Genomic DNA, 143316 nt, shown 5'->3' on the forward strand with positions numbered 1-143316 from the left:
CCTCCTCCCTCAACTCCAACTCATCTCCGACCTTTATCATAGAACATAGAATAATACAGCGCAGAACAGGGGCTTAGATAGGGTTAACCATGAGAACCTTTTTCCACGTATGGAGTCAGCTATTACGAGGGGGCATAGCTTTAAATTAAGGGGGGGTAGATATAGGACAGATGTTAGGGGTAGATTCTTTACTCAGTGAGTCGTGAGTTCATGGAATGCCCTGCCAGTAGCAGTGGTGGACTCTCCCTCTTTATGGGCATTTAAACGGGCATTGGATAGGCATATGGAGGATAGTGGGCTAGTGTAGGTTAGGTGGGCTTTGATCGGCGCAACATCGAGGGCCAAAGGGCCTGTACTGAGCTGTATTCTTTTCTATGTTTCTATGTTTTCTAACAGGCCTTTCAGCTCTTGATGTTGTGCCAACCTGTGAACTATTCTCAGCTCGTCCACCCACACTATCCCAAAATCATCCATGTGTTTACCTAAGGATTGTTTAAATCTCCCTAATGTGGCTGAGTTGACTACATTAGCAGGTAGGGCATTCCACGCCCTTACCACTCTCTGCGTAAAGAACCTGTCTCTGACATCTGTCTTAAATCTATCACCCCTCAATTTGTAGTTATGCCCCCTCGTACAAGCTGACGTCATCATCCTAGGAAAAAGTATTTAACTGTCTACCCTATCTAATCTCTGATCATCTTGTATGTCTCTATCAAATCCCATCTTAACCTTCTTCTTTCCAATGAGAACAGACCCAAGTCTCTCAGCCTTTCCTCATAAGACCTTCCCTCCAGACCAGGCAACATCCTGGTAAATCTCCTCTGCACCTTTTCCAATGCTTCCACATCCTTCCCGAAGTATGACAACCAGAACTGTAGACAATATTCCAAGCGTGGCCGCACCTCCTATCGTCTACCTCCTGCTCCTCCCTGTGTCCCCCTGCCCCATTATGAGCATGAGCAGCACCTATATGCAGCAGGCAATGAGACTAATCCTCACAGGGCCCTCAAACCCCACCGCTTCATGCCCAGACTAGTCGTATCCTGTCCTTTCCCCAGCTAATGAATGACCAAGTGAACTGGGAGGGGAACACAGTGATAGAAAGGCAACTTGAGGATCCAAAGGTGTTTTCAGTGAAGGCCACTCAGCGATCGGGTTACAATTTAAATGGTGTGTGTTTTCCCTCAGGGATTGATTCCCGCAAAACAGACACATCCAAACCAGTGGATCACCAAGGCTTGGGAGAGAGAAAACTCCAGTTAAATAAAGTCTTGCAGCACGGTACATCCCACATGTTCGACAGTCAGTGCGCTTGGTTACTGCTGTAACGTTGGAAACACAAGTAGCCAATACGTGCAAAGGAAGATCCCATAAAGAACAGTGTAATCAGAGAGTCATAGAGATGTGTAGCACAGAAACAGACCTTTCAGTTCAACTCGTCCATGCCAACCAGGCATCCTAACCTTAATCTAGTCCTATTTGCCAGCACCCGGCCCATGTCCCTCCAAACCCTTCCTATTCATATACTCATCCAGGTACCTTTTATATGTTGTAATTGTACCAGCCTCCACCACTTCCTCTGGCAGCTCATTCCATACACACACCACCCTCTGCGTGAAAACGTTGCCCCTTAGGTCCCTTTTAAATCTTTCCCCTCCCACCCTAAACCTATGCCCTCTAGTTCTGGACTCCCCCAACCCAGGGGAAAGGGCCTTGACTATTCACCCCTGTCCAGGCTTCTCATGATTTTATAAACCTCGACAACAATCAGTTAGTCTGTATTTCTTCTTTCTCTGATATTCATTGAGGAATAATTATTGGCCCCAGGACATTGAAGAGACATCTCCTGCCACTTACAGCTAGCCCCCCATCCCCATCCTGTTTTCAGTCAGATAAGACCATAAGACCATAAGACATAGGAGTGGAAGTAAGGCCATTCGGCCCATCGAGTCCACTCCGCCATTCAATCATGGCTGATGCGCATTTCAGCTCCACTTGCCAGCGTTCTCCCCGTAGCCCTTAATTCCTCTAGACAACAAGAACCTATCAATCTCGGCCTTGAAGACATTTAGCGTCCCGGCTTCCACTGCACTCCGTGGCAATGAATTCCACAGGCCCACCACTCTCTGGCTGAAGAAATGTCTCCGCATTTCCGTTCTGAAATGACCCCCTCTAATTCTAAGGCTGTGTCCACGGGTCCTAGTCTCCTCGCCTAACAGAAACAATTTTCTAGCATCCACCTTTTCAAAGCCATGTATTATTTTGTACGTCTCTATTAGATCTCCCCTTAATCTTCTAAACTCCAACGAATACAACCCCAGTATCCTCAGCCGTTCCTCATATGCTAGACCTGTCATTCCAGGGATCATCCGTGTGAATCTCCGCTGGACACGTTCCAGTGCCAGTATGTCCTTCCTGAGGTGTGGGGACCAAAACTGGACACAGTACTCCAAATGGGGCCTAACCAGAGCTTTATAAAGTCTTAGTAGTACATCTCTGCTTTTATATTCCAACCCTCTTGAGATAAGAGACAACATTGCATTCGCTTTCTTAATCACAGACTCAACCTGCATGTTTACCTTTAGAGAATCCTCGACTAGCACTCCCAGATCCCTTTGTGCTTTGGCTTTATTAAGTTTCTCACCATTTAGAAAGTAGTCCATTCCTATATTCTTTTTGCCAAAGTGCAAGACCTCGCACTTGCTCACGTTAAATTCCATCAGCCATTTCCTGGACCACTCTCCCAACCTGTCTAGATCCTTCTGTAGCCTCCCCACTTCCTCAGTACTACCTGCCTGTCTACCTAACTTTGTATCATCGGCAAACTTCTCTAGAATGCCCCCGGTTCCCTCATCCAAATCATTAATATATAATGCGAACAGCTGTGGCCCCAGCACCGAACCCTGCGGGACACCGCTCGTCACCGGCTGCCATTCTGAAAAAGAACCTTTTATCCCAACTCTCTGCCTTCTGTTAGATAGCCAATCCTCAATCCATCCCAGCAGCTCACCTCGAACACCATGGGCCCTCACCTTGCTCAGCAGTCTCCCGTGTGGCACCTTATCAAAGGCCTTTTGAAAGTCCAGATAGACCACATCCACTGGGTTCCCCTGGTCTAACCTACTTGTTACCTCTTCAAAAAATTCCAACAGGTTTGTCAGGCATGACCTCCCTTTACTAAATCCATGTTGACTTGTTCTAATCAGACTCTGCTCTTCCAAGAATTTAGAAACCTCATCCTTAATGATGGATTCTAGAATTTTACCAACAACCGAGGTTAAGCTGATTGGCCTATAATTTTCCATCTTTTGCCTTGATCCTTTCTTGAACAAGGGGGTTACTACAGCCATCTTCCAATCGTCCGGGACCTTTCCTGACTCCAGTGACTCTTGAAAGATCTCAACCAATGCCTCTGCTATTTCCTCAGCAACCTCTCTCAGAATAATGCAATGGGACCTTTTATATCCAACTGTGAGAACTGGGGTTGTCTTGAATTAAAATTGTACATAAAGGCACACCTTAGCCCACTCTGTCCATTGTGCCTGTGATGTGGGTTTAGCCTCCAGCAGGGTTTCTGTGCCCAATGTTGCCAGCGCAGGAGACCGAGACATGGTGAAGGTGGTAATGAAAGATTCGACAAATGGTCATTCCAGCTCCTGATGTGAACATATATTACAGACCCAAGCTCTAGACTAATATTGAAACGGCCACCTCTATGTTGGGGAGACTGGGCACCTTCTCGCAGAGTAATTTAGAGAACATCTTGGACACCCACACCAATCAACCCCATTGCCCCATGGCCAAACACTGACCCTCTGATAGTGTGGCGCTCCGTCAAAACTGACCCTCCGACAGTGCAGCACTCCCTCAGAACTAACTCTCCGACAGTGCGGCACTCCATCAGTACTGACACTCCGACAGTGCAGCACTCCCTCAGCACTGACACTCAGACAGTGCAGCACTCCCTCAGCACTGACCCTCTGACAGTGCGGCACTCCCTCAACACTGACCCGCCAACAGTGCGGCACTCCCTCAGTACTGACCCTCCGACTGTGTGGCACTCCCTCAGCACTGACCCTCTGACACTGCAGCACTCCCTCAGCACTGACCCTCTGATAATGCAGCACTCCTTCAGTACTGATCCTTTGACAGTGCAGCACTCCCTCAGTACTGACCCTCAGACAGTGCAGTGCTCTCTCAGCACTGGCCCTCCGACAGTGCAGCACTCCCTCAGCACTGACCCTCCGACTGTGCGGCACTCCCTCAGCACTGACCCTCTGACAGTGCGGCACTCCCTCAGCACTGACCCTCTGACTGTGCGGCAAACCCACAGCACTGACCCTCTGACACTGCAGCACTCCCTCAGCACTGACCCTCTGATAATGCAGCACTCCTTCAGTACTGATCCTTTGACAGTGCAGCACTCCCTCAGTACTGACCCTCAGACAGTGCGGCGCTCCCTCAGCATTGACCCTCCGACAGTGCAGCACTCCCTCAGCACTGACCTTCCGACAGTGCGGCACTCCCTCAGCACTGACCCTCCGACAGTGCAGCACTCCCTCAGCACTGACCCTCTGACAGTGCGGCACTCACTCAGCACTGACCCTCCGACAGTGCGGCACTCTCTCAACACTGTCCTGGCACTGTTGTCCTTTTTCCAAACCTGGGATTGAAGCTCGACTCTGATGTGATGGTTTTCCTAACTGAGCCACAGATGACATCATGATCAGACTCCATTCTGGTGAATGTACTTGTATGAACAAGTGACTGGCCTGAGGCAGGAACGTGCCCAATCCTGAGGTTGCTGTGGAGTGCACTGTGGGGCTGCTGTGTGCTGGGCCCAGGCAGGTTTGTGTGCTCCTAGTGCTCCTATGGCCAACATACCATTAACCTTCACACTCCCTGCCCCAGCTGCACACTTGCTTTTATTGACCAGTGTACAAGGACATTTAGGCCTAATTGTACATCAACGTTGCCTCTTTTATCATTACATTACTGTGAGCAGAGGCTAAAAACCTGTCTCTGTGTCACTGACTGGATTAAATGACAGAGGTCTGAGTATTTATAATGCATTCAAGGGACAGGTGTGCCACCAGCTGTGCCCAGCATTTATTGCCTGGCCCTAGTTGCCCCTTGAGAAGGTGGGGGGGTGAGCAGCCTTCTTGACCCGCTGCAGTCCATGTGCTGTAGGTAGACCCACAATGCCCCTAGGGAAGGAATTCCAGGATTCTGAGCCAGTGACACTGAAGGAACAGCGATATGTTTCCAAATCAGGATTTCAAGTCATATATTTTCCCATAATGTATAAAAAAGATGACAGGAGATAAAGTCACAACAGAAATAAATGAGGGAGAGTAGAAATGAAGACACAAAGGACAGGTTTTTTTGCAGAGGGTGGTTTGTATGTGGAAAGATCTTCCTGAGGAAGTGGTGGAAGCCGGTACAGTTCCAATATTTGAAAGGCATTTGTTCAAGTACATGAGTAAGAAAGGTTTGGAGGGATATGGGTCAGGAGCAGGGTCAGGGGGGACTAGCTTAGTTTGGGATGATGTTCGGTATGGACTGGTTGGACTGAGGGCTCTGTTTCTGTGCTGTATGACTCTATGTTAGACACACTGAGGGCAGTGTCCAACTGGAGACTATGGGCTAGGAGTCAAAGAACTAGTCTTCTCTTTCAGGTACTGTCAAGTTTAAAGAACAGCAGAGCACAGGAACAAGCCCTTTGGCCCACAAAGACTGTGCTAGCACATGACACCTTTCTAATCTGAAACCTTATACCTCTACATAGTCTGTATCCCTCCCCTCCCTGACTATTCATATTTCTGTAAAGATGTCTCTTAAACATCTTGTTATTGTGTCTGCCTCCACCACCTCCTTCAGCAGAGGTTTCCAGACACTCTCCACCCTCTGTTTAAAATACTTGCCTCTCACATCTCCTTTAAACTTTACCCTTTTACCTTAAACCGATGTCCCCCAGGAATTGCCATTCCTTTCCTGGAAAAAAGTCCCAGACTATCCATTCTATCTATGCCTCTCATATTTGGGTCACCCTTTATCAGTCTCTGATGTTCATGTGAAAACTAACTTTGTCCAATCCTTCCTTGTAACTCCAAACCAGGCAACACCCTGATAACTGTTTGTGTACCCTCTCCAAAGCCTCCACATCCTTCTGGTAGTGTCGAGACCAGAACTGTACATCATATTCCAAATTCTATACCGCTATAACATGTCTTGTCAAGTTTGATCCTCCATGCCCCAACTGATGAAGGCAAACATGCTAAACACTTTCTTCCTTCTCCACTTGTGTTGTCACTTTCAGGGAACTGTAGGTCTGTACGCCTAGATTGGGCTCCAGTTATCTGACAGGGCGTGGGTGCTGTAGCTGGGTCACTATATCTTGCCCATTCCTAAATGCCCTTTAAGTGAAATCCTCAATGGACCATTTCTGAGGATAGTTAAGTCTCACACACATTGCTGTGGGTCTGGAGTCACACATCAGCTCCCCGAAGGAACATTAGTGACCCAGGTGGCTTTTTACAACGATTGACAGTGGGTGTCTTTAGATTAGCTTCTTATTATTCCAGATGTTACTGAATTTAAATTTCACCTTCTGCAATGGTGAGATTTGACCCCCTGTCCCAGGCATTAGACCAGGGCCACTGTATTAATGTCCCAGTGATACTGTCAGTTTTTCTCATTACCATAACACTGCACCATTTATGGGTCTATCGAATGTTTAATTCCAACATTGACAATGTACATTTCAGGTGTGGAATGTCTTGAAACACACTCCTGACTTGTTCTCAGTTTTGATGAAGAGTCACTGGATTTGAGACATTCGCTCTGTTTTTCTCTCCACAGAAGCTGCCAGACCTGATGAGTTTCTCCAACATTCTTTGCATTTATTTCGAAATCTCCAGCATCCACCTTTCCTAAGTTCGAAGTCTTTGTGGTTTTGATAAAGCACAAGTTAAGAAATTCTGATGAACCTGTGCACAGTCAGCAAAGATTAACTGAGGGTAAACGATGCTATTCCCCACCTCCCAGTGACTAATGTCTGGAGGGTTAATGGTGGTGGTAACACCTCATTTCATCAGATCCTGGAAGTTGTGATTGGCTGTGACTAGGGCAGGGTCTGAAACCCGGGAGGATAAGTTTCCAGAGGCTGAACGCTGCTCAGACACTGAGACTGATCTTGCTTCTCCAGCACGGTTTAGTCCATTCACAGCTGAGACAGACTTTGTGCCAGACCCTATTTGACTCCAGTGATCTCTGCATCTCTCTAAAGTGGTGAGGTAATGAAAGAAATATGTTAATCTCCTTCATGTTACGTTTATTCAAGTACAATAACTGAGTTACTGAAATATCAATTTAACAGTTTAAGAAATGTTCAGTGATGTTATATCTTTGAAGAAAGAACTGAAAGCATTTGTCATCTTTTGTAAGAAAAAATTGAACAATAATTGCTTTCAATATTTAAACTGATCTAAAGTAATTTTTTAAGAGTTTCTGTGCCGTAGTGACTGCCTGAGGAAAAGGATTTTTGTTAGTAATAATGAAAGCTTATTTGTATGAAAACTCGCGTTTAAGATATTTGTAAATATTCCTGAACTTAATTTTTTTGTCAGCTACCAGAGATTGTTTAAATTGTGCATCTTTTCACAGGCATTTACATTGTGATATAGAATCTTTGTGGTTGATTGGGAAGCTACATTAAAAGATATAACAGGCGTTAAAAGATTAAGACATGGTTTACAACAAACATACCTGCCTTGGAGGCACAAAATTCCAGCAGATAATGAGATCCAACAGTGGCTAACAAATAAAGTTAAAGAGTGCATTTAAGCAAAGAAAGTGTCTTATAAAGTTGCCCAAATAAAAGTAAGCCTGACAATTGGGAGTAATTTAGAATTTAGCAAAGGAAACCCAAGGAACTGTTTATAAAAATACCAATAGGTTAAAAAGGAAAAGATTAGCAAAGACAAGTATGGGTCAACTATTGCTGGAGATAAGATATAGTAGGGAATGAGGAAATGTCAGATAAACTCAACAAATACTCTGTGTATTCATAGAGGAAGATACGAGAAAAGTCTTCAGCATTACCTGAAAACAAAGAGAGTAGAAAGAATGAGGAACTGAAAGAAATCAGCATTGGTAGAAAAAAAACTTGGGAAGTGAATAGGATGGAAGTTTGATGAAATCCCGATATCCCAAAGAGTTGAATGGGATGCAGTGCAAGCATTGATGGTCATATTCCAAAAATCCTATCAAATCTGAAATGGTTCCTGCAGACTGGAAGATTGCAAATGGAACACCACTATTTAAGAAAGGAGATAAAAAGACAGGGGAAATATTTACCTGTTAGCCTGACGTCAATAGTGGGGAAATGCTAGAATCTATTATAAAGGATGGAATGATTAGACCCTTTAGAGAATTTTGACAAGATAGAGCAGTTAGATTTTTGAAAGGGAGAATGTGTTTGATATCTGTTGAGATTTTTTGATGACTATAACTAGGAGAATTGATAAGGGAGAGCAAGTGAATGTGGTATATTTGGATCTTTAGAAGACTCACTAATCAGGTCCCACCCTGATTAGTGAGCAAGATTAGAGCCTTATGGGATTAGCGATATTATACTGGCATGGACTAGAAATTGGTTAATAGACAGATTACAGGGGATAGGAGTTAATTGGTCATTGTCAGGTTGTAACTAATTGATGATTCAGATGTGGGGAACCAAATACTGTATCATCATTTCAATTTTTGCTGGTGACACAATCATAGTTGGGAATGTCAGTTATGAGGAGTTTGCAAAGAGACAACTAGGGAGTTTAGACAAGCTAAAAGAATGGGCGAAAACATGGCCAACTGGAATATAATGTGAATAAAAGTGAAGTTCTGCACTTTGGAAGGAAAACAGAAATGCATTTTGCACATTTGGGAAGCATTGAAGTCCAAAGATATCAGGGTAGCCCTAAATTCACTGAAAGCTGATACGGTGATTGGTCCTTATTGCCAGAGGAATGGCGGACATGAGCAAGGAGGTCATGCCGCAATTGAATACACAGGCTTGGTGAAACTGTGCCTGAAATGTTGGGTCTCCTTACCTAAGGGCAGAGGGAGTGCAGCAAACTCTGGGATGCGAGGGTAGGAGGGGATGAGGGGGTGCGGGGATGAAGGTTACAGAGGAATGTTAATGGCGAAGAAGCAGAGTTTGTGATGGAGATGAAAGACAATGGCTTCAGTCTTCTGAATATACATTACTGGAAGAAATGTCTGTGTTCCCAGGCCTAGGTGTTGGTAAGCAGTCTAACAGATTGGTAACAGTGGAGATGAGGTCAGAGGGCAGTGCTGAGGAGGCCACGTTTTGGATGATAGATACAGCTGAGAAAGAGCAAAGGGGGCAAGGATAGATGGGTTAAAAGGGGTAATTAATAGCAAGGGCAGGTTGCACAGACCAGGCCTTTTCTCCCTCCTTTGAGTATGGAAGTGTAAGGCATGTTATCAGATTAAAATTTCTGAAATGATTAAAGGAATTGATGGGGTATGTCGAGAGAAGCTCTCTGTTCCTGGGATCCAGGCCAGTGGGCAGACCCTCAAAATCCCAGCCAGGTCATTGGGGGTAATGTCTGGGAGCATTTCTACACAAGAAGGAGAGTGAAAATCTGGATATTGCTCTCCCCAACCCCACCCCTCCCCAAACCCCTCACCCCCATAAAAGCTGTTGAGGCTGAGGGCAGTTGAAAATGTTAAAATGGAGATTGCTCAATTTATTTTGGAATAGGGCTATTGAAGCTTACAGCAATGAGGTGGGGAGATAATCTCAGAGATAGGCCGACTCCAAACAACCTCAGTGATGGTTAGGAACTTTCAATTTCTTGAAACTTGGAGATGGAACTAATTGTTTTACAGTTTGCCAACACTTTGAGGATCTGTTCACACCTTCAGGAGCCTGGAGGTTGCTACACCCTACAGTGTCTAACCCTACACTGTCATTAAGTGAATCAACATGGCCTAGTGAGACCACAGCAGACACTCAACACATGCTGTGGTCACATCTCTTCATGGGAGTGATCAACCACAGCCATCAATGTAGAGACAGAGAGGAGAGTTATTGTGGAGATGCTGGATGACAGAGCACTGATTGACTCACCCCACAAGAGGCTGTGCATTTGATGAAAACACTATTGCTGCCTGAAACGTGCCAATGATACTACCTTTCCCAAGCTTTCAAAGCTGGTTTAACTTGAAGAGTAGATTAAGTTTCAAGAAATTGGAAGTTCCTAACCATCACTGAGGTTGTTTGGAGTCGGCCTATCTCTGAGATTATCTCCCCACCTCATTGCTGTAAGCTTCAATAGCCCTATTCCAAAGTAAATTGATCAATCTCCATTTTAACATTTTCAACTGCCCTCAGCCTCAACAGTTTTTATGGGGGTGAGGGGTTTGGGGAGGGGTGGGGTTGGGGAGAGCAATATCCAGATTTCCACTCTCCTTGTGTAGAAATCACAGTTCTGAAGGATGTTTTTGGGCTTTTTGAGTCTGTGTGTTTATGCTCGATTGAGCAGTTGTGTTTAGTTCCTCATGCCCTCCTGTAAAGTCTTGATTCTCAAACAGCTCTCCAATTCCCTTTTTTTAACAGTCAGAAGTCACATGACACCAGGTTATAGTCCAACAGGTTTATTTGAAATCACATGCTTTCAGAGCACTGCTCTCAGGTGAAGTGACAAAGGAGCAGTGCTCTGAAAGCTTGTGATTTTAAATAAACCTGTTGGACTATAACCTGGTGTCTTGTGATTTTTAACTTGGTCCACCCCCAGTCCAACATTAGCACCTCCACAACATGGCTACCTTTTTTTATGGAATTGGCTCCACCTCCTTTGTCGGATGAGTCTTGAGAATGACCTTGCTTCTGTTGGGAATTCTACAAACCAACTTGTATTTGGATATAAATATGTTGTGACTCCAAACATCTGGGGGAACCAGGCACCGATTCATGACCTTATCATCTCCAAGCCTGACTGCCAAATCCTGCAGATGTTGGAAATCTGAAACAAACACAGGAAGAATGCTGGAGAAACTGAGCAGGTCTGACAGCACCTGTGGGGGCGGGAGGGAGTGGAGAGACATAGATCGATGCAGAGACAGAGTTAATATTTTGAGTACATTATAACTTCTTCAGGATTAAGGAAGACTCACTGGACTCCAAACATTAACTAGACCTCTCCCTCACTCTCTCTCCCTCTCTCTCACTCCGTCTCTCTCTCTCTCTTGCTACCTTTCTCTCTTTCTCTCTACCTTTTTCTCTCTCCCTCTCTCTCTCTCCCCCCACCTCTCTATCCCAGCCTCTCTCCCAGCCTCTCTCTCTCTGCCTCTCGCACTCTCTCTCCATCTCTCTCTCTCTGCCCCTCTCTCTCTCTCCCAGCCTCTCTCTCTCTGCCGCTCTCTCTCTCTCTTCCCCTCTCTCTGTCTCTCTCCCTCTCTCTCTACCTCTCCCCCTCTCTCTATTTTTCTCTCTCTCCCAGCCTCTCTCTCTCTACTCCCCTCCCTCTCTCTGCCTCTCTCTCTCTGTCTCCCCCCCGCAAGCCTCTCTCTCCCTCTCTTTTTCTCTCTCTCTCTCTCAATACCTCTCCCTCTCTCAATCTCTCTCTCTCCCACCACTCTCTCTCTCCCAACCTCTCTCTCTATCTCTCTCTATCCCCATCTCTCTCCCCCAGCCTCTCTCTCTTTCTCCATGTCTCTACCTCCCCCCCCTCTCTCTCCCTCCCTCTCTCTCTCTCCCTCCTTCCCTCTCTCTCTGCCTTTCTCTCTCTTTGTCTTCCCCCACTGATGTTTCTGATTTGTTTCCATCCTGAATAAACAATAGCACATTCTACAACGATGAAGCCCAACTTCACCAAGATTCCAGCCCCCGCTGACATGTTCTGACTCCTGAGAGGCCTCTGTTAAAGTTTTCACCTGAACTTTAACTGCCTTCAGGGTCTCATGCTCCACTGTTCTGTAATGTCATTCACATCCTCCAACCCTTCCATTTCTGTCACTCCCAATTCACCCCCCCACCCCAATCTCTCTATTACTTTCTCTTCTTTCAATACCTTCAGTTTCTTTCACCAATATTTTGTTTGCCCCTTCCCCAAATCCTTGATCTAGTTTTCCCCTCTTTCTAGTTCCCCTTCCTCTCATCATTCTCCCTTCTCATTCTCCTTCCTTATTCTCCACTTCCCCATTTCTCCCTTCCCGTCCATCCCCTACCCCACTCAAAATCTCCTTTCCAATACCTCTGTTGGGTATTTTGCCACATTAATCTTTTCCTCTGTAGGAGCTGTATACCAGAGTCTGCACAAACAGAACATAGTCAGAAGGCTGTGGAGGTCAGGTCATTGAGGATATTTAAGACTGAGATAGATAGGTTCTTGAGTATCAATGGGATCAAAGGTTACAGGGAGAAAGCAGGAGAATGGGGTTGAGAAACCGATCAGCCATGATTTAATGGCAGAGCAGACTCAATGGGCTGAATGGCCTAATTTCTGCTCCTAAGTCTTATGGTCTAACAACAGGGCAAGTGACTGTTCGGAACCATTGTCCAATTCCCATTTCACACCGTGATCTTGAATGAACCCAGTTCTTGCTTTCCAGATCCAAATCCACGCAGAAAGATGCAAGCTGCGGTTTTGACCTTGTGTCTGGTGGTCATGGCATTGGCCAGTCCTGTAAGTATCACCTTTTCAAAATAAGAAGCTGCTCAAAATAAATTAAAAATAATCTGCAAACTTTATTTTGAATGGATGTTTGTTGTTCTTGGACAAGGTATAAAGCTGATAATTTTTAAAATATTCACTCATGGGATGAGGTATCACTGGCCGGGCCCAGCATTTATTGCCCCGTCCTTAGTTGCCCCTTGAGAAGGTGGGGGTGAGCTACCTTCTTGAACCATTGCAGTCCATGTGCTGTGGGTAGACCCACAATGCCCTTAGGGAGGGCGTTATTTCTGAGCAGGTGCTAGTGGATGGCACTGTAGATGACATCTTCCATCACTTTACTGATGATCAAGAGTAGACTGATGAGATGGTAACTGCTTTTTATGTGCAGGACATACCTGGGCAATTATCCACACTATCAGGAAGGTGCCAGTGTTGTAACTGTACTGGACGAGCTTGGCTAGGGGAGCAGCAAGTTTCAGAGCACTAGCCTTCAGTACTATTGCTGGAATGTTGTCAGGGCCCATAGCTTTTACAATATCCAACGATTTCTTTATATCCCATGGCATGATTTGAATTGGCTGAAGACTGGTATCTGTAATGTTGGAGATCACTGGAGGAGGACAAGTTTGATCACTGAAAGTGGATGTCGCAGGTAGATGGAATAGTGAAGAAGGTGTTTGATATGCTTTCCTTTATTGGTCAGAGCATTGAGTATCACGGTTGGGTGGTCATGTTGCAGCTGTACAGTACATTAGTTAAGCCACTTTTGGAATACTGCATTCAATTTTGGTCTCCCTGCTATAGGAAGGATGTTGTGAAACTTGAAATGGTTCAGAAAAGATTTATGGGGATGTTGCCAGGGTTGGAGGATTTGAGCTATAGGGAGAGGCTGAATAGGCTGGGGGTGTTTACCCTGGAGTGTCAGAGACTGAGGGGTGACCTTATAGAGGTTTATCATAGAATCCCTACAGGATGGAAGCAAGTCCACACCTCTGAAGAGTAACCCACCCAGACCCATTCCCCTACCCTATCACTCTACATTTCCCCCTGACTATTGCATCTACCCTACACATCCCTGAGCACTATAGGCAGTTTTGCATGGCCAACTCACCTAACTGGCACATCTTTGGGCTGTGGGAAGAAACCGGAGCACCCGGAGGAAACCCACACAGACACTGGGAGAATGTGCAAACTCCACACAGTCAGTCACCCGAGGCTGGAATTGAACCTGGGATCCTTGGTGCTGTGAGGCAGCAGTGCTAACCACTAAGATACCATGTCATCCTAAAATAAAATTATGAGGGTCATGGATAGTGTAAATAGACCCTGGGGTGGGGGAGTCCAAAACTAGAGGGCATAGGTTTAGGGTGAGTGGGGAAAGATATAAAAGAGACCGCAGGGGCACCTTTTTCACACAGAGGGTGGTACGTGTATGGAATGGGCTGCCAGAGGAAGTGGTGGAGGCTGGTACAATTACAATATTTAAAAGGCATCTGGATGGGTATATGACTAGGAAGGGTTTGGAGGGATATGGGCCGGGTGCTGGCAGGTGGGACTAGATTAATTTAGGATGCCTGGTCAGCATGGACGGGTTGGACCGAAGGGTCTGTTTCCATCCTGTACATCTCTATGATTCTATCCATTTGGCACTTCAGGCTGAAGATTGCTGCGAATGGTTCAGCCTTATCTTTAGTGCTGATGTGCTGGGCTCCCCCATCACTGAGGATGGGGATATTTGTGGATCCTCCCCCTCCAGTGAGTTGTTTAATTGTCCATCTCCATTCAGGACTGGATGTGGCAAGACTGCAGAGCTTAGATCTGATCCATTGATTGTGGGATCGCTTAACTCTGTCCATCACTTACTGCAGATGCTGTTTGACATGCGAGTAGTCCTGTTTGGTGGCTTCACCAGGCTGATACCTCACCCTCAGATCTGCCTAGTTCTGCCCCTATCATGCCCTCCTGCACTCTCCATGGAACTAGGGTTGATCCCCTGACTTGATGGTATTGGTTGAGTGGGGGATATGCCAGGCCATATCAGTCAGCCATTTCAGACAGGAGATTAGAATCTCCTGTATTGCTGTGCGCCTGGAGTCACATGTAGGCTAAAGTGGGTAAAGATGGCAGTTTCCTTTCCACTAAGGACATTAGTGAACCAGATGGGTTTTACACAATCGACAATGGATTGATGGTCACCATTGGACATTTAATTGCAGAGTTTGGTTTGAAAATGCTCACTTATGTCAGGATTTGGAATTTGTTGTAATATAAGGGCAAGGGGAGAGTTTGTTTTAAGCACAAACCTGCCCATTTTATACAACGTTTTCTATGGAACAGGAAGGAGGCCCACACACGGGGGGAATGATAGTTATTGAGTGGGGGGGGATTCTCAGTGAGGGGACTGACCAACATCAAATAGAACAGGGAGAGTCCTGAAGGCACTTGGCAATGGGAGACTCTTCCCCAAACTCCCAAAGGCGACTCCTCAGGTAAACCTGAAAACCAGAGAATGTTACTCTGTGACAGAGACAATCGAATCATCGCATTGTACAATTCACAATGTCACCAAGTATTCTTCATTTCATTTGTACAGGTTCGGAAAACCAGAGATGCATCGACAAGTATGGAGGTAATTAGTCATGGACCATTATTCTTACAATATGACTCCTTTCATAATGTGCTCTCAATTAAGTGTATAAAGTTGCATAAATGTGTTAGGGTGCTTCTCAGAGACCCAGGAACACGTGTCGTGACAAACAATGGGTGAGGCGGAGGATTGACCTAAGGCTTGGCCAAAGTGCAGGGACTAGAAGATGGAAAGGTGCTGGAGGAGGATGATGCTTCAGGAGGGGGTACCAGTGACCCATGGTGTCGGCAGCTCGAGGGAGTGGCAGAGTGTGGAGAGGGAAAAAGACAATAAGCTCATGTCAGACAGAGGGGTACGAGGATGTTGGGGCTGGGTGTGGTTTAAAGGCTGGGGGAGCTTTCAGGGATCAGGAGAGTTGAGGTTATGGAAAGGTGTAAACCACAGGATAAGAATTTTAAATTAAATATTGGACACGGGGGGCACAATAGGTGACAGGAACTTGGTTCAATGCAGGCAGCAGAGCTTTGGATAAACTGACATTCAGAGGGATTAAAAGTCTGTTTGTCTCAGCCTTGAACATAATGACCCAGCCTTGAGAACCCTCTCTGGTAAAGAATTCCACAGATCCACTCCACTCTGAGAGAAGACATTCCTCCTCATCTCTGTCTGAAGTGGACCATCTTACGATGAAATACACCATCTGGTCTGGCACTCTCCCACTAGGGGAAATAACCTCTCCACATCTCCACTGTCAAACCCCTGAAGAATCTTGTACATTTAGTTCTTTTCTCTAATCAATTTAGCCTGAGGGTCCTTTGGGGAGGTCCTGTCAAAATAGCTCTGATGGCAGGTATGAGATTGCAAACAGAGATAACAATATAATAGACTGGGGTTGTTGTGATGCAGTGGTAGTGTCTCGATATCTCTCTGAACAGATTGATTAGGAAAACAAACGATTATAGGTTGGGCCTTGCTGTTAATGATGTGCTGATGACTGAGGCCATTATTAATGTACGAAACAGCTGAGATTTCCAGATATGTAGCCATACACAGTGATGTTGATTTTAGTGACACCATTGTATTGGTTTGGGACAGACACTATTTCTTCAGTTACCTCTGTATTATTTCTCAGACCTTTCTGGATTTGAACATTTATTGCATAACACTGATGACAAAATGCCCTCCAATCACATAAATACCTTTTTATAATATGATAATTCTTAATACAATCAATTCCCCAAAAGGGAACAAATTAATGAAGGCAAAATACTGCAGGGGCTGGGAATCTGAAACAAAGAGAATTAATGTTGCACGTCTGGTATGAATTTCTGAGAAGTCATATTGGACTCAGAACATTAACTCTGTTTCTCTCTCCACAGATGCTGCGAGACCTGCTGAGTTTCTCCAGCATTGTGTGTGTTTGTTTAAAGGAACAAGTTATCATTCCTACACTCTACAAAGTGTTGCTAGACAATTAAAAGTGAACATTTTAAAATGTCTAATATTCTTGGTTCTTTTTGTTTCCATGTTTTTTTCTCTCCTTCTTAATAGCACTTCTCTCTCTCTCTCTTTCTTTACTGAACCTGATTTGATTCTAATCCATCTGTTTTTTTTTGTCTCTATTATTCCTTGGTTTCTTTCTCAATCCTTAAATATCAGTGCCTGAGGAGATACACTGTTGCTTCCTGATGCACTGTTACCCTCACCTTGTCATTATTAGCTCACATTTGCAAATGGTCAGGATGTAAGGAACTTTCAAATCAAAGGATGCAGGAAAATAGACAATAGACAATAGACAATAGATGCAGGAGTAGGCCATTCTGCCCTTCGAGCCTGCACCGCCATTCAATATGATCATGGCTGATCATTCCTAATTAGTATCCTGTTCCAGCCTTATCTCCGTACCCCTTGACTCCACTATCTTTAAGAGCTCTATCCAATTCTTTCTTAAAAAAAAAAGAAAGAATTGGATAGAGCTCTTAAAGATAGTGGAGTCAAGGGGTACGGAGATAAGGCTGGAACAGGATACTAATTAGGAATGATCAGCCATGATCATATTGAATGGCGGTGCAGGCTCGAAGGGCAGAATGGCCTACTCCTGCATCTATTGTCTATTGTCTATTGTCTATTTTCCTGCATCCTTTGATTTGAAAGTTCCTTACATCCTGACCATTTGCAAATGTGAGCTAATAATGAACTAAAAATGTTGAACTAATGAGAGGCAACATTTGATGGATTAGTGCAACAAGACCTGGGTTATTGCTGTCTGTTTGATTTAGTCTCTGTGAAGCACTTACAAAGTTTTCTCAAAATAAAAGGATTATGAAAGTGTGCTAATTGTTACTTGAACATAGACTAAGCCTTTTGGAGAAACACACTTTACTGAAAAGCATTGAACATTTTGTTAATGTGTCTTTATTCTGTACTTACAACAGAATATGAACCTCAATCAACTAAATCCACTCGGAAGCCCTTTTCAGTATAGAAATCTTGGTCCCTATGGTACAAGACGCAATTTTATCAACCACTTCTTTAACAAAAGATTTCCACACTACTACAACCGTAACTGGGGACAGAACAGCGGTGGATATTACCCTGGCCAACAATTTCCCTTCCAACATCCTAACCAGCAATTTCCCTTCCAACATCCTAACCAGCAATTTCCTTTCCAACATCCTAACCAGCAATTTCCTTCCTACAATCCTAACCAACGATATTACTGGAATGCCCAAAACCCTGGCCAATTTCCTTATTATCAAAACGTCTTCCCTGCTTATCCAGTGTGGAGAGAAAACGTTTTGGGAGTAAATGCTGCACAAATGGATGCTGAAAGCATGAGTGCTGAGAACTCGGTCAGTATGGAAGATACTCAGATCACCATGCCCTTTGGAAATGTGCCAGTGGAACCTGTCATGCCAGGTTATGAAGATCCATTTCTACCAGGTTATGGAGATCCCTTTCTACCAGGTTATGAAGATCCATTTCTACCAGATAATGATGACTCCTTTCTACCAGGTAATGAGGGATCTTTCACACCAAGTGTTGATCCCAATGCTGTGGATGTTGGGGTTGAACAGGAATTGGAGACTGATGTTTCGAATCCAGAGCAACCTGGTCTCCCATACACTGACTCTGTGCAAGGAGGGGACCCATTGGGCTCAAACGTTGAAGATGATTCTGTGATCAGTGAGAGCCACAAGGGGCTGAACCAACAAAACACAATCTCTGAACCAACCAGGTTGGACGTGAACCATGATGGAAACATGAATAATGAACAATATGCCAATCAGCAAATGTCAAATGGAAACTTAGGTGAAGATGATCAAACTGAACAGGATGAGGTATTTTTCATTTTTTTTCTCAATTTACAGGCAGACAGTTGAAAAGATTAATCAATTAATGATATGATTAAGAAGGAGCTGAATTTCCTTGAACTCCTCACCTGGTAACACTGTACTATAGTCTGGTGAGGATCCATTCTGATTCACAGTTTGGTGCCCATCACATTTAGGTTGAGATGTAAAGCAGTCTTCATTGTTGATTATTTCTGACCCAGAGGCTGCAAACTATAAAAGGTTAGAAATCTCTGCAATAAGAATTAATCTCCAAATGCCTCATGCTCTGTTGACAGCAATCAGCTGAGGGACCATTAAAGATACAAAACCTTACCTTTGCAGCAGAGTAACAGAACGCACATTAATTAGCAAATTCGTTCCATTTCCATTCTCAGCTATGTCCATGCAGGAACTTTTCCAATCTCTAGATTCTGGAGTTTTTTACATTTGCAAATAACAAGAACTAAATTACAATGTGTAAACTTCCAATTTAAAAATTCCTGTTTGTTTTTTTGAAGAGAGCTGTTAAGATCACCAAGATAAAGCCTGTTTCACAGTTGTTCACTTCCTTTCTGCAACCTGATGGAAATTTCCTTCTCATTTGCAGACCCAGAACCTTGGTACCAACACAATGAACATGAACCCACTACCCTTTTCAAATGATAACGATGATGATGATGATATAGAATCCAATCTCAACATTGCAGAAGCCAATGATAATGAACTGGATTCCCAGGAACAGGATACCACTCAGTCCAGTGAAGAGAATCTCAATGAGTTCAACCTACCGGCTTCAAATGATGATGGAGTCTCTGACTCTGAGGATAATGACAGCATTAATCCCTTTGTTAATAATGGTGCTGATATCAATCAAGCAAACACCACAGATTCCAATCTCCATGACGATGAAATTAATGGAAATAATTTTAGTGACGACAATGGACCTAACATCAATCAGGTGGGGAATGGTGATGGAGCGGGTGAAGATGATGGCAGTGTCACCAATAACATACAAAATGAAGTCAGTAAGTATCACGTCAGGCTAAATTTATTGGTAATAACTTATTTGAGTGTTAATTGTTTTTTGTACCTTTACACTGAACCACGGGGGCTTTACTGTACATCTCTATGACTCTATATCTCTATGGTATTGACTACACCTCTGATCCAGGAGATCCAGATTCCAGTCCCACTGCTGTACAGATGTGTCATAATACCTCTGAGCAGATTGATTGAAAATATCAAGGTTCAAACTAGCTGTTATTCTCAAAGTTTCATGAACACCAATCCCCAACAGCATCAGAATACACTGACAGTGGTCAGAGGTGGTTGTGTGTTCAGTCTCAGAGCTAAGCCATGTTCAAGACAAGCCACATGATGGTTGAGGTTCCTAGTGAACCTGGGAACATTACTGTTAACTTTTGTTTTACCTGCTTGTAATTCCTCAGACATTGCAAAATCTCTCCACCAACTCATCCTCCTCAAGAACACAGGTTTATGCTGGAATGGGATCACAGCAATAGGAATAGGCTATTCAGCCCCTCTAGCCAGTTCCAACATTCAATGAGATTGTGGCTTTTCTGTCATCTAACTCCATATACCTGTCTTTGGCTCATATCCATTAATACCTTTGTTTAACAAAAATGTATCCCTCTCAGATTTAAAATTAACAACTGATGTTAATTTTGTGGAAGAGAGTTCTGAACTTCTACCAGCCTTTGTGTGTAGAAGTGTTTCCTAACATCTCTCCTGTGTGATCCAATTCTGGAATAATCTGGATGTGAGGCATACCAACTCCCTCCTGAGGGAAGGTACTGAGGGACAGATCCCTCCTGAGGGAAGGTGCTGAGGGACATCTCCCTCCTGAGGGAAGGTGCTGAGGGACAGATCCCTCCTGAGGGAAGGTGCTGAGGGACAGATCCCTCCTGAGGGAAGGTGCTGAGGGACAGATCCCTCCTGAGTTAAGGTACTGAGGGACAGATCCCTCCTGAGGGAAGGTGCTGAGGGACAGATCCCTCCTGAGGGAAGGTGCTGAGGGACAGATCCCTCCTGAGTTAAGGTACTGAGGGACAGATCCCTCCTGAGGGAAGGTGCTGAGGGACAGATCCCTCCTGAGGGAAGGTGCTGAGGGACAGATCCCTCCTGAGGGAAGGTGCTGAGGGACAGATCCCTCCTGAGGGAAGGTGCTGAGGGACAGATCCCTCCTGAGGGAAGGTGCTGAGGGACAGATCCCTCCTGAGTTAAGGTACTGAGGGACAGATCCCTCCTGAGGGAAGGTGCTGAGGGACAGATCCCTCCTGAGGGAAGGTGCTGAGGGACAGATCCCTCCTGAGGGAAGGTCCTGAGGGACATCTCCCTCCTGAGGGAAGGTGCTGAGGGACATCTCCCTCCTGAGGGAAGGTGCTGAGGGACAGATCCCTCCTGAGGGAAGGTGCTGAGGGACAGATCCCTCCTGAGGGAAGGTACTGAGGGACAGATCCCTCCTGAGGGAAGGTGCTGGGGGACAGATCCCTCCTGAGGGAAGGTGCTGAGGGACAGATCCCTCCTGAGGGAAGGTGCTGAGGGACAGATCCCTCCTGAGTTAAGGTACTGAGGGACAGATCCCTCCTGAGGGAAGGTGCTGAGGGACAGATCCCTCCTGAGGGAAGGTGCTGAGGGACAGATCCCTCCTGAGGGAAGGTGCTGAGGGACAGATCCCTCCTGAGTTAAGGTACTGAGGGACAGATCCCTCCTGAGGGAAGGTGCTGAGGGACAGATCCCTCCTGAGGGAAGGTGCTGAGGGACAGATCCCTCCTGAGGGAAGGTCCTGAGGGACATCTCCCTCCTGAGGGAAGGTGCTGAGGGACATCTCCCTCCTGAGGGAAGGTGCTGAGGGACAGACCCCTCCTGAGGGAAGGTGCTGAGGGACAGATCCCTCCTGAGGGAAGGTACTGAGGGACAGATCCCTCCTGAGGGAAGGTGCTGGGGGACAGATCCCTCCTGAGGGAAGGTGCTGAGGGACAGATCCCCTTTGAGGTAGTGACTAGCATTAAGGGAGGACAGGTGTCAATATACAGGTTGTAAATGTTTATGTTAACTTACACTAACTGGTGAGGTTTGAAAATAAAGTTGTTCCCAAATCGTGGAAAGAATGCAGTGCACAACTGAATGTCTGCCTGATTGTTGTATTCTCACATTCACTAAGAATGAGAACCTGATTGAGGTGATAAGTCCTTATTGTGTCCTGTTTCAGATTCCTGTAAAAACATGCACTGTCGACACGGGAGGGTCTGTAAGATCAATGAGATTGGAAACCCTACTTGCATTTGCCAGGCTGTGACAAGCTGCCCTGTAAACACTCCTGAATTAGCACAGGTAAGGATACTTACTCATTCTCAACATCATCCCAAGACAGTAGCAAGGATACAGAAGGAGTTCAAACTGTCATCATTGCTGCTGTTGGTTCTTTGGCCCCATGGTTTGGCCAGGTGATTGAGCAGGGTGACACTGGAAGGTGATAGAGCACACTGGGAACAAGTATAGTTTCAGAAAGAAACACAGGATCATGGTCGTTTCTGAACCAATCCAGCATCCACTTCAAGAGAAGACTTTGACAAGTTAGAATATGAAGGAATGGAAAATAACCACAGAAAATTGAGATATATTTGTTGAAATAAAGTTTACAATTTTACATCGAACATTACATACAGAAGGAGGCTCTGATCAACAAACTATATTATTAGTTGCGCTCTGCTTCCATTTTTCCCATGGCCCTGTTTTTTTTCTTTTAAATATTTATTTGATTCCCTTTCAAAAGTTTTTAAAACTGCTGTTTCAAACAGTTCCATAAAAACACTTAATTTCCCTCTGACTTTTCTGTCCTCGCGTCCTTCAGGTTTTGATCTTTGTGTCAGTGAGAGCAGTTTCTCCACATTTATCAGACCTCGTTAGGATTTTAAAGCCCTCTGTTACCTCTATCAGCTGCAACCTTGTCTTCCCTAAAGGAAACTCCTCCAGCTTCTCCACATCACTGAAGTCCCTCATCCCTAAAAACACCCTTGTAAATCTTTTCTGCAGCCTCTCCAATGTCTTCATATCCTTCCTAAAGTGCTCAGAACTGGAAGGAAGCTTCTGGTTGAAGTCAAATTGTGTTGTGTACGAATTCAGAATAAACTCCTTGCTTTGTTGGTCAAAGTGCTGATGAATAAAGCCCAGGATTCTCCATACTTCTTGTACAGTCTCACCCCATTCCACCACCTTCAGTGATTTATGTACAGGTTCACCCAGTTCAGTTTGCCCTTTAAAATTGGGCCCTTTCGTTTCATTTTGTCTCTCCTTGGTCTCCTTAACAAAATGAATCACTCCTCAATTCTCTTCACTAAAACTGCATCTCCGCTTGGCTGCTCAATCCTCAATCTACGTTCTTTGGGAAATTCTACACTATTCCCGCTACCCCGCTCCACTTTCCAGTCGTTCCATGTCCTGGTCCATCCACAGGTTTTGAAACTATGTCCTGGACTCTGAGGCCTAGCTCATTAATGTGCCCACACTACCTTATCTTTACAGGCAGCTGGTAGTTCAGTTCCAGTTTTGCTGCTTATCCTTGATTCTGATTTATCTGGGTCAGACCCATTTATCTCTTGAAGTTGACTTTCCTCCAGATCATTATTCTTCCTCTGGATTTCTCTGTGCTATGTTCTGAAGTGAACCTACCCTTAGCCTGCAATGATCACTGTCCCTTACACCTTCTCTCACTTGATTTATCGGCCACCTCATGTTCAAGAATCCTCTCTAGCACAACCTTCTTTCCCAGGGCAGCTGCTGCAGAAATTCCTTCCCTACATCCCCTGGGAACTCTTGCCCCTCTCTGCTGGGTACACCACGACTATCCCGGTCTATACTTGGATAATTAAAGTCCCCCCCTCCCTGCAATTAATTTATCAATCCGGCAATAAATCACCACCATCATCATCAGAAAAACAGCAAGTTTTGGTAGGTCTGGAAGTATCCATGGGGAGAGAACCAGAGTGAATGTTTAGGTCCACGACTTCTCATTGCTGATGGAATTGGATTGCTTTATGATGTTGCATCTAGTTTAATTGTCTGGTTTGATCTGTAGGTGTGTGGCACGAACAACATGACGTACAGAAACCCTTGTGAATTCTTTGCTTCTAAATGTCTTCTTGAAGAAACCGAGGAAGAACATAACATCCACCTGGACTACATGGGACCCTGCAAATGTAGGTTTAAATTGTTTGCAAAGTAAATAAAATCCATCACTATTGACCATCGCTATACAATGGTGACCCACGGATTGTCCTATTCTGATTCTTCCATATCTAGAAAAATACATTTGCAATGTTATTAATAGTGCATGAGTTACATCACAGCAAGTCTTGTGGTACAGTGGGTAGTGTCCCTGTCTCTGAGCTAGAGCTCAGTGTTTGACTACCACCTTGGAACTGTGAAAGCCACATCACTGGAAATAATTAGATGGTTAGTTTGTTGAGTGAAAATTTGCTGGATTTCCTACATTACAACAGTGAGCACACTATATAAATGCAAACCTTTCTTTTATGTTCCACTGATAAAGCTCACAGCTTTTGTAGGTAGCTGAAACAGGAACCTGAAAGATACATCCAAACATGAATCAGACAGACCTGTTCGCATCTGCACCATTTAACAGCAGACTGAGGATTGAATTGATCCAATTTATTTGCAAAGATATTAATTAGCTAATGCAGGATGGGGCAGTATCACTGGGGAGGTTTGTTTTGCATTGTGTGTGAAACAGAAAGAGAACTGAAATTTGATTTTGTTTGGTCCTGTTCAGACATCGCTCCATGTGTGGACAATGAACTGAATGAGTTCCCTCTACGTTTACGTGATTGGTTGAAAAACATTCTGATCCACGTGTATGAACAATCCCCTGGCCTCCTGTCTCAGAAAGAGAGAACAGCTGTAAGGGAAATTCTGTATCCTTCCAACAACTATGCAGCATTTTTCTATGCACTGAATGTTAATTTGGAAACTGTTACAATCTAGAATGCATTGTCTTAAGCAAAATTAGTGGCAATTTTAAAAAATGACTTGGTTAAAATTTTGCCGGGGATAAATTTATGGACTTCTGGTGAAGAAGGGAGGTGAGGGAACTAATTGGGAAGATCTTTCAAAGAGTTGCCATAGAGAGGATGGCTTGAATGGCCTCCACCTGCATTATCGTTATTAAAGGATCATTCGAGGACCAGGAACAATCGGGTAATGATTTGGTAAAATACAATCCCCAATTATGTTTAGCTTCATGAGAAAAGTTAAATAATTCAAACTCTTGACCAAATCAGCTTTCTACTTGGCAGTGGGCTGGAATATCCAGGAAGTGCAGACTGCCCGCTGTGGGAATGAGACCCTGGAATAATGTAACTCCATTTGGGTACTTTCTACCTGGAAGGGATGCTGTCATGGACAAGGGCAGGAGCAGTCTGTTTGGTTCAGGTCCATGCTGGGGAAATGATGACTCTGGGTGGGATGGTGAGGAGTTATCCTCCTGAGCTCACCCTGACTGTGGGTCAGTCCCCTAACAGCCCTATCCCATTGACACCCCAACCAGACAGCTGCTCCCTCCCCCCCACTGTACTGGCTTGTCACAACTCTGTGTCCCTCGCTGGTTATCAGGCACTCAATGCGGCTAGTGTCGTGGTAACATTGCTTGGTTAGTAATCCAGTAAGATCAGCCTAAAGCTCTGGGGACATTGAGTTCAAATCCTGCCATGGCAGCAGGTAGAAATTAATAAAACCTGAAAGTGAAAACTTGCCTCACTGATGATGACCATGAAACCACCATTAATTCTCATCAAAGCCTGTCCTGTTTGCTGGTGTCCTTCAGAGAAGGGAATCTGCCAGCCTCCATGTGACTCCTGGTCCAGTGCAATGTAGTTGCTGTCTGTAATAGCAGCTGAAATCTGGTTTTGTAATATTCAATCTTTTACCAACCCCGGGAATTCAGGCACTGAGCCCCAGCAGCTGAAAATGTGTTGCTGGAAAAGCGCAGCAGGTCAGGCAGCGTCCAAGGAACAGGAGAATCGACATTTCGGGCATGAGCCCTTCTTCAGGAATGAGGTAAGTGTGTCATCTTAGCCTGCTGGACACACTTTCCTCATTCCTGAAGATGGGTTTATGCCCGAAACGTCGATTCTCCTGCTCCTTGGACGCTGCCTGACCTGCTGCGCTTTTCCAGCAACACATTTTCAGCTCTGATCTCCAGCACCTGCCGTCCTCACTTTCTCCAGTGAGCCCCAGCACACACTGTCAGAGGACCCCTTCTGATCCAAACCTCCTTCATGGCTGATTGTGATGTGGAATGCCCTGCAGTAACAAAACTGAACAATCATATCCATATGTCTTTTCCTAGATCCAGGAAATCTACGATGATGAGCAACGTCTTCAACCTGGAGATTACTCTCTTGCCCAGCTCTCTGATGACTTCAATCAGAATTACCATATGTACATCTACCCAGTTCACTGGCAGTTCCAGCAGTTAGACCAGCATCCCATTGATGGGTAAAGTTGGATTCACCTTCTATTACGGTTTTTTTAAATTTTTAAATCAATGAATCTAATGTGATAATACTCATTTAATGAATGCAAAGGACTTGGAGTGTAGCTGGATATGTTGTCTCTGTATCAAGATCCATCTGTCTTTTACAATTACAGCTTCTTGGAAGAAAGGCTTCCTTTACCCTGACCTTCCTTAGATTTATAACAAACGCAGAGAGTGCAGAGAGAAGGAGAGTTACCATTTTGAGTCTGGTCAAATCTCCAGCCTGCGCAGTATTTTGCTTGCCTTGGAGATCTAGATGATATCTATAGAAGCCATTCCTGATGAAGGGCTTATGCTCCTCAGAGGCTGCTTGACCTGCTGTGCTTTTCCAGCACCACGCTCTCAACTCTGATCTCCAGTATCTCTAGGCCTCATTTTCTATTTGGAGATGTAGCCAACTTTGTCCATCATGAAAACTCAGTTTATTCAAATATTCATCTTTCTTGAAAGCTGTGACTGTTAGTGACAGATGTCAAACCACACTTGAGCACAGTTCCCCATTTAGCCAATCAAAATGGAAGCTGACAAAACAGTTAATGCCTTTGTCTTTCAGCGTCCTTTCCCACTCAGAACTGGCACCTCTCCGGACCACATTAATTCCCTTGGAACACTGCACAGCAGACTTCTTTAAAGGCTGTGACTTTGACAAAGACAGAGGCGTCTCTCTGAGAGAATGGGGCACGTGCTTTGGCATCAAAGAAGGTGGGGGCATTTATCAGGTAAACCAAGGTTTATAAGTGGGGACAGGAGGGTAGGCCACACGCAGAAGTCATTAGGGAAAGACATTCAGAGTGAGTTTGTGTTGTATGTGTTTCTGTGTGTGTGTGTGAGTGTGAGTGTGTGTATGTGTGAGTATGTGTGTGTATGTGAGTTTACATGTGTGTGTGTGAGTATGTGTGTGTGTGTGTGTGTATGTGAGTTTACATGTGTGTGTGTGTATGTGAGTTTACATGTGTGTGTGTCTGTGTGAGTATGTGTGTGTGTGTGTGTGTGAGTTTGCGTGTGTGTCTGTGTGAGTATGTGTGTGTGTGTGTGAGTTTACATGTGTGTGTGTCTGTGTGAGTATGTGTGTGTGTGTGTGTGTGAGTTTGCGTGTGTGTCTGTGTGAGTATGTGTGAGTGTGTGTGTGTGTGAGTTTGCGTGTGTGTCTGTGTGAGTATGTGTGTGTGTGTGTGTGTGAGTTTGCGTGTGTGTCTGTGTGAGTGTGTGAGTGTGTGTCTGTGTGAGGATGTGTGTGTGTGTGTGTGTGTGAGTTTGCGTGTGTGTCTGTGTGAGTATGTGTGTGTGTGTCTGTGTGAGTATGTGTGTGTGTGTGTGTGAGTTTGCGTGTGTGTCTGTGTGAGTATGTGTGTGTGTGTGTGTGTATGTGAGTTTACATGTGTGTGTGTCTGTGTGAGTATGTGTGTGTCAGTATGTGTGTGTGTCTGTGCAAGAATGTGTGAGTCTCTGTATGTTGCGGCGTTTGGGGGGGGGGGGGGTGGGGGATGGCCTCAGTGGGTGTGGACTGAGCTGAGGTTGTTGGAAAGGTTAAGGCTGATAGAATGAAATGAATTAGAAAACTGTAAAATTTAGTGGAGGGGGTGCGTGAGTGTGGGAGATATTGGGAAGTTGTAGAAATTTAAAAGGAATACAGTGAGGCTATCAGGGGATTTGAACATGAGGATAAATAGATGAGACACAAAGGGACAAGCAAGATGTTGAATGCGATGTATGGATTGGATCAGACATAGACTGTGGAGTTTGGGCAAACTGAAACTCGCAGAGGCTGAAGAATGGGAAGTTATTGAGGAGAGCATTGGAATAGTCAATGAATCGGTGACCAAGCCATCAAGGAGGACTCCAGCAGCTGAAAGATCATTGCTGGCAACTTCTACTCGAGATGAGATTGGGTGGTTTCACAGTTGGAAGATTCGCTCAGGGTGATAGGAATAGAATTGAAAGAAACCAGTGGAACCTCTTATTGAAAGTTGACTATTCTTTCTGTTGCAGAGGATATTAATCCCAACTTTATCTTCTAAGATGCTGACTAGCTGCACTCAGGAGGGTTTTGGACATCTGACAGTCTTTGATCTATCTAGATGCTACTGATGGACAGTTAATATCACCTTCATCACTGGAAATATTCAAACAAAAACATCCCTTTTTTTTGAAATTTCGATAAGTTCATTTCATTTGGGGTCATGAGACTTTCCGGTATTATATAGAATAGGTAATTACAAAATCCTGACCAATCCTCAAGGACCTTTGTGAATTTCCCAGGTTGGTTGAACATCTGGAAGAATTGTAGCAGTAACTATTATTAACATCAGTAACTATTATTCACATCACTATTATTAACATCATTAGCTAGTAAATATCAGGGCACTTTGGTTTGGTGTAGCATCCATACAGGATCATCAAAGACATGGGTATCCCTATTAGAGGGCACTACCACAGTATCCATCTCGACAAGTTTTTATATGAATATAATTGTAGATGTATGTGAGCATTTTAAAGAGTTGTTTCTGTAATGAATGGAACTTGATTTGATTTGTGTAGATTGCTTGTGTCTGCTCTTGTTAAGCCTATTTGATAAACTCTACTTACTTCCAATAAAATGCTTTGGACAAACATCTTTCTCAGGAGTGATTGAATTGTTTGGATATGGCTCCATTGGGAATGTTGTAAAGATCCCAGACTTCACACAAGGGAAGTTTACGTAACAGAATCCCAGATGGTGTGGTCTTCAGATTCTCAAAGTAATTCAGAGGATAAATACACTAGCCCATGGCTTTGCTGGATTGTCCAGAATCGCCAATTTAATTGATTTGTGCTAATTTAGATGTTCTCAAACAAGACAATAGAGTCAAAAACAGAGATTGCTGGGAAGGCTCAGCAGATCTGGCAGCATCTGTGAACAGAAATTAGAGTGAACATTACCAGTCTGGTAGCCCTTCCTGAGAACAATAGAGACAGTTAGGTTCCACAATTATCTCCAGCCATAAAAAAGATGTCTTTATTTTCAAATTAGAAAACCTTACTTAACCAATTTCATTGAATTAATTCAAAGAGAGTAGGTACAGATAACACAGTAGGTGGGATACATGAAGAATTCCAAAACGGTTTTGGTGAAGTATGATAGAATAGGCCAATGTAAAATGTCAAAATTTACTCAAGTAAGGATGAGTGGCGAGATGATTGGCCAACTGGGCCAAGACAGAAATAAAGACGAAGGGAAAAGGGTAAAACTTTTCAGCTGTAGAGTGGCTCAGTGGTTAGCACTACTGCCTCACAGCACCAGGGACCTTGGTTCAACTCCAGCCTCAGGTAACTGTCTGTGTGGAGTATGCACATTCTCTCCATGTCTGTGTGGGTTTCCTCCCACAATCCAATGATGTGCAGGTTAGGTGGATTGGCCATGCTAAATTGCCCATTGTGTTCAGGGATGTGTAGGCTAGATGGGTTAGCTGTGGGAAATGTGGGTTACAGAGATGGGGTAGGTCTGGTTGGAATGCTCTTTGGAGAGTCAGTGTGGACTTGATGAGCCAAATGATCTGATTCCATGCTATAGGGATTCTGCGTTGCTCAGTTCCTGCCCAAGTAGCACTGATTGACAGTGCCTCTGGGAAGTGTGGCCCAGAGGGGTCAATTAGATTTTGGAACTAAAAAGACAGTGGATATTACCCAGGTGATTATAAATGGTGAGGAGTGAAGCAGAGGATAACGCTGCGGCTGTACATAATATCGCATGGACAGTAGGGGGCAGTTTACCAGGACCTTCTCAAGAGCAATAATATTTCCAGTCAGCAATTCTCCCACCCAAACAACAAATAACTGAAATTACAAGAGGAAATGAATGAACTTGCAAAAATTTGAAAAATGAAATTCAATATCAATAAATATCAGCTCTTATATTTTGGGAAGAAATTATTATGTTTACATCCGACCTATAAAGGAAGAATCGAAATGGCGTGGAGGAGCAGAGGGTCAGAGGTCACCTTTATGCAAATCACTAAAATACATCACACATTTCAAAAGTGTCAGGGCAAAAGCAAACCAAGCATTGGACTTTATTTCTCTCCATTTGCCTGGATGGCTGCAGCTCCAATACTCAACACCGCACAGACCACTTGTTTCATAGCACCTTCCAGAACTACGGCCACTTCCGTCGAGAAGGACAAGGGCAGCAGACACACGGGAACACCATCCTCTGCAAGTTTCCCTCCAAGCCCCTCACCAACCTGCCTTGGAAACATATTACCATTCCTTCAGTGTCACTGAGTCAAAATCCTGGAATCCCCTCCCTAAGGGCATGGTGGGTCTACCTACAGCACATGGACTGCAGTGGGTCAAGAAGGCAGCTCACCCCCACCTTCTCAAGGGGCAACTAGGGACAGGTATATCCCATGAAAGAATGAAGTAACTTAAAACATGAACATCCAAAGCAATGAAAAAGGATCACGTTTGTCACTGGGAGTAAGTGAAGGGCAGCAGTTAACACAAAAGTAAGTCACAAGATCTATACTGATTTGGACAAGATATTTTAAAGAATTTATTAGCATTAAAAAGACCCAGACTTTGTGGTTGGTTATTACCCAGTAATTTTGGTTATCTTACACGTACACAGTAAACAAGCTGATGTCAGTCTTCTTCTGCTGTTCTTGGGAGCAGGTGAAGTCACTACAGATGACAAACTTTGGAACTGATTTCCTGAGCATTTTTACTCAACAATTCCCTTATTGACAGGTTGAGACAGAGAGAGTGATGTACTGGCAATGTCATTGGCTGGTCATCCGGAAGCTGAGGCCGATGCCTCAGAGACATAGTGACTGGACAGATGTAAAATCAGGAACTGGAAACTCAGTCAGGACAACCAATATTGTTCAAACATCTCATGGAATATCAATGTACACAAGGTACAGGGGACCAGATGAAAGTGGGAGGACCACAGCAAGTCAGAGTCACTCTGCTTGGGTTTAAATTTAAACAACGACAGACATGTTAGTTGTCAATCAGCATGAGTGAGTGCACTCTCCATGGCAATGCCTTGAGCAGACTCCATTCACCAACTAATCAGCACTCTCCTCTCATGCATATAAATGTCTTTCTGGGAATCGGTTTAGCGCAGTTGGCTGTATTGTTGGTTGGCAGAGCAGGTGTGATACTAACAGCATGGGTTCAATTCCCATCAGCGGTTGGAGGTTATCATGAAGGACTCTCCTTCTCAACCTCTTCCCTCCCCCGAGGTTTGGTGGCCCTCAGGTTAAATCACCACCAGTCACCTTTCTCTAATGAGAGAGAATCCCCTATGATCTGGTAAGATTGTGGTGACACCACAACAAAACTGTTTTTCCCTTGAATTGATATTCTTGTGAACTGTCCTGCTGAGTGCAAAAACGGAAGCTTTGTCAGAAATCTGCCTTTGCTCAGCCATATTGGTATATTGTTGACAATTTGGTGTCAATGTAGAACAATGTAATTGGCTCACAATAGAAGTCAGCTGGGTCACATGACTGCTGCAACGTTCAATATTAGCCGACAGTCAGTAGGGAGAGGTAGTACTGAGCAGCAATTGGACTGGGTTAAAAACTGGGGGAGGGGAGACACACCTCCTGAAATCTTTGTACAGTCTTAGAGGGACCCATGGCAATTGACAGCAGGTACCAGGAGTCTATGGCAGAGGGTGGCAGTGCCAGGGAGCAGCAGTTTGACCTGCCGGTGAACCTCAGAGGTCTCTGGTTTTGCCCTGTCAGAGTTGCCCTTGCCCATTGAGTTGTCAGGAAAACAGGAGAGCACACTGAGGCCGCTCGGCAGACAGCCAATCCTCTCCAGAGCTCACAATAGACTGCCTCTGCTCACATGGTCAAACACCTTGGGATCAAAGAGGTGGATGGACAGCAGCAATCTTTATCCACAGTGTTGCTCTTACATCGAGCTGCCCCAGACTGCTCAGGATTGTAGAATAACCAGTTCTGAAACTGCCCCAAGATCCCACCTGGATGGACCCGACCGGGGCCTGCAGTCTGACCTGAGAAACAGAATCAGAACCAAGCTGCTGCTGCCCAGCACCGAGGGAGCTACCCCAGGAGCGGCTGTAATCACTGGGGCCACTCCTGTCCTTGTACAGAGTCAGTCTCTGCCTCCTGCCCAGCCCCGTCTCCAGCAGAGAGACAGCAAACTGGCTCTAGATGCTACAGGACAGTCAGATCCCTGGAGAAACTCAGCAGGTCTGGCAGCATCTGTGGAGAGAAAAACAAAGTTAACATTTCAGACCCAGTGAGTCTTCTTCAGAACTGACTGGGAAAAGGTTGGCGTTTCTGCTGAAGGTGGGGTGGGGTAGGTGGAGTGGGGTAGGTGGAGGTGGATCCCAGAGAGAGACAGAGAGTACAGCCATTGGGCAATTCAAGGAACAGTTAAATGTGGTGAATGGGGACCGTTAGTGGCTGACAATGGGTTGTGTGTGGTAGAAGCACCATGAGTTAACAAAGCCTGGGGTACGGGGGCTGGGGTAAGGACATGCGGGGAGGTATCTCAAGCCCTGAAGTTGTTGAACTCGACATTGAGTCCAGAATACTGCAGAGTTCCCAAGTAGGAAATGAGGTGCTGTTCTTCCAGCATGCGCTGAGATTTGTTGGAACACTGCAGCAAGCCTGAGACAGAGACGTTGCTGAGCTCCTAACCATGCCTCCACCCCCCACCCCCCCAAATTGCATATTGACTATCCCTTCTGCCCTTCCACTTTCCGAACATTTTGTACTCAGTTTTAATGGTGTCAGTTTTATCCCTTGGCACCACCACCTCAATGAATTTTGGGAACGATGTGACTTTGAACTGTTTTTCCATTACCTTCCCCTCCATGCCCATTTCTTTGGGCAAGAGTCCTCTCCCCGTCTCACAGATCTCTTCACCCAACTCCTACACACTCCCTCCACCTGGATGCCTCCTCTTGGCCTTTTACCTACTCTTGACCTGTTCGAGAACTGTCAACATGACATCGATCACCTTAATTTCTGTACCTGCCTCATTCATTCCAACCTCTCTCCCTCAGAGCTGACTGTACACTGTGCTCTCACCTCCAACCCTGACTATGTAATCAAGCCCGCCAATCAGAATGGTGCTACTGCTGTCCTCTTCCCTCCCACAAATAGGGTCCCCCTAGCGTCCCACCAGCATCCACACCCAAAGTATCATTAGCCACAATTTCCACCCCCTCCAGTGTGATGCCACCACCAGGGATAATCCCTTCCCTTGCCTTGTCAGCCTTCTGCAGGAACCATTCCCTCCGGGACACCTTGATCCATGTTCCTAGTTCATTCCCAAGACCTTCCCCCCACCTCATGACACTTTATTCAACCACAGGAGGTGTAACATCTGCCTGTTTACGCTTTCCCTCCTCAGTATCGAAGACCCAAGACATATCTCCAGGTGAAGCAGTCTAGTCGACTCAATCTAGTCAACTGTCTTCACTGCTCACAATGAGGACTTCTACACCGGGAGACAAAATGCTGCCTGTGTCACCGTTTTACAGAACACCTTTATTCTGTCTGCAAAAATGGCCCTGACCTTTAAAATATCTTATTTAGTATATCCCAGGACACTCTGGAAGGTTGGGGAGGAAATTGCAGAAATGTTTGCATCATCTATAACTATGGGCAAGGTGCTGAATGGCTGGAGAGTGGCTAATTGTTGAAGAAGGAATGTAAGTAGAAGCCTGGGAACTAGGCCTGTGAGTCTGACTGCAGGGGTGGGTAAGTTGTTGGAGGGGATTCTGAAAGATAGGATTTATATACATTTGGAGGCGAGGAATGAATAGGGATAGTCAGCTTGGCTTTGTGCAAGGGAAATCATGTCACCCAAACTTGAGTTTTTTGAGCAAGTAACCAAGATGATTAAGGGAGGGCAGAGCTGTAGGTATCGTTTCCTTGGATTTTAGCCTTTGGCAAGATTCCACATGGTAGATTAATTAGTAGCTAGATCACATGGGATTCAGGGGGAGCTTGCCAGTTGGATACAAAATTAGCTTAACAGCAGGAGGCAGGGGTGGTGGTGGAGGGCTGTTTTCAGGACTGGAGGCCTGTGACCAGTGGGATTGGTGCTGGGTCCACTTTTGTTTAACTTTTATATAAAACAATATGGATGAGAATAGAAGAGGTATGGTTAGTGAGTTTGCAAATGACATCAAGATTAGTGGGTATGGTGGACAGTGAAGGTGATCCAAGATTACAATGGGATCTTGATCAATTGGGCCAATGGGTTGAGGAGTGGGAGATACAGTTGAAATTTGGACAAATGTAAGGTATTGTATTTCGGTAAAACAAACAAAGGCAGGGCTTATATAGTTAAAAAGGTAAAAACAATGACTGCAGATGCTGAAAATCACTGCTCGTTGGATGCTGCCTGAACTGCTGTGCTCTTCCAGCACCACTAATCCAGTATTATACAGTTAAAAGTCAGGCCTTGGACAGTGTGGTAGAGAAGTGAGACCGAGGGGTTCAGGGACATAATTCTTTGCAGGGTCTATCGCATATAGATAAAGTGGTTAAGGCATTTGGCACACTTGCCTTCATTGCTCAGAGTGGAGGAGTTGGGATGTTATGTTGAGGTTGTACAGGGCATTGGTGAGACTTGTTATGGAGAATTATATGCAGCTTTGGTCTCCCTGTTATAGGAAGGATATTATTAAGCTGGAGAGGGTTCCAAAGAGATAGACCTGGATGTTACTGGGATTGGGGGGATTTTGAGTTATAAGGGGAGGCTAGATAGCCTGGGACTTTTTTTTTGACTAGAACGTAGGAGGTTGAGACCTTAGAGATTTATAAAATCACGAGAGGGATAGATAGGGTGAATTCCCTAGGGTGGGGGGCTTCAAAACTAGAGGACATATTTTTAAGGTGAGAGGAGAAAGATTAAAAGATGACAGGAGACACCTTTTTTTTATACAGAGAATGGTCTATGTGTGGGATGAACTTCCAGAGGAAACGTTGGATATGGGTACAGTTACAATGTTTAAAAGACACGTCGATAAATACACGTAGTTCTTCGATAATGTGATGGTTGCATTTTTGTGCAACCCTACACTATATAAAAATTATGCACTTACAATTGGCAGTGCAATCGCATTATAGCCCAAACGTTTTAAATGTTTGTGCTTTAGATACAACATTCCCTGCTCGCCAATCATGTTATAGGCAATTCATGTTGACAAAACAAATGTTATAGCAAAGACCTGTACATGAATAAGATAAATTTGGTGGGATATGGGCCAAGCGCTGGCAGATAGCACGAGTTCAGCTTGTGATTATTTAGACCAAAGGGTGCATTTCCATGCTGTATGACTCTACCAACATATTTTCAGAGCAACATCTCTGTCTCAAGCTTGCTGCAGTGCTCCATGAAGTTTAGTGCAAACTCAAAGAACAGTATCTCATTTTCCACCTAGGGATCCTGCAGTCTTCAGGGACAAAGTTAGGATGACTGTAGAGTTCAACAATTTTCATGTCCTTGCCCCAAACCCCACACACACACCAGGCCTTGTCATCACATGGGCTGCTACCACACAACCTAATGTCAACCACTAACAATCCCCATTAGCAGCTATTCATTCTCCCAGGCTGACCATCAGTCATTTCTTAGTCTGTCTAACTGCTTCTCTCTCTCCCCAGGCTACATCTGCACCTATTAGATTAGATTAGATTACTTACAGTGTGGAAACAGGCCCTTCGGCCCAACAAGCCCACACCGCCCCACCAAAGCGCAACCCACCCATACCCCTACATTTACCCCTTACCTAACACTACAGGCAATTTATCATGGCCAATTCACCTGACCTGCACATTTTTGGACTGTGGGAGGAAACCGGAGCACCCGGAGGAAACCCACGCAGACACGGGGAGAACGTGCAAACTCCACAGTCAGTCGCCTGAGGCGGGAATTGAACCCGGGTCTCTGGCGCTGTGACGCAGCAGTGCACACCACTGTGCCACCCCCCATTGTTTACTGCTTCGCCTCTTTCCCCACCCCATCCTCAGCTTACATACCAACCTTTTCCTAGCTACAATTAGCTCATTAGACCAGAAACATTAACTGTTTTCTCTCCACAGATGGTGTCAGATCTGCTGAGTTTCTCCAGCAGTGTGTTTTGGATTTCGAGCATCCGCAGTTCTTTGGGTTTGTTTTTTGCGTGTCAGCTCCGTGTGCTGGGGGGGGGGGGGGGGAAAGAGAAGGATCAGTTCAGGTGGAGGTGCAGTGCCTGCAGCTTTGTCTGTACAGAGTTGATAGCTTTGTGAAACACCTCCACCCTGCATTCAATATGCCGCCCTGCTATGAAATGTGGGCAAAGGTGTTAGGAATTCCTTCTGACAGCACTCTCTCTGGAACACATCTCAAGGTGGTACTTCACTGATCTCGCCACCTATTTATTATCATTAATGTTGAAACTCATGTTTGTTTTCAATGCAGCATTTTACTTCATTGATGCACCTACGGCCTTTTGATTAGATCCTGTTATACATGCCCTCACAATCCCTGACTCTCAGGTCATGTGCATTTTTTTCAACAGTTATAACAAGTAATGTTACAATATCAGATGTTACTATTGAACAAGTCAGGTATGAGTCTGAAAACTGGTTTATTAAATCATATTTGGTCCCCACTGAAATACAAGCACACATGCAGATTTGGTTTTATCAAAAAACAAAAGTTTCTTATGCAAAAGAAATTAAGATAGAATAAAACAAACAATTTATATATGTTTGAAAGATTTCAAAACACATGGTAAAGTTCCATCTATTCCTAATACTATAATTTTACACTAACTAAATAGCTGAGAGTGTAACCTTATCTTTCATGTCTATAACTGACTTAACTGTTGCTTTCAATTTCGGTTGAATGTCCGATACCATCGTTTCATTATTCACACAATTGAACGCTGAAGGGGTTATTTGAAGCTAAGAAAGTCAGAGTTCTAACCAAACACTTCTGGGTTGGAATTCCAAACTGAAAGCCTTACACTGAGCTAACCGATGTTCCAAACTTTCTGAACGAACTCCCTGCTCTAAGAGAAATGTTCTTATTATGAACTTCAAATAAGACTCTCCAAGCTACGGCGGTTTCCTCCAAAAACAAAAGAAAATCAATTACCAATCCTGCTAAACCAAAAGCAAATTCATGCTTTTCAATGTTTCACTGTCCCACTCAAAAACTCTCATTATGCAAATAAATTCTCACTATCACTCTAGGGTCTCACAACCTTTCAAAAAAAAAGCTCCAGAAATTATGACATATTCATCATTAAACCCCCTCATGCATACAAACCAAAACCAATATGCCACTAGTTAAAAATTCAAATTCCAAAATATATGATTTTCAAATTTCACACCTTCCATCACAGTAGTCATTGGCACACCCACCGATCAGTGTTTGACTTTAGTTAAAGGAACTCCGTAGAGGTTTCTGCCTTGCATTTCTTTCAAAATAAAGACTATGATGCTTGACATTAATTTAGTCCCAGACCAGTCAACACTTTCCTAATCTTGCTTCTGATATGTTGGGGATGTAATATTGTAGATTCCTGAATCCTCAAAAGGTTTTAGAAGTGGAATGATTCTTGTCAGATGGGAAATTAAAAGTCAGTGGGGGGGGGGTAGATGGAAAAGTGGAATTCAAAACACAAGTCAGTCACAATCTTACCGAATAGCAGAGCAGATGCAAGGGGATCACAGTAGTTTATTTTTGTTCCTATTTCATAAATACATACATGTCTTAAAGGGTGGGAGAGGGTGGCCCAGATCTGGTTGCCCAGTTCTTAGAGTGGATGCCAACTTATCCACCACATCATCTAGCCCAGGAACCGCCTCTCTAATAAGCAAACCCACAAATACTGAAAGTTCAAGCACAAATCTTAGGGAGAGGCCACAAGTTTGCATTTAAAAAACAATTTTTACAGTACTACCCTAATTCTAGTCCTACAAATACTCAGAATAAAAAGTACAGCTTTTAAATGTATATTTAAGGATTGCATAAGTAAAAGACATTTGTGATACCTCATCTCAATGTTTACGAATCTGATCGATTTTAGGAGTGAACTGTAAGAATGAGCACACCTATCCACTCCCAAAAGTTACTGGTCACAAGATGCACTCCTTCACGTCTAGACAAAAAGCATGCTTTGCACAATGAAATAACTACTATAAACTCATTCCTGTGGCTACACTGGCAGACAGCTGTTTGCCTAGCACTAATAGAAGCAGTTCAGTACATTGTATTTTGCAGTGTATGTAGTCTGGGCAATGTCTGGGATTGTGTGGTGGCAACATTAACTCCACAGCTGACACAGGAATACCATCACTTCTGAACTGCCCTCCAAATCTCTCCCCATACTCAGGTTGAAATATATCATAGTCACTGGGACAAAATTCTGGAACTCCCTAACAGCAGCATGGGAAACTCTACAACCCAAAATTGCAATGGTTCAACTATGTTCTCAAGAGCAATTAGTGACAGATGAGAAAATGGGCATGGATAAGGTAAAAGACAAGATCTTTTCCCTGGGTGGGGAGTCCAGAACTAGAAGGCATAGGTTTACAGTGAAAGGGAAAAGATTTAAAAGGGAACCAAGGGGCAACTTTTTCCACATAGAGTGTGGTGCGCATATGGAATTTGCTGCCAGAAGAAGTGGAGGAAGTTGGTACAATTACCACATTTAAAAGGCATCTGGTTGGGTATATGAATAGGAAGGATTGAGAGAGAGCTATCAGTGAAGTGCTGGCAATGGGACTAGATTAATTTCGGACATCTGGTCAGCATGGATGATTTGGACCAAAGGGTCTATTTCCGTGCTATACATCCCTGCTAAAGAATATGCTGAGGTCACTGGTTTGAAAGTTGCTGAAGGTTTTACAGAGATTTTGCAGTAGCTATGAAAATGGCCAGCCCCTAGGACTGAGAGGAAAGACCTCCAACAATCTTAGTCATCTGCCTATGTATAACTTCTCCAAGCAGAGAGTTTCCTCAGATTCCCATTGACTCGGATGCTGCTAGGGCTGCTTAATCTCACTCTTGGTTAAAACTGTCAAGGGCAGGCACTCTACTTGCACCTCTGGAGTTCAACTCTGATGCACATTCAGATCAAGACAGTAATGAACTGTGGACTGAATATTTCTAGCAGAAGTTAAGCAGTAAGCTGCTGCAGGTGAACATCACTTGGTAGTGTTGTCAATGCTACCCTCTATTTTCCAGCAGACCTGCAGGACTTGCTTGAACAATCTTCCACATTGTCAGGCAGCAGACGACAGTGATGTAGTGGATTGGATGCGCTGTTAGGGGGAACTCACTTGACTGTCTGCTGATCAGCATGTAGTCCTGTACTGTAGCTTCACCAAACTGACAATTCACTTGCAGCTCGGTATGGTGCAGCTCCTGTTGTGGTCTCCTAATCCTTGTTCAGCCAGGGTGATCCATGGGCTCAATGGCAATGCCAGGAGATGGATATATTCTGCACCAGGAGATCAGGTTATGACAAACCAATTCTGCAGCTGGGGATCCACAGCACCTCATGGATGCTCAGACCTGATGCACTGCTTTGAACTGATAGATCGTTCCTGAAACTTTAAATGTGGACAGATTGGAAAAGTTGGGGCTGTTTAAGGTTATGTGAAAAAGAGTCTAGTTGGTAAGGACAATGTTCCCACTAGTGAAAAGACACTCTTAAAAAGCACAGATTTACAATAATTAGCAGAAGCAGCAAGAACAATAAATGTTCATGCAGCTGGTGACTGGAATCCAGAATATGCTGCCTAGAACATGGTGGAGGCAAAGAGCTATTACATTACTATCTGAAAAGGAAAAATGTGCAGGGTTACAGGGAGAAGGCAAGGGAGTGATACCAGGTAAATGGTTCCTTCAGAGAGTCAGCACAAACATCATGATGGGCTAAACTGTCTCCTTCTGTGTTGTATCCCTGGTGACAGTAAAATACCTTCAGATACGGAGATGAGGTTAAAACATTAACACTAAGCTACCAAAGAAGACACAAGGACAGGTGAGTTAAAGCTTGGTCCATGACTCTGGTTTTGAGTGCGAGGCGAACAGCTGGAGAAATTGAGAGGATTTGTTATTAGGGTTCAGGCAGCTGAATGCCAAGGCTGGAATAACAAATATCAGGGATGTGCAAATAGCCAGGAATCTCCTTGTTACTCGATGTAAACAGTAAAATGTGCAGTCAGCAGTTCAGTAGGCAGTGCAATTATTAAAATCTCTTGCATTCTGTTTGGAAACCATTCACATCAGGTTAATCACTTTGTAATCCCGGTCAAATCCAAAAGTAAATAACATTCCAATAAACCAGATATATTTATTGTACAACAATAATTTGATTCTGTTAAACCTCTAATGGGACAGAATGTTATAAAATTCCATTGCACGAAACTATTGAAAACATTTATCTGAAATGTCCTAGATATGAACTTTATTTCCAAAACACAATTACATTCTCTATAAAGTGTACTATGTTGCTCTATTCCAATTTGGCATAACAGCCAATAAATTATATAAATCATACAGGATCTTATTTCTCTGCAATACAACTGATAGATGTAGAAATAAATCTGTCTGCGGTATTATCAGCAAATAATTAACATCAATGCAATACCTGTAATTCCAAACTGTTCAAATGTTGTTCAGTTATTGACTTTCCTGCATACATTTCCATGCTTGGTTGGGTTTGAGGGACAGAACACAGTTTCTGAACAATGTAAAGGCACACTAAATCCTCTGAGTGACAGGCTGATGCAAATCAGGGCGATGACTGTTCAGGTGCTTCCCAGCACATGGCCTCAATTCAGAAAGGCCAGTGAACGGTCACTTACCTGCAGATCGTCACTGAAGAGACAACGCCCCATCTTAATGCAGAGGTCGGAAAGGTAGATGGCCCACACTTCTCTCCTACAACAACACACTGCTCTTATACTATTCAGATATAGCAGCTTAGGTAAAATCAGTGACATTACTGGTAAAAGGCAGCTATTAAGATTCAAATCAATCAGTTCTCACAGAAGAGTTGTGGGAGACATCTAGCTGCCCAGATTCCTAATATGACATTTTGCCATTTTTTCCAAGGGCTGCTTTTAAACTCAGGTTGGTCTGCAACCTCTCACAATAATGCATTCTCTCGATAATACAACATATTGCAACACTGGGTCAGGTTATCCAGGTGTAACTGTAGACTAAAGCTGGTGAGCTACACTTCACTCCTGCAATAAGTATGTGCTTAGTGTACCATGAGGGAATGCTTTTAATTTTTTTCCCTTAAATGGAGAAAAACAACTTTGCTTTGTTAAAATTTTAATACTTTAAAAAATGAAAAGTTTCTTTCCTAGCCAGTAAGTGAACCTTTGCAACTGGTAGAAGATACAATTAAACGGATTTCAAAGCCCCCATCCAAAAAGAAAAAAACAAAACATTGTGAACTCTTTCGACATTCTGCATTGTGGTAATAGGAGCTTGGACCTCCTTTCCATTTTATTTCCTTATTCTGCCTGTATATCATCGCTATGCAATTAGTTTGGATCATCATCATCATCATCATCATCTTCTTGGTCAGCAGACTCCAGGTCATCTTCATCCTCAACCTGTCCAAAACAAGCAACATTGTTCACCATCACATTCTACACCTGATTAAATAAACATTAAAAGATAATATTTTATGGTTAAAAAACACTACAGACTGACTAATCAATTGTCGACTAACCCAAGATAATTCTCAAAGACATTTAGCTGAATCAAAAATAGAATTTGTTCTGTCAACTTCACATTCCCAATCCTAAAAAAAACACACCTAACATATGAAGGCAGCAGTTCTTGTACATGAATAAAATAATTTAAAGCATAACAAGCCAATTGATCCAACCAGTCCACCCTCCAAACAAGCTTCCTTCCGTCTCACCCAACCATTTTCTCCCTCGTGTGTTAACTAGGCCCTCCCTTTAACAGGCAGATGTTATTTGCCTCAATATAGGAGTATATTTGTGCTCCAGATAGAGCGGGGAGTAAGGTGGGCAGGTGGGCAGAATGGGGAACGGAGCAAGGAGTGGGGCGGGGGGGGGGGGGGGGGGGGCGGGGTGTGGTAAAGAGACCAGAGCAGGGAGCAGGGTAACGGGGGAACAGAGCCAGGGGATAGAGTCCTGGACAGAAGCCAGTGCATGGAGGTAGCGAGGCCTCATGTTTTGAAGCCCAGTGGGCACTGACTCAGTGAAAAAAAACTATAAAACTTGATTACTTTAAAAAGGTAATATTTAATCATCATTCTGGAGTTTTTAAAACTCTGTATTCCCATGCTAGTCTGTCTATTTTTACTATTTCAGTTAAGTATTTGTACCTAGCTACCCCGTAGCTAAGATGGTACCAGAGGCGATATTACCAAAACTTTTTACAACACTCATTTGAGTGCACATGACAATAAAGGCTGTTCTACTCTATTCTTCTTTAAATACCAGGCTGTTAAATATACAGTCAGAGTGGTCTTTACTATACATGTTCAGGACAAGCCAGAGCCTCTACATATCCACCCATCATCACTGGGCCCTCAGTACCAACTTTTTCCACACTTCTTTGTAAAAAAGTAATCTTAATTAACCTATTCAGGGATGTTATGGTATCTCTGGAGCAGGTAAGTCTTGAACTCAGGTCTGCTGTTTCAAAGACAGGGGACTCTACAACTGTGCCAAAACAGCCCTCTTTAGGCACTTCGAAGGAGAGACAAACAATGGGGAGAAGTGTCCCTACTACAGATTAAATAGCAGACTGATCACCTTAAACTCAGCAAATGAGGACACCATTACGTGACCATTCACACTCACTTCTTGCACTGTCCTACCCAACCAAACTCCTTAAGTTCTTTATCCTTTTAGGATTTCCCTCAGCTGTAATGACAAGACATTTAAGTGCAATTCATTTTCGAATCAGAATAACAAATTTACTTTCAATTGGTTTTGTGCAAATATGACAGTCAGAAAAATTAACTAACTGATAAATACACAAAAATAAATTTGAATAGTTAAAAGGTAATTAGGGTTTCTGGTGATTATACTGCATTAGCCTGAACACGTTCAAATACCTGTCTGGTTCTAATTAGAGCAATTTAGATTTTGCACTGTTAATAAAGGACCAGATAAAACACACACGCACAGTCTGTACTACACCCACATTTAGTGGCTTAGCAAAAACCCACTTAGTCATTAAATTATTGATGCTGCAACGTCATACATACTGGTTCTCCAAGCTCTTTGAGCCTATTCTTAAATCCAAAGATTTTCTGGTCTTGGTCTGCGAGAAGTACCAATAGATCATCCTGCTCCTTCTTAGACTCTGTCACCTCTTGCTGGAGCTTTCTTTTGTCAGTTTCAAGAATGGCTATTGTACTGTTTGTCGAGGCAAGCTGTTGGTCAAGGGACTTTTTCTCCTCTGTTAACATCTTTAACTGATCCTGTACATATGAATAAAACAGAATAATCCTAAAAGCAGCTGCAATTGTAACATTCAGTTTAGCCCCTCAAGACATCACATTCTCTGCAAATCAAAAGTGTATGCAGACACTTGCATTCCAGTCAAAATGATTACAAGCAGATCTGATATTGGGTGCTGAAAATTTATTGCCAAACTCCAACTGCTCGTGAGCAGGTGGTAGTGGTTACACCAGTGAAAACGATGAAGTGTGCAATCAAGTGTACAGTCAACAAAAACATACTGACAGCGAGAGCAAGAGAGAGCGTGAGAGAGAGAGAGAGATTTCCTGATGAAGGGCTTTTGCCCGAAACATCGATTTTACTGCTCCTCGGATACTGCCTGAACTGCTGTGTTCTTCCAGCACCACTAATCCAGATACTGAGAGAGAGGGTCAACTTTAGCAGAGTACCTCAATGTTGTGAACTGTCTATGGCATAGAATCATGTGTAAATGTTGATCTTGCTTCATGCATCTCCTGTACAGTGATTCCTGATAAAGGGCTTTTGCCCGAAATGTCAATTTTCCTGCTCTTTAAATGCTGCCTGACCTGCTGTGCTTTTGCAGCACCACTCTAATCTAGACTCTGATCTCCAGCATCTGCAGTCCTCACTTTTGCCTAGAATAATTTTCTGTTGAGCATGGGACATATGGCATAACTAGACCTAAGACAAGGATCTCATCTCAGAGAAAAGGGTGATAGGATGCATAAAATTTACTCAGCAATGTTTCTTACGGTTAATCCAATCACCTCCTCTTACAACATGACAGGACAAACAGCCACAGTAAAAGACTGATTGGAATAGACGGAGTGGAACCAAGTGCATTTTGCTAGCTCCACACTGTTACTCTGATATAAGGCACTGGTGCAGATCTCTGATATGGAATGATTTAGTGGGAGTAGGTATACAATGCAGAGATCCAAAGTAGAATTAATATAAAAGTTGAGCGAGCCATTATGTTGTTCACGTCATGGATTGTGAAGGTGATGTATCTAACACAATGGGTCATGCTATCACAATAAAAGCCTGATCTTGCAATGTTGCAACCAGATAGATAACACTTTGGCTTAAAGTGAGGTAGGTCGAAATAAGCAAGCAACCTAACACAAATTATATGATAATTAAACTACAACAAAAACACAATTCAAGCACCTAACATTTTGTAGTTTGAAAGCTTTAGTCTAGTAGATAGCTAGAAGACGATGACATAATGAACTAATTTATAACCTACCTTTAACATTTTATTTTCATCATCCAATACTGATAGTCTGTTTTCAAGCTGTGCGGTCTTCATTGCTGCAGAATCACCGTCATTATCCCTCACCAATGCTTCTGCTGTGCCCACAAGCTTTCAATAATGATGCCAATGTGAAAGTGAACAGATTTAGATTATTGCAGATTAATTCACAAAAATGTTGTCATTATCCTTTTCTGAGTCAGTAATTGAAGATAAGCTATTCAGTAAAAAGTTAAAAGTTTCAAAGATACACTAATTGCTTTTTGCACAAGTCATAACAACTGCATTTGATGGAAGGTGCTCTAAAGCTGTACAGTTCCTGTTCCTATAGTTACACAGTCAAGGGTTTGCAGCCTTACCCTTGAATGAAGAATGAGCATTAAATACTGGCATTGCCAACAATGGCCACATCAAACGAGCAAACCAAGAGTAAATTATTCAGAGGTGGCTGTGAAATGCTGATGATTCTCATGGCCAGTGAGAGACACAAAATTATCTACTTTGAATAAAATTTGTTCAAAGTTACATAACAATTTGTAACCATTGAAAAATAATTTCATGGTTCTAAATGTTATCGTGTGTAACCAGCAACTTCTCTGCACAATGGAGTTAGAAATTTTTTAACTGCCTCCTGTAGGTAGAGCTGAACCTGTAAGGAAGACCATGTACCACTCAATGACATTAACTAACAGTGGTAACACTTAAACAGGAGTTTTATTTTAATGAGCACACCACACCATGAATTGGCCAGTCCTTATGCACTCCCAGGTTTTGAGCAGGAGAAATATGGAGGTTGGGTGGGAGAGGAGGAGCAGGAAATCACGTGGAGCACAAATGAGATTGAAATACATTCAAACCAATATATTCCTCCTGAGAAATATGATCTGATTTGTCTACATTCACTAATCCTGCAAAAGTATTGCAGGAAACTAAAATGCCACATAAATGGCTGGCTGCTTGAGCATCAATGCCCTGGAGTAAGTGATGTTGGGATGCAGTCCCACTGGGGTACACCCATCTCTGCTGGGGGAAGGGGAGGGGGAGGGGTCAGAATGCGCTTCCACCCTGATGTCACTCCCAGTTAGACAGTTGGTCTGGTTGAACACGCTGAATAGACAATTGCTAGAAATATTTCAGAAAGAGGTGGCATTTTAAAAAGCAAGGGAGAAAATTGACATGGCATGCTGCTGCAGTGTATTGCTGAAGTTTAGTTTTTGAAGCAGACTATTTCAAAAGGACAGCCTGACCTAAACTTCCACAAGGTTATAATTAACTGAGCAAAAACAAAATTGAAGGAAAGACTTGCTATGCAAGTTTGTCTTCATAGATTCTTTAGCTCTCAGCTGCTAATAGTCCTTGAAAACACTTCGATGGTCACCATTACTGCTCAGAATTACCACAATAATATCTGTTAGAATGCATGGGATTAATTTGCTCAAACAAGTGTTGTCTATTTATCAACAGGAAAAGAATGGCTCACATCTAATTCGATGCTCTTCGTAACGTGACAATAGTGCAGAAATTGATCACTCACACCTTTCCTGACATAAAAACACTTATTAATTCACCACCTCCCAACAATTTCCAACTCCAGCTCCTGGCAAATATAGCCAATGGTTCAAAAGACACTCTCCAGAAATGATCTGAGGGGTTTACAGATCAGATGTTAACTTTTATTTTCTCCCTCTTCTCAGAAGAGCTGCCTTTTGTGCAGCTTTTTAGTTATTTCACAAGTTTGCAAAGACAAAATCTTGATGGATGCTGGACACTGACAATTTTTAGTTAAAGTAGACAAACATTTAATTCAACCATGTCCCATTACTGCAAAGTGCCCTTCTCCAGAATATAGAGGCTTGATTTTTCAACATAAGTCTGTGCCATAATAGCTGTGTAATAATCAGCTGTTTAAACACTTCAGATTTTCCAAAATGACAGTGGCAGAACATTTCCCTTGGTTGCTTGACAAACTCTTTCCACATTTGGGAATCCAACAAATACCAAATACTGACATGGAAAAATGTACCCACAGTTCTTTGAGAGGAGGAATCAAGGAGATTTTCACAGGATGGTTATATATTTTTGGGATGCATCTAAATGTGACTACCATTGCCAGGATTTCCAACTTGCAGCAAATTCCACATAACCCTGTACCAATGCTTCGTGTAATCATGTTGCCTGAATGCACTTTCGCCAAGAATCTTCCATGTCAGGGCACGTTATCACAGTGAACTATTGCACCTTTACCATGGATGAATTTTGAGATGCATTTCCTTCACCTCCACTACATTCCCAACCTGAGAAATCTGAAAGTACCAAGCCAAGATCAAAAGGAAACCCAGAAACTGAAGTAAAATGTAATAGTCAGTCACTGAGACACGGCTCTCGCACTGGCCAGCTCAGAGAGACCAGCACAAAACGTGGATCACCTTACTACTCAGTGGATTTTATTGAGCAGCCCGAGTGAAAGAGGAAATGAATAAAGAATTTTATTTGTACAGCACCAGAGAAAACACAGTGGTAAAACAATCTTAAGGAAGTAGAGATCAGATCACCTTCAAAAGAGAATAATGGCTACTTTTTATATAACTTAACAGGTCACAGAGACTGGCTTTCAATGATTTGTGTGGAGCAAGAAAACATTTAAAACCCTGAATTATGACTGGTTAAATCTACCAGATTGCAATGATCATATTCGCCATCTTGAACGCATGATGCAATAAAGAAGCTTCCTTACCTTGTGCTGATCGGTTGGTTGGTCACCAGCAATTTCTGTGCCAACTTCAGCTAGGTTTCCTGTTGACTGAGCAGCCCTCTATGGAATAATTAAACCAGATATCTCAGTTTCAATTCTCCTTGACACTTAACTGTTCTACAGAATTATGCCTGAAACATTAATACGGACAAACTGACCAAACATGGAAAGAATTAGTTACAACTTAAAATTTCACTATACTAAATGAAACTAAATTCATTAGGCATACAAAGAAATGATTGCTGTCAAAATCTCAAACTGCTCCCTTAAAAACAGAAGTAATTGGTTGAAGTAAATGGCCCACAGAGATTGAATGATTGAGCAGATTTGACAATAGACAATAGGTGCAGGAGTAGGCCATTCAGCCCTTCGAGCCTGCACCGCCATTCAATATGATCATGGCTGATCATCCTCAATCAGTATCCTGTTCCTGCCTTATCTCCATAACCCTTGATTCCACTATCTTTGACAGCTCTATCCAACTCTTTCTTAAACGAATCCAGACACTGGGCCTCCACTGCCCTCTGGGGCAGAGCATTCCACACAGCCACCACTCTCTGGGTGAAGAAGTTTCTCCTCATCTGTCCTAAATGGTCTACCCCATATTTTTAAGCTGTGTCCTCTGGTTCGGCACTCCCCCATCAGCGGAAACATGTTTCCTGCTGCCAGACTGTCCAATCCTTTCATAATCTTATATGTCTTAATCAGATCCCCTCTCAGTCTTCAAAACTCAAGGGTATACAAGCCCAGTCGCTCCAGTCTTTCAGCGTAAGGTAGTCCCGCCATTCCAGGAATTGACCTAGTGAACCTACGCTGCACTCCCTCAATAGCCAGAATATCTTTCATCAAATTTGGAGACCAGAACTGCACACAGTACTCCAGGTGTGGTCTCACCAGGGCCCTGTACAGCTGCAGAAGCACCTCTTTGCTTCTATACTCAATTCCTCTTGTTATGAAGGCCAGCATGCTATTAGCCTTCTTCACTACCTGCTGTACCTGCATGCTTGCCTTCATTGACTGGTGTACAAGAACACCCAGATCTCTCTGTATTGCCCCTTTACCTAAATTGATTCCATTGAGGTAGTAATCTGCCTTCCTGTTCTTGCCACCAAAGTGGATAACCATACATTTATCCACATTAAACTGCATCTGCCCACTCACCTAACTTGCCCAGTTCACCCTGTAATCTCCTAACATCCTCATCGCATTTCACCCTGCCACCCAGCTTTGTATCATCAGCAAATTTGCTAATGTTATTGCTGATACCATCTTCAATATCATTAACATATATTGTAAAAAGCTGCGGTCCCAGCACAGATCCCTGCGGTACCCCACTGGTCACTGCCTGCCATTCCGAAATGGAGCAGTTTATCACTACCCTTTGTTTTCTATCAGCCTACCAATTTTCAATCCAATCTAGTACTTTGCCCCCAATACTCTGCACCCTAATTTTACTCACTAACCTCCTGTGTGGGACTTTATGAAAAGCTTTCTGAAAGTCCAGGTACACTACATCTACTGGATCTCCCTCGTCCATCTTCAGAGTTACACCCTCAAAAAATTCCAGAAGATTAGTCAAGCATGATTTCCCCTTCATAAATCCATGCTGACTCTGTCCTATCCTGTTACTATTATCCAGATGTGCCGTAATTTCATCCTTTATAATAGACTCCAGCATCTTTCCCACCACTGAGGTCAGACTAACTGATCTATAATTTCCTGCTTTCTCTCTCCCACCTTTCTTAAAAAGTGGTATAACATTAGCCACCCTCCAATCCTCAGGAACCGACCCCAAATCTATCGAACTCTGGAAAATAATCACCACAATTTCCCGAGCCACCTCCTTCAGTACCCTGGGATGTAGACCATCAGGCCCCGGGGACTTATCAACCTTCAGACCTAACAGTCTCTCCAACACCAAATCCTGGCAAATATAAATTCCCGTAAGTTCAGGTCCTTCAGCCACTATTACCTCAGGGAGATTGCTTGTGTCTTCCCCAGTGAACACAGATCTGAAGTACCCATTCAATTCTTCTGCCATTTCTTTGTTCCCCGTAATATATTCCCGTTTGTCTTCAAGGGCCCAATTTTAGTCCTAACCATTTTTTTGCCTTGCACATACCTAAAAAAGCTTTTACTATCCTCCTTTATATTATCGGCCAGTTTACCTTCGTACCTCATTTTTCCTCTGCGTATTTCCTTCTTAGTAATCCTCTGTTGCTCTTTAAATTGATTGTGGTCAAGAGAGTGTGGTGCTGGAAAAGCACTTCAGGTCAGTCAACATGCGAGGAGCAGGAAAAGCGACGTTTCGGGAAGCCCATCATAAGGAATGAGACTGGAAGCCTTGGGGGTGGAGAGATAAATGGGAGGGGGGGGTGGGCTGGGGCTGTACACCCACCCGGCACCTTCCCCTGCCACCTCAGGAATTACAAAACCTTACCCACACCTACTCCCTCACCTCCATCCAAGACCCCAAATGAGCCTTCCACATCCTTCAAAATTTCACCTGCACTTTCACATACGCCATTTACTGTATCTCTCGTGCTTGATGCAGTCTCCTCTGTATTGGGAGGCAGGACATCTACTCACAGAGCGCTTCAGAGAACACCTCCGGGTCACCCGCACCAACCAAACCCACCCCCTGTGGCTGAACATTTCATCTCCCCCCTCTCACGCTGCCAAGGACATGCAGGTCCTGGGCCGCCTCCATCGCCGCTCCCTCACCATCTTGACACCTGGACGAAGAATGACATCTTCCACCTAGGGACCCTGCAACCCCAGGGCATCAACGTGGACTTCACTGGCTTCCTCATTTCCCTCCCCTCACCTTATCCCAGTCCCAACCTGACACAGAAAGAGTATCTCCACTTGACGGGTCTATAGGTACGGGCTACAAAAGATAAAATAGCAGACCCAACAGGGATCAAGGAATTCCGAGAAACTACTTAACTGAGGGAATGGTTGGAACATGGAAATCAGCATCAAGGAGTGGTTGCAGTAACAAGTATAGATGCATTTAAGGGGAAGCTGGATAAACAGTTGAGGATTTACAGATTACACTGACCAAGCAAAATAAATTAAGATGGAAGACGTTCAGCTGGGGCATGAAAACCTGCACGAGGTTGATGGACCAAATAGTTCGTTTCGACGCTTTAAAATTCTTGGCAAGTCTGAAAAATCTCATTCTCAGTTTATTGTTGACAAGCCATGACTGCTTCTGGAAGGCTGGACTTGACTGCATATCTGCTCTCGTGTGCAACCTGATCCATTGCCTGAATTAGAGACTGTGATAGTTAATGGGTAAAATGTCAAACAGTTCATACCAATTTATTAATCTCAAGCTCCTTTTCAGCCAGCTGTCCTTCTAATACATTATGTTGCTTCTTCAGTTCTTCAATCTCTTCTTGCAACCTTCCAATTTCTTCGGTGTCTTTAGGTTGAATACCATTGATCTGAGCTGCCTCATTGTGAATGTGATGTTGGCTGTCTAGTGGTTTACCTAAGCAACAAAAAAATTAGAGATTTTCTGAACTTGCATTATCCAAAGTGAGGTCTGTAACACTAATCTTCAACATATTTGAATGGATATCCTGATGCCATGAAATGTACAGAAACAGAAGGCAATTTTGAGAGCAAGGTCAGGAGTTAAGCTTTACAATGTCTTAATAGCAGGAATTGAAATATTCCAGCTGCTTTAAATTTACAGAATGACCCAATTTTCATTTGTCTCTCTTTTGGTTCTTAAAAACTGGATTGTTGAAGGAAAGAAAATGTCATTGTATTTGGATCACGTTCAGATATGCTGAAACAGCTAAATTACAGGTTGTATACCAATGATTTGCAATAAGCACACCTCAAAAATAGGGACCAATTAAAAAAAGGCCAAAGAAAAAATATTTTTTTTAGAACTTGCTGTCTTTGACAGTAAATGGGGAAAAAGGAGGACAGGTGGAATGTTGCACAATACTTCACACCTTGTATTTTGAGAAGATTGTACTGGTCACGCAGCTGCTGAATCTGTGATGCTTGCTGTGTTATTGTGGTTTGACTGTGCTCGTTCTGATTGGTCAAGGCAGTTACTTGTTTCTTCAATTCATTCAGTTGCAGATCCTGTATTTAAATGAAACAGATGGTTAATTCTGAATTAATTGGATCTATTTATAGTCACGTGTATGTTGTTACAAAACACAGTGAAACTTGTCCAATGTCGCTACTTGGCGGCACCACCTCAAAACACAAAAATAAGCCAAAACACAGAAAATAAAGGCAGAAAATGAAGAAATGTAGGAAGTGTCCAGCTTTCTGGCCCTCCTTGTGAAGTGCTCTGTTATGGGCCATGGGTCTGGTGGCCAGACTTCGTCACTGACACTGGAGCAAGAGGCACCAGCTTTCAGCACCATCTCACCTCCACCAATACCATCATCACGATGGCTCCTCACTGGACCTCACCAACCAGACACTACTGATGCTGCCGGGTACCGCACCGGCCCAAACCCAACTCTGCCTCCACCACAAATCTGCACTGGACACAGGCACCACCAGGAACCCAAACTCTCCACTGACACCATCTATCCACTGGTTGCTACCACTGAGCTCATCAAGAGGAAAGTCAAATAAAATAGTCAAGCCAAAAAAAAAAACAAAAGGAGAAAGGAAGAGAAAGGGATAAAGCAGACACAGTGGAGAAACCTCAGGCTCAGACACCCTACTCTATGGCCAGCTTACTTGAAGTCACTTCTATGCACATAGTGGAGAATCATAACATTATATAACACAGAAAGCAATTCAGCCCATTGTACCAGCCCTTGAGTAACACTAACAAGCCCCGGTCTCCTTGCTCATGCCCTAAAGTTAACCAAATGCTTTCCCCTTGAGTAATCATCCAATTCCTTTTGAAAGTTATTGCTAATCCTGCTTCCTCCACACACACAGGTCATCTTTCCAAATCTAAGGCTGCGAATATATTTTTTTTTAAGAACAAAAGACTGGAAAATGGAACTGCTTGGATGTTTGAGATTAAAATGGTTTACCAGGGTTTTGAAGGGACATGTGATATCTCGGAATTGTTCAAGTAATGTGAATTGGTAATAAACTGCGAATTACCAAAAAATCAATTAACTTTGGAAAAGAGACAAGCAAAGCTTTTGAGAGAGAATAGGTGGGATTTATTACTTTAACTGCTGGACAAACTTGATTTGGAAGAAATGAAGGCTGTCGTGCAATGCTCCTCTGGAGATGGTTTCTGTTTTTTCTAGAGACTTGGGTATGTCAGTAAAAGGAAACGATGCCTAAACCCTGTAGTAAGCAAGATTCCAGAGCTCTTCTGAAAAAAGTAAAACAGCTTCCTCAAGCAGGAGCAGCTGAAAAAAAATCTGATATTTCTGAAAAACTTCCAAATATCTGACTCCCTCTTAAACCCTGAAAGCTGGGTGGTTACTCTACTTAGACCTGGGTTTAACTGCCTACTACGATGTCTGGTCTGAAGATTTCTCACTATTTTATAGCTGTCAACATTTCAAACTTATCAATTGGAATTTCAGAGAACCATGAGAAATCATCCCATTTACTCTTTCAATTTAATACTCGCGGCTCACAAAAGTGTTTGCCCATTTTGCCTTTTTAGTTTAATTCTGGGATATTTGTTAGCCAGCCTGAACTACTTCTGTTTATAATTTTAAAATCCTCTCTCAGATCATTAGAAAATCAGATGAATGCCTCTTATACTAGATAGCACAAAAAGGGAAAAAGAGTGTCAATTTTGGTGACAGAATCAAACGTTTACATGAATGGTATGGCCTGTGGAGCTGGGGTGACCCCTACTAGTCATTACACTAACCACGCACTTTATGAAAATTTGTTCCCCATATCACTTTCAGTTCTTTAGTCATTCCTTCTACCTCCATAACCCATGATTGCTGAGCTCTATGCCATTATCACACTGCATAGGAAACCCATTCCATTTTAGGTCCTCACAAAATACAATACACAATTCTTTGAAGTTTGTCTCACATATAGACAAACTTCAACATTTAGCTATCATTGCTCAGATTTTGAGTATAGGAGTGAGAACATTATATTGAGGTTGTACAGGACCTGTTATGGAGTACTATGTCCAGTTCTGGTCACCCTGTTTTGGGAAGGATATTGTTAAGCTGGAGTAAGTTCAGAAAAGATTTACCAGGATTTTGCCAGGAACGGAGGGTTTGAGTTATAAAAGGGGAGGCTGGATAAACTGGGACGTTTTTCATTAAAGCATAGGAGATTGAGGGTTGACCTGGAGAGGTTTAGAAAATAATGAGGGGTATTTGATAATTATGGTGTAGGAAATGTAACTTTGTGTAACCTTTAATTAAATTGTCCCATGAACTTCCAGGTCATGTGATCTAATGCAGTCCAATTTTAATTGGCTTTGCCTTGACTCCATTTAAAAGAAAAACTATAATCAGCTGTTAGTTTTAGAGAATTGTTGTCAATTACAAAACATTTTTATTTGTTGACAGTTTGTGGCCATCTCAGGTAAAGCCCTAATTGCCCTTGAGAGGATGCTGCATAAGCACGGTGGGTCTTAACAGGCCCCAGTTCTAAGGGCAGTTATTTACCAAAATGTTCTCCGAAATGGAGGGTTTGAGTTATAAGGAAAAGCTGGATAAGCTGGGACTTTTTTCACTGCAGCATAGGAGGCTGAGGGATATAGAGGTTTATAAAATCATGAGGGGTAAAATAAAGTGAATGACAGATGCCTTTTCCCTAGAATGGGGGATTTCAAGATAGGAGGCATGTTTCTAAGGTGAAAGGAAAGGGATTTTAAAAGAACATGAGGGGCAACTATTTTTTTGAAAGAAACACAGAATATTTGCATGTGGAATGAACTTCCAGAGGAAGTGAGATTTTATTAGATTAGATTCCCTTCAGTGAGGAAACAGGCCCTTCGGCCCAACAAGTCCACACCGACCCTCCGAAGAGTAACCCATTAAGACCCATTTCCCTCTAACTGATGCACCTAACACTATGGACAATTTAGCATGGCCAATTCACCTGATTGGCACATCTTTGGATTGTGGGAGGAAACTGGAGCACCCGGAGGAAACCCATGCAGACATGGGGAGAATACGCAAACTCCACACAGACAGTTGCCCAAGGCTGGAAGTGAACCTGGGACCCTGGCGCTGTGAGGCAGCAGTGCTAACCAGTGAGCCACCGTGCCGCCCTTGGTGGATGTGGGTACAGTTGCAAAACTTAAAGACATTTATATAAATACATGAATAAGAAATATGTGGAGAGATATGAGCCAAGCGCAGGCACGCGAAACTAGTTTAGTTTGGGATTATGGTCGACATGGACTGGTTGGATCAAAGGGTCAATTTCCGTGCTGTATGACTAATATACTTGCCAGTACCTTGATTAAACATTCTATCTTGGACTAGCTGTAAGTAGTTTAATCTATTAAGAACTTTCTAAAATATTTTCATATTGATACCCAACCTTCAGATAGTCTTCAACTTTGTTGCTTAAAATATGTACTATTATTGTTACCTGTTCACGGATAAGTTCCTTGTATTGATTGACTATACTGTCATGTTGCTCCAAAGACTTCTTCACTTCCTCTTCTTTCTTCTCATCCTCACTTGATTTTTGGATAGCCTTTGTTATAAGAACTGGATTGGAAACAGAAAAACAAACAGAAAATTACACTACGACAAAGAAAAGTGAGTTCCTTTTCACAGACCCAAGGATGTCATCAAACAGAACGTGGCCAATACATTACTGCTGAAATACAGGCGCTATTCTTGCCTATAATAATTGGGAATTCATATCTAGATTTAAATTTTATGCAGGAAACTGAAAGAGATGGAATCAATGAGATTTTGTGGATTGGATAGGATTGTGACATTCCTTGGGATTGTATTCAACACTATATGGGCTGTGAGCTACCTGCTAATTAAGTGCAATGGGTGCTGTAAGTCATCTGCTGTTTTTCTTAAAATCAAGTCAGTTTCGATAAACAGCCAAGCAAAGCACGTAGATAAGAAATGGGGTTAGTTACTTTATTGACCGGGAGTAAGAACTAGGAAGGAGCTAATACTAACAGTTATTAGCATCCCTCCTTGATAAGTCTGGAAGTTAGCTCGCTGAGCTTGAAAGTTTGTTTTCAGACATTTCATCACCATACGAGGTAACATCAGTAAGAGTCTCCGGTGAAGCGCTAGTGATATGTCCCATCTCTCTATTTATAGGGCTTGGTCTCTTAAAGGTGGTGATGTCATTTCCAGTTCTTTTTTTCCCCCCCAAAGGGAGGGTAGATAGGATCTAAATCGATGTGTTTATTAATGGAGTTCTGGTTAGAATGCCATGCCTCTTCGAACTTTCATGCGTGTCTTTGTTTCACCTGTCCCAGGATGTGTGTGTTGTCCCAGTCATAGTGTGTCTTTCTTTTTCTGTATGCATAGAAAACTAGTGACAGTGGGTAGTGTCTTTTGGTGGCCAGTTGGTATTCATATTCTGGTGGCAAATTTCCTGCTTGTTTGTCCGATGTAGTTTTTTTTATATAAACAGTTCTTGCATGGTATCTTGTAAATGACATTAGTTTTGCTGGTGGTATCTAATGGATCCTTTAGGTTCATTAGTCACTGTTTAAGGGCCTTGGTAGGTTGTGGGTAAAGGGGTCTGAGTAGCCTGGAATTCATTTCTGATATGTCTTTGATGTAAGGTAATGTGATATAGTTTTTGGTTGTGTTGTGTCTGCTTTTTGAGTTTGTTTTTGAGGAATCAGCGGTTTGTGTCTATTGAGTACCTGTTTTTTTTAAAACATTGGATAGATATTTTTCTTCTGTTTTTTGTAATTCTTGGGTGCTGCAATGTGATTTAGCTTGTTGAAGTAATGTCTTGATGCAGCTCAGTTTGTGAATATTGGGATGATTGCTTCTGCAGTAAAGTATTTGGTCCATGTGTGTTGTTTTTCAGGAGACACTGGTTTGAAGCTCTGTTAACGTACGTTCAATTGTCACATCTAGCAATGGGAGTCTGTTGTCGTTCTCTTCCTCTTTTGTGAATTTTATGCCTGCCAGGATGTTGTTGATGGTGTTGTATGTTTCCTCTAATTTGTTCTGTTTTGTGACAACAAAGGTGTCATCTACATAGTGGGCCCAAAGTTTGGGTAGGATCGATGGAAGGGCAGCTTGTTCAAGTCTGTGCGTTACTGCTTCTGGAAATGACATCACCCACCTTAAGAGACCAAGACCTTTTGAGAGAAAGGCAGAACATATCACCAGCATTTCACCGGAGACTCTCACTGATGTTACCGAGTCATGGTGATGACACGTCTGAAAACAAACTTTCCAGCTCAGCAAGCAAACTTACATAGTTATCATCAACCTGAGCTACAAATCTTTTCAAAAATCGCTATCCCTCTCTGGTCTTAGAATTCTGTTTTGGCAGAGCCTGAAGTCATGGAGTACAGAAGACAGCCCAGAAGCTGCAGTCTCTTATAAAATTCAGTTTCTTAGGAGATGTCCCTCTGAGAGGATGTCCAAGTACCAGTATTTGGATCTACCTGGTAAACCCTAAAGTAGTGGATTTGATCAATCTCCAAAAACTGGAATTGAGATTGGTTAGAGTGAGAACTAAGCATTTTATCAACTTATAGTTATCTGGATTTAACTGCATCAACCAGAAATTTCAGTAAATTTGGCAAATTACTAAACGTTATTCTTTGTTTCCAGACTTTGGCCCACGTGACCTGTTTCTTCCCCTTTTTTGTAAAGGTTCATCAGCCTGCAGAGATTGGTAATTTTGTGTTGTACAAGTGTGCCTGTGTGTGGGACTGGAGTTCATCAAGACAAGTCTCGTCAACACCTCAATTCTGGAGCAATACCAAAGGGTAGAATTGGCCATTTTAGTGATGGAATGCAATAAAGATAGGATGGTGCTACGTATTTAATGAAGATGCCCAGCTGAACGGCTTCATACTAGTAAACAAGAGCTTCATTATGCAGTTGGTGAAGATTACCTTCTAATTCTTTAACTAATTTGGTGAAGTCGTGATCAAACAGCATTTGCTCTGGACTGTTGTAGCTGGGCTGGGGTTTCTGACCAGCTCGAGAGTAAAGCTCATGCTTGCTGATGTAAGCCAACTTCTCAATGAAAATTTCTTTTCCAATTCTCTTCTCTATGAGTTGCTTTAGCTTTTCCCTGTATGGAGAGAAGTGCAAGTTCAACTTACCTTGTACTTAATACATTGAAGACCACTTACTAAAAATGACCAGACTATCATTCTGGGAAGGATAACAAGGCAGCAGCTTCATGGACCCGAAGTCTCCTTCTTGACCATTTCACAATCATAGAAGCACTACACGAGAAAGAAGGCTACCAGATATCGAATGTGCCCAAACTACACCTTCCCCAACTGCTGTTTACTGCTAGAATGCTTTCGAAACAATGGGAAGCAGACATGACTGCATTTGCTTCAACACTGAATTGATTCAAAGGGATGTAAAAGATAACTTTAACATCAAATGGCTAAAGGCCACTAAAAATCTGTAAATTTAGTTTTTCTTGACATTGTCCAGAAGCAGCAGCTATTGGAGTTGTTGCTATTATACAAGCAACAACTCATTACTATGAGCACAAAGACTGCTTTTCCCGTACTGCTGGTCAGTCTCTAGTTCGAACTTCTGGAATACATTAGCTTTCTCAGTCAGTCATTCAAAATCACCAGTAGCTCAGGGCTCAGAAAAGAATGCACATTGTTCTGTTTTTATGGCTTCACTCCAAGGTCTGGATCTTAGGGATTACATTTCCGTATCCATTAAATTCGCTTTAGAAGACGGTTAATGCAGTTGCAGCATGCTAAGAGGCTGGATACTTTCTGCATTCTAATGTTTAAGAATAATGAAGAAACAGCCAACTCATTTCCCCTTGAAGCCACTCATCATCCTGACTTGTAAACACATTGCTGCTGGGTCAAAATCCTGCCTTTTGGATTCATATATACCACATGGACTGTAGGTTGTGCCAGCAAGTCACTCACTACCACCTTCTCAAGGGCAATTCCAGTTACACAATAAATGCTGGTCCAGCAACTGACACCCACATCCCATGTACAAAAAAAAATAAAATTAATGCTGCACTACGCAGATAAGCAGAACACTGTTTGGAAGCTGTCTTGGAAACTGGTTAATGCCGGGCAACCAAACAGCCCCACTCTTTGGATTAAATAATTTGCAGGAAAAAAATTGCTTTCAATATTAGCCACATTTATAAACTCAAATTTTAAAAAAACTACATTATCAAGCCCCAACTTTTACAGGTAGTAGCCTGTGTTCCATTTTTTCTTAAAATGTTCAACATCATCTCATTACAAGTACTCCTTGTACCCTGGGATTGTGGAATCACTTACTTAGTGTAGTTCTCCAGAGAATTCTCATTGTAGTAGATGCAGATGCCCAGTAGAAGGGCACAGAGACCTTGCACAAGTTGTTCCTCTTCCCCAAGGTTCTCCGATATCTGTGCCGTTAACTAAATAATATCGTCAAGGGCAAGCTTCAAACCAACAACTTGGAAACAAAGTGGTTAGGAAAGTAAGTGTCCATGAATTGCAGTGGTTATTCAGAATGTATTCTTCATTAGCAAATATAGCATACAAAATATAATTAGATTTCTACTTCTAGTTAACCATTTTTCATTGCCACTATTTGTTTTCAACATTTAGTAGAAAAATATTGCACAATGAGAATCGAAATAAAACAATAAGAGTCAAAATAAAACAATAAGAGTATGAAACAGATGTGACTAAGGAAATAACAGTATGTAACGGTGGAAAACAGGATTTGTGCTCAAAGTAAAACTGACAAATACACAAGAATAAAACACCTTTCAGAAACAGATCTGCACCTCCGTTCACAAGTACGAATGTTGAAAAACCTAATGAGACAAAGCAATTCAGAGAACAGGATTCAAATAACAATGTTCAGTGTCCAATGCAGTAGAGAATTTTCCTTTCATTGCTGGTCCACTTTCACCTGCACTTATCCTCAAGAGAGGCCAACTGATAGCTCCAATTTATGAAACCAACCCACAAAAGGATACAAAAGGAACGTTGGTTTGGTTGTGCAAGAAGTGAGTCACAGCAATAGGACAGTTGGTCATCCACGTAGACAGCAACATCAGTAGGCCAACCCGTGTTTGCTCCTTGCTTCCCTGAATTTGAACGGCAATAAGTTAGACATTACACATTTGTGTTTAATTTGGAAATGAAAGTTTTGAGCTGTGAACTGCATTTATCACAGACTGTAATACAAATAACTACATCATCATACTTGGTGTTGCAGGGCTTAAAAAACAACAGTGATGCTGGCCTAGTAAAAAAAAAAAATCCATGGATTCCGAAGTGCACAAAACCAAAAGTAAAGAGACGTACTGAAAGTTGGGGCCTAACGTTATCCTCTGGAGATGCAGCTGCAGTCTCTCCTTGAATTATCTTGCTTCCAGGTGCCTCCATAATTGTCAGTATCTTTTAAAAAAAAAGTGTAATCCTGGGATACAATGGCAGCTCTGACTGAAATCAGAAGGCTGAGCATCTATTATTAAATCTGGATGGGGGAAGAATTTAGTATAGCTCACCACACCAATTAAGCCAATTTATTTAGTTTTTCTAATCTCCTGGTACAAGGTTAATAAATGAATGTCTGCCTTTCCACATTCAGAGGGAGTGTGCTTGGATATCAACACATGCTATGCGCCCAGAAATAGGGAGCTCACCAGACATAGTTGGAGGCAAATATTTTTGCCCAGATCACCGTTCATCAAGCCATCTTATTTACATCATATGCTTTGAAAGTCTTTCAAGAACCTCAAGGCATATTGTGACATTAGACATTTTATATAAATGAAGAGGTCATTTATGGGTCAGTTGTGCAGCATTAAACTCTTAACAGAATGATGACACAGGTAGCTGCAGGTACTGGAACTGGCGAGAAACTTACAAAAGGTGGAGATATAATCCAGAGGAAAAACACTGAATGAAGTGTAAACACAGAAACAGGCTACTCAGCCCAACTGGCTCATGTTGGCATTTAAGCTCTGCATGAGCTATCTTCCACTATTCTTCAATGACCCCCATTGCATATCCTTCTAATTCTTCATCACACTATTCCCACCCAGCGTCCCTTTCAATGTGTCAACAGTACTCACGCCCTATAATGGTAAAGTTCCATCTTATCCCCGGCCACTGTATCAAAGAATTCCTGAACTTCGCACTGGGAGTATTTTTGTCTGTCTTACATTTAGGACCTCAGGATTTTCACTTTGCCATAAATCCAAACATTTATTTTAGACTGACTCCATTATCTTCAAGCTAATTCATATATTATCAATAATTCCTCACTCACACAATAACAGTTTAAAAGAAATTTGATTAATTATAAATGAACTCTTAAAAACTAGATTTCTATTCCTAATTTTTTGATAGGAAAATTAATCCCAATGAGACAATTCAAATCGTTCAGATTTTCTCATGGAAATAGCTCCAGAACAAGAGGACATAGTGTTTAAAAAAAAAATATGAAGGCTCTCCCATACAAGGTCAAGATGACAATCATCTGACTGTGGAATTCTTTTCCCCAGTGAGTAGTGTAAACTGGATTATTGATTACATTCAAAGCAGAGTTGGAGAGATTTTTACTGATAAGGAGTCTGAGGTTAGGGGGAGCCAATCACCTTGTGTAGCGTTGGGAGAAAAAATCACCCTTCAAGAAATTACAGACTCAAAAGTGATCTATCCTGCTCTATTAGGGGAGGTAATGGCCTAACCACCTTGTGTAATGTTGAGGGAAAAAGCTATAAAATTCCTTCAAGAAATTACATATGTAATTGTTGATTCCAATATTAAACCGGATAATGTTTACATTGACTACTTTGAATTAGATCCTAACAGTTAACTGTTGAAACTTTCTATAGTTCACTACAAGGCTGACCTGAAGACAAGTCTGGGAAGTGTGATAGATTACCATATTTACTGAGCTTTTAAATAGCATTTAAATGCAATATAACTGCACCATGATGTGGCACAGCACAAACTGAAACATGTCAATGGTGAAACAGGACAACCTGAAAATATAAATGTGTTCATGATCCCCTGGTTACTGCTGCCCATTTTCTCTACATATAACCACAGTGAGTGAATGAGCTCACCCACTGTCTGTCAGCACAGGGCAAACACTGTATGGATACAGCACTTTACATACAAGAACAGCACAGATACATTTCACTCCCAGGGGATGCAGATTTAAAATTCATTGGGAGGGGAAAAAAAAAGTTCCAATTTTGCCAGAAAACTTGCAGTATTTATACCACATGCCATTTCAAGAGATTGCAATGAGCTTGATTTCCTAAACATCAGAACTTCAAAGCATGACACCGAAATACTTTAGTGGTCAAAACTCTGAAACAATGGAAACTGTTTCTGTAATTAAAAACCGAAAGAACTGCAGAAGTTGTCAATCAGAAGCAGAAACAGAAATTGCTGGAAAAGCTGAGCATCCCTGGCAACGTCTACAGAGAGAAATCAAAGTTAATATTTTGGGTAGAGTGATATTTTCACAGTTCTGAGGAAGGGTCACTCAACTGTTCACACTGATTTCTCCTCAGATGCTGGCACACCTGAACTTTTCCAGCAATTTTGGTTTTTGAAACTGCTTCTGTTACTGACTCAGGTTCGTTCAGTCCAATCCTGAAAGGCTTTTAAATCACCAAAGCAATAGGAGTGATTCATTCATTATAATTCAGCAACACGAGCAGCTCAGGAAGTCAAGGTTTCAGGGAAAAGGTTAAATTGGATCACTGAAATTATAGGCAGCTTACTTTTGAAAGTACATGAACCATACCAGAGTTACTGCTCAGGAATTGAGTAAAGTAACTGGAGTTGTCTGAGCTAGTTACAAGAGAGGGGTGTGGATAAAGTTGGATAATGTTTATGATCCACAAGTTAAATCCTCAATAACAGCTTTTTGCTTTTGACAGTCATTAAACCCAAATATTGTGGCCCAGATTTTCCCGCAGTGGTAATTTCTCAGACATTCTAAACATCTCAATCTCAAATAAGCAATAATTTCCTTCACATTTTCTGGCAATTCTAATCAAAGGACAGCACAGTGGAGGAGAGCAGAGAAGCAGCATGAGCACCTATTCTCAGCGATATGAATGCGCAAGCAGGCAGGCAAGCAGATTGAACACTCAAAACTGGCTTTGATGTGAAGGTGAGGCATGGCGCTCAATTTGAAGCAGCAGTGGTTTGCAGTCAGGTGATCATACTGCAAGCAGCAATGAATCCGCCACCCCTCTCTGCCCAGAAGGGAAGACTGCATCACAAGCAACACACACCTGATTGATATAGTCACCAAAGGGATTGATACACACCAAAACACAGACTTCTCAAAATTCACAGACTTCTCACTGACAGTCACAAATACAACTGCATGCTCAGCCACAGGGAAGGGGAAGATTAATTACTCTCCAAATACGTTCAAAATTGGGCTTCAGTGAGATGTTAGTGCTAGGGGATAGTAACATTTTGCAGCTTGTGTTACACATCTGTATCAAGCAACTGCACATCAATAACGTGACGGGTTGCAGAGGACTGCTGCCTCTACATGACCCCAACATGCATTAACCTTGAGGTCAGTACCAGTGCAACCTCCTTTCATTTCCCACAACAGCCATTGAGTGAAACTGCCCCAATATTTACTAAATCATGGTCAATCTGGGCTGGGAATTGGAAAAAGCAGAACACTGGAATTTAGCAGCAAGCTACATGCTTAAATTTGGTTGCAGTGGTGCAACGTGAATGAACCAGCAGCATAGAGGGAGGGAGATGGAGAGGAAGATCAAAAGGATGTTAATATTCCAATTGTTGGTATCAATTAATTTATTGCATATTTTAACCTGAATGTATGTGAACTGCACAAAAGACAGTTATAGATTGAGATACAGTGGTAATGGTGTCAATTTTAAGCAAACTGTACAGGAGGATGGAACCTTAAATCACTCAAAGATAAGTGAAGTTTGCTATGTACAGACACAGGAGGATTGCTGCGCCAATTGCAAGTACCAGACTTGTACCAGAGGTGCTGGGGAGGAGTGTGTTAGGGCACAGAAGGGGGTTGCTCAGCCTGTCACGTTTGCATTGGATCTTTGCCCAATTAGCCTGCGCCCCCACCCCCACAGCCACATGTTGCACCATCCAAGAGCAATGGTGGAAAAGTTATTTCTTGTTGCACACTGCCCTCTTGAGGAAAGGAAGATCAGTGAAAACACCAAGTCCTCTTTCTCACAAACTACATTGGCTCTTAAGTACAGGAAAGGAAACTCGAAGTAAATCCCCAAGTTACAGAGAGCCCAAACAACCTAAACATAAAACAGAGAACACCCCAGGACAGTGCTTCAATCACTCAATGCAGTTAGAGAAAACAGCTCAACTCAAGGCAAAAGAGAGAGCCCTGCTGCAACAAGCAAATGGTCTCTGTGCCAAGTAACTTACCCGTCTGTTGATCTTATCTCCCTGTAAATCATACAGTAAAAGTGAGCAATATATATATAATTTAATCACTTTAATCAAATACTTTTGTAGTGTTAAACTTAACATTTAAGTTAAGTTATTTGAGAATTGATCTATATAGAACTCTTATGCCTGAATGTCTTTGATCTCAAACACACACTGATTGCCTCCTTTCTTAAAGCATGTTGTCTGACCTTGGGAATATTTCCAACTTTTTCAGATGGCACTGACTCTGGCCACACAAGTGCCAGACACCATATTTCAGTCACAATACCAAAAAGGTCAGCCCAATACATTTCAATACTTGCGACACGAGAGCATTCGAGTATTGCAGCCTCATTCTCACAGAAGAGCAACTATCCAGTACCATCTGAAACAGACAACATGGGATTAAAAAAGGAAGGGTGCACCCAATGTATTCTCGACTTGAACAGCAGGTGACTGCACGTTCACCATTTACTGAACTATGTATTAACACATTGACATTGAAAGTCTAATCAGTGAGTTAAAGATCACAAGAATCCAGGTAGAGGGCATATCCACTTAAAGCTGGTTACAAATCAGAATACAATTACTGCTGGGCATCTAAAAGAACAAAGAACTGAAAATGCTGGAAATATTCAGCAAGAAAGAGTTGACATTTCAGGTCTATGATCTTGAATCAGAAGCACTTTTCAGAAGCGTTTCTCTCTCCACAGCTGCCTGACCTGCTGCTTATATCCAGCACTGTCTTTTTATTCTGCTCCTTTGTATTGGCCAGTTTTCAAACAAAATATATACAGTTTGTGTTAATGCTGAATCTGCTGGTCTGTACAACAGTGTTTCAATTTTCTGGCTACAGGGTAGAACTCCAAAGGGCCATACTGGTCTGGGTCAGACAGTTAGATCTCAGAAGGACAAACCATTGCAGTTTAAATAGGCCCCTGTCTGCAGAGTTGGCTGCAACAAGAGTAAGCTTCCTTCTTGAGGGATTCTTGCGGGCATCAACATCAACTGCATGGAGACAGTAACACTGCCATTGAACACTGTGTTCCAGCATAAACAGGTCAAGGCTATTTGAAGCAACTCATATTCAAATACCTCATCCAGTTGCTCGATGCTCTGGGAAATCAGTTCTACATCAAAAAAATTTTGATTCAAAATGATAACATGCTGACAATGTACGGATGACGGAAGGCCAGTGGTATTCAGGTATACTTGTGCTAGGACTCCGCATATTTTCAAGAGGACACATGACAATCAACATCAATGCCACAGCACTGCCATTTGTGTGATCTTGCTGTGCACAAATCAGCTGTGGCATTTTTGAATCGGCAGTACTTCAAGTGACCGTAATGGATGAGATTAGGTCAGATGATATATCAATGCAAGCTTTTCTTCAACAATCATTGCATGATTTAGGAAACACCATGTAGAGTGGACCAAAAATCTGAATATTAAGCTACCAAATTATGTTGGAGTGTAGTGGTTAGGAGGACTGATCACTAAAGAGTAAAGGCGGTGATTGGACAGGGCCCAATTGCACAGGAATGGGGAGTTAAGAAGAAGGTGACTTAATGTAGTTTAAAAACAAAATCAATTGAAAATGACAATGGACAGCTTAATGGAAAGATTTCAACAATGAATCCGCCTCCTCTGAGTAAAGAGATGCTTATTCTCGCTCCCAACCTACACTTAAATTGTTTACAGTCAGTTGGCCTGCTTTTGAGTTTTAAATCTTTAATCTCCCACCTGAGCCAAACCCCTCTGTTTCTGGGGGTTAATGCAGTCTGGACCTAGCTGTCTGTTGCTGGATGGCTCGACTTTTCAAATAGATGTACTGAGATATAGGAGTGACTGGAAATCAGAACCTGAAACACATGGTCTATAGAGGTGAAGCAATCTAAAACAAAGGACACTAGCTCTGGTTGATGGTATAAATTGTCCCAATTGGGGAAATAGGTTTAATAAGATTAAACTAACCAACCTCATCTAGAAAGGAATAAGTTGATTAGGGATAGTCAACACAGTTTTGAGAAGGATAGGTCATGCCTCAAACCTTATTAAGTTCTTTGAGAAGGTGACCAAACAGGTGGATAAGGACAAAGACAAAGTGGTTGATGTGGTATATATGGATTTCGGTAAGATGTTTGATAAGATTCCCCATAGTTGGCTATTGGACAACATACTGAGGCATGGGATTGAGGGTCATTTAGTGGCTTGGATCAGAAATTGACTAGCTGAAAGATGACACAGAGGGTGGTGGCTGATGGGAAATATTCATCCTGGAGTTTAGTTACTAGTGGTGTACCACAAGGATCTGTTTTGGGTCCACTGTTGTTTGTCATTTTTATAAATAACCTAGATAAGGGCATAAAAGGATGGGATGGTAAATTGCCGGATGACACTAAGGTCGGCAGAGTTGTGGATAGTGACGAAAGATATTTGAGGTTACAGAGGAACATAGGTAAGCTGCAGAGCTGGGCGGAGAGGTGGTAAATGGAGTATAATGCAGATAAGTATGAGGTGATTCACTTTGGAAGGAGTAACAGGAATGCAGAGTACTGGGCTAACGGTAAGATTCTTGGTAACGTAGATGAACAGAGTTTTCAGTGTCCAGGTACATAGATGCTTAAAAGTTGCCACTCAAGTTGATAAGGTCGTTAAGAAGGAATATGATGCGTGTTAGCTTTCATTGCTAGACGGATTGGGTTTTGGAACCATGAGGACATGCTGCGGCTGCACCTGGAGTAATGCATACAGTTCCAGTCACCGCATTATTGGAAGGATGTGGAAGCTTTGGAAAGGGTTCACAGGCAATTTACTAGGATGTTGCCTGGTACGGAGGGAAGGTCTTACAAGGAAAGGCTGAGGGACTTGAGGCTGTTTTCGTTAGAGAGAAGGTCGCGGAGAGGTGATTTAATTAAGACAGAAGATAATCAGAGGATTAGATAGGGTGGACAGTGAGAGCCTTTTTCCTCAGATGGCGATGGCTAGCACAAGGGGACATAGCTTTAAATCGAGGGGTGACAGATATAGGATAGATGCCAAAGGTAGTTTCTGTCATGGGACATGGAATGCACTGCCTGCAACAGTAGTAGACTCACCAACTTGAAGGGCATTTAAACGGTCACTGGATAGGCACATGGCCGAGAATGGAATTGTGAAGGTTAGATGGGCTTCACAGGTTGGCCGAAGGGCCTGTACTGCACTGTAATGTTCTAACCAGGAGTTTTTCAGTTATTCTGAGCTGGTTTTAAGGTTAATTTGTCACCTGCAGTTCAGGTGAAAATGGAACTTTCCAACTGGCAGATCACTGCATATCGGAATCAGCAAGGGAGATACTGAAGAAATGTGGGTGAACAAATGGTGGAACCACTGTATTGTGACTAAGATTGAACAGTCTGGAATTGTGACTAAAGTGTACTTGGAAAATCCTGCTGTCTGGTCACTTCTTATCCTGGCTTCCTAATAGTCCTTTACATTGAGCAGCTATTTCAAGATCAGCCTGCTCAGAGATATTATTACGTAGCTGTGAAGCAGGGAATTTGAAACCCAGCTTCCTGGTTTGGAGGTAGGGACACTATCACTGCCCCTCAATGGCCCTGACCCTTCACCATTATTGACTGATGTCATTGCCCATTCACGGTGTGGAGGAGCCAGTGTTAGACAGGGGTGGACAAAGTTAAAAATCACACAACGCCAAGTTATAGTCCAACGGGTTTATTGGAGGCAGCATCTGACGAACAGGAGAATCCAAGTTTCTGATCAAGAGCTTATGCCCAAAACGTCGATTGTCCTGCTCCTTAGATGCTGTCTGCAGTCCTCAGTTTCTACTGGGTTTATTTGGGGGCTTCACAACCACCTGACGGAGCAGTGCTACAAAAGCTAGTGCCTCCAAATAAATCTGCTGGACTGTAACTTGGCATTGTGAGATTTTTAACATTTCCCATTCAATTTCTCTCATGCTTTGGCTACAAGACAATTGCAACCTGTGGCCACTGGGTGCCAGTCTAGAGCTGATTTTCCTGCTGCTTTCCAGTTCCATCCTCACTTTCATATACAGTTATTGGGAGCTTTCTGCTTTAATTGCATTGGGCTGATCTATTTCATCGGCCTTATATTTCTTTAGTCACTTACTGGTATTAACAAACTCCAATTTTCACCTTCCATCGGCTTCCAGCAACATGTCACTCTGATGAAGATAATTACTTCAATACTGACTAAAACTCTTAGCCAGTAAAATAAACATATGCCTGACTGGTCAGATTAAATCAATAACAAGCCAAGCAATTCAACCAGTATCTATAAGGGATGTTGGGGCTCTTGTGGTGTAGTGGTAGTGTCCCTGCTTCTGAGTCAGGAGGCTTGGGTTCAAGTTTCACCTACTCCAAAGGGTGTCATAGCACCTTTGAATTTGTGGATTAGAAAATAAAATAAATGGGAGATTAGATAAAGAGCATTTATGGACAGGATGGTGCTGTTATTTAGAATCTGCAGAACTTTTACTTGGTTGACAGTAAAGTGTGTGTGTGTGTGCGCGCGTGTCCCTGTTACTTGAACAAGAAAAATATGGACTTTTCCATGTTTCGCTCTGAGAAATACAAGTCATGTTGCTTTCTTATGTCTTTCATACCTTAAATAGCTCCTTGCACATTTACAATCAGCAATAACTCCAAACTGTTTCCATCTTCAAACCATATACACGACATGCATTCAGAAATTGCCATTTACCAAAAACATTATTCTTCCTTACTAATGCACAACAGGAATTTTTCCCTCCAAAAAGACAGGAGGTCTTTAATATAAACTCAAGCCCGTGTCATAAACACTCAGGTTAACAAAGTCTCCATTAATACAACAGGTAGATTTGTCGAGAGCAGCTGGATCATTTAGACTGTGATTGATACATTATATAATCCAGTATTTCAGATGGAGATTTATTTGCAAGTCATACTTTGCATAACCAACAGAATTAACAGCACAGAAACATGCCATTCAGCTGAAATGGTCCTTGCTGGTGCTTGTGTTCCACATGAGCCTCTGCCCTTCCTTGTTAAATAACCTTATTCACACAAAGTCATAGGCCTTCCTCCCTCATTTAAGGGGAGCCAATGTTTCATGTTATTGTCACAATCCAGATAAGCAGGTAAAAATTTGGGGATCTAATGTCAAATTCAGGTAGTGAAATTTAAATTCACTGAACATCTGGAATTAAAAGTCTGATGACCATGAAACCACTGTCAATGGTTTTAAAAACCCAACTAGCTCACTACTGCTCTTTAGGGAAGGAAATCTGCTGTCCTTACCTGGTCTGGCCTACATGTGATTTCAGACCCAAAGTAAAGGAGTTGACTCTTAGCAGCTCTCTGGAATGACAGAGTGCCATCGATTGTATTAAACTGAAGTGCATCGAAAAATGAAACCAGGTGATTCCGTCCCTAAAGGCATTTTAGGTTTGCCTACACCAAACAAACAGCTTGGTTCAGGTATGAGCTCACTTCCATCCGCTCAAGGACAGCTTTAGATGGGAAATAACCACAAGCCCAGCCAGCATACACACCGCTGATGGAATTAATACATGTACTTCATGGCCTTCCAATCAACTGCAACTCAGTTAGTTACCTAATCATTCACATCCTTCAGGAATGATCTCCAAAAACAAAATCAGCTAGAATTAAGTTTTATAGTCTAAAAAAGTTGACAAGAACTGAACTCAAGCCCTGCTCTTGTCACTAATTCACTGATCCATCATTGTCCAGCAGCTTTATACCCAGTGTGGGAATACACACATTGTAGAAAGCTGATTTATGAATATATTCCACAAATAGGTTATTTTCCTCCTCGCTCAAAACATCTCCCATCCTTTTATGTGTTGCTTCTTTGGTTAATCCTAATGTTCATTTGCCTCCACCATTCCAAGCTGATTTTGCATTGAAGGAAAAAAATGCTTGAACCACCTGAGAATCATGACGGTGAGCAGAAACTTGCACAGAAATTGCACTTAACTCAGTTAGTGTTATACAGCATGGAAACAAATCCTTCAGCCCAACTTGTCTACGTCAACCAAGTTTCCCAAACTAATCCCACTTGCCTGTATTTGGCCCATATCCCTCTGAACATCGCCAATTCACATACCTGCCCAAATGTCTTTGAAAAGGTTGTAACTGCACCTGCATCTACCACTTCCTTTGGTAGTTCATTCCACATACAAACCACTCTAAAATGTTGCCCCTTCACATCTCATTTAAATCTTTCTCTGCTCACCTTAAAAACATTCCCCCAGCCTAGAGAAAAGAAAGACTTTGCTATTCACCTTATCTATGCCCCTCATGAATTTATAAACAGGGTGGCAGTGAACAGTTCAGCAACACTCTGCTATAGGGACACTTCAATTTCCTAAAATGATGAATGCTGTTACAGGCATTAATGTGGGCTTAGCTCATGCTCCCAGAATCTGAATTTCAGTCAGTAACTTCCACAATATCATACCTGAGACAGGATGTTGGTACACTGTTGGAGCAGGGAGACAGGAGGATTGCCAAGGCTGGTTGCCAGCTGTACCCTGAGCAGCTGTTCCTTTTGGATGGAGTTATCCTGCAGAGCATGTGCTAATGCTACAGCAGCACACCAGTTAGAGAGGGAATCTGTAGAGAAGAGGCCCCCACATAGCAGCTGGCCAGCTGAGATCGAATTGGCTAAACAAAGCAAGCAAAAAAGTCCCATCAAATCTGAATAATGTGTAAATTGTCATCAAATAGAAGTGATACACCAATAAAAATGGAAGGCTATTGCGCTTGATGAACATATTTTTTACCAAATATTTTTTGTTAAAGACATTGTCACAATTCCACTGAAAGCAAATAACTTAGTAATAATTCTGTCCTAAATGCAGAATGCTAAACTCACTCCTTTAAACTTTAATTGAAACTTCATTAAACAAACTTTGCTCACACCTGAGGTTTTGATTTCTATTCAGAAAGGCTGAATAAGCATTTGAAATACTTGGCAATGAATAAATGCAGAAGAATGCAAGAAACAAAAAGGAGAGAGAAATACCAGTTAGTTCCAACGCTGACTGACCTGCCCCTGTGCTGTGATTTAAAGAATGAAAATCTTAAAGAACGAATAAGATTAAATTAGATTACTGACAGTGTGGAAACAGGCCCTTCGGCCCAACAAGCCCACACCAACCCTCCGAAGAGCAACCCACCCAGACCCATTCCCCTTCATTTACCCCCCCTCACTTAACACCACAGGCAATTTAGCATGGCCAATTCACCTAAACTGCACATTTTTGGACTGTGGGAGGAAACCGGAGCAGCCGGAGAAACTCACTGTGCCGCCCAGGAGTTATTCAGTCCACTGACCTTAAATCTCTGGCCTTTCCCCTCAATGAATATTTAAAAAAAAACAATTCAGTGCCCTTTGAAATGTTTCCATAATTATTGCCAGTCAGGTGTCTTGGTCTAAATAATCCTCTAAATGACAAAACCTGCTCTTTTAATGTTAACCCTAAAATTAACACACTAATTACAACCAGTATTTAGGGTTATAATCTAGTTGTTGTGGTTCTGTTCGCCGAGGTGGGTATTTGTGTTGCAGACGTTTCGTCCCCTGTCTAGGTGACATCCTCAGTGCTTGGGAGCCTCCTGTGAAGCGCTTCTGTGATCTTTCCTCCGGCATTTATAGTGGTTTGTATCTGCTGCTTCCGGTTGTCAGTTCCAGCTGTCCGTTGCAGTGGCCGGTATATTGGGTCCAGGTCGATGTGCTTATTGATTGAATCTGTGGATGAGTGCCATGCCTCTAGGAATTCCCTGGCTGTTCTCTGTTTGGCTTGTCCTATAATAGTAGTGTTGTCCCAGTTGAATTCATGTTGCTTGTCATCTGAGTGTGTGGCTACTAAGGATAGCTGGTCGTATCGTTTCGTGGCTAGTTGGTGTTCATGGACGCGGATCGTTAGCTGTCTTCCTATATGTCCATGCAAGGACTGCACAAAACACTATATAGGACAAACAGGAAGACAGCTAACGATCCGCATCCATGAACACCAACTAGCCACGAAACGATACGACCAGCTATCCTTAGTAGCCACACACGCCGATGACAAGCAACATGAATTCGACTGGGACAACACTACTATTATAGGACAAGCCAAACAGAGAACAGCCAGGGAATTCCTAGAGGCATGGCACTCATCCATAGATTCCATCAATAAGCACATCGACCTGGACCCAATATACCGGCCACTGCAACGGACAGCTGGAACTGACAACCGGAAGCGGCAGATTCAAACCACTACAAATGCCGGAGCAAAGATCACAGAAGCGCTTCACAGGAGGCTCCCAAGCACTGAGGATGTCACCTAGACAGGGGACAAAACGTCTGCAACTCAAATTCCCAGCTCGGCGAACAGAACCACAACAGCGAGCACCCGAGCTACAAATCTTCTCCCAAACATTATTTCCAGCAAGACACTAGATTATAAGAATCATGTTCAATTCAAAAGGACATTAAATGATTATTGAAGTAGAAGCAATGCACATGGTTATAGGGACAGTAGGGAAACAACATTAAGTCATGATACTTATTTGGAACAAAAGCAAAATACTGCGAATACTGGAGATCAGAAATAAGAACAAAATGCTGGAAAGCTCTGGCAGCATCTGAGGAGGGAGAAGTAGAGGTAACATTTCAAATCTAATGACTACTTTGGAGCAGTGCTGAAGAGTCATATTGTACTCAAAAACTAACTAACTTAACTGCCAAACCTGCAGAGTATCTCCAGCATTTTGTTTATTTACTTATTTGGAAAGCAAGCAAAGATAAGTTGGCCTCCTGCACTGTACCAACTCTGATTCTATGATTCAGTGGAAATGGTTTTGTGTCCATTAATTTTAGCAAAGCCCCATGTAATTCTGAACATTTTCAAAGAACACTCCATGAACTATGATGTTCGAAAGGCTTTTACTGTCTTTTACAGTCTCTTCCCAATAGACCGTAGATACCATTGTGTTGTATTGCTTCTAACCCACCCTTTGTTCTGATATCCTGCCTAGAGGAATGCATCCAAAAGCTGGAGACAAATTATTTTATGTAATTGCTTAGCTCCTCCTTTTTGCTTTTAGCTTTACGGCCATTTAACTCATCCACCCATTGTGTCCTCTCCCAAGGAAAGGCAACTGGCTTTAGTAATGTGCCCTCTCATTTCAAGAATCTGCATATCTCAACCTACACAAGTTTCTCAGCTATGATATAATGTGGAAACTTACCATCAATAGTTGCTGGCAGAAGTGTGGCAACAATCTCTGCTTGGCCTTTTTGGTTTTTGTACAAGAAACATTGGAAACAGTACAGCACCGCACAACGCAGGACAAATGGCTGCCTTTCATTCACCATGGACATCAGAAGGACTACAATTGCAGGCCTGTGTTGAATAAATTTAGGCACACTTCATTAAAAAGGTTTAAAAACACTACTTTCAAAACATATGTTGGTGGAAATTTGATAAAGAATGTTGTTGGGTATTAACAAGGTTAACAATACATCAAGTTCAGAATGCACCCTTTGGAGCCTGTCTGCTGCTGTTCACTCCTTTAGTGAGGTGTAAACTGTCCAGAGACTTTTCTGAATATTTGGAGGATGTCCAGAACTTGCATTTTTGTCAAAAATGTTTAGATCACGACATTAACGTAAAGTGGTTATAGGGATTTAATCACATTGCCACTGGTAGGAAAGGGCATTGCACCACGTACCGGAGTCATGCATTGGTGTGTCCGAACTTCAAACCATTGTTTGTAATTGGTAACAGAAGACTTCGATACCAATAATACTTACAAGAGCAATCCAATAAAAATCCAACTAATACAGCTATGTGACAGACTGCACCATGCACGTACTGTACAGTCACTAGATTGTCACCAAAGCAACTAAATACAACTTGTACTCCAACTTGTAATTTTCAGGCACAGTGAGTGAAAGTTCAAAACAGAAGTAAATTGCAACCATTTACTAGACAGTAAGTATTTTTGTAGACCTCAACAGATAAGCTGAATGCAAAACTAAACTTTTGATTTTTTTTTTCCAAAACCTGCTTACCTTGGTGGATTGGAAGGTGCATTCACAGAAGCAAAATAATCCTGGTTTACCTGGGACCCTCTGATAACTTCAGATACTGTGTTAATGGTCTGTATAAACAAAATCAAAATGTCACGGAACTGTAAATGCAACGTGTATAACAATAACCAGTCTTTAAATGCCATCTTTATTTTGCAAGTATATTTTGTGATGCAGATGAAGATAACCTATGGATAGCTCATGTTGAGGTTAAGTACAACACGATTAGACGTGAAGAAGCTCCACCTTAAATGAGAGGTTTATAGGCTGGTGACTACCTTTTCAGATGACAAGAATAGATAGGAAAGTATATTGTGAAGATAATGTAACAAAGGTGCAGATGATACAGAAAGGTTGAGTATTGCTTATTTTGACAGAAAGAACTTTTGAGCCCTAATGTTCCTAATGGCAGGGGAGTCCAGAATCAGAGGCCACAGTCTAAGGATACTGCGCAGGCCATTTAGAACTGAAATGAGGAGAAATGTCTTCACCCAGAGAGTGGGGAGCCTGTGGGATTCACCAAGACACAGAGCAATCAAGGCCAAAGCATTGCATGATTTCAAGGTGGTGGTGGGTATAGCACTTGGGGCTAAAGGGCTCCCCCCTCCTCATCCTTCTAAAGTCCAGCATATATAATCCTAACCAATTTAACTTCACCTCATACATCAGTCTTAATATCCCAGGAATGAATCTGGTAAAGCTTTGCTGCACTCCCTCTATATCCTTCCTCATATGAGGAGACCAAAACTGCACATGATGTTCCAGTTCTGGTCTCACTAAGGCCCTATATAACTGCAGCATGACATCCCAGCGGCTATCCTCAAATCTTCTCACTATTAAGGCCAACACACCATTTGCCTTCCTTGCAATCTCCAACACCTGCACAGTGAACAGCAGAAGAATTTCAGACGTGCAAAGGGATGCAAGTGTACTAAGTTCATGAGTCCTCAAAAATATTAGCATGCAAGGACAGCAAGTGATTAAAATGGTTAATGGGATGCTATCATTTATTCTAAGAGGAACTGAACATAAAATTAAGGATACTTCTGCTTCAGTTGTACAGAGTATTGGCGAAATCACATCTCAGGTACTGTGTTTAGTTTTGGTTTCCTTATTTAAGGAAGGATGTAAGAGTGAAGGGCAATGTGATTGTTCAGGATCTTATACAATTCAGTCTTAACAAGGTGGTTATGGGGCGGCACGGTGGCACAGTGGTTAGCACTGCTGCCTCACAGCACCAGAGACCCGGGTTCAATTCCCGCCTCAGGCGACTGACTGTGTGGAGTTTGCACGTTCTCCCCGTGTCTGCGTGGGTTTCCTCCGGGTGCTCCGGTTTCCTCCCACAGTCCAAAGATGTGCAGGTCAGGTGAATTGGCCATGCTAAATTGCCCGTAGTGTTAGGTAAGGGGTAGATGTAGGGGTATGGGTGGGTTACGCTTCGGCGGGGCGGTGTGGACTTGTTGGGCCGAAGGGCCTGTTTCCACACTGTAAGTAATCTAATCTAATCTAATGGAAAGAATGTTTATCCTTGTGGGCAAATCCAGAACCAGGGGACTCTTAGAATTAAGAGTCACCTTTAGGGCAGAGATGAGCGACTTATTTTTCTCAAAAGGATTCTGCATCTTTGGAAATTTCTGCCTCAGATGATAGTGGAGACAGGGCCATTGAATATTTTTAAGGTTGAGAGAGACTGATGCCCTAACCTAACAAGAATTTAAGATTATTGCCGACATTATGGAATTCAGAACACAAACAGATCAGCAAGATCTTAATAATACAGCTTGGCTCCAATCACAACAGAAGAGCTCACAGTCCAGCATGATAAGCCATTTACCTCCTTCAGTCATTGAGAGATTGCCAGGTGTAAGCTTAGCACAATATAAAATCAGGTCAGTTTGCTGCATGGGCTTTGGCCAATGGAAAGCAAGGCTTCCCAAAACGATTTCTCATAGCCAGACGATCCCTCCCACAGAGCAGCAAGTTCATAAAAGCAGGACAATATATTCCTACTCCTATTTATGTTCCCATCAGTATGGTCTGGATTCAGAAGGCCAATGCACACCTAAACACTGACACCTTCCTTTAACAAGCTGGAAGAGATTAACCTAGCTGATTCCATATCTCGCAACCTTCAGGTGAAGGTAAGCAGAACTTGCATTTTGCATGTTACATGTGACTAGAACTGGGATCACATAGCTGTAGAATACTCAAGGTATTCTTTCATTTCCCTTGGGAAAATTCTAGGAATTCTTCTGCACTTTTAACTGAAGTTTAAAATCAGACTCGAAACATTAACTGTTTCTCTGTCCATCTACGCTGTCAGATTGGAATTCCTCCAGCATTCTCTGTACATGTTGCATTTTTAACTAACACATCCTAAAAAATATTTTTGCGATTCAAAAATATTAAGAGCAACACATCAAATATTGCAGTTCTACCTCGACCAAAATGTTGTGCTTTTAATGCTTCAGACATCTTCCTTACATAATGTGTAAAGTGTTAAATCAGTTAACATTTTAGTACGACATTCAAACGACAAATGTTCATTCAACTACTCCAATCCTTGCAATTTTCAGGAATGTTTGTATGGTTTTTATTTAACTTTCATATTTTAATTTGTATCACAATGTCACGTAACCTAATAGAGGTTCTTAAAATAATGAAGATATTTGATAGGATAATATAAAAATGTGTCCACTGGAGGGACAGTGAACTGGGAGTCCATCAATACTAGGTACTCCTAAATAAATTCAATAAGGAACACAGGAGAAAATTTACCGGAGTGTGGTGAGAACGTGGAGCTCAGGTCCACATCGACTGACTGAGACAAATGGCATATATGCTCCTAGAAGGGCAAGTTAGATAAATAGCAATTATATATGAATCTTCATTTAATTGGATTTAGAAGTCATGTTTCAATTGGGATGGCCATATATATATATAGGAGCAGGCTACAGACTGACATACTGACACTGGTTTGGAGGTGCACAATTTGTAATGTATTGCTTTATCAACCTCCAAGCTTTTAGATTAAATTAAATTAGATTAGATTAGATCATTGCAAAGGTTTGGCTCCAGTTCTAGCTGACACTGCTGGATTGCATGTCGGAGAAAAGGCAGAAGAATATGTTGATCAAATAACAAAGATGCAAGGAAATAACTTTCTCCTGAGTTCCTTATTGAATTTATTTAGGAGTACCTAGCATTGATGGACCCCCAGTTCACTGTCCCTACAGTGGACACATTTCTATATTATCCTATCAAATATCTTCATTATTTTAAGAACCTCTATTTATGTGGAACTGATGAACTTGAATGTCCTGCTGTTTGTGCCTCAAAACAGCACTAACTCACCTCAGTGAGAATGTCAGCAGGAACTCCAGTTGCCATCAGGATGGTGCACAACTGCTGCAACAAACCACATTGGAATGCTGACTTCTGGCAACTGCTTGTAGCACCAGGAGGATTCACAGGAGACACCAGCACTCTCACCAGCTAAGAATAATAAAAGGAGGAGGAAAGTTCACCAATTAACTTCACAGGCAGAAAGATAGTTTGAGTTGCAAGTTCTCTTTTAACAAAGTATGTTTGTAAACAGCATTTATTCTTTCAACCAGTCATTTGTGCAACACACAGAAAACATACTTGAACGTTTTAGTTGCAAGCAGCATCTCAAAATATGAAAATAACTAAATTTCCCAAGCAAATGACAAGTCTAAATTACATCTCTTGTCTGAAGCATTAAGTTCAAAATGACCTGATCCTTAAATGCTTTGACAAATACAGCAGTTGAACTAGTCAGAGAAAGGTACTGCCAGTGACCAGGTCATTCTAGAGGGACAGGTGTGCATTTGGTCATTGTTAGCATAGGTGGTAGCTGACGTGGGCCCTATCTTCACAGGTGACTGATGACAGGGTAACATGGTGGTGCTACAGACAGTAGCACTCAACCTCTGAACCAGTAACTTCTCCTAGATTCAATCCCGCTCCAGGACTTCAGCACAAACCCAAGGTGACACTTCAGATAGTACAGCAATCCCTCAGTACTTCAGTGAAGTGCCATCTTTCAGATGAGATGTTAAATGGATCTCTGTTTGCAGCCAGAGGGAAATGTAAAAGATTCCATGACACTGTTGTGAAGGCCAGCAGGACAATAGTCCACATCACAAAAATATTATCTCATCAACATAACATTATTTGAGAGTTTTTGTGAAACTTAGCTGCCATGCTTTCTAAATTATATCAAAGTTGTCACTTCAAACATGTTTAATCAACTGGAATATATTTTTGTATGTTCTGAAGGCTCAAATTCATTTTAAAAATCAGATTTAAGAACTAAACTAACAAAAATCTTCAAAAGATTTACATTAAAGATGGTTATTCACAAATAGTTTTAGTTTTGGCTTGCTACCAATTCTACATTTTATGGAGAGAAACACAAGGTTGTTGCATCAATTTAAAAATCATTACAGCATATATATATTTGGAATTATACAAGGACATTATCAGTTAAAGTAACTAAATTAACAACGTATAAAGTAAAATCAATATAGAAGGGCAATGACATGAATTTATCTCATGACAACGCTTCTTTGAAAAACACTAAAAATGTGCAAAGAGTAGGTCACTAGTCATTAATGTCTGATAGTCATTTGATAGATTTCAGGGTCTACAAAATAGGCCACATGCCTCAAATGAATTATCAAATGTTCTAATAGAGAAACTGAGCTGTCAGTCTGCAAAATTATTTTTAAAAATGCAAAAACAGATTGCAAAGTCACTAGGGTCAAGGTAACAATAGTGATGAGTTGTCTGTCAAAACAAGGAAAGTAACAGACATGAATGAGGGAATGAAGACAACCAGATTGTTCAACAATCTGAATGAACCAACCCAACAACCAGGAGTGTACCAAGGGACTGCTCGGATTGTTGGAAGCGCTGACGTTCAAAATCAGTGGCTGTGGCCAATTTATATCTGCCTTTTCAACCGGCTGTAAAAAAAGTTATCATGGTATTTCTGAAGAGCCAGGAGTTTTCCACAAAGTCTTGGTTACCACACATCCCTCATGATGCAAAGGGAGTAACTACATACATACTTGTATGAACACGGTCTGAGATTTTGACGGTAAATTAGCTGCTGCACTTAACAACAGACTATTTACAGTTGAAAAGTAACCAATTAGTGAAACAGTACTTTTGAAATTTTTGAGGCTTTTGTAAGGAAATTTTACCTGCAGCATCAGGTGAAGATTTGTTACTTTCTGTGCAGACCAACCCGAATTATCTTCAGCAACCTCAAACCAAGGTTTTGTGCGTTGAATGTATGAACCCTCTTTAAAAAAATTCTGATTCGAACTATTGTTTTTCATCAAGTTAAGGAGCAGCAAAAGGCAATCTTCAACAACAATGCCTAAAATATGCAAGATAATTAAACATACTTACTATAAAAAGGAGTTTAAAGTTATAAAGAGTTCAGAATTGTACTCAACTCAATGTATAGAATGATAATGGAATCCATTGAGAACTGACACACAATTTTGTTTAGTCAATATGTGTGACTCCAGACCCATAGCAATATAGCTGACTCTCAAGATGTCCTCTAACAGTCTTAGCAACCCAGTCAGTTAAGAAGAAAGTTGATCACCACCTTTCCAAGGACAATGAGTGTTGGCCTTGCCAGTAACACCCAGATCGTATGAAAAATAAATCAATCTTCCTTTTACAGTCCTTACTTAAAATTGTAAGATTTATCTTTTAGACAGTGGATCTACAGAAGATTCCACTACTCCTCTGTTCCCTTTAAGGTTCTATATCCTTCTTCTATTCTTCGAGGTAAAATGCATTATTTCATCTGCCATCCATTATTAAATCTAGCTACACTATTGGTGTCTTTCCACAGGTCTAGTCAATACATAAAGCACCCTGATATAACAGCAATACATTTTAATATTGCTCCATCAACTCCCAAGTCAATTTTGTACATAATAGCAGCTTCAATGACATCAAAGCTCAAATGACAGGCCCACCATCAGTACAGTCACTTTACCCCACACTTTTTATTCTTTAGTCTACCTCATTGAATTGCATTTACTTTGCCACCAAGAGTCTTGTGATACCTTAAGCACTTCTTGAAAATTAATACAACTTCATTTCTTTACATTTTCTCCCTTTCTTTAAGGGATTCTCAAATGCAAAACATCTTTAAAAAATAATGCTCATTAAGCTTGATTTAACTTTACCCCAAATACTTGGTAATTTTATCCCTATACTTTCCTGGCCTATGTTCATTCTTGGTCTTGAAGAGAAATGACACAGTTTCCTTTTGACAGAATAATGGAAAGTATAGTTGAATCTTCCTCCATTTCTCACAATTCCTTCAGATGTAAAACACGAAAACCTCTTGAGAAGTTTGAATAGCTTATTTAGCAATATACCATTTACCATTAAATTAAAGCCTTCCACAACATTTCAAGTGTTTCTGCAATTGCCATGGCCAACTCCTCTGAAAAATCTGAGGCCAAGTTCTGATTTAGTGTCTGCCATCACCTCTCACTTCTGGAAGGTTGTCAAATTACAAATTCATTAACAGAACATTCATTAATGATTCTACAAATGAGAATACCAAGGTAGACAATGGGTGCAGGAGTAGGCCAATCTGCCCTTCGAGCCTGCACCACCATTCATTATGATCATGGCTGATCATCGTCAATCAGTATCCTGTTCCTGCCTTATCTCCATAACCCTTGATTCCACTATCCTTCAGAGCTCTATCCAACTCTTTCTTAAACGAATCCAGACACTGGGCCTCCACTGCCCTCTGGGGCAGAGCATTCCACACACCCACCACTCTCTGGGTGAAGAAGTTTCTCCGCATCTCTGTCCTAAATGGCCTACCCCTTATTTTTAAGCTGTGTCCTCTGGTTCGGCACTCACCCATCAGCGGAAACATGTTTCCTGCCTCCAGAGTGTCCAATCCTTTAATAATCTAATATGTCTCAATCAGATCCCCTCTCAGTCTTCTAAACGCAAGGGTATACAAGCCCAGTCGCTCCAATCTTTCAACATAAGGTAGTCCCGCCATTCCAGGAATTGACCTCGTGAACCTACCTCAATAGCCGGAATATCTTTCCTCAAATTTGGAGACCAGAACTGCACACAGTACTCCAGGTGTGGTCTCACCAGGGCCCTGTACAGCTGCAGAAGCACCTCTTTGCTTCTATACTCAATTCCTCTTGTTATGAAGGCCAGCATGCTATTAGCCTTCTTCACTACCTGCTGTACCTGCATGCTTGCCTTCATTGACTGGTGTACAAGAACACCCAGGTCTCTTTACCTAAATTGATTACATTGAGGTAGTAATCTGCCTTCCTGTTCTTGCCACCAAAGTGGATAACCATACATTTATCCACATTAAACTGCATCTGCCATGCATCTGTCCACTCACCTAACCTGTCCAAGCCGCCCTGTAATCTACTAACATCCTCCTCAGATTTCACCCTGCCACCCAGCTTAGTATCAAAGGCAAATTTGTTAATGCTACTATTAATACCATTTTCTATATCATTAATATATACTATAAAAAGCTGCGGTCCCAGCATTGATCCCTACAGTACCCCATGGTCACCACCTGCCATTCCGAAAGAGAGCCGTTTATCACTACTCTTTGTTTCCTGTCAGCCAACCAACTTTCAATCCAAGTCAATACTTTGCCCCCAATATCACGCGCCCTAATTTTGCTCACTAGCCTCCTTCTGAAAGCCGAGGTGCACTACATCCACTGGATCTCCCTTGTTCATCTTCAGAGTTACATCCTCAAAAAATTCCAGAAGACTAGTCAAGCATGATTTCCCCTTCATAAATCCATGCTAACTCTGACCTATCCTGTTACTGCTATCCAGATGTGTCATAATTTCATCCTTTATAAGGTAAACCTTGTTTAATAACAATTCCAAGATTCTCAATCAAATATTCCAATTGAACATGGAAAAAAAAAAGCATCAGAACTGCAATGACTTTCAGTAAATTATTTTGTTAAATTAAGAACATAAGAACTAGGAGCAGGAGTAAGCCATCTGGCCCTTCGATGGCTGATGTTTTCGTGGCCTCAGCTCCACTTACCCATTAAGTTAAAATTAAGTTTTGGAATGAAAGGTAAATTGTCTAGCAAACCACATTTTGACTTCAACAGCTCAATATCTATGCAACTGAGAAAAACAAGCATCTGCGGCAATTTGCGCTTTCAGGAAAAATAAACATTGCTTGTTTAGTAATTGTTTCTGCTCAGGTTCAGGAATACCTCCATCACTCATCCCCTCTTCAGTGATAATATCCAGCAGGCGTTCAAAGGCATTTTCAAAAGCTACAATCTTCTGAATGGCTGCATTAGCTTTCGTTAATTGCTGGAGCAAAAGGAGACCCTGCAGGAATAAAAAGATGCATTGACTACTTCCTTACCTCTCCTGACTATGTTAGCAGTGACATAAACACAGACATGAAATGGTAATATCTGCTTAATTGATTTGCCCAGGCCCTAAATCAATTAACAGGTATTCGACCTTTTAGCACGTTTATAAACGGATATAGGGCAGCGTCTGGGACAGATGATTCAGCACACTATTCTTTAAAGCTTCAAAGACACAAGACAGCATTGAAAAAGTACTTCGAGTTACCCCACTTTTTAGACAGTAGCAAAATCTGGTTTAAATGGGCAAGAAACAAACATTAAAAAGTTATACCCCATCCAAAAAACACAGAATTAATAAAACACCAAATACTGTATCTTCTGCCATTGTTTGCTATCAATATATAAAAAGCACAGGATTATAGAAAATATTCAACACTCAGTAAGAGACTACAACTTTTAGGTGTTCAGAAATCTTGCAATTAGTGACACGTGTTACAATGTTGACCATAACACAGCCAAAAGTTGAACACTGTTGAAAGGAAATTTCTAAATACAGAAAGAGAACCAAGATCTGTAGCCAGCGGTATTCTGCAACGTCAGCATGGTGTCTTTAAAGATGCACAGCCAACATCCTACAAAAAACATCTTTGTATTTACAATGCATCTATATGGTACAGATATTGATTTAACCTTGCTGTCAATTCAATTCATCACAAACATGGAATTTAGAACTTTAGACTCATCTGCACACATGGGTGCATGCACAACAGCCAGAAGATGCATCCCTATATTAAGTGATGAAGCTATTATGTTTCCTGAAAAGAAGTTTAAAATATGCTGTACCTATTTCCACAAACTAGCTAAATATCTAGTTGTTTAATAAACTAAGGGTGGATTTCTTTTTATCTTTGAAGAAACTCACAAAGTTGTCACAGGCCCTCATTATGGACTTTTTTGGCTCTGTCAACCAGAGAGCTATGGTCAGACTGCATCTTCATGGGTAGACCCCTCAGAAACAGCAGAGGGCATTATTACCAATAGGTCCTGAACCAGCAGAGAGAGATTAACAAACTAAACCAAGTTTCTATTTCAAACCCACAAACAGAAATTTTGCAACAGCCTCATGGTGATCGCTAAGCTCTCGAGTTTCCATCCCGCTTACATTTTGAAATAACAATCTTACACAAGTGTATCAAATTTAGAAATGGAACATGACTCTGGACTCATGTTAACCATGTTAGCAAATGCATCTTTGATAATGTTTTTGCTCAGTTTTGACTGTCATATTCAAGGTGGAGGTTTCAAGAGAGGATACTTACATCATTGCGAATTACTTCTCTCGAATCTGCAAGCAAGTCCATCATCTTGGATACACCTGCACATTAACATTGAGCAACATTAACTTTTTGAAGAGTTAGTAATTTTATGTCCTATACAAATTGAGCAGCATCTTCAGAAGTGACCATGACCTACTGCACACAATAGATCCCCCTCACATCAGTTCACATTTTGTTGAACACATGCACACTAAATATACAGACACTCCCCTCTTCAACATTTACAAGCACAGATGAAGATATTCAATACTTGTACTGCTGTTCATTACAGCAATGCTTTAAATTCCTTGACTAATTTTAGATTCCCGATGGAGACTTGTGAAGTGGACCAGAGAGACAGAGGGAGAAGAGCAGTGGCAGTGAGAGATAAAAATTAGTGGCAAAGAGTTCCTTCAACCAGGCAGAGCCAATGGAAAGCAGGTAGGTGACTGATGAGTATGACTTCTGTGCCTCTTTTGATTGGTGAAGTGGTTTAAATCAGGGGACTTATTACAGCTCAAGAGTACAGTTAGGAAATTCACTGTTCCAATTTTAATTTAAAAAAACTGAAGAGGAATGCCCAGGCAGAGAAACCTTTTATCTGTTATATGGGGGAGCTGGTGGACACTGGCATGATTCACAGCGATCACATCTGCAGCAAGTGTTGGCTGTTTCAGGAACTTTGGCTCAGATCTGACGAGCTGGAATCTGAGCTGCAGACATCCGAATACAGTGCTCCCCCCGCCAAAAACAAAACAGTGCCAAATGAAGATTCGTTCGTCCGACTCAATCTTCTAGGTGTTAATGACATTTTTTTCAGGTTGTAAAGATAACTAGTGCCACAATTATTTACTCCCTATATTCATTACTTGGGATGATGTGGCAGAGTCTAATATACACAAATATGCTGATAATCCAAAAAAAGGTGGGTGGGCACATTGTAGTGAGGACACAGACTCTGCAATGCAATATAATTGGGTTGATTGAGCGAGTAGATGAAAACCTGGTGGATGGAGTCATCATTTGGAGACACAGTACTGGACTGGGGTGGACAAAGTTAAAAATCACAACACCAGGTTATAGTCCAACAGGTTTATTTGGATGCACTAGCTTTCGGAGTGATGCTCCTTCATCAGGTGATTGCGGAGAATAAGATTGTAAGACACAATTTAGAGTAAAAGTTTACAGTGTGATGGAACTGAAATTATATATTAAAAAAAGATCTTTTAGAATGACCATGTAGGCTTCAGTTCTTTCACATGTAAATCTCAAAACATACACTCCCACACACACCCTTTTAACAGACTTAAACCCCTTTACACACTCAGACACTCATAACACCCCCCCCCTCCCCACACCTACATATACACACACAATTTGTGGGGTGAATTTGCACTTGCAGAATTACATTTTACTTCGCTCAAAAACTGCATGAATCCATGTAAGATTCTGTAAATCCATTTTTTAAGATTAGAATCAGGTACATATAGCCTCACAGGGAGTTAACACCTTCAATACCTTATCTGGGCCAACATGACACCAATTGAAGTGCACTTGAGAATGTAACTTATTTTGGAAAAAAATGTTCTGCGATTTACATATGAAAGAACTGAAACCAACATGGTCATTCTAAAAGACGAGAGACTTAAACAATCTGGATCTTTTTAAATATATAATTTCAGTTACACACTATAAGTTTACTATAAATCCTGTCTTAGAATCTTATTCTCCACAATCACTGATGAAGGAGCAGTGCTCTGAAAGCTAGTGCTTCCAAATAAACCCGTTGCACCATAACCTGGTGTTGAGATTTTTAAACTCTGGCCGATGGAGTTTTCTTCAAGGTTACTAAGAAAGGAGCCAGAGAACTTGAGAGACTGATTAAAACAACTTGCACTTTTCACAGTCGCAAAACCTGGGGTTACTTGTATTAGCAAAAAAGTGTTGGCATGAAAATAGGTCTCAGGCAGCATCACAACATTTTTGATGAACAGCAAGCAAGGCTATCTTCTATTTTTGCTAAATATTTGGCCACCCTTTTTGATTCTTTTCCTCCAGAGAATTTATGAACGAGAATTTTAACAATCATCAGTTAACCTTTCAAAACTATGGAACATCTAGATTTTGAATATCAATATGGATGAAATTAGCTACAGTAACATGCTTTAGTTTGATTTTATCCTGAGTTTATGAAGCTTCTCTGCTGCCCCAACTTTACCCTCTTATGCAGTACTCAAGAGTAAACTATGTCCTTACCCATTGGGCTGACAAGGATAATCTGTTGAACTTGTGGACCTTGATTTTTTAAAAGTGCAGTTAGAAGTTTTACTGCAGGCCAGCGCACATGAAAATCAAATTCCTGAAAATAAGTAGAAATTACTTTAACAGCTTAAAAATAGTTTGTGACATATCATGGTAAAATGCAGCATTGATAAGAAAATCTTTCAAGAATTAAATCAAACAAAATACAAAAGTAGATTCAGACTAATGGCTACAGCTGAAGCATTTTTGACAAGTGTGGAGATACCAAATAGCAGCTGGAGGTAGCAGGGTCAGTGATGAACAATAAGAGATAGGAGGAACAAAGTTACAGGCAAGAGGGGAGCAAAACAAAATTTATGTACCCTCTTCAGATCAGTCGTACAGACTGAACAGACCTTCCATTAAAAGCAGCACCACAATTTTCTCTCTAGGCATTCCTTTACAGATTGTCACGCCTCACTGAGGTAACAAAAATCAAATTCCTGGAGTCGTCACAAAGTTAAAGATTTGAAGCACATAAATTTTCCCAATTGACCAGAAAGCTTGGACCAGGTTTCTGTACAGAACAAGGATCACTATTTATTAGACTTTAGCTCCAGGTAAACAAACAGTTATAAACTGTCGATATAGAATAATGAACACACTAATTCTCTTGTAAACTCCTTACACACAAACAAACCAATAGAGCTAAATAGATTACAGAAGAACAGTCGCTTTTTTTCCCCCAAGGTTCTGTTGTCAAGCTGAGCTTTGTGACTCTTCTGCTAGGCAGCATGTTGCCTAAATCATCTTTCTCTAGATGCTTCAACTGGTTGATGAGAGAAACAAGGTGACCAGTCTTCTTAAAAAGTCTTCAAGTTTTCAGTTAAAAGTTATCTTACAATAACTATCATAGAAAACAAACTGATTTGCTTCACGTTTACTACAAGTTTTCACTGCAGAGAACAGAGACACCACTCCCAGGCAGAGGATGAACTGAATCCTACTCTGTAACCTGTTCCAAACTCCAAGTTGTTCAGTTACCCGAGACCCAATCATGCAGTTATTGGCAGGCTAAAAAGGCCGCTGTCATCAATCCATTGATCAATCAATTTCTTGTTGTAAACCAAAATTGCATCTGTGCCCGCCCCCCCCCAGCTCCAAATTCTCTCCAACTCAAACTCCAATTACAACTACTTCAAACAATTGTTTACACAATGCCTGAATGAGTTCAGGTTACTTGCTTTCAAAGTATGCATCCACTTATTCAAACACTGGCTTTTAAAAAAGTTCTCTCATTTCAGTCCACAGTTTTTAAAATCTCAATTAAAAATACACGTCCTTATTAGATGAAGACTGTCGGAGGTTTACCCTCATTTTGCAGATCCATTGCTGGATAGTCAGGTCTATTGATGATCAGCCAGAATCTCCCTCAGGGGCAGCAAGTGAAGGTGGAGACACTACTACAGACAACTGAATCTACCTTTCTTTTTCTGCTTAATTGCAAAGTGACTGGAGCACAACTGATGCACCATCTCAATCTATGACCTGCCCACTAGTTAAATATGGCACACTCGGAAGGACTTCTTCAGAGAATCCTTAAACGTGCCTCTGCTCCCTTCAACAGTGGTCAACTCTCCATACAGCACAAACCTTGCAGCAGAGGACTACCAACCACCTGGGCAATTTGACATGCCCAACCCAATTAGATTTGCAGGAGCATGGCATTAATGCTGGTGATGTTGGCGGTTTCCAGGACTTCAATGTTTGAGATACAGGCTAACCCCTATATCCACAGGTCCGGTTACTGCAGTTTCAATTACCCACAGTTTACTGCAGCCCAAACATGTAAATGGGAACATTCTAGAACCAGGGACCAGGAGGTAACCGGGAAGGCACACTTCTCATTTAAATAAATGAGTTCACACTTCTTCGCAGTTTTGGGCTTCCGCGTTAGGTCTTAGAACGTAACCCAACACTGGTACAGGGGGACTACTGTACATTCTTGCTAGCAGATCTTGAGGATGTTGCGGAGGCTGCCTTTGGAATTGCTCTGAAAGGCATACTTGGTGACGGCAAATGATGACTCAGCACCATTCCAGAAGTGGTGAGAATGACAGCTTTGTACAGATTGACTTCAGTCTTTGCTCAGAGGCTGTTCTACACTCAGTTTGACTGTGACAAACATGGAGAAGGAGAGAGAGAGAGAGACAGCACAGACTGTGCACAGTTGGCATTACACAAAAACAGAATAAAAGCTTTTTGCTCATTCAGAATGTTTTAAAATTGGATGCTACAGAGTGACGAGTAGGTATACTTCTTCGGTCTCGAGTATTGCTGAAGGATATCCCAGGATGAACCCGGTTCAGCTACTTCATCAATGACCTTCCTGTCATATCAAAATGTTCCTAAGTGTACTGATACTTGTAAAATATTCAGCTCCAATCATGACTTCTCAGATACTGAAGCGGACCATGCCAGTATTCAGAAAGACCTGACAACATTGAAACTTAGGTTCATTAACTGACAAGTTATATTTGTGTGATGGAAATGCCTAGGAATTACCTCCTATCAACAAGGCACAAGTCAGGAGCATGGTGGAATACTCTACACTTGCCTGGATGAATTCAGCTCCAATACTCAAGAAGCTCAATGTCCTTCAGGCCACAGCAGCCTCACTTGTTGGCACAACATCAAAGTGCAGTAGTTGTGGTTCTGTTCGCCGAGCTGGGAATTTGTGTTGCAGACGTTTCGTCCCCTGTCTAGGTGACATCCTCAGTGCTTGGGAGCCTCCTGTGAAGCGCTTCTGTGATCTTTCCTCCGGCATTTATAGTGGTTTGTATCTGCTGCTTCCGGTTGTCAGTTCCAGCTGTCCGCTGTAGTGGTCGGTATATTGGGTCCAGGTCGATGTGCTTATTGATGGAATCTATGGATGAGTGCCATGCCTCTAGGAATTCCCTGGCTGTTCTCTGTTTGGCTTGTCCTATAATAGTGGTGTTGTCCCAGTCGAATTCATGTTGCTGGTCATCTGAGTGTGTGGCTACTAAGGATAGCTGGTCGTGTCGTTTCGTGGCTAGTTGGCGTTCATGGATACGGATTGGTAGTTGTCATGTTTGTCCTATGTAGTGTTTTGTGCAGTCCTTGCATGGACAAACAGGGAGACAGCTAACGATCCGTATCCATGAACACCAACTAGCCACGAAACGACACGACCAACTATCCTTAGTAGCCACACACTCAGATGACCAGCAACATGAATTCGACTGGGACAACACCACTATTATAGGACAAGCCAAACAGAGAACAGCCAGGGAATTCCTAGAGGCATGGCACTCATCCATAGATTCCATCAATAAGCACATCGACCTGGACCCAATATACCGACCACTACAGCGGACAGCTGGAACTGACAACCGGAAGCAGCAGATACAAACCACTATAAATGCCGGAGGAAAGATCACAGAAGCGCTTCACAGGAGGCTCCCAAGCACTGAGGATGTCACCTAGACAGGGGACGAAACGTCTGCAACACAAATTCCCAGCTCAGCGAACAGAACCACAACAACGAGCACCCGAGCTACAAATCTTCTCACTAACCTTGAAAGTGCAGTAGCTGCACAGTGAATGATCTGCAATATGCAATTCAGTAACTCACGAACCCTCCCATGACAACAACTTCCAAACCCATGGCCTCTAATACCCAGAACATCAAGGATAGCACCTAAAAGACAAACCCACGTACACATCTCGAGCCACACACTTTATTGTGACTTGGAAAATTATCACTGACCCTTTAGCGTCATGGAGTCAAAATCCTGGAACTCTCCCCACTAACAGCAGTATGGGTCTACCATACCATATGATCTGAAGTAGCTCAAGAAGGCAGCTCACCACCCACTTTCTCAAGGGACAAATCGCAATGGAGAGTAAATGCTCCCTAACCAGGAACAACCACATTGCAAGTCCTAACGTAGCAAAGTTCAGAGATGATACGAAAAGTGGGAAAGTAGGCAGTGATGAGGAGATAAAGAATTTATAAACAGATATTGATAGGCTAGGAGAATGGGAGAGAAGCTGGCAGATGGAGATTAATGGGGATAAGTACAGAGTTATCCATTTTAGCTGGAAATACAAAAGAAAATTATTTGAATGGGAAACAGATTGAAAGTGCATCAGTGCAGATTATTTGTGCATGAATCGCAGAAAGTGGGTATCCAGGTGCAGCACATACCAAGAACGGCAAACGGAATCCTGGCATTTATTGCAAAAGGGCTGGATTATTAAAAAGAGTTGTTACAGTTCTATTAGGCATTGATGAGACCACACCTGGAGTACTGTATCCAGTTTTGGTCTCCTTGCGGAAGTATGTGGTGGCACTGGAGGCAGTTCAGAGGAGGTTCCTCAGGTCAGTTCCAGGGGTGAAAGGGCTGTTGGTACAAGCAGCAGCTGATGAGCTTGGGCTTGTACTTGCTGTGGTTCAGAGGAATGGGGGATGGTGGGGGCGGTGGGGGGGGGGGGGGGGGAGAGCGGTATGAGAAAGAGATCTGACTGAGGTATATAAAATGTTAAAGGGAATTGATAAGGTCGGTGTGGAACAATTGTTCCTTGTTGTGGGACAGTCTTGAACAACAGACTATAGGGAAAAAAAAAGAGAAGGTAGCTTCAACACTGAGATGAGGGGAAACAACTTCTCCCAGAGGGCTGGGAATCTGTGGAATTCACTGCCCCAGAGCGCAGAGGAGGCAGAATCAATCAACAGCTTCAAGAAAGAATTACATCGGTTTCTGATGAAAAGCAGGATTAAGGGTTATGGGGAACTGGAAGGAAAGTGGAGTTGAGATCAGAATAAGACCATCCACAATTATGTTAAATGGCAGCGCAGGATGAAAAAGCTAAACTGCCTACCCTCTGCTCCTAATTCTTACTTTCCTACAGAGTAATGTTGAAGCTAGGGACTGTTTGAATTTCCTATCGAAACAGAATGATTATAGATTGGAGGCTGCCATTTTATCTGGCAATTCTGTTCCAGTTCTCTGCAAGGACAGTTTGGCTAGTCCTACTTTCCTGCCCTTTCTCCATTGTCCTCACTTAATTTAACTGATTTGTTTTTATCTGCAGCAAACAAGCATCAGAGTTCACCTTCCTCCATTCTCCCCACGCAGTTAGTCAGATATTTCGCAAGATGCCAATTGTCTTAGTGCCGTCAGTAACACATCCCTGAATCAATATATCAATTTCAACAATATTTTCATACATCTGATTTTCTTAATCCACAGCATTAAAATCGAAACAGAAACTGACCTCTAACAAGGATAACAGCAAAGTAAGATTTTCTTGTTGTTTGATATAAATCTCTGCAAATTGCCCAGCCAGGTCTTCAGAACTGGCCTTCTGAACATTCTCCTCTGCAAAACAAAGGGGAGAAATTCAAGTGCATAAATGTGAAAGACAGAGTTGAACACTATATTGGATCCCAGCAGAATCTAGAGAGAGATATTCTGGCTGTTATAATTTTAAAACATAAAGTTCACAACAGCAGTGTGAAAAACGCTGAATATTAAGATCCAAAAAGGTTGTCAGTTTCAACAAAGAGCGGCAACATATAATAGTTTCCCAGGTTTTAACAATCAAGTCTGACCTTTACGTTGTGAGCAAGTTAAGCTTGTGTTAAAACATTAATGTATGTAAAATCACTGGGTGTAGAAAGTTTGGAATTCCAACATTGTCTATAACAAACATTGGGAAAATGAAAACAAACTTTGTACCAGCTCCAAATGGAATAGTAAAACTGCTCTCAATGTTCATGAAGATGCTGATTGTTTTAACTCATTTACCAGTGATCAATTATTAAGACCGTAATTACCTGCCCTGGGGGTGACATGCATCAGAAATATGGCACAGAAAAAGGCCATTCAGCCCATTGTGCTTGAGGCAGCTCTTCATAAAAAGAGAGTCATCCTGCTTTGTCCCCACACTCCCACCGACAATGTTCCTTCCACATAACAAAATGTCTCAATTAAATTATATATATACACAAATTTTCTTTCAATGTTAATATTGAATCATCTTGGAGATGAGCCATCCCAGATCATAAAAGAAATTCTCAACTTCACAATTTTACTTTTTGGCCAGAATCTTCAACACTCTCCAGCTGCCAACCTTCCTACCAATGAAAAGAGCTTCTCCTTACTCATTCCTATGCAAACCTTCGAGTTTGAAGCATAGGCCAACAGCCTGTTAACATCCTATAAAGCCAACAATCTGTTTGTTTCATTTCTCCACACAGTTGAATTCCCTTATTTTTCATACTGTTCTAGCAAATCTCCTCTGAACCCTCTTCAACACCCTTTCTACAATGTGCTGCTTGGAACTGAGGGAATAAACTCCTTCATTAGACTACAGACCAAATCACACTTCCAGATGCCCATTACTGGCATATAGGTCATTCTGCTATAACAAGATAGTTACGTTCCTGTGCAACCTTGTGCTAGTGAAAACCACTAGAGAAGATCGCACTTGAGAAGATCGCTATAGAAAAATCGCTATACCCATTCAGTAGAAAGCTTGTGTTTATCAAACAACCTCCACAACTCATCAATAGCATTATAGCCAATTCACACTGATAAAACGCGCATTATAGCATAACAACCTGTATAAACCCTTCGACCACTTTGAATAGATTCCAGTCCATAACTCATTCCTGGATATCTGATATTCTACATTTAAAAATCCTAAAGCCCTTGATTAGATTCCAATCTATAACTCAGTCCATCTTGTAAGAGGTAAGGAAAGAGATTGCAGAGGTCTTGACAGAGATCTTTATATCCTCTTTAGTTACAGGCGGGGCTCTGAAGACTGGAGAATAGCCAATGTTATTTCTTTGTTCAAGGGCAATAGGAATAACAGGAAATTATAGGGCAGTGAGCCTCACAATCAGTGGAAAGGAAATTATTAGAGATAATTCTTAGAGACAGGACTTACTTGCATTTGGAGAAGAATGGACTTATTAGGGATAGTCAGCATGGCTTTATGCAGGGGAGATCTTGCCTCTCAAACTTGATTGAATTTTTTGAGGAATGATGGAGATAACTGATCAAGGTAAGGCAGTGAATGCCGTCTACATGGACATTATTAAAGCACTTACAATCATAAAATCAGAGAGATATACAGCATAGAAACAGAGCCTTTGATCCAATGCATCTATGCCAACCAGATATCCTAAACAAGTCTAGCCCCATGTGCCAGCACTTAGCCCATATCCCTTTAAACCATTCCTATTCAAATACCCCTCCAGATGACTTTTAAATGCTGTAACTGTACCAGTTTCCACCACTTCCTCTGACAGCTCATTCCATAGACGCACCACCCTCCGTTTGAAAACGTTGCCCCTTAAGTCCCTTTTAATCTTTCCCCTCTCACCTTAAACCTATGCCCTTTTTCCCCAACCTGGGGAAAAGATCTTGAATATTTATCCTATCCATATACCCCTCATGATTTTAGTGGCAGGGTGGAGCAAAAGAATGCTATCTGCAACTACTAAGGGCATATAAAAGTTGTTTCTGATAATTTGCTTGAATAGTTAGCCTCTCTTCATAGAATTCTGATGAATCCAACACTTTTAGTTTTTATTTCAAACGAGAAGTCCACAAAACATTAGTCAACTTGATATTATTATTGCAGCAATATTTCTTCAAATACTGAAATTTACTTATTGTTTCAAAGGTTTGAACAAAATCAAAACCTTTCATTCTGGCAAAAGCTAATAATGTCCATGTGCAAAACAGACAAATTTTTAACAACAGTCTGGCCTTGTAACTGGTTTATAGCCATACAATGTGAAAACGTAATTACAACAGTTTTCTTCTGAAATGACAAGGCAGGTTTTCATCTGATGGCTACAACATTACAAGGAACAAGCACTTTCCTCAAAATATGCCAGTTATAATTTCAGCATGTAGAAACCAGCTTAATTTTTTTTTTCCATGACAAAGTTCTCGTTTAAGATTCTGAGATGCCAGTGTTGGACTGGGCTGTAAAAAGTTAAAAATCACAACACCAGGTTAAAGTCCAACAGGTTTAATTAGAAACACTAGCTTTTGGAGCATTACTCCTTCATCAGTGGTTTTGGAGAATAAGACTGTAAGATTGTAAACTTATGCTATAAATTCTGCATCTTACGATCTTATACTCCACAATCACCTGATGAAGGAGCAGCACTCCAAAAGCTAGTGCTTTCAATTATACCTGTTGGATTATCATCATCTGGTATTGTGAGATTTTTAACTTTAAGATTCATGTTTGTAGCAATGTTGTATCTGCTTTGTCCTGGAGTCCACATTTATGCAGTAACACATTTGAGTAGAAACTCTGGAGCATACAAATCATTATTGCTGTCATCAATAAACTCAATGCTGACATATTCTTTAACTCACTTGTTTCTGACTAAAAGTATCTGTCGTTCTTTTCAGCTATGTTGTTGGGTTCCCTGTTTTTGCTCTCCACCAACCATCAGCAGTTATACATGCACCATGTCCTCCAAGTCTCCACATGCTATCTTTGACCCCTCATGGGGTGTGGATAGACAAAAGCAAAACTAATAAGAGCTTAGCTTCTCCTGTTTTTTATTGTATGCAATTATACAGGGGCACAATCAATCAGAGATTGGTCTCACCAGTGTTAGAACAATCTCGCAGGCTTAGACATATGTAACAACTCCCCTGCATTTTAAAAAAAGAGACTAACTCAAGTTTACCTTGCCCCAACTTTCCATCTCAACAATAAGATGCAGCAGTATTTTTACTGGTTTGTCATTGATCAAAAACAAGGTAATCTTGTGAAAGCCAAATTATCACAATATTCCCAGCAGTAGTAAAAATGTGTTCTACTTAAAAGATTAGAAATAATAAGGCAAAAAAGAAAAAAAAATGAGAAGGTTAAAAAAAGCAACTGAATAGCTTTCCTCCATCAGAAACCAATATGTGCGCGTTTCAGTTCAACCAGATTTTCAGATTGCCTGGACTATTCCTAATTTCTACATTAAAACAAAGTTTATTTCAAAGGCATTTAATCTAAAACTCTCCATGCTTTCTCTTGGTTTTTGGCTGCCAGAATGTTTTCATATTATAACTATTCAAACTCAAATGTATTTCCCTTGCTCGGGTTTGTTTTCTGCAGAATGTTTTCCACCCTATGCAGATACTTGAAAAAATGTAAAATAATAATTGAAAGTAGACAGCCATCATGCACAGTTAAGGGAAAATTCTCAAAACATATCTGCTCTGATTTGTGTTGAAAGTTTTGTTCTACGATAAGGTTAGTAATTAAGTTGCTCTTACTTTCCAAGCTATTGGTTAAATCAACCAACCTTCCAAAGCAGAAGTATTATTTTATTAGGAGGAAATAAACATGCATTTTCAGACGTTGTCTGTAACACACATGCCAATTAAAATTGGTTTTATTCATGGTTATTAACACTGTCTTCTCATTACACTTAGATACACTAAAGGATTAAGTCACCTTTAAAAACAAATATAATTAGTCCAGCATGAGTCAACATTCAAGATGTGTGCAGGCTGTTAAATTTGAAATGCCATTTTTGTATGTAAGTTTATTTGAAGTGTCATACAAAAGTAAAAGTTTACCTTCAGATTCATCTGCTGAATTTATACATGAAAGAGAAGAAAGATCAACTGAGACAAATAGATTGTCACAAATGCAAAGCATTGTATGTAACAGACATGCTGAAGCGTTGATGCTCAAAATATGGTGATAAAGCATGCCATAACACAAACTTATTTTTAAAAAAAAATTTTAAATTCTGATCAACTTTTCTTTTGTCACAAGAATTGACCCATGTAAGGAACCACCTGGACATGCTGTTCCAAGAATATAGCACAGATTAGCACTAGTTTCTGTAGGGATACGTTGTTCAAACATTTGCTCCATTTGTGCTCACTGCTGATTGAGACAAAACGTTACCCTAAAGGGATCAATGGGCTAAAGTCTTTTTGCACTTCTAACCTGGCCATCCTCTGTTTCTTCACAGCAAAATTAAAACCAGAAGTAAGTTCCAAGTTCTGTCACAATCTCAAAGTAATTTGAGTGGTGGGGTTATTGCTACCTCTCATTCCAGTTTCACTGAGCTTAGATTGCTATCATGTCAGGTGATCAAAAAATCCCAAATATCAAACAAAAATAGCAACCTCTGTACTATAGAACATATTAATATACCAAATATTTAACAGTATGTAACTTAAACATCTGTTGCAGGAAATGTCTTGAAATAAAGTTGGCATATTCCAAAATAAACATTTAGAGACAAATAAATTTGATGAAGGAGTGGTAGTGTGGATTTGGAAAAGAAACTATAATGAAACTAGAGTCTCCAAAGCCAGGAATGACAGGGCAAAATAACACTAGTAATTATATGCAGAAGTTCTCAGTTTTTGACAAGGTTCATCAACAATTACCAGGGCAAAGGGTACAGGAATCAAGAATTTCAAGCCAGAGTCTAGATTATAGTGGTGCTGGAAAAGGTCAGGCAGCACCCGAGTATCTAACAGACTTGAAGGACAAGAAAGAGAAAGCAGCGCTGATTAAGGTCTTGCCTGAACACAAACGTGCCATAAACAAAATCTCTCAAAGAGCCAGTCTTTGAATATTTGCATGTGCTCAGTGGCGCTGTTCGCATATGGTCAGATAACACACCATCATTACTGCACTGTTAAAAGACAGCTACGTTTAAGAAGGTGTATTCATTTTCTTAGTTTTTGCATCACAGTTGAGTCACTGCTTTATATCAAAATTTAAAGACACAAAAACTGTGTCAATACTTACACCTTTGCATTTTTAAACTGGAAAACTAAATTTTAACAGCTGCCTTGCTTTTAATCTATAGATTTTTCCTGTTTGTTTCAACGAGCTTATTTCAATCCTTTCTAATACCCTATCCAGCCCTCCTCTAGTCAAGAGCTGGGAATCAGTTTAGCTCTGTTGGCTCGATTATTGGTTTACAGAGCAGTGTGATGCTAACAGTGTGGATTCAATTCCCTTCACTGGTTTGAGGATACCATGAAGGACTCTCCTTCTCAACCTCTTCACTCACTTGAGGTCTGGTGGCCCTCAGGTTAAATAATCACCAGTCGCTTCTCTCTCATTAGGAGCAGCCCAATGGTCTGGTAAGACTGTGGTGACACAAGAGCTACAGCTTCAAATTTTGTGCTTGGTTCATCCAATTCAGCCTAAATACTGCAGAAGAGATCTTAAGCAAACTCCCAACTCTCACCTAAACATCAGGTTTCAAAATCCCATTCAAGATCCTTCCTCTCACTTTGTGAGGACTTATTCACAGCTGGTGACCCTCTTGCTCCCAAAATGCTGCCTCCATCTCTTTCAACACCCACAGCTCTCCTCTCCCCAGCTTCCAATATGCTGTGCTAGTCAAGCAATGACTAAAAACTTTAATTTGCATAATGCACAGCACTATGTCTTGTTATAATAATCCCTTATTATTTGAAGATCTTTGCTGTTTCTTAAAAACTGATGGGAAAGACATTTTTAAATTTACCTTTCATATCATTGCAGACAGCACATTAAATTCTGCCTCGCTGCATTATATTTGGAAACAGATGTACAGTGCAGATCTGGAATTGGTTAACTATTTTATATCACAATATGAAGTGACTTAAAAAAGCTAACCCCTACACCCCTGTGGGCACATCAGGGATCATCCAGAGTGTAGAAGGCTGGAACTTACTTGCGAGGATAGTGGAAGCAGACACCCTCAAATTCTTAAAAACACAGATATGCACTGAGAGCGCTATAACCCACAATATCTAGATAAAGTCTGGGAGTGACAATATGTTGGATCATTCTTTCATCTGACAGAGACTGGTCAAATGGTCTATTTTTGTTGACACGCTTCGTCTCGGTTTTATGATTCAACACAAATACAAAACTGTCAACCCTCCAAGCAGCATGTCTATCTATTCAGTGTATAGAACTCTTATGTACTGCATATACTTCCAAACATGGCACTTCCTGCAAGGTTCTCCCTTATGCACTGCCCAATTAAAAAAGACATGCTTCATCCAGTATACCTCCAATAGTTTCTTCCCCTCACCTAGTTATATTAAGAGATTTTTCTCATCAACACGTTCAGAGATATTCAGGAGCAGGTGGATCTTGAAGCCAGGCTTCCTAATGCAGAAGTAGGGACACTACCACTACACAATAGCCTGCCTAGTTATGTTAGGACATATGAACATAACTAGGAGCAGGAACAGACCATCTGGCCCTTCGAGCCTGCTCCACCATTCAATAAGATCATGACTGTTCCATTCGTGGCCTCAGCTCCACTTACTTGCACTCTCACCATGACCCTTAATTCCTTCATTGTTCAAAAAAAAAAGTCTTAGCTTTAAAAAACAGTTACTGAAGTCAACTACTTCACTGGGCAGGGAATTCCATAGATTCACAAAGTTCTGGGTGAAGAAATTCCTTCTCAATTCAATCCCTAATCTGCTCCCCCAACCCTGCAGGAGCAAGTGGGTCTTGAATTCAGGCCTCAGAACTCAGAAGTAGGGATACTCCCACTATACAACAGCCTGCCTAGTTATATTAAGGGAAGGATGAAGAAACAGTTGTATTTGAGAGAAAGATAGCCTAATTTTGTTTCATCTCATTTTAATTCTGATTTCAGTCATCTGATAACATAGACCTAATAGTTTTAGTGTCCAACTACTTAATTGTTCATGTGGCAAATCTTTGCTCAATGAAGACCTGTGAAATTGTCTATTTTCAAAAATTTACAATAAAGCAAGCTGCAAAGTAAACAACACATTATTTTTCTCGGAATTCAATCTGTGAACATTAAAAACTACAACGGTCTAATTAGAAAGTTTCACTGGTAAGCGATGGGAGTACTGAAATGTTCTACATACCTGGCTCCTCCTCTTCAACCTCATTGGAGATCAGATTGCAAAGAGTATCCAATGCATAGCCAATAATTTCAGAGTCTGAACTGGAGAAATAATAGAAGATATAAATATCTTTTCAACTCCAAACATGTAAAACCAAAATGGCAACACTGGTTCTGACTAAAAGTCATTGGATTCAAAGGTTAATGGTTTGTCTCCCTGCAAATGTCTTCAATCTGCATCAATCAGGTGGAATAGTTAAGGATAAGTTCTAACAAAAAACCTGAAATCACCTGAAAACACTTGCTGCAAGAAGTCAGCATGTTGCATCTCATAATATTCTTATTCATGTCATAATAGCACGAACACTTGGCAAAAACACTTGGCAATTCCATGGAGCAACACACAAAGGGGTTGCTCCAAATAATTACTTTGAAACAGAAGTGCTTGCATCATAAATAAAGATGGAAGACAACAAAACCAAAACTATTATAACATCAATGCAAGCAGACTTCATGTTGATTAACAACTTAAAATCGTGATGCATGGTACTTTGTTAAATGGGACAGACTGGGCCATTATAGCAGAATTATACTCCAACACAATATGCAACCTAATAGGCTGGCATACCCCTCACTCTGACATTACCATAAACCAGGGCTGATTCCATGGCTTAATGAAGAGGGCAAGAGGCCATGACCAGAGCAGCACCAGCATACCTAAAAATGAGATGTCAATTTGGTGTAGCTATGAAACAGGATGTAAGATGCCAAACCGCATGATAGACAGAGTTAAGCAGCCCACAACAAATGGATCAGATCTCAGCTCTACAGTGTTGCCACATCCAGTCAGGAATGGTGATGGATAACCAAACAATTCACTTGAGTGGGCGGCTTCAGAAATATCCGCCCCCTCAATGATGGAAAAGCCCAGCACATTAGTGCAAAAGACAAGGCTGAAATATTTGCGACAATCTTCACCCAGAAGTGCTGAGGGGATGATCCATTTTGGTGAAAGTGAAGACTGCAGATGCTGGAAATCAGAGTTGAAACGTGTGGTGCTGGAAAAGCGCAGACGGTCAGGCAGCATCTGAGGAATGGGAGAGTTGACATTTTGGGCATAAACCCTTCAGCAGAAATTTGGTGTGGGGGTGGGGAGTGAGTGGTGAAAGGGGCTGAGAGATAACTAGGAGGTTGGGGATGGAGGTAACTGGGAAGGCGATAACTAGATGCAAGGGGAGGTAATAGTGATAGGTTGGAGGGAAGGGTGGAGCAGATAGGTAGGACAGTTCAAGAGAGAGGTGCCAAGTTGTAGGGTTGGATCTGGGATGAGGTGGAAGGGGAAAATTTGGAAGTTCCAAAGGATCCTTCCACATCCAGAGATTTTCCTGCACATCCAAACACCTCATCTACTGTGTCCGTTGCTCTCAATGTGGTCTCCTCTACATTGGGGAGACAGGTCGCCAACTCACGGAACATTTCAGATAACATCTCTGGGACACATGCACCAAACAACCCCACCGCCCTGTGGCCGACCATTTCAACTTCCCCGCCCATTCTGTCAAGGACATGCGAGTCTTGGGCCTCCACCACCACCAAATCCTAGCCACCCAATGCCTGGAGGAAGACAATTTCATCTGTTGCCTTGGGACCCTCCAACCACCTAGCATTAACATCAACTTCATGAGTTTCCTAATCTCCTCGCCCCCCCCCCCCCCCCCCCCACCTTATCCCAGATCTAATCCTCCAACTTGGCATCGCCCTCTTGAACTATCCTACCTGTCTACCTTCCTTCCCCACCTCACTGCTCCATACTCCCCTCCGACCTCTCAATATCACCCCCAACCTACACCTACTTATCGCCTTCCCAACAACATTTGCCCAACCCCACTACTTATCTCTTAACCTCTTTCCCTCCCAAATGAAGGGCTTAAGGCCAATATGTTAACTCTACTGCTCCTCCTGTACTTTTCCAGCGCCACACTTTCAGACAATGATCCATTTTGACCTCTCCCCGCTGTAGCTCCCAGCATCACAGATACCAGTCTTCAGCCAATTTAGCTCATTCTTCATGATTCTTAAAAATGGTTGGAGGCACTGGATACAGAAAAGGCTAAATAATAGAAGACATAAGCCCCAGAAGTTGCCACACCCCTAGCCAAGCTGTTCCAATACAGCTACAACATTGTCCAAAATGTCTACACAATGGTTTATTTGGAGCAGCTTGTGGTAGAACACGCTGTGAACAGGCAGTTCTGGATTTGGTGATGAGCAGTGAAGCCGACTGGATTACATCAGAAATCACACGATACCAGGTTATAGCCCAACGGGTTTATTTGAAATCACAAGCTTTCGGAGCGCTGCTCCTTTGTCTGGTGAAGTGAAGAAAAACATACAAGCAAAGAGTTTATAGACACAAATCAAAAGATCATACAAATAGCGAGAGTGGAGTGTGGACAGGCTAAATAAGAAGTCTCTGTAGATGATTAGAAGTGTCAGACAGTATGAGCACACTGTCAACAGCTGAAAAGTGAAAGTGATGACCTATAATCTAATTAAAAGGAGGCAAAGAGCCAATTTAAAAAATTAAAAATAAGGTGGTGCTGAAGACAAACAACGGCTGGAATAATGATAGGTATAAGAGTCAGATTCTGACGGTCTAAAGTAACAAGTAATCTAAAACCGTACAAACCGATTAAAGTAAAGAGGTCATAAGTTATCAAGGTGATGGTGTTAAAACAGGACAGTAAGGTAGATTTTATAAATACAGAACAGTATGGTGGGGTTACACATAGCATAACATGAACCCAAGATCACTGTTGAAGCAGTCTTCATGGGTTCGGAACTTGGCTATCAGGTTCTGCTCGGCGATTCTGCATTATTGTGTGCATCTCGAAGCCTGCATATGGACTTCAGCAGTTCAAGATGGCAGCTCAGCACCACCTTGTCAAGGGCAATTAGGGACAGGCATTAAATGTTGGCTCAGCCAATCACACCCACTGAAGATAGCACAAAACCAGATCATTCGTCCCATCAATTCTCTGTGCAAATGACTCAAGTGCAAACAAATGCAACATTCAAGAGGCTAGTGCTTAACTATTTTTGTACATTACAATCATATTCTTGTGTAAATGAAAGCTAAGGTTGGTATGATTCGGGGATCTTGGATGACCAGAGAAAATAAGAGCTTAGTTAAAAAGAAAATGGAGGCATAAGGTTTAGTAAACTGAAGACGGAGCCCTCGAATAATACAGAAATAGCTGGAAAGAACACAAATAAAGAATTGAGAGAGCTAAAAGTATCCTGAGGGACAGGATGGACATGTATTTGGAAAGGCAAGGACTGATTAAGGATAGTCAACATGACTTTGTGCGTGGGAAATCATGTCTCACAAACTTGATTTCTTTGATGAAGTAACAAAGAGGATTGATGAGGGCAGAGTGGTAGATGTGATCTATATGGACTTCAGTAAGGCACTCGACAAGGTTCCCCATGGGAGACTGATTAGCCAGGTTAGATCTCATGGAATACAGGGAGAACTAGCCATTTGGATACAGAACTGGCTCGAATGTAGAAGATAGAGGGTGGTGGTGAAGGGTGCTTTTCAGACTAGAGGCCTGTGACCAGTGGAGTCCCACAAGGTTCGGTGCAGGGTCCTCTACTTTTTGTCATTTGCATAAATGATTTGGATGTGAGCATAAGAGGTATAGTTAGTAAGTTTGTAATGACATCAAAACTGGAGGTGCAGTGGACAGCGAAAAAGGTTACCTCAGATTACAACAGGATCTTGATCAGATGGGCCACTGGGCTGAGGACTGGCAAATGGAGTTTAATTCAGATAAATGTGAGGTGCTGCATTTTGGGAAAGCAAATCTTAGCAGGACTTATGCACTTAATGGTAAGGTCTTAGGGAGTGTTGCTTGAACAAAGAGACCTTGACTGCAGGTTCATAACTCCTTGAAAGTAGAATCGCAGGTAGATAGGATAGTGAAGGCAGCATTTGGTATATGTTCCTTTATTGGTCAGAATATTGAGTACAGGAGTTGGGAGGTCATGTTGCGGCTGTACAGGACATTGATTTGGCTACTTTTGGAACACTGCATGCAATTCTGATCTCCTTCCTATCGGAAGGATATTGTGAAACTTGAAAGGGTTCAGAAAAGATTTAGGGGGATGTTGCCAGGGTTGGAAGATTTGAGCTATAGGGAGAGGTTGGATAGGCCAGGGCTGTTTTCCCTGGAGCATCGGAGGCTGTGGGGTGACCATATACAGGTTTATAAAATCATGAGAGGCATGGATAAGGCAAATAGATAAAATCTTTTCCTTGAGGTAGGGGAGTCCACAACTAGAGGTCATAGGATTAGGGTGAGAGGGGAAAGATATAAAAGAGACCTAAGGGGCAACTTTTTCATGCAGAGGGCAGTACGTGTATGGAATGAGCTGCCAGAGGAAGTGGTGGAGGTTAATACAATTGCAGCATTTAAAGACTTCTGGATGGGTATATGAATGGGAGGATTTGGAGGGATATGAGCCGGGTGCTGGCAGGTAGGACTAGATTGGGCTGGGATATCTGGTCGGCATGGAAGAGTTGGACCGAAGGGTCTGTTTCTGTGCTGTACATCTCTAGGACTTTAAAAGGGGATAAGAAATGTCTTTGGCAAACAGGATTAGGACAATCCCAAAGTATTTTATATATAAATAAGGAAGAAGGTGGCAGCTAGGGAAAGAGTAAGTCAACTCAAAGGAGGAAAATTATGCATGGAGCTGAAGGAAGCAGATAAGGTCTTTAATAACTACTTCCCATCAGTATTCACAAAAAGAGAAAAAAAATGCTGGATGAGGCGTCACAGGAAGGGGCATGTCAATATATAAAAAAAAGGAAGTGAGTGTTCTGAAAAGCATTAAGGTAGACAAATCCCAGGACCTGAGGGATCTATCCCAGAATGCTGAGGGAAGCAGGTGAGGAAAATTGCTAGGGTCTTGCCCAAATTCTTTGTACCCTCTTTAGTCATAGGAGAGTTCCCAGAGGACTAGAAAATAGCCAACATTGTTCCTTTGCTTCAGGGCAATAAGGATAATTTGGGAAATTACGGGCCGGTAAACCTTAAGTCAGTAGTAGGGAAATTACTGGAGAATATTTTTAGGGATAGGATTTACTCATCTTTGAGAAAATATGCACCAATTAGCAACAGGCAATGGAGTTTTATGCAGGAAATGTTGTGTCTCGAAAACTTGAATGCTTTTCCAGCAAGTGACAAAGATGATTTATGGGGACAGGACGATAGATTTTGTCCCCATGAACTTCCACAAGGCCCCTCATGATAGGTTGATACAAAAGGTGAAGTTACATGGGATATATATAGCTACGTTTTATATACATATAAGATGTGGTTTGGAGGAGAATGTAGGTAGACTGATTACTAAGTTTGCATGACTTGCAGATGGTGTGGACTACTGCCAGAGGATACAGCAGGATATAGACAGAGATTTGGGCAGTAGAAAGGCAGATGGTGTTTAATCAGACAAATACAAGATGCAGCATTTGGAAGATCTAGTGCAGGACGAAGTATACTGTAAGTGGCAGAACCCTTAATAACATCATATCGAGAAATCTGAATGTTCAGGTACACAGTTCCCTGAAAGTGGCAACACATGTGGATAAAGTGGTCAAGACAGCATATGGCATGCTTGCCTTCATCGGTATATTGTACAATAGTTGGCAAGTCATTTTGCAACCGAATAGAACTTTAGTTAGATCACGTTGGAATATTATATACAGTTTTGGTCACCTCATTGCCAGAAGGACATGGAGGCTTTGGAGGGGGGTACAGAAATGGTTTACCAGGAAGGTACCTGGTTTGGAAGGTATTAATTATGAGGAGAAATTGGACAAACTTGGTTAGTTTTCACTTAGCGTCGGAGGCTGAGGAGTGACCTGATCGAAGTTTACAAAATTATGAGAGGCATGGGTAGAATGGATCGTCAAAATTTAAAGGAGACTTGAGAGGAAAGTTTTTTTTAAAAATATGGAAAGTGGCTATGTATCTTGAAAGCAGTGCCAGAGGAGATGGATACAATGGTAACATTTATGAGGCATTGTGATGGACACATGAATGGACAAGAAATAGGGGAAACTGTTTTTAAAGATTAGAAAGGCATGTGTCACTGCAGTCTTGGTGGGCGAAAGGGCCTGTTCCTGAGCTGTACTGCTCATTGTTCCTTGTTCTAATGCAACTACATGGTTGTCACAGAGTTTAAAACTACAGGGCCTATTTTTAAGATGAGAGGAGAAAGGTTTACAAGGTACCCAAGGGGTAATATTTTTCACAAAGAGGGTGGTTCGTATGTGAAATGAACTTCCAGAGAAAATGATAGATGCAGTTACAAGATTGAAAAGATATTTGGACAGGTATATGAATAAGAACGGTTTAGATGGATATGGGCCAAATGCAGGGAAGTGGAACTTGTTTAGTTTGGGAAACTTGATCAGCATGGACCATTTGAACCAAAGAGTCATTTTCAGTGCTGTATGACTCCATGAGACAAATCTAAATCAGTACACTCTATATTTCTTCAAGTGTTAAGACTTTTATAACATTTGTCATCTGTACATTCTGCAAAAATATTACTTTACAATGCTATTGAGGAAAGTATATTCAAAGAATTCCTGTGTTTGACAGCAATCAGTAATCGTTAGCTGGAAAACTGAGGATTTCAGACCTTACAGGAGTAATTTGTTAACAGCAGACCAATTTGTTTCATCTTAAAACAATATTGACCCAAAAGTATGGGAAAATGCTAGTTGATTGCATCTATGAAAAATGATGTTTTGAAAAGTAAATGAGTTCCTTGTTACTGATTTGGATTTGTCTCAGTTGTACAGCACAGAAACAGACTCTTCAATTCAACTTGCCCATGCTGTTATTTTCAAAATCAAATATTTCACCCTATCTGCACAGTATACTACAGGCTGACTTTTTTTGTTTGCTTTTATAAAACAGAAGTTTAATCAGTTGTCCAGTGTAGTTAAAGCAATCAAATATTGCTATTTTCTTCTTTCTAGGTAAAAGATGCAGTTGACAGCTTCTATCTGGAGTGTAAAGAAGTTTTGATCAGAATTTATTGTTATCTTAGAGTCACAGTCAGAGATGTACAGCACGAAAACAGACCCTTCGGTCCAACCCGTCCATACCGACCAGATATCCCAACCCAATCTAGTCCCACCTGCCAGCACCCGGCCCATATCCCTCCAAACCCTTCCTTTTCATATACCCATCCAAGTGCCTTTTAAATGTTGCAATTGTACCAGCCTCTACCACATCCTCTGGCAGCTCATTCCATACACATACCACCCTCTGCGTGAAAAAGTTGCCCCGTAGGTCTCTTATATCTTTCCTCTCTCAACCTAAACCTATGCCCTCTAGTTCTGGACTCCCCGACCCCAAGGAAAAGATGTTGCCTATTTACTCTATCCATGCCCCTCATGATTTTATAAACCTCTATAAGGTCACCCTTCAGCCTCTGACGCTCCAGGGAAAACAGCCCCAGCCTGTTCAGCCTCTCCCTATAGCTCAAATCCTCCAACCCTGGCAACATCCTTGGAAATCTTTTCTGAACCTTTTCAAGTTTCATAACATCTTTCCAATAGGAAGGATACAAGAATATTCCATCAGTGGCCTAACCAATGTCCTGTACAGCCGCAAAATGGCCTCCCAACTCCTGTACTCAATTCCTGACCAATAAACGAAAGCATACCAAACACCTATCTACCTGCGACTCCACTTTCAAGGAGCTATGAACCTGCACTCCAAGGTCTCTTTGTTCAGCAACACTCCCTAGGACCTTACCATTAAGTGTACAAGTCCTGCTAAGATTTGCTTTCCCAAAATATAGCACCTCGCATTTATCTGAATTAAACTCCACCTGCCACTTCTCAGCCCATTGGCCCATCTGGTCAAGATCCTGTTGTAATCTGAGGTAACCCTCTTCCAATGCATTGATGAGAAAAGTTTATTTCATGGAATATAGCTTGCTAATAGAAGCTGTAGCCAAGCTACTTTGGAAAGCTACATTACAACAGTGAAATAAAGATCTGTGGAGTCATAACTCTGACCCATCTCCTTGATTGCAGACTTGTCAGCTGTATGGATTATTTTTAATAGGGACTGCATTCGATAAAGCAGCGTGCCATTTTAATATGCATTGTCAAATCAAGCCATGTTATTGATCAAGGAAACAAAGCCATTATTAATGTATTTTTCTTTAGTCCTTCATGAGACATGGGTGTCACTGCAAAGGCCAGCATTTTATCCCAGTCTTAACTGCAAGCATCAACCACATTACTGCAGCTCTCGAGTCACAGTCAGACTGGGTTAAGGATGGTAGATTTCCTTCCCTTAAGGACATTAGTGAACCATCAATGATCCCATATTATGGTCATCCTTACAGAGGCTAGTTTTAAATTCATTCATTGAATTTCAATTCCACTAGCTTCTATGGTGGGATTTAAAAGCATGTCTCCAGAGGATTTGACGAAACTATGGTTTACTATCTAGTGACATTACCAACACAATACCGACTCCTCCTTACTCATTAATCTCACTAGGAGATAACTGGACATTATACACTGGCATGTACTCAATAACTGAGACAAAAGAAAGGACTGCTAACAGCAACATAAACAGATGTAAAACCACAATTAGTATTTGTGTGCAACATAACAGCCTGTGGGAACATGAAACAGGACTGAGCTGAATGACTGCACGAGGAGATCACAAAGACAGCGGCTAACTTTTAGGCCTTCATTCAGACTCTCGAATAAAAAGGATATTTTCAACATCAGGGAAAAAAGGAAAAGAGAAGACAAAAGTTTAAATCTTAAAATTTTCCCAATATGTGCTCAGGAGGAGGAAAATACAACTAATTCAGTTTTCATTATTTCATAACCTTTACCCAAGAGTACAGACAAGGAAACGATTAAGTACTTTAGACAATCATTTAGTCACAATAAAGTCAGTGGCTGTACTTGTATTTTGCTGCATTCTAAATTTCAAAAATTGAGGAGCCAAACACTAATCCAAGGTAGAATTTGATGGCAATGAACACGCATTCATTTGACAGCTATTTGAACCTTCAGGGCTTTAATTCACCCAACTTCAGATTTGTTACAGTAATTCTAAGTAACGATGCATAGCTCATCTTAAAGGAGGAAAATCCTGCAGAGGCTGGAATCTGAACTGAAAACAACAAATGCTGGAGATCACAGCGGGTCAGGCAGCATCCATGGTGAGGGAGCAAGCTAATGTTTTGAACTTAAATGACTCTTCAGCAGATCTCATCTTAGTTTGCTCCTGGATACAGCTCCTTTACCAATAAAACACTGAGGTGCCCAAAAAGGATCCCAGATGTTATGCCAAGCTCAAAATCAACAGGATCAAATTCTAAAACCAGACAGCAATGGTTCCATGACAGATCACTGCAGCACCAACTGGCAAACTAGTTACGCAACAATAGATTCCATCCTTCAAATCCCAATCAATGCAGAATAGTAATTTGAAAACAGAACACATTGCAAAGACATAGTAAGTATCTTACTTTTTTAAAAAAAATCATACCTTAAATCCAAGATTTGACTAGGTAGAATGACTGAAATCAGAAAAAGGCAGCATCCTTCCAGGACAATACTAAACTTAACACTGTCTCTGTTCAATGCATTGTCATCACTTCATTCTTAAGATCGTTTAGAAGCATCAAAGTAACTGTCAATCTCCTTCCAATCTATAAGTTAGATGAGTCTATATGATTTTAATTAACTTAAAAACAAATATAAAGACAATTTCTGGATGCAGACTATGACCATATCCATCAGACAAAACTTTCTCACAGTGCCATGTGCTTTTATCATATACAGCAACTTACTTACCGGTCTGTCTGCAGCACATTAACAAGGTGTTCCATGGCCTGACTGCCCACTTCAAGGCGATATTTCTAAACAAAATAAAAAATCATTTTTGAGGACTCCTCCAAATGGTCAGGTATTGGTCTGGAGATCTTTTTCAAGGTAACTATTGGGAATAAAGAGACCACAGAGTCCTTGGAAAGCAAGAGAATATAAACAAGATGGAGGGCACGAAGGTACAGAGCTGAACTTTGTCAGAAGCAGCAACACTTTACAGAACCACAAAATAAAAGGCATTACAGATCATTTACAAAGTAACAGAATGCAAAACACGTTGCACTTAAGAACCTTGAGGGACCATATTGCAGCACTGTGCATTGTCTCTGTTTCTACACAAAAACAGGATGTAAAAATTACAGGAGAAAATGCAAAAATATTATCAATGTCACAAAAATGAGGAAGTACAATGATCAAATAACATCAGTCAGGCTGGGACTTTTCCCTCTAAAAAAGCAGAGGAATGACATATGAGAAGTCTTTAAAATTTTGATGGGGTTTGATAGATTACAGAGAAAATTGTGGGAAGCCCAAAACTACAGGTTGTACATAGAAGCCAGTTACTAATAACTCCTCCAGCTTCAGTTGTGACAACACCACTGACTAACATCCATATTCTACCACATTCTTACAGGCAGCACAAGCTAAATGAAACAGGTGCTTGTTTTACAGGGAATTCAGCAGAAATTTCTTTACCAAGAGTGATACAAATGTGGAACTTGCTTCCACATGAATTAATTTGGTGAAACTCAAGATTGATCCTCATTTCCTCACTTTTGGGTCCCTACCATGGAGTACCTTGAAAACATTATAATGCCAGCTTTATTCAAATTGGATAAAAATTAATAGGCCTCAATAGGTTGATCTGTATACGTTGAAATGGCAGACAGCACAACCAACTCTTGATGGAAGCTAGCTTTCTGATAACCACATGGTTTTCAAACCATACTCCACTTAAAATAAAATACACACTTTCAAACAAAGCAGACTGGAAATTTGATAAATGCAGAAATAAGGATATACTTTGGATAATGCTTTGAGTGCACGGACTGCATCTCTGCGATCCTCCAGTAGTGTCGAAGAGGCAACTCGGTCACATAGCTTCTGAACCTGTTCCAAAAACAAAAGAGTGGATAACAATTTGATTTTTTAAAATTGAAAACCTTTTAGTTTAACTGCCAAAACATGCATTTTACAGTGCCACAAAGGTTACTGCATGGAATCAGAGCTTCTAGTGTGGCCACAACTGACTAATATGCATAGAGGATTAGTTAGCTAAAGAAAACTGTAAGTATAAATGGGGATCTATTGGGTTGTCAAGCTGGTGGAGACCACAATCAGGAATAAAATAAACGTTATTTAATTCAATTTATAATGTTGGGCAGCATGATGGCTCAGTGGTTAGCACTGCTGACTCTCAGCACCAAAGATCTAGGATTGGGTTTGGCCTTGGGTCACTGTCCGTGTGGAGCTTGTCCATTCTCCCTTCGTCTGCATGTATTTCTGCCGGGTGCTCCAGTTTCCTCCCACAGTCTGAAAACGTGCAGATCAGGCTGGATTGCTCAAGCCCATAGTGTCCAGGGATGTGTTGGCTAGGTGGGAAAGCCATGGTAAATGCAGGATTATCAGGATTGAGGTTTTTCTTGGGGGGGGGGGGGGGGTCTGGGTAGGCTTTTTTTGGAGGGTCAGTACAGACTTGATGAGCTGAATGGCCTCTTTCCACACTGTAGGGATTCTATAAGACAAGAGTTAAGTCAGTGCAATTCAACAATCATTTTATGAAGGACAGATTGCACCTGATTAACTTGACTGAATTTTTTGGAAGGTATTCAACAAAGTATGACACAGGAAGCTTGTTATAAATGGAAGACCATGGAATTACAGGAAAGTGGTCAAATAGGTACAGAACTGGTTGAGTGACAGCAAGCAGAGAATGGGTTTTTTCAGACTATGGAGGTAATTTGCATTGACATATGCATGCAATCAATTTTAGAATTGTCTATTGCTTGCAAGTGACAAAGACTCAGGTGTGAGGATGAGCATTCAAAATAACTTGACAAAGTAGAAGACCGGGATGAGGATGTTTGGAGACATTGGGATGACATAGTCAACATGGCGCAATGTGAAAAAGATTTGCATTTATCTAGCACTTCTAACCACTGGGTATCTCAGTGTTTTGCAGCCTATGAATTTTTTTTTTTAAATGTCACTGTTGTAGGAGACACAACAACAAAGGAGTGCACTCAGCACACTCCCACAATCAACAATAAGTTATGTCCAAATGATTTGTTTATGGTGATGTTGAGTGAGAGATAAATTTAGGCCAGGAGATAAATCCTGTCCTCATCTTTGAAATAATACCATGGGATCTTTTACAGCCTCCATACAGGAAGATGAGGCATCCATTTAATAACTCATCTGAGGTAGCACCTCTCAGTACAGCACTAGAATGTTGGTCTTGATTTCAAAACCCAAAGTAGGACTTAAATCCAGAACTGAGAGATTCGGAGGAAATTGATGGCTAGTACATAATTGATGAGGAGGATCAAGGTGGAGTATAATGCACAGGAGTAAAGATTTGCGATCTGCAAAGGTACAATACAGAAACCTAGCAGAAACCAGAAACACCATAATTTTGACAAGTAGATAATTAGAAAGATTTTGGTGTCAAAATACAGCAATCTTTAAAGCTGGTAGGACAAGTTAATAAAGTGGTTAAACAATATATGAGTACTTGGATTTGTAAATAGAGGAACAGAACATAAAAGCAAATAGATCAGATTTTAATTTTAAAAAAACACTTCGGTTAGGCTTAGATGGAGTACTTTAGATAATTCTTGGTATCTCTCCAAGAAAGGGTAGGAAGGATGTTGTTAAACTTGAGAGAGTGCAGAAAATATTTACAAAGAATTTGCCGAGTCTGGAGGGTTTGAAGTACAGCTGAATAGGCTGGGGCTATTTTCCTTGGAGCATTGGAGGCTGAGGGGTGTCCTTTTAGAAGTTGATAAAATCACGAGGGGTATGGATTTAAAAGGGACTCAAGGTCACGCTGACGATGGTGCATGTATGGAACGAGCTGCCAGAGGATGTGGAGAAGGGCTGGCACAATTACAACATTTAAAAAGGTATCTGGATAGGTATATGAATAGGAAGGGTTTAGAGGAATATGAGCCAATACAGGCAAATGGGATTAAGTTGGATTATGATATTTGGTTGGCGCAGACCAGTTGGATCGAAGGGTCTGTTTCTGTGCTGTAAGACTCTATGACTGAGGTGCCATAGGGATCAGCACTGTGCCTCAACTATTTACAATCTACATCAATGATTTGGATGAAGAACCAAATATATGGTCATTAATTTGCTGATAAAGGTAGCTCGGAAAGTAAGTTGTGAAAAAGATCAAGATGTCTTAAAGGGGATACAAATAGTGTGAGTGGAGAATAAAAAAAAAACTGCTGAGTGGAGTGAAATGTATGAAAGCATGAATGCGTCCAGTTTGATAGAAAGAATTAAAAAAAGGACCCATATTATTTAAAGAAAGATACTGCAGAATTGAAGTACAGAAAGATTTCGGCATGTGGGTATATAAATCAAAATTAATCTGCACATACAGTAAGTGATTAGAAAGATAAATTAAATACAAAAGGAAGGATTGCAGAAGATATTTGTGACACCACATCTTGAGTACGACACACAGTTTTGGCTCCCTTATTTCAGAAGGGACATAACTGTATTATATACAGTTCACAGAAGGTTCATTCTACTGATTTCTGAATGGGGTGGGTGTTCTCTTTTGAGGAAATCCTGGATATGTTGGGTCTGTATGCAGAGGAGTTTAAAGAACTGAAAGGTGACCATATTGGACCATAGAGGGGTCCAGTGGGGACTTGACAGGGTGGATGCTTCTCCTAATGGGAGAGACTAAAATGAAGCATAAAGCTAGTAACAAAATCATGACAGACATAATCAATAATTGCAAAAAGATTCTAAAGTTCACCCATGCCAATGGGAAAGGAAATCTGCCATCCTTAGAGTCTGGCCCACACAAGACCTCAGAACCACAGCAACATCGCTGGCAAAGTCAGTGAGTACAGGGCATGCACTTAAAGTTATTAGTAGAAAACAAAAAGAGAATGGGGTAAGGTCTGGAACACTCTGACTGAAAAGGGAGTAAAGGCAGAAACCCAAAACTCATTTAAAAATGTGCCAGGATATGTACCAAAGAGCATCAACCTACAAGAACATAGCCAAAATCTGTAAATTGGCATTAGGTTGAGAACCTTGTGAACCACCCCCTGAGATGGCCCAACTAGTGAGCTCAAGTGAAGTTCGGGATGAGCAACAAATGCTGGCACTACCAGCAACATCCATATCATCCATCAAGTATTCTCACCAGCAAAGGATTGCAACAGTATGATTCATTTCCAATAATAACTAAAGGAAGTGCATTCAGCTAGAATGAAGAAGTGCCTACAGGTAGAATAAAATGTACTGGACAAAACACAGCAGGTCAAGCAGCATCAGAAGAGTTGACATTTTGGGCAAGACCCGTCATTAATGAAATGCCAACTCTCCTGCTCTTCTGATGCTGCTTGACCTGCCATGCTTTTTCCAGCACATTTAATCAACTGACTTTACAGCATCTGCAGTCCTCACTATTGCCAAGTGCTTGCAGGTTAACATTAAAAGGAACATATTTAATATTATTCTTAAAAAAAGTAACAGCCAAGTTTATAAAATTTTCCTGATTTCATGATTATTTAAATGGAAAGCAGTTGAGTTTTGATATAGTGTTGCCTGACTGTGCCTATTTCTCTTACAGTTTTCATCATATAGATATATTGAATCCTATATTCATTTCATTGTTTCTTGGATTGGCAATTAACATCAATTTGGAACATACTTGTTTGAGGGGTTCAAATTTATTCCGAACAGCAATCATCACCTAAATTTGTGTATTAACAAATATCAGATTGAGGGACGCATTAAATAGTGTGTGTAAAGAAACTTGGATTCTAAAACATTCAAAACTCAACCTGGAATGAAATCTACATGCTTTTTGTTTTAACTGAGTACTGTATAAGCTTGCATACTTCTAATAATACAATGGAATGGCACAACGAGTCAGATCTTGCCACGTGTCGATGTTGTGGCATCTCATAGGTAAAGAAAATTATCAAGTATTTCTCCAAATACACAAAATTGAATCCACTTGGATTGCTTGTGAACTTCACAGCTGCTGACTTGGTGCCAATCAGAAAACAGATCATTTACCTAATCCTCACTGAGGAAATGACATACTGTCTATCAATATGTTAAACTTCAAGAGCGATGAAAAAGCAAATTACAAAGGGAATCTCTATTTTACCAAGGTCACTTCTGACAATTTATTCAAACCACGATCCTGGCAATATTTCCTTGATATTACAGTCAGAAAGAGTCCACTTCACTGACAGCTCAGGAAGTGGCATGAATCCAGAGTTAATGATATAGCCTCCTTCAATTCAGGAATTTTAGGTTATGCACAAACAGTGAAGTGCATTCAGCTGATGAACCAAGCTGGAAAAGATTGATCTCACTTAACCTTTAGTCCTTTCACCATGCTGACAGACCAGCTGTGCATTATCACCTTCTCTAATTTGTGTTTAAAATGGCCACTTCCTCTGCAGGAAATATCTGTTCTACTGAATGACTTGCAGCCAGCTCAAAAGCAGAACAGTTAAAGAAATAACTCCAGTACATCTACCTAGGAGTTCAGAGAATGTCAGGTGGCACTACTTGGGCGATTTGGAGCTGCCTGAACTGCTGTGCTCTTCCAGCACCACTAATCCAGAATCTGGTTTCCAGCATCTGCAGTCATTGTTTTTATCTGATTTGGAGGCCACCGTCCTTTATATAATAGAAGGCAGTGATCATCAGGTTATGGTGACATCACTTTACATTTCACAGAACTGGGACATTATTTCAAGGTTCAAACTGTGTTTGAAAAGGGCAAAGAAGTTACATTGATTATTAAATACTGTGCTCACCTAAACACTTAACTGACTGCAAGAAGTGATAAGATGGCAGCCACTAAACACCAAGACCAACTGTCCAAGTAGCCATACACACAGATGACAAGGACCACAAATTCGACTGGGACAACATAACGACCATAGGACAAGCCAAATAGAGGATAGCCAGAGAATTTCTAGAAGCATGGCACTCATCCACTGACTCCATCAACAAACACATTGACCTAGACCCAATATACCACTCACTACAACGAACCACCAGAACCGGCAACCAGAAGCAGCATGAACAGAAACAAAACTTCCAGAGACAGTATATCAGCACTTCACAAGAGGCTCCAAAGCACTGAAGATGCCACCAAGACAGGGGACGAAACTTCTGCAAATCAACTTCCCAGCTCGGCGAACATACCCACACCTACAGCTATGGTCCAAAGATACACAACAGCATGGAGAGATGGGTAATATTCTAGAGGTCCTACACATCAAGGTTGTTAAATCTGATAGAATGGGAGCAGGAGCCTGCCACAACCACAGTTAAGGTGTGAAGAACTGGGACGAGCTGTGTTCTACAAGGATCAGTGCATGGACCTCTGCTGTTGGGGTTCTCCATGAACGAATTGGAGAAAAATACCTGGTCTAACTAATAAGTTTACAGATGATACAATTACTGGTGGAGTTGCAGAAAATGAAGAGGAATATCAAGGGATACAGCAGGGTATGGATCAGTTGGCGGCTGACCCTCCGACAGTGCGGCGCTCCCTCAGCACTGACCCTCCGACAGTGCGGCGCTCCCTCAGCACTGACCCTCCGACAGTGCGGCGCTCCCTCAGCACTGACCCTCCGACAGTGCGGCGCTCCCTCAGCACTGACCCTCCGACAGTGCGGCGCTCCCTCAGCACTGACCCTCCGACAGTGCGGCGCTCCCTCAGCACTGACCCTCCGACAGTGCGGCGCTCCCTCAGCACTGACCCTCCGACAGTGCGGCGCTCCCTCAGCACTGACCCTCCGACAGTGCGGCGCTCCCTCAGCACTGACCCTCCGACAGTGCGGCGCTCCCTCAGCACTGACCCTCCGACAGTGCGGCGCTCCCTCAGCACTGACCCTCCGACAGTGCGGCGCTCCCTCAGCACTGACCCTCCGACAGTGCGGCGCTCCCTCAGCACTGACCCTCCGACAGTGCGGCGCTCCCTCAGCACTGACCCTCCGACAGTGCGGCGCTCCCTCAGCACTGACCCTCCGACAGTGCGGCGCTCCCTCAGCACTGACCCTCCGACAGTGCGGCGCTCCCTCAGCACTGACCCTCCGACAGTGCGGCGCTCCCTCAGCACTGACCCTCCGACAGTGCGGCGCTCCCTCAGCACTGACCCTCCGACAGTGCGGCGCTCCCTCAGCACTGACCCTCCGACAGTGCGGCGCTCCCTCAGCACTGACCCTCCGACAGTGCGGCGCTCCCTCAGCACTGACCCTCCGACAGTGCGGCGCTCCCTCAGCACTGACCCTCCGACAGTGCGGCGCTCCCTCAGCACTGACCCTCCGACAGTGCGGCGCTCCCTCAGCACTGACCCTCCGACAGTGCGGCGCTCCCTCAGCACTGACCCTCCGACAGTGCGGCGCTCCCTCAGCACTGACCCTCCGACAGTGCGGCGCTCCCTCAGCACTGACCCTCCGACAGTGCGGCGCTCCCTCAGCACTGACCCTCCGACAGTGCGGCGCTCCCTCAGCACTGACCCTCCGACAGTGCGGCGCTCCCTCAGCACTGACCCTCCGACAGTGCGGCGCTCCCTCAGCACTGACCCTCCGACAGTGCGGCGCTCCCTCAGCACTGACCCTCCGACAGTGCGGCGCTCCCTCAGCACTGACCCTCCGACAGTGCGGCGCTCCCTCAGCACTGACCCTCCGACAGTGCGGCGCTCCCTCAGCACTGACCCTCCGACAGTGCGGCGCTCCCTCAGCACTGACCCTCCGACAGTGCGGCGCTCCCTCAGCACTGACCCTCCGACAGTGCGGCGCTCCCTCAGCACTGACCCTCCGACAGTGCGGCGCTCCCTCAGCACTGACCCTCCGACAGTGCGGCGCTCCCTCAGCACTGACCCTCCGACAGTGCGGCGCTCCCTCAGCACTGACCCTCCGACAGTGCGGCGCTCCCTCAGCACTGACCCTCCGACAGTGCGGCGCTCCCTCAGCACTGACCCTCCGACAGTGCGGCGCTCCCTCAGCACTGACCCTCCGACAGTGCGGCGCTCCCTCAGCACTGACCCTCCGACAGTGCGGCGCTCCCTCAGCACTGACCCTCCGACAGTGCGGCGCTCCCTCAGCACTGACCCTCCGACAGTGCGGCGCTCCCTCAGCACTGACCCTCCGACAGTGCGGCGCTCCCTCAGCACTGACCCTCCGACAGTGCGGCGCTCCCTCAGCACTGACCCTCCGACAGTGCGGCGCTCCCTCAGCACTGACCCTCCGACAGTGCGGCGCTCCCTCAGCACTGACCCTCCGACAGTGCGGCGCTCCCTCAGCACTGACCCTCCGACAGTGCGGCGCTCCCTCAGCACTGACCCTCCGACAGTGCGGCGCTCCCTCAGCACTGACCCTCCGACAGTGCGGCGCTCCCTCAGCGCTGACCCTCCGACAGTGCGGCGCTCCCTCAGCGCTGACCCTCCGACAGTGCGGCGCTCCCTCAGCGCTGACCCTCCGACAGTGCGGCGCTCCCTCAGCGCTGACCCTCCGACAGTGCGGCGCTCCCTCAGCGCTGACCCTCCGACAGTGCGGCGCTCCCTCAGCACTGACCCTCCGACAGTGCCCACTCCCTCAGCACTGACCCTCCGACAGTGCCCACTCCCTCAGCACTGACCCTCCGACAGTGCCCACTCCCTCAGCACTGACCCTCCGACAGTGCCCACTCCCTCAGCACTGACCCTCCGACAGTGCCCACTCCCTCAGCGCTGACCCTCCGACAGTGCGGCGCTCCCTCAGCACTGACCCTCCGACAGTGCGGCGCTCCCTCAGCACTGACCCTCCGACAGTGCGGCGCTCCCTCAGCACTGACCCTCCGACAGTGCGGCGCTCCCTCAGCACTGACCCTCCGACAGTGCGGCGCTCCCTCAGCGCTGACCCTCCGACAGTGCGGCGCTCCCTCAGCGCTGACCCTCCGACAGTGCGGCGCTCCCTCAGTACTGACCCTCCGACAGTGCGACAGTCCCTCAGCACTGACCCTCTTGACAGTGCAGCACTCCCTCAGCACTGACCCTCCGACAGTGCGGCGCTCCCTCAGCACTGACCCTCCGACAGTGCGGCGCTCCCTCAGCACTGACCCTCCGACAGTGCCCACTCCCTCAGCACTGACCCTCCGACAGTGCCCACTCCCTCAGCACTGACCCTCCGACAGTGCCCACTCCCTCAGCACTGACCCTCCGACAGCGCGGCGCTCCCTCAGCACTGACCCTCCGACAGTGCCCACTCCCTCAGCACTGACCCTCCGACAGTGCGGCGCTCCCTCAGCACTGACCCTCCGACAGTGCCCACTCCCTCAGCACTGACCCTCCGACAGTGCGGCGCTCCCTCAGCACTGACCCTCCGACAGTGCGGCGCTCCCTCAGCGCTGACCCTCCGACAGTGCGGCGCTCCCTCAGCACTGACCCTCCGACAGTGCGGCGCTCCCTCAGCACTGACCCTCCGACAGTGCCCACTCCCTCAGCGCTGACCCTCCGACAGTGCCCACTCCCGCAGCACTGACCCTCCGACAGTGCCCACTCCCTCAGCACTGACCCTCCGACAGTGCGGCGCTCCCTCAGCACTGACCCTCCGACAGTGCGGCGCTCCCTCAGCACTGACCCTCCGACAGTGCGGCGCTCCCTCAGCGCTGACCCTCCGACAGTGCGGCGCTCCCTCAGCACTGACCCTCCGACAGTGCCCACTCCCTCAGCGCTGACCCTCCGACAGTGCCCACTCCCGCAGCACTGACCCTCCGACAGTGCCCACTCCCTCAGCACTGACCCTCCGACAGTGCGGCGCTCCCTCAGCACTGACCCTCCGACAGTGCGGCGCTCCCTCAGCACTGACCCTCCGACAGTGCGGCGCTCCCTCAGCGCTGACCCTCCGACAGTGCGGCGCTCCCTCAGCGCTGACCCTCCGACAGTGCGGCGCTCCCTCAGTACTGACCCTCCGACAGTGCGACAGTCCCTCAGCACTGACCCTCTTGACAGTGCAGCACTCCCTCAGCGCTGACCCTCCGACAGTGCGGCGCTCCCTCAGCACTGACCCTCCGACAGTGCGGCGCTCCCTCAGCACTGACCCTCCGACAGTGCCCACTCCCTCAGCACTGACCCTCCGACAGTGCCCACTCCCTCAGCACTGACCCTCCGACAGTGCCCACTCCCTCAGCACTGACCCTCCGACAGCGCGGCGCTCCCTCAGCACTGACCCTCCGACAGTGCCCACTCCCTCAGCACTGACCCTCCGACAGTGCGGCGCTCCCTCAGCACTGACCCTCCGACAGTGCCCACTCCCTCAGCACTGACCCTCCGACAGTGCGGCGCTCCCTCAGCACTGACCCTCCGACAGTGCGGCGCTCCCTCAGCGCTGACCCTCCGACAGTGCGGCGCTCCCTCAGCACTGACCCTCCGACAGTGCGGCGCTCCCTCAGCACTGACCCTCCGACAGTGCCCACTCCCTCAGCGCTGACCCTCCGACAGTGCCCACTCCCGCAGCACTGACCCTCCGACAGTGCCCACTCCCTCAGCACTGACCCTCCGACAGTGCGGCACTCCCTCAGCACTGACCCTCCGACAGTGCCCACTCCCTCAGCACTGACCCTCCGACAGTGCCCACTCCCTCAGCACTGACCCTCCGACAGTGCCCACTCCCTCAGCACTGACCCTCCGACAGTGCCCACTCCCTCAGCACTGACCCTCCGACAGTGCCCACTCCCTCAGCACTGACCCTCCGACAGTGCCCACTCCCTCAGCACTGACCCTCCGACAGTGCCCACTCCCTCAGCGCTGACCCTCCGACAGTGCGGCGCTCCCTCAGCACTGACCCTCCGACAGTGCGGCGCTCCCTCAGCACTGACCCTCCGACAGTGCGGCACTCCCTCAGCACTGACCCTCCGACAGTGCGGCGCTCCCTCAGCACTGACCCTCCGACAGTGCGGCGCTCCCTCAGCACTGACCCTCCGACAGTGCGGCGCTCCCTCAGCGCTGACCCTCCGACAGTGCGGCGCTCCCTCAGCGCTGACCCTCCGACAGTGCGGCGCTCCCTCAGTACTGACCCTCCGACAGTGCGACAGTCCCTCAGCACTGACCCTCCGACAGTGCCCACTCCCTCAGCACTGACCCTCCGACAGTGCGGCGCTCCCTCAGCACTGACCCTCCGACAGTGCCCACTCCCTCAGCACTGACCCTCCGACAGTGCGGCACTCCCTCAGCACTGACCCTCTGACAGTGCCCACTCCCTCAGCACTGACCCTCCGACAGTGCGGCGCTCCCTCAGCGCTGACCCTCCGACAGTGCAGCACTCCCTCAGCGCTGACCCTCCGACAGTGCGGCGCTCCCTCAGCACTGACCCTCCGACAGTGCGGCGCTCCCTCAGCACTGACCCTCCGACAGTGCCCACTCCCTCAGCACTGACCCTCCGACAGTGCCCACTCCCTCAGCACTGACCCTCCGACAGTGCCCACTCCCTCAGCACTGACCCTCCGACAGCGCGGCGCTCCCTCAGCACTGACCCTCCGACAGTGCGGCGCTCCCTCAGCACTGACCCTCCGACAGTGCCCACTCCCTCAGCACTGACCCTCCGACAGTGCCCACTCCCTCAGCACTGACCCTCCGACAGTGCCCACTCCCTCAGCACTGACCCTCCGACAGTGCGACGCTCCCTCAGCACTGACCCTCCGACAGTGCGGCGCTCCCTCAGCACTGACCCTCCGACAGCGCGGCGCTCCCTCAGCACTGACCCTCCGACAGTGCGGCGCTCCCTCAGCACTGACCCTCCGACAGTGCCCACTCCCTCAGTGTTGCGGTCTGGGTATTATTTGTTTGTTTCTGGAGGGGGTGTCTACCTCATACCCCGGTGATTCCTGGAGAGCTGTTGCCTGTCAACACGTTCTCAGTCAGTGGCCGCTCTGACTAATCGAGGCCGAGGCCTAGCCCCCAGGTTTTCGGGCCTGGGCCGCACAGGAAAGGCCCAGGCCGCTGTTAATCAGTCAAGGAGCAATATTTGGAAGCAGATACTCACTGTCTCGGCCCCGCTGGGCTGCGGCCCGGCGCTCTGGCCGCCCATTACCCCACGGAGGAAATTCATGTTGGCCCAACCGTCCCCGCCCGAGCCAGCGCCGGCCGCCGGCAGCTGCGCCTGCGCACCACTAACACCAAAGGGCCGGCCGCCAGCACCCACGCCTGCGCACTGTCACAAACACCGTATCGGCCACCGACATGACTCAATACGCTTGCGTGGAAACGTGGCAGCACACGTACTCACAAAGACAACACGTCACCATCTTAAAGGGACAGTTCACCAGCTAAATGCACCATTTAAAGGGACAGTCCAATAGCTAAATACACCATTTAAAGGGATATTCTAACAGTTACATGCGGCATTTAAAGGGACAGTGTGTCGACCAAGTTGATTCACTTTAATGGAGAGTGTGATTGCTTCATTTAAAGGGACAGTGTGTCGACCAAGTTGATTCACTTTAATGGAGAGTGTGATTGCTTCATTGCTTCTTTTAAAGGGACAGTGATGTGCTGCATTGCTCCACTAAAGGGACAATGTGATTCATGCATCACTTCATTTAATGGAAAGTACAATACTTCCCAGCACTACCCCTTCATGTTCATGTCCACCCCAGTCCAACACTGGCACCTTCACTTCATTTAAACTGACAGTGATGTGGTGCATTTCTCCACTGAAGAGACCATAAGACCATGAAGGGCTTATGCCCAAAACGTTTACTCTTCAGCTCCTCAGATGCTACCTGACCTGCTGTGCTTTGCCAGTGCTACACTTTTCAACTCTGACTCTCTACCAGCTGCGGTCCTCATTTTCTCCATAAGACACTAAGACATTGTAGCAGAAATTAGTCCATCGAGTCTGCTCCGCTGTTCATTCATGGCTGATAGGTTTCTTGAATTGAATTCAATTGAATTTGTTGTCACGTGTACCGAGGCTCAGTGAAAAGCGTTGTCTTGTGAGCAATACAGGCAGATCACAGAGTTAAGTAGCATAGATAGTAAATAATAGGTAAACAGTGGCAAAAACCAAAACATAGATACAGGCAAATGTTAAGAGTTTGTAAGTCCATTCAGTATTCTAACAACAGGGTAGAAACTGTTATGAAAAAGGCTGGTGCATGTGTTCAGGCTTCTGTAACTTCTCCCCGATGGTATAGGTTGTAGAAAAACATTGCCAGGGTGGGATGGATCTTTAAGAATGCTGTCAGCCTTTCCTTGACAACGGGCCTGGTAGATGGATTCTATAGATGGGAGATTGGCCTTTGTGATTGTCCGGGCTGAGTTCACCACTCACTGTAACTGTCTTCGATCTTGAATGGTACAGTTGCCATACCAGGTAGTGGTACATTCAGACAGAATGCTCTCGATGGCTCACCTATAAAAGTTGGCAAGGGTATTCACTATCATGCCAAATTTCCTCAACTGTCTGAGGAAGAAACGACATTAATAGGCCATTGTAACCATTGTGTCCACATGAAGAGTCCAAGAAAGCTTGCTGTGGAATGACCAGTCCCAGGAGCTTGAGACTGTCCACTCATTCCACCTCTGTGCCGTTAATGTGTAGGGCGGCATCCTGCCGAACATCTCAACCCCATTCTCCTGCTTTCCCTCTGTAACCCTTGATCCTGTTGATACTCAAGAGCGTATCTATCTCAGTTTTAAATATACTCAATGCCCTGGCCTCCACAGCCTTCTGTGGCAGTGAATTCCATAGATTCGCCACTTTCTGGCTGAAGACATTTCTCCTTATATCCATTCTAAAAGGTCTTCACTTTACTGTGAAGTTACGCCCTCGGATCCTAGTCTCCTACCAATAGAAACATCTTCCCAACATCCACTCTGTCCAGGCCATATAGTATTCTGTATGTTTCAGTTAGATCCCCCATCATCCTTCTAAACTCCATCGAGTACAGACCCGGAGTCCTCAAATGTTCCTCATATGTTAAGCTTTTCATTCCTGGGACCATTCTCATGAACCTCCTCTGAACGTGCTCCAGGGCCAGTACACCCTTCCTAAGATATGGGGCCCAAAACAGAGCACAACACTCCAAATACGGTCCAACCAGAGCCTTACAGAGCCTCAGAAGGACATCCCTGTTTTTATATTCAAGTCCTTCCAAAATAAATGCCATCATTGCATTTGCCTTCTTAACTACTGACTCGACCCGCAAGTTTACCTTGAGAGAATTCTGAACTGGAACTCCCGAGTCTCTTTGCACTTCAGACTTCTGAATTTTCTCCTCATTTAGAAAATAGTCCATGCTTGTATTCTTCTTAACAAAGTGCATGACCTCACACTTTCCCACATAGTACTCCATTTGTCACTTCTTTGCCCACTCTCCTAACCTGTCTAAATCCTTCTGCAGCCTCCCACCTCCTCAATGCTACTTGTCTCTCTACCTATCTTTGTATCATCTGCAAACCTAGCCAGAATGCCCTCAGTTCCTTCACCGAGATCGTTAATGTATAAAGTGAAAAGTTGTGGTCCCAACACTGAGCCTTGCGGATCACCACTTGTCACCGACTGCCACCCTGAGAAGGACAGTGTGATTAATGCATCGCTTCATTTAAACAGACAGTGCTGTGGTGCATTCATGAAAAATAAAACAATGGTGCTATTTACTTAAAAATTGGTGTGAATTTGTTTATCTTTGAGAGAAATATTTATTTACAGAAATGGTTTCATATAATTTTTGCAACCAAAAAACATCCTATTCATTTTTATCTGGCAAATATGTTTTCTTGCAAAGGATAAGATTAAGGTGTAAAAGAAAGATTCTTTGGGATGCAGAGGGCACGAAAGCTTACCTGAAGTTAAACACCTGAAACCAACTGGATTACAATTTTTGTGAGAGTCATATGAATTTTAACTCTCTGTATTTCCATATAATGTGAACAGGATCACACAGAATCACAGCTATTAGTGCACAAAGCGCGAGGCAAAGACCAAGTGATTAAGTAAGTAATATTATTAATCCAGAATGCATTGTTTAGGGTAAAATACAGTGCTGCTTCTTTTTTATGCATATGTTTTATTTCTTAACTTAAATAGGTAATTCGATTGCAGTGAAATTAAACGTAAGAAATGGGCCTAATGGTCTTTTTTTTAAATTTACTGACAGGATGTGAGTGTCTCTGGCTAGGTCAGTATTTATTGCCCAAATGGCGGTTAAGAGTCAACCATATTGCTGTGGATCTGGAATCATATGTTGGCCAGATCAAGTAAGATGGGCAGATTTCTTTCCCTAAATGACATTAGTGGAGAGATGGATTTTTCTGACAATCGACAATGGATTTATGGTCATCATTAGACTCTTAATTTTAGATTTTTATTGAATTCAAAATCCATCATCTGCCATGGTGAGATTTGAGCCCAGGTTCCCAGAAAATTAGCCAAGTTTCTGGATTAACAATATTATTTACTTAATCACTTGGTCTTTGCCTCGCGCTTTGTGCACTAATAGCTGTGATTCTGTGTGATCCTGTTCACATTATATGGAAATACAGAGAGTTAAAATTCATATGACTCTCACAAAAATTGTAATCCAGTTGGTTTCAGGTGTTTAACTTCAGGTGAGCTTTCGTGCCCTCTGCATCCCAAAGAATCTTTCTTTTACACCTTAATCTTATCCTTTGCAAGAAAACATATTTGCCTGATAAAAATGAATACAATGTTTTTGGTTGCAGAAATTATATGAAACCATTTCTGTGAATAAATATTTCTCTCAAAGATATCTATGGCTGGATGCTTTGTGACCTATCACAACATTCCCTAAAGTTAATTGTAACATGCAGGAGAACATGAGCAGATATCGAACAAAGTGATCAGTATTGCTTCATCACTGCCTCTCTTCAGCCATGGATTCACACCCCACAAACCCCCAACCACCCAACCTAACTTTTAAGGTTTAACACAGAGGAACAGGAAGAGGCCATTCAGCCTTTTGAGTCTGCTCTGCATTCAGTGAGATCATGGCTGATCTCATAATGCTCAACTCCACTTTCTTGCCTTTCCCCCATACCCTTATACATGTTTTCTATCTAAATGACCATTCAATCCCCTCTTGAGTGCCTCAGTTGAACCTGCCTCCACTACACTTCCAGGCACCCGCAGTGCAATAAAAGATCTTTTTCTCAAGTCACCCATGCACATCATTTTGAATCTATGTCCTCTCATTCTTTTTCATTTCTCTCTATCAAAAGTACCTTTTCACATGAAACACATTCACAGGAAAAAGAAAGAAGACAACCCAGGGAGATCTTCAGCCAGAAGACAGACATCAAAGACAATAGCCACCTGTGAGGTTTTGAAATTCAGTTGATATAAGTTTAACAAGTGTCTTATTGGAACAGCATATTGTTACAGAGTTGGAAACAGGTAATACACTGTTAATGGAAAGAGGGTCTTAGAGTTGTGAATAGTTGTTGTTTAATATTCACTTTTAGAGTTAAAGAATAAATTGATACTATTTTCTTTAAATAGTGGAATTGTGGAGTTCTCTGTCACTCATACTTTAACAGATTATGAGGTGAGGTGAGGTTTACACAGTGTTTGGCTTAATTAACAGAAGGGTTCACCGCCATGTTATAACACTGGTACAATTACAACATTTAAAAGGCTTCTGGATGGGTATATGATTAGAAAGCGTTTAGAAGGATATGGGCAAAATGCTGGCAAATGTGACTAAGTTAATTTAGGATATCTGCTTGGCATGGACGAATTGGACCAAAGGGTCTGGAATTCTTTACCACTGGGTCATTAAGTATATTCGTGGTTGAGACAGACAGATTTTTAATCAGGAAAGTTATGGGGAAAAGCCAGAAAAGTGGAGTTGAGGATTATCAGATCATGATCTCATTGAAGGTAGGAGCAGGTCTGATGGGCTGACTGGCCTCTGTCAGCTCCTATAATTTTATTTGGTGCAGAACTGCCTGTACCTTATAGGGCCAAACAGATTCTCCTGGCTCCAATTGAAACATTTTGTTCCCTCCCTACCTTACACTAAAACTATCCTTGTCCTAAATGACCTGCAGCTAGGAAATCTCTGGTTTAATCTTTTCTCAAAAAACGCTGTCCAGACCCTGTCATGGCAACCACTGCAAGACCTGTCAGAGTTTTGACATTGATACCACCATTACCATCCACCGGGTACACAGCAGGTACTCACGTGACTCAGCCAACATTGTCTATCTCATACGCTGCAGGATGCCCCGAGGCATGGTACATTGGCGAGACCAAACAGATGCTACCAAAATGGATGAATGGACACTCAACAATCACCAAATAGGGGTGTTCCCTCCCAATTGGGGAACACTTCATCGGTCAGGGACATTTGGCCTTGGATCTTTGGGTGACCATTCTCCAAGGCAAACTTCGGGATACACAACAACGGAGTGGCTATGCAGAGGCTGATAGCCAAGTTCGATACCCATGAGGATGGCTTCAAGTGGGACCTTGGGTTCATTTCAGACCACAGGTGACCCCACTACACTGTACACTGTCACAACATATACACCCACAACAAACACACATACACACACTCACGCAGACCCCTCTCTCATATACATGCTCTCTCTGACACATACACACACACCGTCTCATAGGTTTATACTCTGTCACATACACTAACAAATAGGTCTATGGTGTAAATTTGTATTTGCAGATACATTCTATTTTGTTCAAAAAGCACACAATCTGTCGGCCGTCAATCCATGTAACCTTTTATAAACTCCTACTTTGGAAACAGAACCAGATTGAGATACAGACAGACTCTGACCTCACACCTTTAATGCACTGTCTGAGCTGAGATGTCCCTAAATTATTGCGAGAATGTGACTTGAAAGATGTTCTGGGATTTATATATTAATGAATCGAAACCTGCAAACCCCATTCTAAAAGATGAAAGATTTTACAGGTTTGTTCAAAATATCATTTCAGTTGCATGACATTGTGATCTTTTGCTATAAATTCTGTGTCTTACAATCGTGTCCTCCACTGTCACCTGATGAAGGAGCAGCGCTGAGAAAGTTAGTGCTTCCAAATAAACCTGTTGGACTATAACCTGGTGTTGGGTGAATTATAACTGTATCCATTCGGCCCCTTCACATCACCCGCTCCAGGGAGATCCGGGGGGGGGACCGGAGAGAGTGTGACACCCGGGGGGACCGGAGAGAGTGTGACACCCGGGGGGACCGGGGGGACCAGAGAGAGTGTGACACCCGGGGGGACCGGAGAGAGTGTGACACCCGGGGGGACCGGAGAGAGTGTGACACCCGGGGGGACCGGAGAGAGTGTGACACCCGGGGGGACCGGGGGGACCAGAGAGAGTGTGACACCCGGGGGGACCGGGGGGACCAGAGAGAGTGTGACACCCGGGGGGACCGGGGGGACCAGAGAGAGTGTGACACCCGGGGGGACCGGGGGGACCAGAGAGAGTGTGACACCCGGGGGGACCGGAGAGAGTGTGACACCCGGGGGGACCGGAGAGAGTGTGACACCCGGGGGGACCGGAGAGAGTGTGACACCCGGGGGGACCGGGGGGACCAGAGAGAGTGTGACACCCGGGGGGACCGGAGAGAGTGTGACACCCGGGGGGACCGGGGGGACCGGAGAGAGTGTGACACCCGGGGGGACCGGAGAGAGTGTGACACCCGGGGGACGGGGGGACCGGAGAGAGTGTGACACCCGGGGGGACCGGAGAAAGTGTGACACCCGGGGGGGACGGGGGACCGGAGAGAGTGTGACACCCGGTGGGACGGGGGACCGGAGAGAGTGTGACACCCGGGGGGACGGGGGACCGGAGAGAGTGTGACACCCGGGGGGACCGGGGGGACCGGAGAGAGTGTGACACCCGGGGGGACCGGAGAGAGTGTGACACCCGGGGGACGGGGGGACCGGAGAGAGTGTGACACCCGGGGGGACCGGAGAAAGTGTGACACCCGGGGGGGACGGGGGACCGGAGAGAGTGTGACACCCGGTGGGACGGGGGACCGGAGAGAGTGTGACACCCGGGGGGACGGGGGACCGGAGAGAGTGTGACACCCGGTGGGACGGGGGACCGGAGAGAGTGTGACACCCGGGGGGACCGGAGAGAGTGTGACACCCGGGGGGACGGGGGACCGGAGAGAGTGTGACACCCGGGGGGACCGGGGGGACCGGAGAGAGTGTGACACCCGGGGGGACGGGGGACCGGAGAGAGTGTGACACCCGGGGGGACCGGAGAGAGTGTGACACCCGGGGGGGACCGGAGAGAGTGTGACACCCGGGGGGACCGGAGAGAGTGTGACACCCGGGGGGACGGGGGACCGGAGAGAGTGTGACACCCGGGGGGACGGGGGACCGGAGAGAGTGTGACACCCGGGGGGACGGGGGACCGGAGAGAGTGTGACGCAGCGTGGCCGGACTCTTTCTCCTGACGCACACGCGGTAACGGCTGAGCTCGGAGCCGCCGCCTGTCTCCCGGAGCCAGAGCCGCAGGTACCTGGGGCCCGGGGGGAGGGGATCCGGCCGCCCCCCGCGCCCCCCCTCACCCCCCGACCCCACCCCCCGGGGCCCAGCCGCCCCCCACCCCCCGGGGCCTCAGCGCGAATCCGGCCGCTCCATACATTTATGTCGCGCCCAGAGTCTGAGGGAAACTTTCCCCCGAATAATCTCTTCCCCAGAGGAGGCCCAGGTTACCCCCCTCCCTCCCCCCAATCTCTCCCTTATTCCCCCCTCTCTTTACCCCACTCCCATCGACCCCAAATCCCCCTCCCCCTCCCTGAATCTGTGGGTGGCCCAGTGGTTAGCACTGCTGCCTCACAGCGCCAGAGACCCGGGTTCAATTCCCGCCTCAGGCGACTGACTGTGTGGAGTTTGCACATTCTCCCCGTGTCTGCATGGGTTTCCTCCGGGTGCTCCGGTTTCCTCCCACAGTCCAAAGATGTGCAGGTCAGGTGAATTGGCCATGCTAAATTGCCCGTAGTGTTAGATGCATTAGTCAGAGGGGAAATGGGTCTGGGTGGGTTGCGCTTCAGTGGGTCGGTGTGTACATGTTGGGCCAAAGGGCCTGTTTCCACACTGTAAGTAATCTAATCTAATCTCTCCCCACCCCCTCCCCGCACCCTCCCCACACCTCTCCCCTCCCCACACCTCTCCCCTCCCCCTCCATGCATTCCTCCCCATCCCCATATCTCTCCCCCTCCCGCATCTCCCCTCTACCCCTCGCCCACCTTCCTTTCCTCCCCCATCTTCCCCCCTTCACCCACCCATCTTCCCCACATATTTCCCTCTCTTCCTCCCCCCAACCCCATTATCTAGTAAAGTTTATTTTGAGAAGAATAATAAAAGGTGACCTGATTGAAAATGTCCAATCCAGGGGTGTCTATATGGGAGTATCCTGAACTAGTTAAAAATCAAGAACTGTTCATTTAAAACAGAGATGAGATGAAGCTTTCTCGGAAGATTGAGAGTCTCTGAAACTCTTCCCAAAATGTGGTGATAGAAAGTCTTTGAATATTTTTAAGGCAGATGGAGATAAATGAGGAGTTAAAGGTGTTTGGGTTTTGGTGGGAATGTGGAGTCATCAGATCATGCACAATTGAAAGGCTTGAGGGGCTAAGTGGCCTTCGCCTGTTTCATATGTTCATTTTGGACAGTCTGGAGAGGAATGCAGTGGTGCTTGTCGAGGTTCGTCCCGAGCAGCGCCGTGACGCGGGACTCCGTGCTCTACGGCCTGTTCCCCGGGACTCACACCGAGACGAACATTAACTGCGCCTGGAGGATCATCAACTCGGTGAAGGACGCTCTCTGGGCGGTCCGAAACCTGTTGATCTTCCAGCTGAAGGAGTTGACCCCGACCGAGTGTTGCAGACTGGCACATTCCAAGGTCCAAGACTACGTGTTGAGGGACGCGCTGAAGCTTGGGGCAGCTGCCGCCAAGGCGCGGTGGGGAAAGACCACTGTGTAAGATCGGCCTGCCGAAAGAAGAACAGGGGGCCCATACAGACGTTTTTTTTGGGCTCTGCTGATGCCTCAGCCAAATATATGTATATATACAAGATTGAAAAAATGCACAGGATTGTAAAGGACAAGAATAAAGTCGAATCTGTGTTTGTAAATATGGACATATGTATGGCATGATCCAATGTACAGACCATCAAATCATTTATGAATAAAGTATATTTTTGAAATAAAAAAAAAAAATATGTTAATTTTGGACAAGCTGGGGGTATTGTTCCAGTCAAGGTGTTTGCGAGGAGATTTTCTTAGAGATGTTAGAAAAAAATGAGATGTTCTTTCAACTGGCAGTTTTAAAATGCTGGGCATGGGACAAACAAAGAAGGTCTTTGGTAGAAAAAAAACCTCTGCAGGATGTTAAGAATTGTTTTTACCCAGTGAGTGAAAATGAATGATAATGCATGTTCTCAAAGAGCTAGCTTTATGGACTGAGGCCGCAGAAGATGTTGGAATAATGTGTGAGAAAAGGTGGTGCTAAAATCCAGTGCATAGGGTATTTAGCTCAGAGGACTTTTAATTCAACATTTCACACTTCAAATGATTTAAAGCTGTGTATGATTGCGGTACCACAGTGTTCATTAGTTCTGATTAGATCATTTTTGAATTCAAAAGGTGTTGAATTTAGATTTGCACTTTCAGACAGTTATACTGTTGCTGGGGCTTCATAGTTGCTAAGTTTGAGTCCCTATTTCATGGCTTACATTATACACATTAGAAATTTGTATAGTATTTACTCCTAGTGTCTTTTTGGGCTAGTGGTCAGGTGACAATGGGAGAATGTAGTGATGACTTATTTATGCCTATTTGATGCTAGTGTTTGTCTAACATAGCAAGAAAATAAATAGTTAACATTTATGCCCATTCTCCTTCAGCAAGCAACATTGTGTACCAAAGAAATGGTGATGGAGAAGCCAAGCCCCCTGCTTGTAGGGCGGGAATTTGTGAGGCAGTACTACACTTTGCTGAACAAGGCACCAGACTTCTTGCACAGGTAAGTTTTTGTACAATTTTAGCCATTGTTCTTAAGTGGGATTCCTGCAAAAAAACTTCAATATCAAACTGTATTGAACTGGCTGCATCCTTAGTCCGACTCCAACCCTGATTGCAAACAGCATTTCCCATTGGGTAGGGCAGAGACTTTAGTGCTCTCAGTAACTTCTCATTTATCACACTGGGGACTTTGATCGACATAGCCAGTGTTTGTTATTCCCCCCATCAACATACCTTTGTTTCCTCCTCTCCAATGTGGCTCCCTAGTTTCCCTCTTGCGATGTGGTGGTGCTGACATTTGAATTCAGTAAAATTAAAACCCAGAATTTTTTTAAAATCCCGTCTGGTTCAGTCATGCCCTTAAGAAAGAAAGGTGCCGACCCTGTCCATTCTAACGTAGGCGGAACCAGGTTCAAAAGCTCTTTGCTGATTGGACAGTAGCTGTGCTTAGGCTGGTCACTCAGGCCTTGAGCTTCTCTTCCCAGTCACACTCTGCCAGGTCTGCTCAGAGATCTCTGTGGGCTTCCAGATATCTTGAGGTTTCACATGGCATGTAGTGTATCGATTCACCCTTAACCTCAGGTTTTGTCATGATTGTAGACGACAGCCTCCAAATTATAGGTCAAGAAAATGACTTTAGAAAACAGTCAGTCCTCCACTGTCACAAAGTGACTGGACCATCTTAAAGTTCCACTCCATCCTAGCTTATGAGTTGCTGAGGATCACCATGTGCCTTGCAAAGACTGAAACAAGAGCATGTCGATTCCTGAGTTGGCCCTCTCCAGGGAAGACCCCAGTGAGTCCAGCACAATGTTCAATAGTATTGGTGTGATGGAGTCACCTTGCTTTATTGAACCCCTTTTTTTTTCAGGCTGGTCTTAGTTCTATTCTATTCCATCAGCATAGTGTTTTTTGAGAACGGATCTTTGACCAGTGACATGAAGTTTATGGGGACTCACTCCGTGTAATGTTTTCCAAGGATGGTTTGTGTCCAATGCAGTCAAATTCTTGCAAGGTTGGCAAAGAGAATTTCAATGTCCGTTTGGTTGTGTTTTACTCCTTTTATGGTCTTTCAGTGTGTTAATACTTGCATTTCATCTGGGAATCGCTGCTAGGAACCTTCTCTCCTTGAGTTGCTCGTGATAGTCTTGCCTAGTTGTTGTGTTATGAGTTTTGTGAACAGACAGAGCAGCTTGGTGTGTAATGTGAGGGCGCCAGTGTCAGTGCCTTTCGGGCAGCTTGGGTCTTGGTGTTGATGATGAGGACAGTTAGACTGAGGGGCTCTGTAATGGTGTTCACTTCAGACGGAGACATTGGGGAAGCTGCAGTGTCTCCATCGTGAATGTGCTAAACATCCTTGAGCCTCATTCCATATAGCCCTCATTTTGTTGATGCCCTTGATAGCTATACCTACCTCCTCTTCCTCTGTTGGCCTCATCAGCAGCACATTGTCCCTTCAACCAAGTATTTTGGTGAATTTTCTGAGGTTCCCTTATCATTCGGGGCAGACAGTTTCATTTAAAAACCTGCTCTAGTTCCTCTTTATTAAATGGGCATGAAATTGTGGATGGCACCCCCACAATCTCTCTGGCAAAATTGGTGCCTGTTGTTCTTAATAAGATAACTATGTTGTTCTGAACAGGACTTTCTGGGCTGCAGGTATTTTCCTTGCACTGTTGTTAGTCCTGCTTTTATCTTTCTTGGTGATTTTTTTTTGCCTCCTCCTTGAAATCCTTTGGCAGTTTTGGGGGTCTTGTCTTGAATCCATGAGTCCTTCAGCCTGTGGGAGTTGGTTCTCAGTGTCCTAATGCTTTGAAGAGCTGTCTGAGGGGAGTGACTTCTCTGTTTGAACGAGGAGATCCTCCATTGGGGTTGCTGCAAAATTAATCCTGGAACCTCTTGTACAGGATTGTCCAATGTTACTGTTTGGGTGTTGCTCAGTTGCTGTGCAACACTCTTCACTTTGAGATTTGCTCTCTTGGATTGAAGGGCATCTGCCGTTTGCTTATTGTTGGTGAGGAATCTACTAAATCTCCGTTCCAACTCACAGAAGACTGTTTCTTCCTTGTTCCATTTCTACACTGTCTTCCCTGATATCGGTTTGGCTTTCTGGGGTGTCAGGCATTTCTCATTCCACAATCATAGAGTCAGAGACATGTACAGTCCAACTCGCCCAGGCCGACCAGATATCCCAACCTAATCTAGTCCCATTTGCCAGCACTTGGCCCATATCCCAGTAAACCTTTCCTATTCATATACCCATCCAGATGTCTTTTAAATGTTGTAATTGTACCAGCCTCCACCACTTCCTTTGGCAGCTCATTCCATATATGCACCACCCTCTGCACCAAAACGTTGCCCCTTAGGTCCCTTTTGAACCTTTCCCCTCTCAACGAGATTCTAAGGCCCCTAGTTTTGAACTCCCCTACAATGGGGAAAAGACCTTGACTATCCACGCCCCTCATGATTTTATAGAGAAGATTACCTCAGGGACCAATGGGCCGAGGAGTGGCAGATGGGGTTTAATTTAGATAAATGCGAGGTGCTGCATTTTGGAAAGGCAAATCAGGGCAGGACTTATACATTTATGGTAAGGTCCTGGGGAGTGTTGTCTAACAAAGAGATCTTGGAGTACAGGTTCACAGTTTCTTGAAAGTGGAGTCGCAGGTAGACAGGATAGTGAAGAAGGCACTTGGTACACTTGCCTTTATTGGTCACTGCTTTGAGTATAGGAGTTGGGAAGTTACGTTGTGACTGTACGGGCATTGGCTAAGCCAGGCTTGGAATACTGCATTCAATTCTGGTCTCCCTGCTATAGTGTGGAAGTGCTGGTCGTGTTGCACAGGGGTGGTCAAAGTCAGAAGTCATAAGACACCAGGTTATAGTCCAACTGGTTTATTTGAAATCAGAAGCTTTCGAAGTGCTACTTCATCATCAGATGAAGTAAAGGGAAGCACATAGGTACAGAATTTATTGGCGGAGAGATTAAAAGATAGCACAAGAGGCTGAATAACAAGTTTCTGCAGGTGATCAAAGCTGTCAGATGGTGTGAGTAAAGTGTCAACAACTGAATAGCAAGTGAAGGGATGACCTATGAGCAAATTAATTGAGACAGAGAGATAATTACAAAAAAATTAAAAATAAGGTGGTGCTGAGACTAAGCAATGGCTGGGATAACATGACAGCTACAAAGAGATACACACCGAGGGTCTACTCAAAGGAACAAGTACTCCAAAACTGTTCAAACTAATTAAGGTAGAAAGATCATAAGTTATCAATGTGATGGTGTTAAACCAGAACAGTAAGGAAGATTTTACAAATCCAAAACAGTATGGTGAGATATGAAACCAAGATTATGGGGTTCATGGCGTCATCGTGGGTACGGAACTTGGCTATCAGTTCTGCTCAGCGATTCTGAGTTGTCTTGCATCTTGAAGGACGCCTGGGATTGGAGGCTGAATGACCTTGACCACTGAAGTGTTTCCCGATGGGGAGGGAATATTCCTGTCTGGTGATTGATGCCTGGTGTTCGTTGATCCATTGCCGTAGCATCTGCATGGTCTTTCCAATATATCATGCTTTGGGACATCCTTGCCTGCAAAGTATGAGGTAGACAGCATTAGCCGTACACTTAGTACGTGTTGTGTATGTGGTGGATGGTGTTTCCACATGTAATGGAAGTATCCATGTCAGTGATCTAGCACAGCTTGCAGAGATTACCATGGCAGGGTTGTGTGATGTTATTCTGAAGCCTGGGTAGTTTGCTCTGAATGATGGTCTGTTTAAAGTTTGGCAGTTGTTTGAAGGGAAGAAGTGGAGACAGAGTTGAACTTGCCGAGATTTTGTCACCATCAATGACATGTTGAAGACTGTGAAGAACATGATGTAGTTTCTCTGTTCCAAGGAAGTACTGGGAAATGAAGGTTACGCTATAAGACCATAAGACGTTGGAGTGAAAGTAAGGCCATTCGGCCCATCGAGTCCATTCTGCCATTTAATCATGGCTGATGGGCATTTCAACTCCACTTACCCGCATCCTCTCCGTAGCCGTTAATTCCTTGCGAGATCAAGAATTTATCAGTCTCTGCCTTGAAGTCATTTAAGGTCCCAGTCTCCACTGCACTCTGGCAATGAGGCCCACCACTCTCTGGCTGAAGGAATGTCTCCTCAATCATGCCTCGTGCCTGTCTTCTGTGGAGATCGTTGTGGTTTTTCACTGTGGCACATCAGAACTGGAGATTGATGATTTGAGCATCATACTCCATTCTTAGGACGGCATCTTTCAGGATCTCTAGGTGTCCATTGCATTCCTTCTCTTCTGACCAGATTATGTGTATACGCAGGACTTGTCTGTAAGAGATGGCTTCTTTAACATTTGTAGGGTGGAAGGTGGCGAAGTGCAGCATCATGAAGTTATCTGTGGGCTCATAGTAGAGTGAGGTGCTGAGGTGCCCATCCTTGATGGAGACGTTATCATTTAGCCTGACATTTAGTTTAAAATGTTATAGAATATAGTTCAGTATTACTGCCTGCCTATAGGCGAACAGCAAGTAATCAGAAATGCTGGGAGGATATTGAGTATTGCTGGAAAAAAACACATTTTGTCAGTGCTTTCTATTCTTGCATGTACCATTCACAAGAAATACCAATACCAGGCTAGAAACAATGACAAAATGTCATCGTTTTCCAGCAATGCTCAAGTTATTTACTGACAAACAACTATTCTTATTAGAATGTTCTTGTTTACCATGTGGGGAAATTTAATGCAAGGCTGAAGAGGTTATGTTTTCGTTACACCCGACATTGGTGAGATCGTATCTGCTGTACTATGGACTCTTGGTCTCTTTTTTAAAAAAGATGGAAATAGTTTGGAAGGAGTTCAGAAAATATTTACCAGATTAATCCTTGGAAAGGGTGCTGAGGAAAGGTTCAATAGGATAGGCTTGTATCTGTTGGGAGTTAGAAGAGGCTACTTGATATGGTTGATGTGGAGAGGATATTTCTTGCAGAGTGTAGAACTAGGGACCACTGTTTAAAACTCAGGGGTCACCCATTTAAGACAAAGCTTTTTCTCAGCACACCATGAGTCTTTGGAATGGTGGTGGCGGGGGGAGGGGGGGGGAGTTATTGAGGATAGACAAATGTGAAGTAATCACATCAGCTATGATCGTATTGAATGGCTAATTTGTTCATTTGATGATTGCCAAGTTTTACTGGTAGGAAAATGTTCCATTTATCCAAGTATCCTATTTTCCACTAAAGGTGCCCTGTGGGGTGTATTGATGCTGATTGTAAACCGGTTTCTTTCTGATGTACAGTATATGTGTAAAGTTCTGGTCCTACACGCCAGTGAATTGCTCCTTTTGACCTTTCTTGCTTCCACACTGACCATTGTTTCAGTTTTGAGCATCTATCAGAATGCTGACATTTGGATAAGTTTGACTTGTAAAACTTCAGGAAGTGCCTGCACGTTGATATGAGGTCATATACATCCTATTCATGAGCTACAGCTGTTTTGTTCATCCACAAGGATTTGTTCTGGAACTGGACTCTTGTGCAGAAATCAAGTAAAAAAACTGGTCATGACTCAACAAAGCTGCATCTGACAGGGCAAAAATTGAGGTGCAGGAAGAACCTGTTTGGATTTCCTGCCAAGAGTTTGTTAAATTGGAGTTGAGCATTATAGATCAGCTATAATCTCATTAATGGCATAGCAGACTCAATGGGCCGAATGGCTTGCTCCTACTCCAATGGTTTAGTGACAATCAAATGGGTATTGTATCTGTGCATTTTTTAAAAAGATACATTTTATGGAAGTTTCTCATCTTTCATTCATGAAAATTTGCAAGAATACAGCAAACAGTATAAGGTTAAGTGAACGACTTGCTAGACCCAAAACATTAACTCTGATTTCACTTCATGGATGCTGCCAGACGTGTTAACCTTTTCCAGCAATTTCTGTTTTTGTTCCTGATTTACAGCATCCGCAGTTCTTTCAGTTTTTAAGAAGTATAACGTGGTGTTATCCCGTATGCTGGTAACTCTTATGAATATTCTGATAAGTGCAAGAAAAACAAACTTCAACAAAATGTTTTTTTTCAAGAAGACTTGGGTTCTGTGCTATCAATCAACTATGTATTCAATTAAAATCAAGCATGATAAGCTCACTGTGTAAAGTTAAAAATCACACAACACCAGATATAGTCCAACAGGTTTATTTGGAAGCGCACTAGCTTTCAGAACAACAACCACTTGATGAAGGAGCGACACTCTGAAAACTAGTGCTTCCAATTAAACCTGTTGGACTATAACCTGGTGCTGTGTGATTTTTAACTTTGTACACCCCAGTCCAACACCGACATCTCTAAATCATCACTGGGTAACGATTTGTTTTGGGAACTGAAATCCTGTCTTCTCTCCAAAATTCCTTAGACCTTTATTAAGTCCTGGAATTGGGCGTCTTTTTCTGTGCATCCTTTCTAGTGTGGCTGTCCTGTTAGAGATTGGTGATGGAACTTAATGGAACATTCAAAAAGTCATTCCTCCTTCGCAATTTAAAGTTGCACAACGATCATCTTAAATCAAAACTTAAATGAGTCAAGCATTTAAACCAGTATCTAGTTTTTATAAATCTGTAATACGTTTGAGTATGAGTGTGAACTTTAACTTGTTCTTAATAGTTGCTGCCATGTAAATTGTTTATTCAGATTGACTTGAGAGGTTCTTCATTAAAGCAGGCTTTATCAAAACCTGGAGCTGCTCAGTTTCCAGTCTGTAATTGTTATGATCTCTTGATAGACTGGTTACTTCTGAATAAAAATTTGAACTAACAGCTGAAAGAAAGACACATGACAAGTTTTAACTTCAAGCTTTTACCGTGACACATACAAACAGAGCACTAACTAAACTGGTTAACTTCACCGTAAAGATTCAAACATAATTTGACCCTTTCTTTAGTCCTGGGGTTGGGGAGGTGCAGCCACTGAACCTGAAACGCTAATTCTGTTTCTCTCCATAGGTGCTACTGGACCTGATGAGTTTCTCCAGCAATTTCTATTTTTGTTTCAGATTTCCAGCATCATCAGTTCTTTGTTATTTACCCATTTCTACTTTTATTGTCAACCAAAAACCTCAATGTTCTGTTAGACACTGAAACAGACCAGCCTTTCTCCTGAAAGCAACCCAAAATGTTTTGCAGTTCCTTAGAGTTTTACTTCTTTTTTTCTCTTTCCCAATACTGGCTTTTACTCTGTGTTTTTCTGGGAGTGCTCCCTCGAGCTTCAGTCAGAGCTACCCTCCAACCTTACTTCAATTTTTCTATGAGCTCTGTCTTCAAACTGAGTGCAAGCTCCCAACCTCATTCCACGTACTGGGCAGTAGTTTCTGTATTTTCTCTGTTTAATACACAGGACTTCCTTACTTTTATTGTGATACTGCTCCTGTTGGTTGGTTGCAGACCACCTGAGACTAAAACTGTAATTGCACCATCTGTCATATTTCTTTGTTTTTAGAAACACCTGCAACATAATCTCAGAATGGGCTCCTCTCACTTCTCCTTGCCGAGGGAAATCCTTTAGCTTCATTCCAGAGTAAAATTGCTAATCAGCTGATCTCAATAACTTTTAAACTTAGAAGTAAAGGGACAGGTACCTATACACCAGTTTCAATCTTAGTGTCAACAACACCTTTCTACATCTCAGAAGGTTAGGATCGTCTTGTGAATCTAGAACCAGCAAGTGTGAACCCAGCACTTGCATCTATCTCCATGAAACAGGCTGACCCGATCTTTGATACTTAATGGCTAAACCACCCAAATCTATTGTCTGCAGATTCCAGCATAGCATATATGACCCAATTCCATTTATCTAAAATTGAAATATATAATCCCAAACTACAGCACTATTATAAACCATAGATAAAGTTCTAAAGCATAATAGTTACTTAAACATTAAAATTGTAATCAAATTGATTGAACTGCTTTGGTTTCACCCTCGGGGTAAATTGCTGTTTTGTCTTTGATCCACATGAATGATGTTTTGGAGCATTTGTGGAGAAATGTTTCAATTTTTCACTTCTCATTTATTCAGCTTGGTATTTGGAGAGGCTTCTGTGTTTGTTTTTGGGGAAGGTCCAACGCTGGATCCCACAATGTTCGAGTTATAATGGCACAGTAGGCACTGAACCATTCAACCTGTTGAGTCCACACCTACTCCATCGAGTCATCCTATCAGTCAAATCCCACTGCATTCATGTGGCCTCACAGCTTTATTTCCTTTAGCAGCCCATTCAATGTCCTTCTGAAATCATTCATTGTCTCCATCCACCGCCATCACAGGCAGTGAGTTCTAATGCATTCTATGTAACCATTAGCATACATAGATTCTGTCACCAGAGCTTGGTCTGTTAGGCATATGCTAACTTCCCTTATAGAGGTTTATAAAATCATGAGGGGCATGGATAGGGTAAATAGACAAGGTCTTTTCCATGGGGTGGGGGAGTCCAGAACTAGATGGCATAGGTTTAGGGTGAGAGGGGGAAGACATAAAAGAGACATAAGAGGCAACTTTTTCACACAGAGGGTGGTATGTGTATGGAATGAGCTGCCAGAGGATGTGGTGGAGGCTGGTACAATCTCAACATTTAAGAGGCATTTGAATGGGTCTATGAATAGGAAGGGTTTGGAGGGATATGGGTCGGGTGCTGGCAGGTGGGACTAGATTGGGTTGGGATATCTGGTCGGCATGGACGGGTTGGACCAAAGGGTCTGTCTCCGTGCTGTACAGCTCTATGACTCTATGACTGTAAGTTGTCTGAATATATTACATTACAAAGTGGAAGGATACATATTTCAAGTATGCCTTTTTTGTTTTTTTTTAATGTTGAAATGTTAAGTGCTGCTGGTAAGCATTCAAAGAATGAACCTTTCCAAAGTTGTTACTAATGGTTAGTTTTGCTTGTAACCCTTGTCTCCAGGTTTTATGGGAGGACCTCATCTTACGTTCATGGTGGATTGGATGGCAATGGGAAGCCAGCAGAAGCAGTTTATGGCCAAGCTGTGAGTACCTCAGATTTTTGTCCAGCAAACAAGCTGGTTTAATATTAAAGCTAAACTTTTCACCACACACACTAACTCTGCTGTACATGTTCACTGTGTCCCTTCTAAGGGAAAACAGCTGGGTTCTGTGCCCTGTACGTCATTAGTTTAACTCCATCTCAAACTCTTGCTCCATTTCCCTCCAATCATCCTTGGCCTTACAGCAGCTGTTGCTGAACCATGATTAACACCTGGAACACAAGACTATTTCCATGCTCTTCCCCTAACCCAGGAAAGCTCGAGTCTACTCGATTTCTTCTTTCACCTTAAATTTATATCCTACTTCATTTCAAATAAAAGTTTTCAGCCCCATAATTTTTGCACAGTAGCAAGTGTTGGAATTTTCAGGTGTGGGATTTCACATTAGAATTACCTTGAATTGCCCATTCTTGTAATCCATTGGGTCTTGGGATAGAGGTGCCCAGTATTCTAAATTAGATTCACATTGAGTTAGTACAGCTCAAAAACTAGTCACTAACATGCATTAGCTGTTGCATGTTGCTTTCTTCCTGAGCTCAACCTCTATTTCCCCCCCAATTGATTGTTGTACTATGAACTTTCCATTTCTGCCAAAATACGGTTACCTGGTTTCCTGAATCCAGTTTATTTGAGCCACCGCATTCTTGTCTGGTTTAGATGCTTTTGATTTTCTGGGAGTAGGACCCTGATGGTCAGAGATCTCTTTGCCTACAAATTACATCTCTTATCTGGACTGAATCTTAATGATGTTGTGGGCACACTACATCATCAAGGTGGGCTATGCATATTGTTTGCCCCAAAATCTCCACATTTACATTACTAATTCTCAATCTTCAAGACCTGCATTTTTAAAAACTTGTTTCAACATATTTGCTTTAGGCGACACATTTAAATTCCTTTTAGATCAGAATTTATAACAAAGCAGATATTAGATTTTTAAATGTTACAATATTTAAAAATATTGTCAATTCTAAATTGTGCTTGATGTGTAGGAGATCCACAAGAAGGTGATGTCCCTGCAGTTTAGTGATTGCCATACAAAGATTCGCCATGTCGATGCACATGCAACACTAAGTGACGGGGTGGTTGTACAAGTGATGGGTGAGCTGTCGAACAATGGGCAGCCAATGAGGAAGTTCATGCAGACTTTTGTCCTGGCACCAGAGGTAGGTTTATAACTTTGCAAATTATTATATTTTTAGCGTTTGTTTCACAGTGTAATGCAAATTGATTCAGTATCCTTTACATTTGAATATGAAAGGAATTAGAGCTGCAATAAATCACATGGCACTTTGAGCCTGCTGTTGATATTCAATGAGATTGTGGTTGATCTACCTCAACCTCAATGTTCCCAACCCTAGCTGCACATCCTCTCGTTTTTGTCTTGTGCCATAAATCTAATGATTACACAGTCACAGCATCTTTGGTTTGAGAATTTCATGTTGTGAAACTTGAAAGGGTTCAGAAATGATTTACAAGGATGCTGCCAGGATCGGAGGGTTTGAGCTACAGGGAGAGGCTGAATAGGCTGGGGCTGTTTTCCCTGGAGTGTCGGAAGCTGAGGGGTGACCTTATGGAGGCTTATAAAATCATGAGGGGCATAGATAGGGTAAATAAAGAATGTTTTTTCCCTGGGGTGGGGGAGTCCAGAACTAGAGAGAATGGGTTTAGAATGAGAGAGGAAAAATTTAAAAGGGACCTAAGGGGCAACTTTTTCACACAGAGGGTGGTGCGTGCATCGAATGAGCTGTTAGAGGGAGTGGTGGATGGTTGGTATTTTAAAGGCATCTGGATGCATATATGAATAGGAAGGGTTTAGAGGGATATGGGCCAAGTGCTGGCAAATGGCACTAGATTAGGTTAGGATACCTGGTCAGCATTGACGAGTTGCATCAAGAGATCTGTTTCCATGCTGTACATCTCTATGACTCTATAATAGATACTAAGTATTCAAATGTTGCTTCATGTGAGAGCTAGTGTTTTATTATTATTGAATATAGTTTCAATGTAAAATCAGACTAGAGAAGTAACTTGCATTTATGTAGCACCTTTCACAGCATCAGAACATGCCATAATGCTGGAAAGCCTGTAAAGAATTTTAATGATACAGTGACTATTATAATGTAACACAGGCCCTACCACCTGCACTATCAACAGTCTTACGAGGCAATTGGATATGATAGGTTGTTGGTTTCTAAGCTTTTATTAATTTTAATTGACACAAGAAAAGGTTTCTTTTCTCTTCCCAAGTGCAGTTAGGAGTATTCTAGGCAGAGTTTATGATTGCAATTTTCAGTTTTTCTTGAAAAAATAAATTATGAGAAATTAAATAGGATGAAAATAAGAGAAGCTGAAGAAGCAGGAAATGGGAGTAGCAAAAGAGTAGAAAATCTTCTCCTAATATTTGTTTGGCTCTACTATTATTATAATCTACCACCTACAAGCCCCAAGTTGGCAGTGTGTTGGGGAACTCCCTACTTGCATGGATGAGTGCAGCTCCAACAACACTCAAGATGCTCAGTGCCCTTCAGCTCAAAGCAACCTCATTCAATTGACACTACATCTGCAAACATTCACACTCTCCATCACCAACATGCTGTCGCAGCAGTGTGTACCATCCACAAGATATGCTGCAGAAATTCACCCAAGCTCCTCCAGCAGCACCTTCCAAACCTGCAATCACTTTGATCTCAAAGGACAAGGGCAACAGATACAAGGGGACACCAAATTCCTGTCCAAGCCACTCACCATCCTAACTTGGAAATATATCGCTGTTCTGTCATTGTCACTGGGTCAAAATCCTGGAATTCCCCCCTTAAATACATTATGGGTCAACCCACAACATAGGGACGGCATCGGTTCAAGAAGGCAGCTTC

At 43.2% G+C, this 143316-nt stretch overlaps 3 protein-coding genes across 7 annotated transcripts in view; 2 read left to right on the forward strand and 1 right to left on the reverse strand.

Annotated features, from left to right (window-relative positions):
* Positions 1 to 6957: 6957 nt before the first annotated feature.
* LOC140485540 (uncharacterized) lies at positions 6958 to 28758 on the forward strand. Its single transcript, XM_072583746.1, has 11 exons — positions 6958 to 7019; positions 12637 to 12710; positions 15295 to 15330; positions 17724 to 18629; positions 19231 to 19648; positions 21856 to 21977; positions 23722 to 23842; positions 24436 to 24563; positions 26011 to 26159; positions 26753 to 26901; positions 28189 to 28758. The coding sequence occupies exons 2-11, from the start codon at positions 12657 to 12659 to the stop codon at positions 28215 to 28217; spliced, it is 2112 nt and encodes a 703-aa protein (XP_072439847.1). The 5' UTR covers positions 6958 to 7019; positions 12637 to 12656; the 3' UTR covers positions 28218 to 28758.
* An 11750-nt stretch (positions 28759 to 40508) lies between these two features.
* On the reverse strand, positions 40509 to 121516 carry uso1 (USO1 vesicle transport factor). Of its 4 annotated transcripts, XM_072583747.1 has the most exons (25): positions 121384 to 121516; positions 110165 to 110251; positions 109109 to 109173; positions 99212 to 99291; positions 95912 to 95926; positions 91572 to 91675; positions 86286 to 86388; positions 84033 to 84088; positions 82606 to 82726; positions 79541 to 79719; positions 77664 to 77804; positions 74292 to 74380; positions 73466 to 73620; positions 70686 to 70891; positions 64197 to 64217; positions 59750 to 59860; positions 59061 to 59179; positions 57672 to 57853; positions 55199 to 55320; positions 51640 to 51775; positions 50989 to 51164; positions 47648 to 47725; positions 44908 to 45024; positions 43442 to 43657; positions 40509 to 41804 (listed from the first exon to the last, which is right to left on the reverse strand). In XM_072583747.1, the coding sequence occupies exons 1-25, from the start codon at positions 121447 to 121449 to the stop codon at positions 41733 to 41735; spliced, it is 2817 nt and encodes a 938-aa protein (XP_072439848.1). In that variant the 5' UTR covers positions 121450 to 121516; the 3' UTR covers positions 40509 to 41732. The 4 variants fall into 4 exon arrangements, with proteins under 4 accessions (XP_072439848.1, XP_072439850.1, XP_072439851.1 ...); XM_072583749.1 differs by lacking the exon at positions 95912 to 95926; XM_072583750.1 differs by lacking the exon at positions 64197 to 64217.
* Positions 121517 to 128726: 7210 nt separating this feature from the next.
* Positions 128727 to 143316, forward strand: part of g3bp2a (G3BP stress granule assembly factor 2a) — a 25903-nt gene continuing 11313 nt past the window's right edge. For both annotated transcript variants that reach the window (XM_072583760.1, XM_072583761.1), the window contains exons 1-4: positions 128727 to 128856; positions 131250 to 131368; positions 140341 to 140422; positions 141433 to 141606. In XM_072583760.1, coding sequence (XP_072439861.1) covers positions 131274 to 131368; positions 140341 to 140422; positions 141433 to 141606 — 351 coding nt within the window. In that variant the 5' untranslated portion in view covers positions 128727 to 128856; positions 131250 to 131273. The remainder of the gene's footprint in view (positions 128857 to 131249; positions 131369 to 140340; positions 140423 to 141432; positions 141607 to 143316) is intronic.

The sequence above is a fragment of the Chiloscyllium punctatum genome, chromosome 14, assembly GCF_047496795.1.
Source record: "Chiloscyllium punctatum isolate Juve2018m chromosome 14, sChiPun1.3, whole genome shotgun sequence".
NCBI lineage: Eukaryota > Metazoa > Chordata > Chondrichthyes > Orectolobiformes > Hemiscylliidae > Chiloscyllium > Chiloscyllium punctatum.

What these genes read in the sequence shown, in the direction of transcription:
- LOC140485540 (XM_072583746.1), top strand. Translation starts at nt 12,657, where the DNA reads ATGCAAGCTGCGGTTTTGACCTTGTGTCTGGTGGTCATGGCATTGGCC. An exon ending in CTCAGAAAGAGAGAACAGCT is followed by an intron (nt 24,564 to 26,010) that starts GTAAGGGAAATT and finishes GTCTTTTCCTAG; the next exon opens with ATCCAGGAAATCTACGATGA. An exon ending in GACCAGCATCCCATTGATGG is followed by an intron (nt 26,160 to 26,752) that starts GTAAAGTTGGAT and finishes TTTGTCTTTCAG; the next exon opens with CGTCCTTTCCCACTCAGAAC.
- uso1 (XM_072583747.1), bottom strand. Translation starts at nt 121,449, where the DNA reads ATGAATTTCCTCCGTGGGGTAATGGGCGGCCAGAGCGCCGGGCCGCAG. An exon ending in AGAGGGGATGAGTGATGGAG is followed by an intron (nt 79,720 to 82,605) that starts GTATTCCTGAAC and finishes TGCATATTTTAG; the next exon opens with GCATTGTTGTTGAAGATTGC. An exon ending in AGGAACTTATCCGTGAACAG is followed by an intron (nt 51,776 to 55,198) that starts GTAACAATAATA and finishes ATTTAAATACAG; the next exon opens with GATCTGCAACTGAATGAATT.